Source organism: Passer montanus, unplaced genomic scaffold, assembly GCF_014805655.1.
Source record: "Passer montanus isolate IOZ18808 unplaced genomic scaffold, ASM1480565v1 scaffold69, whole genome shotgun sequence".
Taxonomy (NCBI): Eukaryota; Metazoa; Chordata; class Aves; order Passeriformes; family Passeridae; genus Passer; species Passer montanus.
The window spans coordinates 3641767-3770966 of NW_024372036.1; the positions used below are offsets into that span (position 1 = coordinate 3641767).

At 40.7% G+C, this 129200-nt stretch overlaps 4 protein-coding genes across 5 annotated transcripts; 3 read left to right on the plus strand and 1 right to left on the minus strand.

The window, feature by feature from the left end:
* The first annotated feature begins 11805 nt into the window (after positions 1-11805).
* Positions 11806-50670, plus strand: TRAPPC10 (trafficking protein particle complex subunit 10). Its single transcript, XM_039729422.1, has 23 exons — positions 11806-11959; positions 21424-21505; positions 22191-22326; positions 23403-23599; positions 24906-25101; positions 26207-26318; positions 27318-27565; positions 29367-29513; positions 30921-31035; positions 31525-31601; positions 34277-34368; positions 35482-35622; positions 36501-36613; positions 37668-38182; positions 40610-40751; positions 41954-42112; positions 42762-42991; positions 43801-43901; positions 44263-44389; positions 45089-45259; positions 46634-46811; positions 47217-47411; positions 48615-50670. Exons 1-23 carry the CDS (start codon positions 11878-11880, stop codon positions 48851-48853), a joined length of 3795 nt encoding a protein of 1264 aa, XP_039585356.1. The 5' UTR covers positions 11806-11877; the 3' UTR covers positions 48854-50670.
* A 2315-nt stretch (positions 50671-52985) lies between these two features.
* On the plus strand, positions 52986-68706 carry PWP2 (PWP2 small subunit processome component). Its single transcript, XM_039729414.1, has 21 exons — positions 52986-53064; positions 53191-53303; positions 53961-54055; positions 54661-54760; positions 55243-55386; positions 55800-55935; positions 56596-56816; positions 57426-57569; positions 58285-58355; positions 59044-59180; positions 60257-60405; positions 61025-61172; positions 62216-62366; positions 62708-62888; positions 63845-63992; positions 64488-64596; positions 64884-64949; positions 65095-65313; positions 66393-66543; positions 67563-67637; positions 67779-68706. The coding sequence occupies exons 1-21, from the start codon at positions 53047-53049 to the stop codon at positions 67936-67938; spliced, it is 2736 nt and encodes a 911-aa protein (XP_039585348.1). The 5' UTR covers positions 52986-53046; the 3' UTR covers positions 67939-68706.
* A 665-nt stretch (positions 68707-69371) lies between these two features.
* GATD3A (glutamine amidotransferase like class 1 domain containing 3A) lies at positions 69372-76772 on the plus strand. Its single transcript, XM_039729413.1, has 7 exons — positions 69372-69695; positions 72278-72330; positions 72954-73067; positions 73390-73509; positions 74667-74759; positions 75076-75232; positions 75799-76772. The coding sequence occupies exons 1-7, from the start codon at positions 69387-69389 to the stop codon at positions 75925-75927; spliced, it is 975 nt and encodes a 324-aa protein (XP_039585347.1). The 5' UTR covers positions 69372-69386; the 3' UTR covers positions 75928-76772.
* A 2629-nt stretch (positions 76773-79401) lies between these two features.
* On the minus strand, positions 79402-116430 carry LOC120511898 (V-set domain-containing T-cell activation inhibitor 1-like). 2 transcript variants are annotated; one of them, XM_039729537.1, is made up of 7 exons: positions 116304-116430; positions 113890-114010; positions 96091-96173; positions 95617-95669; positions 90485-90826; positions 89311-89346; positions 79402-79872 (listed from the first exon to the last, which is right to left on the minus strand). In XM_039729537.1, the coding sequence occupies exons 3-7, from the start codon at positions 96096-96098 to the stop codon at positions 79799-79801; spliced, it is 513 nt and encodes a 170-aa protein (XP_039585471.1). In that variant the 5' UTR covers positions 96099-96173; positions 113890-114010; positions 116304-116430; the 3' UTR covers positions 79402-79798. The 2 variants fall into 2 exon arrangements, with proteins under 2 accessions (XP_039585471.1, XP_039585470.1); XM_039729536.1 differs by lacking the exon at positions 79402-79872 and adding an exon at positions 84294-85893.
* Positions 116431-129200: the final 12770 nt, after the last annotated feature.

Here is a 129200-nt window from a genome sequence, read left to right on the forward strand (position 1 = left end):
GAGGAGATAATGTTTAATTCCCCCTCTCCATGTGTGAGAATACTTGGGGAAGTATTTAGACCACCAGCTGATCCACTCAGCTGTTGATCTGAACCAAAGGCCACTCCTGGTCCCCGTTGTGCAGAGCTGAAGTCAGATTGCAGTGCCACAGCTGTGGTGTGTCACACCCCACAGCAAGGGACCTTGGCAGGCCTGAGAGGTGGGGCTGGTGGGAACTTCATAAAATGCAACAAAGTGAAGTACAAGGTCCTGCATCTGCGCTGGGGCAATCCCAGACTCACCTGCAGCTTGGGTGGGGAAGGGATTGAGAGCAACCCTGCAGAGAAAGACCTGGGGGTGGATAGGTGAGGAAAAAGTCAACATGAACTGGCAGTGAGCACCCACAGCCCAGAAACCAACCCTGTCCTGGCCTCCATTGAAAGGAGTATGGGCAGCAGGTCCAAGGAGGAGATTCTCCACCCCTACTCTGCTCTGGTGAGACCCCACCTGCAGTGCTGTGTCCAGGTCTGGTGTCCCCAATGTAAGAAGGATGTGGAATCGTTGGAACAAGTCCAGAGAAGGGACACAACATTGACGAGAGGACTGGAGCACCTCGCCTTTGAGACAGGCTGGGAAAGCTGTGGCTGTTCAGCCAGAAGAAAAGAAGGTTGTGTGGAGACCTCAGAGCACCTTCCAGAGTCTGAAAGGGCTACAGAGAAGCTGCAGAAGGACTCTTTGTCAGGAACTGCAGTGACAGGACAAGAAGTGACAGGTACAAATGGAAGGAGGAGAAATTTAGGTTAGACAGGAAGAAATTCTTAACTGTGTGAGGGTGGGGAGGCCCTGGCACACATTGTCCAGGAAGGTTGTGGATGCCCCATCCCTGGCAGTGTTCCAAGCAAGTTTGGAAAAGGCCTTGAACAACCTGGTCTAGTGGGGGGGTTCATCATCAGAACTAGATGATCTTTAATGTCCATTCCAGCCTCTTAAAATTCTATGATTCCATTACTGATCCCCCACACACATCACCCTCACTGATCTGAGCCTTCTCCTCTGCTAGGGGTTACAAAAATAACATATATGATATCAACACATTATATGAGATATGTGCACATATAGAGGTCCCCTATACTGCCAACATCATCACGTCCTGCTGTGATTAAGGCTTGTTCCAAAGGGACAGCACTGCTGTGATGAGGCTGCTGGGGCTGGAGCTGGAGTTGTGACACCTGAGCTGACAGGGCTGGAACAGGCATTTCTGCTCTCCACTTGGAAGACAAAGCACATTGATTCCCAACGAAAGCAGAGTGCCAAAAGCAGGTGCCCCTGTGCCACCTCTGTGCAGACATGGCATGTGACTGATGGGATGCAGAGAGCTCGCTCTGAGGACAGATTCTTTTACTCTGCTGTGACTTGTGGTGTGAAAATGAACTTTGTTTTCCAGCTTGCTGATGTTGGGCAGCATTTGCAAAAGCCAAATTCAGCACTGGCCCAGTTGTAACATCTCTTTTTTTTTTTCCCCACTTCTCCAATGAAGTTACAAGTAGTTAAGTGCTAATGGTTGCTCCATTTAAAAGGAAGATCAGTAGAAGAAAGAAACTAATCAGTTTAGGAACACTTACAAATCTCTTCCCACTCTTGCTGCAATGAAATATGAATTCCACAAGTATTTTCAGGAAAATGCTAATTCTTGTTTGCTTCCTATCAGGTCAGAGCTCCTTGTCAAAGGTAGGAGAACTGTGCCCTTTGTGCAGCAAAGTTGCTTTGTAGGTGACAAAAGTAGGGTCCACTCTGCCTCAGAGCTGAGCTGATCCCCTGAGGCTCCCTGGGAGAAAATCCTCTCTGAGGTTACTCCTCTCCTCACACTGCTGCAAGTGTCACGTTTGACCAAACAAGGCTGACTTCTTTTAGGCACAGCTGGGCTTTCTCCCAGCTGTGAAAGGCTTTACTTTGAGCAACTGCACAAAACTGAGGTATAGGGAAAATACAATTGATGCTGAATAGGCAGGCAAAACTCTTTCCTGTTTTGCTGCTTTCTTCTCATGTTCCACCTAGCACATAATCATGTAATTCTTATTATTTACAAAGTTTTATAGCAAAATTCAGATTTTTAAATTTTTTTTTCTGTTATTTAAAAATTTGTTTTCAGTACAAAGCATTTATTGGGATTATAATGGCATAATCTGCCAGAACAATGCACTGCTTCCTCTCTGTCAGCAGGTAGGTTCAGAGGAAGACTCTCTAACTGAACACAATAATAGAGTTTTTCTGGCAAATCCCATATTTCTTTTCTGATTAATTTAAGGATGGAGAAGACCTCAAACTGTTAAGAAATGCTTTTATGAAAAGGCTTTCAAATATTCTTCAGCTGTGAGGTGTGGACAAGGAACAACCCTGTGCTGCAGACTGGAACTCTGTATTTTTGGGGAGGTAAACTTGCTCACACCAGGGTTAGTCCCCTGCTGGATGGGAACAAAGAAACCACATCCCCCCAGCACCCCGGCCCAGAACTCCAGTAAGATCAGAAAGGCAGGCAAGGGAAACCTGCAAATTTGTTATTTCCTGAGAGTGTGCACTCTTTTGCTGGCAGCCATGCAGGAAGGCAGCTGGCCTATCTAAATTAAGTACTGCTCATAATGGAACATAAATTATTGCTGTTAACTCCAAAGCGATAACGTGGTTAGGGAGAACAAATTGCACAGAAGCAATATGGGGGGGTTTTGCTTACTCTCAAAGGGATCTCAGTGGAGTAACCTCTGGAGCTAATGTTAGGTCTGGGAATTTTTACAGGCACTAATAGGATTAGGCACATGACTTCCTTTTCAGTCTGATGGGAGTCAGCATTTAATTCCCTTGGGCTTCTCAGAGATTTCAGCACAGGTTCAGAAGTGTCATCCAAACAATCAGTACACCCAATTTTCCCTTCTGTCTCCCCCAGACAAGGAGATTTGCTATTCCACCCATCAGAAGGGTAAAGGGCCTTGTACTTGTTGTGCAACCTGTGACAAAACAGTACTCACTCCCACTCCAGATACAGAACAAAACATGGTAACTATATAGCATCTTTGTAAAAATGAAATATCATAATTTTCTTGTTCCACTTGCAAGAGAAAACCTCATTTCTCAACAGCTCACTGAGGAGGGTTCAAGCTTAATTTTACTCAGCTTCAGTTTGGTGCTCAGGGCGAGGCTCTCAGTGCCTTTGTGTCTTCAGGCACAGCTGAAAGGGACTAACAGGGTGTTAAAAATAGTGAAGGTTTGTTTGCAGTGCTGCTACAGGACCTGGATCTGAGCAGCATCATCTGTTTAAAATATTTGCTGCTGTATTACTGGGGGGTTAGAGCAAGAATTGATGAGAGATTTCATTGTCCTTTCTCTCCCATCAATTATATATTTTGTTTTACAGCTGTCTCAGTAGCTTTATTCCTAACAGTGCCAGGGTCTAATAGGATCAAAGCCTGGAATAGAAGTCTGCAGTGGAAATATCCTCTGTGGCCTGGATGTCTTTGTGATCTCAAAACTTACACTATGCTGAGTCTCTGGTTGTTTATCTCTCCTCTTTCTCCATGAAATCACATATATCCTGTCAATTTAACCCTCTGAGAGGGTCCTGCTGTCATGGCAGGACACAAAAATAAAAACAAGCATTCTGAAGGGGAGGATTCTCTCAGAATATTTACTCCTGTGCTTATTATGAATGGCTTTCTGGGCCTCTCCTTCAGACTTCATTATTCTTGTAGTACTTCAATTTTGCCACCCAGGGAGGACCTGCCTAAGATAAGCTTGCAAGGGAATCTAATTTCTAATTAATAATGCATTTTAATTTAACAACTAATAATTTTACATTCTAATTTGGAATTGAGCTTTCCCTTGATGAATGTAGAGAAGAGTATTTAAATAATGGTGTAATTCACTCTAAGATTCTCTCCTTCCTTATTCCCATCAGTTTTACATTATCCCTTGGACATGTGTGAGCTCTTCCTCAGGGGTGTGATGGGCAGAGATTAAACAATCATCTTTAGACAATCCTTAGAATAGATCCTTATTGTCTAGAAAATTGAATTAGAAATTTTAAATTTCATTCTTACCAACTTCAGTACTCTTCAGAAGCTACTCCTAAGAAAGATGATAAATGAAGTAACAACCCAGAACTACTATGATATGTTTGTACAAAAGCATAATTAGTAAAGGTGTATTTTAATAATGTTTCCTGTAATATGTTTTTTAAAGTGACCACACATCTATGTTTCTAATCATGTAGTAAGTAAAAATTAATAAAAATGAATATATTCTGGAGGAAAGGGTTGTCAGACCCCAGCTGAGAGAGTCCAGGTGCAGCCTGCAGAGCACAGCTGATAAAAGAACAGTGAATTACCTTGTGAGCTGGGAGCTCTGTGGCTGTGCACAGCTTAAATACACCCTGCTCTCTGCAGGCCCTCATGGCAGGCCAGGACAGGCTTCCTGTGTCTGCTGATGAAATCACCTTGCTGGTAGTGGTACCAAAGCACCTGCACTTGAGTTGTTCATGGGAACATGCCATGGTGGTGTCCCTTTACCTCGTCCTTTTCCAAGGAACAGCCAGTGTTCAAATGTTTATCTTCCTTTCAGGATAGGGTAACTTTCCAAAGAACCTTTTTCTTCTAAGGTCTCCAGTCTCAAGAGGGAGTTCAGAATTATGTTGGTATGACTGTCCTGGAACTCTGCCTTGGACTCTCTGCCACTCATACCCATGGCATAAATGAGAATGAAACTCCTGACACAAACCTCTCTCATGAGTGAGAATTGATTTCCATTTTCACAGTTTGAGCTGATGTTCTCATGACAGCTCTACAGCTCCATGCTCAGCGGGGCTGGATAGCAGGGAAAAGGTGGGTGCTCAGGAAGCAGAGGCAGGTGACACAGAGAAATAGCATCCATTTCTCTAAAAACCAGGGAGAGTGCTGGAGGCTCTCAGTTTGAATCTTGCTGTTCAAGACCTGCTAATTAGCCCTGTGCCTCCCTGCTGGCAGATGTTTCTGTTTTGCAGCTCGGGTCTATCCTGAAAATAGTCCAGAGCTGCAGGAACTCCTGGGGCTTGAGGGCCTTCTTTGCCTGCTGGCACCTGACCTTGTTTCTGCCCATACTGGTTGGGAAGTTGTTTGGATTTCAGGGAGCTGTGAAAGGCTCCAAGATCACAGCACTATTTCTAGTTAGTTATTAACATGTTCGAGTGGCTTGGGAAATGGATCTAAATGACATGTTGGGGGAGAAGAAAAGGAGGCAAGGGCAGTGGTAGCTCAGCTGCAGATTGAATTCCTTTGGTCTTCAGAACTAGCTCGGAGTAAGGGCTGTCACATCTGCTTTTCCCTCTTCTTTCTTTTATGTGATTCATGTGGTATAGGGGGAGCAAGAGCAGCTGCTGACACCATTAAACACGTAACATTAACATCTTGGTAATGATGTTTATACTTTCCTACTTAAAAATTCACACCTTGAACTTGTTCCTCTTTACTGAGGTGGGTTGGCGTGCTTGTAACACACTCAGCACTTGATCTGAGTCCAAATGCCTTTCTCATGTCTGCAAGGTAGAGCTGCTCTGGTAACTCAAATGCGCTGCCTTTTTGTGGCATCCTCCCTGGATGAGTAGGATTGTAGGGAACTATTCAAAGCAAACTGTTTGGAGGAGGAGGAAAGTCTGTCTCAAGGGGTGCTGGAAGAAAGGAACTGCCAGGAAAGGAGGTTTCTTGGAGTCCCAGAAGGCACAGAGTGATGTTGAAAATGTTGTGAAGCTTACGCTGGACAAATAGCCAGGTACTGATTCTCCCTTGCAGGCCAGCATCTCCTCCTCCTTGCTCCAGCTGCTCTGCCCTGGCTTGCTGGCCAGTATTTCTGTAGGCTCATTTCTTAAATATTTTCAGCATTTCTATGATTGCTCTCTTTTTCTCTCCCCTTCTAAAGGCTCTTCACTTTTCCTGGACCTTCCTGAAGGTCTTTGATTGCACATTTCAATTTTGAAATGGTTTTTCCCTCTGGTTTGTCTGTGGTCATTTACAGGTTTCACAACAGGGACACACAGCAGCACTTCCACAGTTACTGTCACCTTCTCTGCATTCCCATGTTTTCCTAACTCTGGTGATTGGCAACAGTTCACAAAACACATCAGATTCTGCTGCAGAAATCTATGGATGGAATGAAAATACTCTTGAGTAGAGCTTCTGTGGAAATAGGTTCCCCACACTGGTTTTGTTGCTATAAAATACATTTCTGTCAATGATTCATTCCCAACAATATGAAATAAAAAGCCAACATTTTGATCATTATGTACCACTAATGATTTGTGGTTGACATACTAATTCAAAAAGGTGGCTTTTAAAGTACTCCTTTTAAAAAAAGGAATTTACGATCTTATAAAATTATTTTCCCAAATGTGAAAATCTTGTAAATTTTTTTTCTGTTTCTGCAGGTGGCTATGATTTCACAAAATTAGTTAATTGAAAACAGAATTTCCTCAGTTAAAAACATTCTGTGCTTTTTGGTGACAGTTTTCTGACTGCTGCCACAAGTCAAAGTGAAAGCATAAAACTATGCATTTCCTTCTCTCCTGACTCCTTGAATAATTCTTCCTTTGGGGTAAAGTTTCCCTCGCTAATTCTGTAAAACTTAGTTACAGTTATTATGTTGATTTATTTTTAATCCCAAACACTGTATAGAGTGATGGTCCTCTCAGTGGAAGCCCATGGACTTCAATATCCATTTCTCCCTAAATATTAATTACCAAAAGTTTTAAAGGAAAATGTAAGGAATCCCTACAAACAACAATTTATCCTTTAACCTCACGGGAAAAATTTGTTTGAAGTTTCCCCAGAGGTGAAAGTTGATGCTCAACCTGAAAAGAGAGACTTTCTCTAGAAATTCCTTCCGTTTTTCATTCCAAACCTTACTACTGTTGAACATTCAAATATTTATCTTCCCTATCAAGTTTCTCATCTGTAATCATTTTCAGATCAGACAGAACTTTGGTAAAAAAGCAGATGTGTAAACTCTCTCCTACCATTCCACCCACGACTGTCCATCTACAGGCTCAGTTTTAAGTAGTGGTGACAATATGTCAAAGTCTGGGTATTATTTCATTAATATCCCTGGCAGAATCCTACACTACGTCATTGCAGGGAAACCAACATGATCTGTTAGATGAGATTGTTGTAAAAACAAGCAGACCTGGACACTCTTCTCCTCCAGCAAGTAGGTTGGGATAGACAAGAGATTGTGAGGGGACTTTGCTGGGCCAGCTGACCCCAGCTGGCCAAAGGGCTTTTCCTTACATACAATACAGTGCCATAAGGTCAAGGTCACCAGTAAAAACTGGGACAGAGAAAGGGAAACTTCTGGCTCCCAAGGTGGCTCCTGCTTGGAGAATGGCTGCTCTGCGTGTGGGAGGTGGTGAGTGATTTACTTTGCTTCATTTCTGTCTCTTTCCTTCACCTAATAAAATGTTTTTATCTCAAACCATGTGCTTTTCCATTCCTGTTTTTCTTCTTTTCTTCCCCAGTCCTGCTTGGGATGGGAGAGTGAATGTTTGTGTGGCTGCTGGCCATGCTCAACCCAGCAGAAATGTTATAGAGTGTGGTCAGACATGGAGAATATAAAGATAAAATTGTTCATGGCAAATCTTTACTTGGATTTTATAATAAGAGAGGATACAAGAAATTCATGACTGCTATTACTAGCAAATCCTGGGATCCTAGGATCTACCATGATATCCCTGGGCCCTGGTTATCTTACAGACAGTCAGGTAACACTGGAGAAGAGCAATCAAATTGTCCTGTGGACACTGCTGGTTTTGTCTTCATCCTGACTGAAACCTGGCATAAGAATTTTACTTTCCTCCTGTCAAACCCTTGCCTGCGGGTGATCGTTTCCTTTCATCAACACCATTCTTTCTGTTTATCTTTTCTCTCCCTGCCTCCCCAAAATAGGATGGTTGTCATGATTTTCAAACTCAGCAGGAACATTTTCAAATGCGGATTTTCCCCTGTAAAGGACATTGCATCAAAACATAAGGCAATTAGGGATACACTTAAAGTGCTTTCCTTTCATCTTCCTGCTGCTTAAATATTTGAAAGAAATTCACCAAGAGTTGTCCCAGTAGAGACCTGAAGACTGACATCATATTTTAGGATTTAATGTTGTAACAAAGAGCCAGGATTTAATTAACCTTCTTGCTCTTTGGGAGACCTGAGACACGGGATCCAGTTCCTCAGAAAACCACTGCAGCTTCTCTTGCAGTTACTGAGCTCATTAATCTCTGTGATATGGTTCTTAAGGGTACAGCTATGTTTCATTTTGATCAAGTGCCAAGTATTTTACAATGAAATTCCTTGTTCTGCCTTGCAGAGGACATTATTTAAACAAACCAGTAACAGAAGAGGAGCAAGGGAAAAAAGAAAGAAATGGAAATTCAGGAGCAGAAAAAATGTGGGATATGCTGATTTCCTCTGTTTGCTTAACACCTGTGCCAGTGGGTTTGTGCATATAAAATATCACAGAACAGGACAGTGAGAAATTTAACCCCTGGTTTACATTAACCACCACACAACATAAACAAACAGCACCTTTGAAACCAGTTTCTTCCCACCTTTCAAGTCAGACTTCATTCCTCCTCTAGGAGGGAGAGTTCCCAAAAGCCACAGAAACTGCCCATGAAGCCAGCCTAACCCAAACCCAGCCAGGTACTGGTGGGACTGCCTGGTGGCAGTGGCTATGGGGTGTATAAATCTCTAAATCATCAATAAGAAGAAACATCACAGAAGAACTGTGCAAAATTTTGACACAAGAAAATTCTGTATGGTAACTTATAAATGGTATTGCAGAGAGAAGCTGTGAACTGAGGGAGAAGTGATGAGGTTGCACCATCAGAGTGCACAGAAAAAGTGAAAGTTGGAATAAGAGACACCAGCTCCTGCTAATGAAGCAATTAATGAAGTGCAGTTAAATCAAGTGAGAGTGATGTGCAGAGTCTGGCTGTGGAAATGTAACGAGTTTATGTGCCTTGTTTTGGGAGAGAGTCTACTTTTCTGAGGCTGTTTTTCCTGCTAGAGGCCTGTTCCTGCAAACACCAACCCCAGAGTGTTCACCGACCTGAAATCCACAGAAAAATGAGATGCACAGACTTGGAAAGCAGGAAACTCCTCCTGGTTTAGCAATATACATGCAGTCTTTCCATCCAGTCATACAAATGCCTCTTAGATTAATCTGCTCCTTTATACTGTGCCTCAAAGTCAAGATCCATCCCAGAGGTGACCTACTTGGGCACTAAGCCTGTGGCTGGAATAGAAATGATAATGCTGATACATGGAAGCACTTGTACAGGCTCTGCCTGGCCATGAACTACCTCAAATTCAGCTCCTCCTCTCCTACTGACTCTTCATTCAAAGTGCAGCCATCATTCTGCCCTGCTAATGTGGCAACAGAAAAGTTTTAGGCACCTGATACCCAGCAATCTGAAATGGTGAAGAGAATTTGCTTGGCTAAAGAGACTGATTGGTAGGCAAGAATTAAATTTTATCTTGCCATGCATGTGAGGTTGAAAGATGGGAGTGAACTGTAGCATCACAGTGGCCTGGTGTCTGTAATGATTATGTTTTGTGGACACAAAACTAATATTCACTTAAGACATGTAATGATTTCTAGTAGAGGCAGAGAGAATTTTAGCTGGTGTAAAGGTAAAAGGAAAAGCAAAATTCTAGTTACCCTTCAAGTGGTCCCTTTTCCTCTTTTCCCCAGAAGGAAAATTCCATCCATTCATTCCAAAATGCAAGGTAGAACCAGAAAACTGTCTAAGTCCCAATTTCCAAATGCTTAATTTTTTAATTTTTTTTTTTCTCTGTGTAGTCTGCTATAAAAGATCTACCTCTCCCATCAGAGACCAGTATATTTCATTCCCTGTCAAACTGACTTTCAAGTATTTTTGGCAATTACACACCTGAGAAATAATGAAAAGTTGTTTTCCTGAGTCTTCTTGCCTGTATTAATGAGCCTGTCTTGTTTTTTGGGAGGGGAAAGATGGTTTAGGAATAAACCACAAATAGAGATGTATTTGCTTCACTTGCTATCAAAACCAGCAAGCAGGGCTAGGACAGGGCTTTTCTTTTTGCTGTTTGGTTTGTTTTTGATAGAAACAGCTATACTGCAACATAAAAACTAGAGAGGAAATTTAATTATCAAATACTATAGAGAATAAAATGTAAATCCCAATGAACTATTGGCTTTAGCTCTAACCTCTGAGAAAAGGGGATCAATACATTTGACTTGGGTTTACCTATTTCCCTACCTGTGCTGTTCAGGACAATAGTAAAGATTAAAAAAAAATGGTAGAGATAAAACTGGGAGCATTCAGCAGTATTAAGGGATTAAATATGTTACAAGGATGCTGTCATTATTTTTGAATCAACATTATAAGTCCAGAAAATAGGGTTAAGGTTTTACTGAAAGAAAATTCTAAAGAAATTGACTTCTATAAATATTTGAACACCCAAACCACCTGAGCACAATGTCACTGTGAAATAAAGAATTATGATTAATTCAGAGATTACTTACAGTCCTACCTGAGGTTACATTTGGCTTTACACATGTGTGCAGTGTTTTCCATTTTTTACCCCTTATGGTAGGCTACTTTCAATATGTTCTTCTAGATCTTATTCGCTTTTATTTGAGAAAGTGCAAATCTTTTAAGTTTAGGATTCTTTATTCTGAAGAAACTGTAGATGACCCAAGCGAACGGCAGATTAATTTAAAAGAAAGGAATAGCATCTCAGTCTAAAGTAAAACAAGGGCCAATTTTATGGCTCTAATATCACTAATTAGACCCAACAGAAGTGTAATGGGGTGTTATTATCTCTATGCATTAAAAACCCTACATTATAAGCCATTAAACTTCAAGGGCCATATTCACTTATATATTTGAAGTCAGTGGAAAACATGATCCCTGATGCACTTACTCCAACTGAACCAGCCAGGAACAGCCATGGGAAGAATGACACATCAGGCAGCTGCCCATGAAGTTCAACAAAGCCTCACAGAAGTCCTGCAACAAATTTTAATAAGATTCATTTTAATAAAGAGCATGTCTTTTATGAGGAGAGCCTGTGGGAGCAGGGCCTGTTTAGTCCAGAGAAGGTTGAGAAGGGATCTCATCCATACATATAAATATCTCCCAGGTGTGTGCCAAGAGGATGGTGCCAGACCCTTCAGTGCTGTCCAGCGGCAGGACAAGGAGCAATGGGCATAAACTAAAACACGAGAAGTTTCACCCCTGCACAAGGAGGAACTTATTTCCATTGAGCCTGGCAGAGCTCTGGACCAGCTGCCCAGGGAGGGTGTGGAGTCTCCCTGTCTGGAGACATTCCAGACCCATCTGGACACGTTCCTGTGTCACCTGCTCCGGGTGACCTTGCCTGGGCAGGACGATGGGCTGAGTGCTCTCCGGAGGTCACCGGGTGCTCTCCGGAGGTCACTCCAACCCCGACCATCCCGCGATTCCCGCCGGCTGTCCCCGGCCAGGGCGGCCCGGGGGCTCTGTCCCTCAGGCCCCTCGGGCGCTCCCTCAGGGGCAGCCCCGCGCCGGCTCCCCGCGGCTGCCGGGCCCGCACGCCGGCACCCCCCGCCCCGTCCCCGGGCCGCGCTTCCCCTTCCCTCCCCGCCGCATTCCCCCTTTTCCGGGTTCCCCGGCGGCGGCGCTCCCCGGAAGCGGTAATGCCTGCCCGGTGATCCAGGAAGCGGATGAGCCTCTCCCGCCCGCCTTCCCCTCCGGAGCGGCGCTGCGGGGACGCGGGGAAGGGGGTGCGGCCCGTCCCAGCCCCCGGCGGTGTTTCCATGGCGCCGGGCGGGCGGGGGAGCCGGGGCTGACGACCCCGCCCGCTCATGGACCCCGCCGAGGAGGAGGAGGAGGGCAGGGAGAAGCCCCCCGTGATCTACACCATGGAGAACAAGCCCATCGTGACCTGTGAGTGTCCCCGCTGTCGGGGCTGGGGCTCCGGCCGGTGCCCCCTGCGGGCCCGGGGGAAGGCAGGAGCCGCTGGCTGGTTCTGGGGGGCTCCGGGTGGGGACAGGGCACCTGCAGGAGGGATCGGATGGCGGGGTTTGCCTCTTCGCTGCTTCCCCCCCTTTCTGAGGGCACTGGGCAAACTTGGGGTTGTTTCTGTACTAAACACCAAGCCGAATGTCGTGCTCAGAGGTGTTTAGGGGAAGAGGGTAAAACGTGAGAATAAACCGTGAACCCCAAACTTCCTGCCAGCGAGCTTTGTGCGGCTTTGCTGGTGCTAAGAGAAGTTGTGAGGAGGCATCCTCTGCGGCGATCCCACTGATGCCTTCCCACTGACATTATACTTTAATCTTTAAGCGCTTTGCTTCCATCCCTGAGAGGGTTTAGTTAAACAAAACAGGATGTCCTGCTTCCAGCTGTAAATGAGTTCTTTCGGGTGTCAGAGACAGGCAGGTGGTCCTGATGTAAATCGTGATCTCTCCTCATCCCTCCTGCTCTTGCAGATGCAGAGGGGTGCTCTCAAAGATCTCTTAAAAACAAGCACGTGGACTAGGCTGGGCCTTAGGAAGCATTTCTGTAACGGGAGAGGGATCAAGCACTGGAAGAGGCTCCTATTTAAGTCTGTCAATGTCTGAAAGATATTTGGACACTGCCCTTAACGTGCTGTATAACTTTTGGTCAGCCCTGAAGTGGTCGTGTAGTTGGACCAGATGATCCTGGTAGGTTCCTTCCAACAGGAATAGTCATTTTTTATTCTAACTACATCCATAATGTTGTTAATAAGAAGGTAAAGTGAATGAGATCAGCACAGAGAATTCTGCTGCTTCTTTTTTAACAAAAGGTAGCCAGTAGCTGGTCTTAGTCAGAAGTATCTTTACTAATGGTGTAACAAAATACATATTTGCACTTTATCACTAGGACACTGGGAATGCTTTATGTGCCTGTGAAATAGAAACTTGTTTCACAGTTCTGTGTTGTTGTATTATGGAGTAAGCATTTATTGGTGATTAAGGTCTTAGACCTTAGAAAAAGTATCCAGCTGTAACCTTGTAGCTGTATAGTTGTGGAACTCTGTGTGTATATAGTTTGTCCAGACTATTTTATGAATGTGCTTTTTTTTCTGTCTTAATCTTTTTTCCTTTTTTTGAATGCAGCTTATAAGCTGAAGTGAGCAGGATCTGTACTGAATCTTCTCTACTCGCCTATTTCAAGAATTTTGAAATCCATTTCACCTCAGATTTAAAGTCAGAGAAAATGTACATATCAGAAACCTTTGGAGGATATAGTTTGCTGGTGTTAATGCTACTGTTCAGTCTGGGGAGGCTTGCTTTTTAGATTTTCTGTCCTTATGTGTATTCAGCATTGGAGAATCTCCATGTGCGTGGCAGGGAGACTTGGTGGTGCAGGTCAGTCTTCACTGTTCCTGTATGATTTAAGTAACATTTTAGTCAGCTGAAGTACACAAAGTTTTACCTCAGGGTAAAACCTCGGGTTTTTTGTTAGTGGGTGCTGAAAAGAGCTCTGGCCTCTTTGTACAAGGGAATTTACAAACCTCCAAACATGAAATTTGACCAGATTTCAATCAAGCCCAGTTGTCTGATATTGAAAACAATATTAATTTTGTGTGGTGAGTGAGCATGCATTACGGTTGTAAAATATTTTGTTCTTATCCCCATCCAGTATGGTAGACTTACAAATGAGACAGGAGGTGAGCATTAAGTGTCACTTGTATGCCTCACTCCTGGACTGAGAAAATCATTCTATTGCCCTGGACAAGCACAACAGTAACATCTTTACTGGTGTGGGCTGGAGTGGCTTGGTCTGAGACAGCCTAATTCAGGAGTTAAAGTTAATTCAGCAGAAGTGCTCAGAGATTACTTCTCTGACTTGCTACATTTTAAACCAAAACACTTGATTTCAATGGGGAATGCATTTTACTGTAAAGTGCTCAGAGATTACTTCTCTGGTGAATGTGGTAAGGGTGACTTGCTACATTTTAAACCAAAACATTTGATTTCAATGGGGAATGCATTTTACTGTAACTGCTTTAGTTTCTCTTCTTCTCTGTTTAGAGAAGTGGAGTACTTAGAGACTCTAGTATTTCAAATAAGTGCATTCACCAGTAATGACTTAGTTGAAGGGAAGCTCCTCTAAGCATTATATTGCCAGAGATTTATGGAGAGGTGAGGCTTGGCCTTGCAGAGAAAGGATTGACTAGGTGTTGGTTTGTTGTAAAACCCATAAAAAGCCATAGTAGTAGAAACTGCACAACAAGCACAGTTTATCTTTTGTCTGTGGTTCCAGTTTCAGGCAGTTGGAGTTGTCTGGGATCAGTGTCCCACCCAGGAGGGGCACGTGGGATAAAACAGCCCTGAGAGAGGATGGCTAGGTTCTGATTATGTGAAGTAACAGTGAAGGTTCAATGAGGGTGCTTTTCAGAACAGAACTATTTCCTTTTGCTACAAGATTCAGATTAATCTCTGTCAGGTAAACTTTTGCATCATGAAGTAACTCCTGTTAACTCTTGGGGTTTGCTCTTAATAAGAGACAAGTGAAGAGGGAGTTTGGTTCATAGTGAAACTTCTTTTCAACACTGCATACCAGAGTTGTTTTGTAAACAAATGTTTTTACCTACTTGAAATAAATTTGAGAATGCTCTGAAAGGAATGCTTCTTTGGTAAAGAGGGCTATGCTTTCAAATCTATGAGTTAGTCTGTATTGTAACAGTAATTATTTGCTGTATTGGCACAACCCTGAATTCAGCACCCTGTGTACAGGCTCTGGCCTGTGGGAAAAAATGGCAGGTTCCACGTGTCTTGGACGTCTGATGCCAGGTGCAAATGCAGTTTTTGTCAGCACTTCTTTCATGTTAGTGCTGTAACTTGATTATTTTGCCCTTAAAAGCTGTGTGTAAGTGAATTAGCCTTGTTTTTATTGTGTTTGCATCACTGGAAACACCTGTAGTTTTAACAGAGAGTTTTTAGATTCACAGAATTCAGCTAGGCATGACAAACTTCAGGAGACTCTTTCTCTAGGCATACAGGCAATCATATTTTCCAAGGGTGGGAAAAGTAGTATATTCACAGAAAGTTGCTGTTCCTTTGTGCATTTTCCCTTTTCTCAGTATGGCAGCACCCCTGCGTGTTAAATCACTCTTGTCAGGTAGGACTGAGTGCCATGATGACTCAATTCCAAATTAATTTGAGCCATATTTTTTACACTGACAGTCTTACTAGATTGCAGAGCCACTAGGGAGTTTCGCTGTCCAGCTGTGGTTGTGCTCTCCCATGTTACTTTGTGAACTCTCAACTCATTTGTAGCAATTTGTCTGCATTGCTACCAGACCTGGTAAGCTTAAAAAGTGTTTTGAGTCATCTTACAGCTTTCTCGCTGCTGTAGAAGGATTATTTTTAGCATCATTAATTTTTTTTTGGTTTTTTTTTTTTTTGCAGAGGCAAGTTGAGTGTTTGCATCAAACATCTTGAACTTGAGTAGTTTCTGTAAAATGTTGACTTTACAAAATCTCTAAACCAGTGCAGCTTGCTTTCCTAGGAATCCTAAACAATGTTGTTTCATTCTCAGGAATCCTGTTTGAAACTTTGAGAAAGTCTTTGGAGCTTCAATATAATGTTGTCCCACATATATATCAGATAATGAACTCATCCTTATGTAGCTGATTTGCACTTAAATTATTAGCTCTATCCATATGAAGAGGAGGCTGAAGACTAAAAGCAATTCTGCAAAATGAAGTAATTAATAGGTTTTTCAGAGCTTTCCTAACAAGCTGTTCTTTTGTAATTATCTTCATGCAGTTGTGGAATATTCCATTATCAGCTGGTAGTATCTGTCTATATTATCTTTTGTCTGTTTATAGTGTGTGTTTGCATGTTTGCTCTCACTGTCAATAATCTGTTTTAGCACAATGGACTTTTTATATAATCTTTGGAGAGAATGGTGTGCATCGTTTTTATCTGGTCCATGTTCAGAATGTGCTGTGATACAGCAGCAGAAAAACCATCAGCAAATGCTTTGTAGGCCCAAGAAAAGCCTACAAAATGTTTGCAATTATCTACAGTAGGAACAGAAAGATTAATAAAAGTAAGAGGTGGGGAGGGAAAGGGAAGAATTTTGCATCTTTTTGTGGTGAAAATAAATACTTACAGTTGAAAATATTGCTCTGGGACTAGAGGAGCTTGATTTGAAAGTTCTTCTGTTACTAGTAGATAGATGTAATAAAAAATACGCCAGGGAGAAGCAGGATGTAGCCCAAGTGATTAGAATGTTTTGCTGCTAGTGAGACCACTTAACAACTATATCCTATAAATTCATCTTCCCTGTTCTCAACCAGAACTCCTGCCTGCATTGTAAGTCATCACTGTTGTGTAGCTGATACATAATTCTCTGCTTAAATATTTGGTTACATTTGTCATGAGAAGAAGTGGCATATACTTGTTAGTTGTAACCTGTTTTACAGATTCAGAAGTGCAGAAGTGGAGTTTTGCTAAAAGGATTTTCTTCTAGTGAATCAGCTGTGGTTTTTATATAGCAATTTAGCTGTGTTGTGTTTTGATTTTTAGACCTCTTTTGAATATGAATTTGAGTTAGGAGAGAGGAGGACCTTTAAAAGCTGTAAATATAAAAAACCTCACCAAAACTTCAGGTAGATCCACTTCTTACAGGCTTGTGATTTAAGAAAAAAATTCATAGTAGAACTTTTTACAAGTGGAAAAGTAAGTGGGGTCAGAAAGGTTAGCTGTGAGTGATACTTGGAGGTAAAACCCAAACACAACTACACCAAAGTGTAGTCTTGGCTCTGTGTTCTTTTAAAGGTATTCAAAGCCTTTTATCTCAGTTGACTGGGCTTGTCATTGGTATCAAAGGAAAATATTTGTCTTCTTTAGTCATCTGACCTCAAGAGTTTTTGTTTTAAACTGCTTGTGTAGTTAGTGGGTTAGGATAATTTCCTCTAGAGGAAAAAAAAATCACTGTGGTATATTTAGATACTTTAGTGACAAGGCCTCTAAGCATCTAAGAAGTTTGGAAACTGTTAGGAAAAATATATTTTTGGGGATTTTGGTGGTTTTAGGCAGGCAGGAACCTAAAAAATGTCCGTATTTTATGGTTCTCTAGTATTAGACAGCTGCTACAAAGAGTGCATGTTCCCCTTGGAAGTCCTGGTTAGGTGGTCATTCTGGTTTTCACTGTTCCTGTACAAATTTAGAGTAGAACAAGTATCCTAGATAGGGAAAGAGGGAAGGGAAGAAGGCTGCACTGATTTGATCTACCAAAATATCAGGAAGAAAGGCAAGGAGGAAAGAATCACAGAATTGTTTGGATTGGAGAAGACTTTAAAGATCGTCCTATTCCAAACCCCTGCCATGAGCAGGGACACCTTCCACTCTCCCAGGTTGCTCCAAGCCCCATCCAGCCTGACCTTGACCTCTTCCCAGGGATCCAGGGGCAGCCACAACTTCTCTGGGCACCCTGTGCCAGGACCTGCCCACCTTCACATGGAAGAATTTCATCCTGATGTCTAAATCTACCCTCTTCCAGCTTAAAGCCATTGTCCCTTGTTCTGTCACTCCAGGCCCTTGTACAAAATCCTTCTCCAGCTCTCTTGGAGGCCCTGTAGGCACTGGAAGGAGCTCTAAGGTCTCTCCTCCAGGCTGAACAAGCCCCTCTCTCAGCCTCTCTCCATGGCAGAGGTGCCCCAGAACTCTGAGCATCTTCGTGTCCCTCTTCTGGTCCCACTCCAGCTGGTTAATGTTGGGGACCCCGGGGCTGGAGGGAGCTCTGCAGGTGGGGTCTCACCTGAGTGGGGCAGAGAGGCAGAATTACCCCTCCCCTGCTGCCCACGGTGCTTTGGATGCAGCCCAGGACAATTTTGGCTTCTTGGGCTGGCCATGGTGAGCTCCTCCTCAACCAACACCCCAGTTCCTTCTCCTCAGGGCTGCTCTCTATCCATTCTCCACCCACTCAGCACGTGAAGTGTTTAGATAAAGTGCCAAAGGCTCTGCCCTTTGAACTTTGTCATGTAGAAAGGAAGGAAACAGGCGCTTTGTTCTTCTCTTTCTCCTGGGGTGTTTGTTTTTAACGTATATGACTTGAACATTGTTGCTTTAATTGGTGTATGTTGCCCCTTCATGTGCAGAAGCACCCTGTACTTGGTGTGGTGTCACTGAAAGAGTCACCGTGTTCTTTCTGTATTTGTGGGGTGTCTGTTGACATCCAGGTGGGGAGTAGATGAATTCAGACCTACACTGTTTAAAAGCTGAGGTAGGTGTTCCAAGAGGTTATCAGACTCTAATGTTGCTCCCCAGTTATCATCTGTATGGGGTATTTTGGTCTTATTTGCCTATAGGTTCTGAAAGATGAAAACCCTTCTCTAGAAGGCTTCTTGATTTTAATTATGACAGGATTCCAGAATTACTTTCCCTTCCCATATATGCACGTCCTTCCTTGTCCCTTTCAGTTGTGTCTGATAAACATTTATACTCTGGCCCCATTACTGACACCAGAGTGGTACTGACAGCCATATAATGGTTTGGCTTGGGTGTTAGTGTTGAGACCAACCCACTGAAATGAATTTGCTGTGATGTGGTTGAGTAATCATCTTTTTTTTTTTTTTTTCTTTTCCCAAAACACCTCAAACAAAAAACCTCCTCACCAACTTGCAAAAAATGACAAGAAGTCCTACCACAAAATATTTGAAGCAATCCTCAGACTTTTGTGCAGACTTTTTGGGTTTGCTCTGAGTTTGAATTCTAGGGTTACTTGGGGTTTTGGAATGTTTAATTCTAAATTCATAGAATTCAGACAGCTACAAGCAAAAATTCCTGTAGTGGTGTTGTTTCTATTTTCTCCTTTATTTCTTCTTTATTTTCCATCTTATTTTTCACCTTTTTTAAAAAATATTTTGTAAAGTAGATCATAGATACACCAACTACTGAGGCATCAGAGGCATATATATAGAGAAGAGAGTGAGACTTCTGCCATGCTGGAGGTCTCTTGAGCCATAGGAATCTTGCTCAACCCCACTCCAGAAATAGTGATCTTTTGGGACTTTCTGTTCTGTTCTTTGTGCAGGTTGTGCTCTTGCCTCTGTGCTGTGCTGGCTCCATTCCCTCCCTGCAGCCCAGTAGCACCCAGTTCACAATTTATTGTGAATCTTGCCAGTCTGACAGCCCTTACAATTCCCTGCTGTACTTACTGGTATTAGTGCTGGGCCCGTGTCAGTGCTGTGCTGGTGTTGCCTGCTGGTAACTTCATTTTAGTGTTCTTGGCTTGATCAGCTCAAACATGCTGATTGCAGTAGATACAGGGTCCAGATGAGCAGAACATGAAATGTTGTAGCCCTTTGGGTGTTGGGAATACGTGGTAGCAGCTTTGTTCAAAGACAGCCAATGTATTTCACATTGAAGGTCTGTTCTCACTTTTCTTCTAATCCTAGAGGGCTGTGTTGCCTTGATCATAAAACACATTCTGCTGTGTTTGATATGCCCTCAAAACCAATGCAGGAGGAAAAGCTGACTGGTTTTAAAATGAATATACCTGTTTTAAGCTGATAATGTGATGTGTCTGTCTGAATAGCAGGGTGCTTACACATTATTCTTTAGTTCCTCTGTATTCAGTAGTAGTCCTTTTTACTTAAGTTGTTGAATTCTGGAATATTTTTGTGGCATACATTTGAATTTTTAGGTGCAGTGTATAAAAATTTCTTTGCTATACTCCAGAGATAAAATATGTGGCTTGTTCTTTCCAGCAGATTTGGAGCTCACAGACTCTCATTTTGATGTGGTCATGGTGCTGCAGCTAAGTCACTAAGCCATGTTTCACTCTCTGTGGGCAGTAATGAGTTGCAAATCAATAGACTGTTCTCAGCTTGGCTCACAGAGGTGTAGCTTGGTATAAAACAGCATTAACACTATGACCAACACTTGTTTCAGTATTCATTCAGGGCATTTGTTTGTGGTCTTAAATAGCATGTGGTATGGTACACTTAATTCAGATGGCATGAAGGTGAAGAATAAAGCATAAGGTACTTTTCTGGAGAAATAGGGATAAAGTACTAACTGTTTTTGTTTTGGTTTTTAGCTGTTTTATGAAATTGCATTGTTGAATAATATCTAATGTGGCCAGGCATCACAAGAGCCGTTTTTGCTTGTTCTTGCACTTAATCAGACTTTTAAACTTTAATTTTTCAATGTACTTTATTGTGTGGTGATAGAATTGTGCTAGTGCTGGTAATCAAAGTACTACATGTGAAAATAATAATATATGTGAGAAAATTGGGGAAAGAGAGTGGACTAGAAAAGGATTTCTAAGATGAACTAAAGAATGCTAAAGGAAGGTGGAGGCAATGCCTGGCTTTGTGCCTGGATGTGAGATTGGGGGGTGGGAGAGAGAAGAAAGGATGTCAGGTGCTTCTTGAGCTGCAGCTTCCAGTTCTACAGGAAGGTGAGAAGATCTTCCTGTTCTGGTGTGCAGGATGATAGTGAAAAGGAAAATCACCAGGAAATAGCAGAATTGCCTATAAGGCTGTTAAAATCTTAATTAATGTCTTGTCCTTGTCATATCCTCCCTAAACCTAAGAGAATTTAAGAAATATTTTAAAAGGTTACTGGTAATATATTTTTTTCCTGTGGTAAACCCTGTATTTTGTTCTGACTTGTATATAAGTAGCTGCTGCAGTGGTGTTGTATTTAATGTAGTTGTTTGGGACCTGCACTGTGTTAACAGACCTCATGTTTCTGAAGGACAGCGTGGTAGTCAGGGAGGTGTTTTGTATTAACAACAGCCTAGATAATGAGGAGAGAGGAATCACATCCAGTAAAACACAGAACAGGTGCTAAACCAGATTTTCTCAGTGTAGGCCCAGCTACAGAATGATGGGAACCACTCTCTACTCAGTCTTCTGTTTTGGGAAGTCTGAATTCTGGAATATTTTTAAATATACCTTTTTTTTTTTTAACCAATGACTTCAGCTAAGACCAGATTTTCTCAGTGTAGGCCCAGCTACAGAATGATGGGAACCACTCTCTACCCAGTCTTCTGTTTTGGGAAGTCTAAATTCTGGAATATATTTAAAAATACTTTTTTTTTTTTTTTTAACCAATGACTTCAGCTAAGAAGCTGTTTGTTTTGGTTTTGGACTTGGTCCAGCTTTATGATACTCTCTTTGGTATATGGATTATGTAGCTCTGTGGAAAATCACAATAGGAAGTTTGTAACAGTGTCTGCTTAAAAGTGTTATATTAGGTCTTGAGAGTGATTAAAAAAAAAATCTAGTTCAGTGCTGGACTCCAGTTTCCACATAACAGACAAAATGAAATGTTCTTAATAACAGCAGACCACTAGTAGAATAGCATATTAATATACATTCTATAATTTGCACATGCTAATATATTAATGCCTTTCATTTTCAGGTGCTGGAGATCAGAATTTATTTACTTCCTTGTATCCTACACTTTCTCAGCAGCTTCCTAGAGAACCCATGGAATGGAGGAGGTAAACTTATATTTTATTCTGTGATTCTGTTTCAATGTCTGGTTTTGACTGGGTAAATGTGTATTTGTTGTGTTCTGAGGAGCTCTTTCCATAAATTGAGTTGAACAGAGGAACTGACTCGGAGAAATTGGAAAAATTAGATAATCAAAGTGAATGTTGTGCACTTCAGGGTGATCTTTTCAACCCTTCAACTTTCCCTAAAGAAAAAATGATAGTAATGCTGTGTTTCTCTTCCTGATTTTGTGGTTTGTGGGTTTGTCTTGGTGTGCTTTGATGTACTTTGGCTGCTGTGTTCTGAAAGTGGAATGCCTTCTTCTCAGTGAGCATATAGGTAAAACTCACATGGAATTATATATACTCCCTGCAGAAATACATCTAATGTATTTGAATGTTTTGTGATTGGAAAAAAATTTTGGGGAATTCTCTTATTTGGTATTTTCTACTTGTTCTCAAGATACAGAAAATCTTTTACTGAAAGCATGCTGAAGAGCTTCTAGCTGCTGTCCTTCAGAAAGGAGCTTTTATCTCATTTCCAGCAATACCAAAATTTTTAGTTGACTTTATACCAACTGCAGTGAGTGTAGTTTGTGGGTTTCCAGTGCCAGAGTATTTCAGTTTATTTCTCTTTCCACAACACATGTTCATTTTTCTATTCTGTTCACTAATTTCACTTTTTAAACTGTAGGTCTTACGGCCGTGCTCCGAAGATGATTCACCTGGAATCCAACTTTGTTCAGTTTAAAGAGGAGCTACTACCCAAAGAGGGGAATAAAGCCCTTTTGACTTTTCCCTTCCTTCATATTTATTGGACAGAATGTTGCGTAAGTACTCGGAAAAACTCAAATTTAAAAATTAAATTGTTCACATAATCATGAAAAGCAAGTGAAAATAACAAACAGCACAAGCAGAAAGTCAAAATAATTAAGTCTGGGTTGCATAAGTATGCATACCTGATATATTGCTGGAAACAAAACTTAGCTTGAGCACTTCTTGCCATAAGCAGTATCTGTAATGTTACTTGACACTAAGAGGACAGGCATTTGAATAACCTGTTCCAGTGCTTTGTCACAAAAACCCCAGGATCTTACAGTGCTACTGCAGTGGCACAGTGCACTTTCTTTGTAACACAGAAATGTGGCCAGGGTAGTTCAGTATGATCTGTTGGTGCACTGAAATCTAAAGATGCAATTTTTTTTTTCTTTATTCCATCTTCTGTATATGTCAGTACTGGTGGATGTCAGCAATTTAACTGGGCAAGATTTGGAATGTCTTAATCCTGTTTATCTCCAGTTCACTGCCTTTTGGTTTGCCTCTGTTCTGAATTAATTATCCACTTGAAGGACACAGGTGACATCTGATCTGCGACCAGTCAAAAAGAACCCAGAACAGCCTTAAGAATTATCTGAATTTATCTGTGTAACACCAACCCAGAAGCAAAATAATTCCAAACAATGCTTCTGCTTTTTTAAAAAATTATGAAAGCTTTTAAACAGGTTGAGATTTGAGCAGTGCAGAAGGTGGAAATATCACACTTCTGTTACTATGTGAGAACAAAACAGCTCAGCTTTGTAATTTCAAACATGTTTTTATTGTAAAGCTCCAGTAGGTGCAAATTAAAGAGCTTAAATGATGTTTGAAAAATCTTAATTTCAGTCATCTCAAGAATGATAATGTACCAAATACAATATTTGTATTAACTAAAACTGGAAATTAATTAAATTAAAAGACTAGAATTTTACTATGCTATACCTCATTTGATTTTTTTCAGTAAGTGAACTTACTGTCACTAATTCCATTTGATATGTCTTTCTGTTTGCCTTCTTTTGGAACAAAAGTTGCCTTTTGAAATTGTTCAGAATGTCTGTTTGATTTGATGATTCACCACTTCTCATCCCAGGACACGGAAGTGTACAAAACCACAGTCAAGGATGACATCACCAAGTGGCAGAACGTTCTCAAAGCTCACAGCTCAGTGGACTGGCTGATTGTGGTGGTTGAGAGTGATGCCAAGAAAAAGAACAAAACCAATATCCTTCCCCGAACCTCTATAGTAGATAAAATAAGGAATGACTTCTGCAACAAGCAAAGTGACAGGTGAGCATTCTTGGGCTTGCAAACGTTTTCATCTTTTGACCAGAGTGCTGATTTATAAACTCAGCTCCATATGCAAGACATTTCTTGCTCATTTAAAGACTGCCCTTGTTGTCCAGCATTCAGACTGGTGGCTCTGTGAGATCTGTGCTTTGAAGGAGGCTGGCACAAAGAATAAAGGGAGAAATTTAATGTTCAGTTTTCCTGGGTTTGTGGCAGCTTTGAAATGTGTGTCAAATAGATTTCAAGTATCTCCTCCTGGCTTAGAGAGGTTTAAGAGGAACAGTGTGATGTTAATCAGCTTTTAGACCTTCAGGGTTTTTTGTTTGCTTAGGTGCTTGCAAAAGTCTTACCAGAGTTGCAGGTAGTGGGAGTGAGGTGAGTAGGGAATATGAAGCCCATAGGGGTTATTTTTTGCCATTGTACTTTCTGTTGTTCACTTAATCACCTTTCCACTCTGAGATAATTGACAAAAGGCCAGTTTATTCAGATGTTTTTATTCTAAGGAAATAGTAATGAATGTGTGAAACTGTTCTTGCTTTCATTTAGGCAAACAAATTAGGATTTTCTGATCAGAAATAGTGTTTTACTTGCATGAGAAATTTTCCTGTCTTTAGAGATATCACTATTTTTTTGGATGTTAATAAATTGTGATAGAAAAACTGAGGAAGGAAGATGCTCTGAAAAAAGTCAATTTATTGTAAATTAATGGGGTCTGTTTATTTTCTGAGAAAAGCAAAGGAAGTTTTAACACATAGGATGTGTAAAACAGATTGAGGCATTTCAATAATCTATTATGGATGATTATTTCAAGTGAGCTAGGAAAGGCTGACTATATGTGATCAAATAGATCTGATTTCTATTTTGTATAATCTTTACCAGGAGTAGCTATATTTGCTGTTCTGCTGATTTGTATTGCTAGGCAGACTTTTCTTTTCTAGGTTAGCTACAGCATTACTTATATTTAAGTAGTTAGAATAATGTATCCATTATTTGCTGAAAAGAAAAAAAGCTTTAGAGTACTCAATCTGGGTAAAAGACTTAACTCTTCTCATAAACTATATCACATGACAAAGTTTTTTAAAAGCTACCAAGCCCCAACCTAAACAAAAAACCAAAACCCCAACATAGCTGCCTCCAAACAAACATGACCCTCATCTTGTTTTTTTTTTCCCTCTGATTAATGTGGAATGAAAAACTAAATATTGTTCATTCTAAATTTGTCAGGAATGCACAGTATTGAGCTGGGCATTTATATGTGAATTATGTGTTTTCCTCCTCAAATAGGGTTTTATCAATCTCTTTACAGATGTGTGGTACTCTCTGACCCTTTGAAAGACTCTTCCCGTTCTCAGGAATCTTGGAATGCCTTCCTGACCAAACTCAGGACATTGCTTCTCATGTCCTTTACCAAAAACTTAGGCAAGTTTGAAGATGACATGAGAACTCTGAGAGAGAAAAGGACTGAGCCAGGATGGAGCTTCTGCGAGTATTTCATGGTCCAGGTAAAAGTCTGTTGATATTGAGGAAAATACTTGAGTCCTAGTTTTAAAAATGGTGCCTTTTTGTTGTGGTTGGACTTCTGGTACTTTTAATGTTCTGATCATTCTTTGAGGGCTGAGGCAGGAATTATGGAGACTGGTTTAAAAGCAGTATTTTTGGATCCTGTTTGCAGCAGGTTTGAGTTACCTTTTAACACAGTTAATGCAGTAATACAGTTTCCTGCTGTTAAAAAAGCAGAATCTCTTCAGGCCTGTCAAAATTTTATGAACCTCAACTGAAGCAAATGAATTGCATCTAGAAACTGTTTTAGTAGTTGATCTTGAATTTGGGGTAAATGTCCCATTACTGTGCATAACACTCAAACTCACAATTGGTATTTCATGTGAATGCTGCTGTTTTCTTTGTTCAGATTGTTATCAGTATTTATGGAGGTGATGTTTAGAAAAGTGTCTATTTTGAAGTAATCCATATAGAGAGTGCCATGAATTTTATTTTTTATGTAGTTACAAATACAGTTTTGTTTTAGCTGGTTTAGAGAAAAGCAAGAACCTCTTGTTTGATAACATTAAAGGTCTTGATTCCTTCTGGTCACTGTACAATGTTGATCTCCACTGCATCCTCGTGTCTCCTTTGACTGCATGTGCTGTCTTTTACATAGGATATATCTTATTTTGAAGTCTTTTCTACTTAGCAGTTTGGCTTTGTGTACAAAAAACCCTTTTATGATGCACTGCAATTGATGCTTTCATGGTGTAAACTGAGGGGAAATTATCAGTACTAATATGGGAGATGAGTCTTCAGCATTTATTTATTTATAATAAATAAATGAATTTCAAACTTTTAATAGATCTATGAGCAATATCTTGTAGTGAATCAGGATCTGGATACACATCAGAATTTACTGGCAGAGCTGCATGATTTGATCTTCTTTTATGGACCTTCCTGTGTTGGGAAGAAATCAGCTCCAATGGCAGGTTTTTCTTATATGTGTGAAATGAAAATTAGAAAAAGTAGTTCCTGGAGCTCTGTGGATGGATGAGGACAGGCTGTAATACAGACATGAATAATGTCAGTAACATGTTTCCTGTATTGCTTGTGTGCCAAAAGGAAGAGCTGGCCTTTGTCTTTGAGATGCTGCAGCAGTTTGAGGATGCCCTGGTGCAGTATGATGAGCTGGATGCCTTGTTCTCTCAGTACGTTGTCAACTTTGGGGCTGGTGGTAAGTGTCTGAAATGTGAAATAAATGTGTGTGTGAATTCCTTCACTGTGCTGAGCAGCCCTGTGCTTTGGGCAGTCCCAGGGAGGCTGCACCAGGCAGTTTGTGCTCTTGTTTTATGCTGTGTGCAAACACAAGTGTCCATCAGTTACAGTCTTACCAAAATTCTGTGTCTTCTCTGTGAGGCTTAGAAGCAATTTTTAATGAAAACCTGTGTTTTGCTCTAATGGGACGATTGTTACAACCAGAGCCCTAAACTATGAAATGACACAAGTATTGATCTGGCTGAGATACAGCTGCTGTTTTTACAGCTCACTGCTAGGTTTTTCAGTAAAGAGCTTCCTGGAAAAGTGCATTCTGTGTTGCCTCAAATTACACAAGATGTTTGGTAACCACTGCAAAACTTAATAGAAATAGGTGCTTAATCTGCACTACAGAAGATTTAACTTCATTTTTGAGAAAAATTACTGTACAAGAAGTATCAAATAGCTTTAAACTATTTTAATGAGCTAAAGCACATGCTGTTATATAACAGCTTTAATCAGATATGTTTTATGAATCTGGTGAAAATACAGTGCAGGATTAATTGCAGTGAAATAGATTTGTGCTGACTGAACCCAATGCAATACCTGGAAGTGGGGGCACATCCATCCATGCTGGATGAGTGAGAAATACTTAAGCAAATACAGCTTGTTTGTTTTGAATTTCAGGTAGGCTTAATTGCTAATAAATAAATTAGAAACTGGTTGCCACTATAGTGATAACAAACATACAATGAATACAAAATGCCTATGGGAAATGAATGTGAAATTAAGTTATCTTACCTCGCTGTGGAAGTTCTGGTGGTTTTTTGGTTTGCTTTTTGAAGCTAAGACATTAAGTCATTTATCCACAGGATAAACATGGGAAGGACTAAGGCAGCTCACAGCCTCTGGAGGGAGGATGAAGAGGCTTTCCTAGAAAGCAGAGGTTGATTCTTGGATATTAACTTTGTTTACTTAGATGGTGCAAACTGGCTGACGTTTTTTTGCCAGCCAGTGAGGAGCTGGAATGGTTTAATCCTGCGGAAGCCAATAGACATGGAGAAGAGAGAGCTGATCCAGAACCAGGAGGCGACGCTGCTGGACCTGCGCAGTTACCTGTTCTCCAGGCAGTGCACCTTGTTAATCTTCCTGCAGAGGCCTTGGGAGGTTTCCCAGAGAGCACTGGAGCTTCTTCACAACTGTGTGCAGGAGCTCAAGCTGTTGGAAGTGAGTCAGTGTCATCTGTTCCATTATGTGAATTATTTCATCCAGTGAGATCTCTCAAGTTTAGTTGTCGGTGACCAGCATTCAGTAAGGGCTGGCTGGGAGTTATCAAAATGATGGTGTAAGAACAATTGTGCTGCAGCTGATTGTGTCATCATGAGGATGTCTTTGGCAAGAAATTCTGAGATATCACATCTGGGAACCAAATCTGTTTAGTTAAAGTGTTTTAGTCTTCACCTGGAAAGTTACTCTCTAAACTAGCAGTCACTTACCTGCTTCTTTTATGGATTTATTACCAATCTGTTGAACTGTAACTCCCATAATTTAAATCTATAGCAGTGTTGTATTGACACAAATAAGGCAGAGTGGTTATTATGCTGTTATGCAGACTAATTCTCTGTAACAAAAAGAAGAGATTATTTCTGAATATTTGTGGTTTCCCCATGTCCTCATCCCATGGGTGCTGTGTTAGTTTTATCTGTGCCATTATAACAGCAGCTGCTAACTTTTGCCTGTCTGACATCGTGGTAGTAAGTTCCATCTGTTCATCTGCATTTAAAAACTGCAAATCTGCTTCAGATGCTTTGCTGGCACCTTCATGTGTTCTTAAACTAATGTGTAATTCCCACAGATAGTATTCTTTTTGTGTGCATTTTGTGGGGTTTTTTTATTTGTTTGGTTTTTTTTGGTTTTTTTTTAAGTTCCAAAGTGTAGCCTTCTAGATCTCTGAAGGCACTTCCTGTGGTTCCCCTTCTGCTGCATCCCAGGTCTGTCCTCTGCCTCCAATGTTTGGATTTTTCCTCTGCACTCTCTCTTATTTCTGCTGTTCCAGTCTTGCTGTGGTGATCCAAACTGAATGCATTGTTCTGACTGTGAGACAGTGACACTTAATTGTGCACAGCTTGTACTTATCCCTGTTGTGATCCTTCTTAATGCTGGCAAACCTCTCAACGTGGCTTGACACCACTGAACACACAGCAGAAATCTAAACTACTCTCTTCTTAGGATCTCTGTATTCCTGAAAATTCTTTCAGAATTTGGATCTTTATTATTTCTTCAAGTTCATTGTGCTCATACTTTGGACTTTCCAATCCCATTAGTCTCTTAGTTTATTATGGGTGTTAGGACTTTTATAGTCTTTCTAAAAGGAACATTTTCTTCATGGGTTATGAACAGGATTTTGAAACACCATTATTGTGTCTATATTCCATGTCTTTAGTTATGCTCATCTTTATCTTAATTCTTGAAAATATTTTAGTATCAGACTCTGTTGTCTTTCTCTTTCTCTTTTTGTGTTCCTTTGTTTGTTTTCATTTCCATTTTTAAAATTAATTATCCATGACAGAGGCGTTATCCTTCAATAAATAAGCTTATTTTTGTGAAGAAATCTTAGAGACTAATTTGTTTTTTCCAGGATTTTAACACTGCTTTATACTTTTCATTTCCATCTCAGTTAGAACTGATGTCTCCTTAGGAAAGTAGTAGTCTATTTACAGAAATTTTTCCTAACTCTGTTTTCCTTAAGCTGGGTTTTCAGACTTCTGGAATTTTTCCAAGACCTATTAGTCTTCCTTTCCTTCTCTTGCATCTTGATGAATGTATCAAATCTAGTTAATATGTTTCATGAACTAATATATATAAATTACTCAGGAGGCAGCAAGAGTAAGGCTGTGCTTTGTGTATTCTGAGAGTAAACTCTTCCAAGAGGTTTTGCTGTGTTGTATCAAGAAAAGTACTTTTGTTGAAGTATTTTCTCATCTGATGATAGTTTATTTCCCAGTTAATTTTATCTCTTCATCTCCAGGTCTCGGTTCCTCCTGGAGCTTTGGATTGCTGGGTGTTTTTGAGTTGCTTGGAAGTCTTACAGAGAATAGAAGGCTGCTGTGATAGGGCTCAAATAGATGCAAATGTTTCCCACACAGTTGGCCTGTGGAGCTATGCCACGGAGAAGGTGAGTGAATGTTGTGTTGGTATTACAATGTTGAAATTGAATATTTGTTTCCCTGGAAAAGATTTTCTCCTTTTTATTGTGGAATTTAATACTGGGTCCTGTACATTGTCTTGAGTGTAGTCTAGATGAGACATCATGTTTCAAGTTCCACTTACTCTGTTCCTATGATGGAGGTGATGTTTGAGGTTGCTACTGCTTTCCACTGCTAAAAAAATATTTTAGAAAGAAGGTAAACTCCAGAAACTATTGAAATAGTCTACTGTGGTATCTCTGGATGTTTTTGAAGACCAGCATCTTTTGAGGACTCACCCTTTTGTTTGCATAGCCTATAGATTATTTGCTCTTTATTTTAATTATAGTTTGCTCATGTTTCAGTAGACTTAATAATCCTGTAATTGAGCCCTTGAGGTCCTTGTTTTATTACAAAAGCAGGGAAATGAAATTTCACCTTGAAGAGTTATTGCTAAAAAAAAAAGGGGGGGTGGAGATAAGAATAAAGGAAGCAAAGAATTGTTTAAAATGGCAATTGGTTCATCAGATTCTTCCCATTCTCCTTACCTGTTTCTAGGGAAAATAAGCTCCAACATGAGCTGGAAATGTTCTTCCCTTCCATCATTTTTCTAACAAAAGGGTAAAGGGAAGAACTTTAGGATAATTAGTAGCAGTAAGGTGAAACTGACTGAAGAAGTTTAGCAACTAGTGACAAAATTAAATGGAGCTTAAAATAAATTTAAAAAAAAAGGTTCTTATCCATCCCCATTTTTATGTGACAAGCTGAGACCTTTATTCCTTTGCAGGCTTACCTCTGTAGTTGATTGAGTTTTCTAAGCAAATTAACCAAATGGCCAATAGATAAGGCTTCTTTAAGACAATATTCTGGGTGTTGAGCCACCAGCTGCTGTCTGGAAGGAGTTTTTTGGTAATTAATTCTGTTAACACTGTTAGCTGTGCTAATCTCTTTTTCAGGAAGGTTTTCATCTGAATACAAAACTTCAGGTGAATTTGCAAGCTGCCTAATCATTGTACTGCAGACTTGCCTGCTTTTCTTGATTATGCAGGTTTCAAAAATACAGACACAGCTATTAGAAATAATCTTTGGTCATAACTGCTGAACATCTCAAGCTTTGTTTGTGTTTGTGTTGAAAACCAGAAGGATTTATTCAGATTAACTGTTGTGCATGTAGGGATCTCCATGTGTGAGCACATGTTTCAATATTTGAGTCAGTAACTTATATGCAGTTTAATTCCTTAATAAGTTACTGTATATTTTGAGAATAACAGTTAATTTTGAGATCCTATAAGCAGCATAATATGAAAGCAATGAAAATGGAACGATGTAATAGAACAAGAGGAGTTTTATATTGATTTTACAGCCTGTTGAAAGCAAGCATCTGGCTTCTCTTACAGTTAAAATCTCTGGGTTACCTGTGTGGACTTGTGTCAGAGAAGGGACCCAATTCAGAAGACCTTAACAGGACTGTGGATCTGCTGGCAGGGCTGGGAGCAGAGCGCCCTGAAACAGGTACTGCCAGGAGTGGTGGAATTCCTTCAACAGCTGACACTGTCTGAAATGCATAGCATAGAAGTACATCAATAATACAAATTTTCAAGTATCCCTACATACACCCAGATATTGATAGAACTTTTTCTCTTGCAAGTTCTTTTAATGTCTATTTAGTATTTCAAACTACCAGTGCATCTCCTTACTGTTGCAAGTATGTTTTTCCATAGATGTTCCACTTATCAACATTTAGGTGATTTATCTTGAACAGCACTAATTTGAATTAAGTTCTTAATGCTTTCAGACAAATATTTAAAATAAAATTATTGGAAAAACACATGAAGCACCCTTGATTGTGTGCAGATAGATAACCTGCACCTGGAGCTGCAAAGTGATACTAGTTTTTCATTTTCTCTCCACTTCCTACTGGAGAAAAAGCAGGGAAGGGCTGTGGGGGGATGCTGTTCTCAGAATGTAAGTTAACAGCTCTTGTCCTGCTTTTTCCCAAAGCCAATGCATCACAGAGCCCTTACAAGAAACTCAAAGAGGCCTTATCATCTGTGGAAGCTTTTGAAAAACACTACTTAGTAAGTATGAGCCTTGGTTATTTATATTAGTTTTGTGTGTGTTTGCACTGTAGATTAAATAGGGCCAAGGTTCAAACCTGAGAAGATACATTGAGAACATAAATTTGTATTTCCATGTTCTGGTAGCAAAGGTAATTTCTTGCACACTGAACACAACAAGGCTGATTTGTTTAACAGCTGGAACCCTGTAGGGGCCCCAAGTTTCAAATGTTTGCATTAACTTTAATATTTACAGTTATGAGCTGGAGGTTATTATCTGTGGGTATGTATACTTAGATATTAAAAAAGCCAATGTCATGGCTGTCATGTTCTGCTATCCCAAACTCAGAATTAACTGGCTCTCACCCAGAAGAATATTGATGTGTGAATTCAGCTTCCTTTTAAATGGTTTGGCCTTGCATTTTGCAATGAGTATTACATGATTAAAGTTATACTGTTGATTTTTAAAAAAATAATATATAAACTGTGTGACTTCTGTGGGTAATAGGGTTGTACCTGGCATAGACTGATGCATAATGAGGATTCTAATGTTGTGCATCTTTATTTCCTGACAGCTCCCCTACTGAGGAGCCATTGTAATGATTTCAGGTTTTTTAATTTTGCTGGTTTTGTTTTTCAAATAGAAGATTGTTAAATAAAACAAAAAACTCTTGACTGTCACAAGAATGTGTTTTCTTTTTGAGGGCTTGGTTTTACAATTTTTGTTGGGTTTTTTTTGTTTGTTTGTTTGCTTGTTTGTTTTTTCCCAACCAATTTTGCTTGTTTTTTTTTTTCCTTAAATAATTTTCCTTTAAAATTTCTCCTATTTGCATATGGCCAATAAGGTTTTCTGTAGAAAACTTGAAGGAAAATTTAATACTTTTTTTGAAACATGGAAACTATGTGATACTCAATTTTACAAAGTTTTATCAAAAGAAAAAATCTCAAAACATTTTGTCTGAAGATACTGGGTTTCACTTTTATTCTTCATTTGTGTATAGGACTAGTTGTGTAGCTGGATCAGAATTAAAATCTTGAGAGTTGCCAGCTTCTCTTACCTGTTCAGTTCCAACTTGCACCTGAAGATCTCTGCTAAGCTCAGCAGTAACTTCCTAAATTTAAGAAACTATGTGGGGTCTGTAGTGTTTGCCAGAGGAATTGCCATTTATATTGATGTGAGAATTCAGCTTCCTTTTAAATGGTTTGGCCTTGCATTTTGCAATGAGTATTACATGATTAAAGTTATACTGTTGATTTTTAAAAAAATAATATATAAACTGTGCGACTTCTGTGGGTAATAGGGTTGTACCTGGCATAGACTGATGCATAATGAGGATTCTAATGTTGTGCATCTTTATTTCCTGACAGCTCCCCTACTGAGGAGCCATTGTAATGATTTCAGGTTTTTTAATTTTGCTGGTTTTGTTTTTCAAATAGAAGATTGTTAAATAAAACAAAAAACTTTTGACTGTCACAAGAATGTGTTTTCTTTTTGAGGGCTTGGTTTTACAATTTTTGTTGGGTTTTTTTGTTTGTTTGTTTGCTTGCTTGTTTTTTCCCAACCAATTTTGCTTGGTTTTTTTTTTTCCTTAAATAATTTTCCTTTAAAATTTCTCCTATTTGCATATGGCCAATAAGGTTTTCTGTAGAAAACTTGAAGGAAAATTTAATACTTTTTTTGAAACATGGAAACTATGTGATACTCAATTTTACAAAGTTTTATCAAAAGAAAAAATCTCAAAACATTTTGTCTGAAGATACTGGGTTTCACTTTTATTCTTCATTTGTGTATAGGACTAGTTGTGTAGCTGGATCAGAATTAAAATCTTGAGAGTTGCCAGCTTCTCTTACCTGTTCAGTTCCAACTTGCACCTGAAGATCTCTGCTAAGCTCAGCAGTAACTTCCTAAATTTAAGAAACTATGTGGGGTCTGTAGTGTTTGCCAGAGGAATTGCCATTTCTCTTTGTATTTATGACTGGACTTTTATGCAGTGGAAATTCAGATATCAGATGCACACTAAAAGATGGTTTTCTGTGTAGTTGTCATGTAAATATATACATTTTATGTATGTCCTTATTTAATCTTGTCCTGTATTCAGTGGACAAGAACACAGAGTTAGTTAAAACTTAATGGACCTCAGATAAGATAATTTATTTGCATTTAAAAAAATCTTCTCAGTTTGAAGCAATTTCCCTTTATCCTGTCAAGATGTGATTTTTTTTTTATATTTTTACATATCTGGCCAAAGTTTATTATGGACTTTTGAAAGAAGTTGGGTGGTTGAACACAGTGCGTGTCTTGTAACTGCTAATTTTGTGAGAAAGGTTTGCTGCTGTTGTTAAAGCTTAGGGCAAAGGGAGGAAGGTGACACTTGGACATTGTGGCTGCATTGGAGATTAAGCTTAAAGATGAGGGATAAACTTCAGTTTGGGAATGCAAGCAAAATTCCTTTAAGGCACTCTCGTGAATGTGAAAATAATTATTCTAAGTTAGCATTCACAGATCTGGGATATGACCAGCTTCAGGGGGAGTGAAGGTGACCTGTTACAAACTGCTGTGTATTTTGTGCTCAGTGACTCATTCTGGGCATTTTGTTGCAGTAACTTTGTCTCTGGCTATGAGTTTGTGTGAAATAATCATACAGCTGCCATAAAAAATACATAAAGCTTATAATGGTTTATTTTCTTTTATACAGGATCTGTCCCATGCCACCATTGAAATGTACACAAATATTGGAAGAATTCGCTCAGCTAAGCTTGTGGGAAAGGACTTGGCAGAGTTTTATATGTAAATGACTCTTTAAAATGTCCTAAATGCATTGCCTTTGGAAAGGTTGAATATTATCCCTAAGGAAGATGTGCTATTATTAAACAGGCATTTTAAAAAGTATTTTTTTAAATGCAAACAAACCCTCTTTCAGGGAAAAAAACCAAATCAGCAATCTCTTTTATCAACCTTAATTCTCACCTCATGATTTTGTACTCTTACCTTTAACTGCCTGTGTTCTTCAGCTTGATCCTTTCTTCTGGGGAGAAAAGGCTGGGAAAGATAACTGTAAACTTTGAAACAAGTCAGAGGCCTCCTTAGCAAGCAAGATATAGTAAATGCAGTTGTTACCATAACTACATATATGAACTGCATCTATCTAAAAAAAGGAAACATGTCTTTGGAGAGTAATCCATTTCATATTTGAGGTTATAATTGCAAAGTGGTTGTTTCCCCTCCTGTAAAACAGTGATTTGATTCCTGGTTTCCACTTTCTTTTTTGTTTTGTTTTTATCCCTGCTGTTCAAATCTACTGAGAAAACTTCCTGCATTTTTCAGTGTCATTTTGTTTTTCTTATTTAGTAGAATTTGGGAGTCATAAGTGGTTTCTTTTGGAAAATATGTTGGGGCTTGCTTCCCACTGATATTCACTTAAGTCTGATCTCTACATTGCAACAGATTCTCCCAAATTAATTTAAATTTTCACTAGAGGGAGTAATCTTAGGGTTAAAGACTGCCATGGAACTGCTGTGTGGTGACAAAATTTTCATTGAAGTATTCTTCTGCTTTAAATTTTTTTAGTAAGAAAAATTTTGTTAACTGTCAGAAGCATTGGGTGGCTTTTGTTTCATTTGTGGGAGCTTCCTTCACTTCATTTGCTCTGACTTGGGATAGATCTGCATATGGAATAATGACATTAATTGCATTTCTACTTGCTGAAGTGAATTGCAACAAGGAAGGCCCATATCTTGATCTGTTACAAGAAAATTCAAGATCAATAATGGTTCACTGCAGTTTGTCCTGCACTTACTTGCAGTGTTCCTCCCCCATCAGCACTTCGAGAAAAGATGCAGGGAGTTTTCCTGGCTGCAAAGGTTCTTACATTGCTCTGTGCTCATTTTTTCGTTTTCCAAGGAGGAAGAAAGGTCCCCAGAAGGCAGAGGTGTATCTTCAAGGAGCACTGAAAACCTACCTTGCTGAGGGCTGGGCACTGCTGGTCACACACACAAGGAAGCAGCTGGCTGAGTGTCAGAAGCAGCTTGGGCAGATAGAAAAGTATCCTCTAACAGGCAGAGCCAGGACAATCAAAACAGGAAAAATAATGCTTGGGATTATTTTTCTGACATATCTCTAACTTTTATTTAACAGACATTCTGAGTCTGAACTGAGACAGCTGAGTTATTTGATAACATAAAGTGTATTTTGGGGGTTGTTCTGTTGTGTTGATTATTTGTTGGTTTGTGTGCTTTTAGATCAAGACACATTGTACATGTCAGCCTCCTTTGCAAATTTATTATTAAATAAAATAATGAAAGCTTTTCTAGATTTGAGCTGCAGTATTTACAAAATATTCTGACATTACTTTTAAACACTCTTAAATTTTTCTGCTTCAATGCAAATGCTCATAAGGAATCTGAGCCAGTAATATTGCATTCTTAGCTAAATATTCAAGTGATCATTTATATCTCCAGCACTTAAAATTATAAAGAATCTTGTGATTTAGTTATGGTAAGTGATCCTGTAACAGCTGGCAGATTCTCAGCCAGGTAAATTGGAATAAAATAGAATACTCAAGATTATTTAGTGCTAAATGTTGGCCACTGTGATGCAAGACACTGTATCTTTAACTTGCACACTGCATGGATTATTGTCAAATAATGATTTTTCTATGCTCATGAATCTTTTTAGATGAGGCAAGATTGCACTGGTTAATAATGGATCATATTTTTAGTAGGTCTGCTTCAGAAGTATTGAGATTCTGCAATACTCTCAGATGATGGTAAATCTTCCATTTTTTCTTTTCTAGTGGAAAAGTGCAGAGATGGTAACAGCAGGTCTTGCCTCTAAAGCTCAGAAAAGCAGTACTTGTCTTGTTTTCAGTCAAATTTGTAATTGTTGTGGGTTTCTATCTCCTGTTTCCTTAACTTCATTAGTTATCTCCAAACAAGCAGCCTTTTAGCTGGTGATAATCACCTAACAGAAGAGGAACGCAAGAGATTCTGCCAAGAAATACTAGATTTTACCAATCAGCAAGCAGAGAACCAAGGTGAGTCTGGGTCTTAAAACTTCAGCTTCTCCAGACTGCTTGTTCCCTAAAGGTAGATGGGGAGGCTTTTTCTGATTGGCTTAATTATTTTGTGTGTAATTTCTGAACTTGTATTTTCCAAAACATTTATAAATCTGCTCTAATGAAGAATAGTTAAAGATGAAAGGGTAATTAATATTTTCATCCTGACTACTACAAAGTCTTTGTTTTCCTTCAGTTATGTTTCTCTGCTTTAACAGCCCATAATTTATTGTGTGTTGAGTTTTTTCAATTCCTAACCTATCCTTGTCTCTCAATGCTGGCATGCAAGTGGCAGCTCTGTGATCCATTTTTTGGATGGTACATCAAAAGTGGATGTTATAAGCATCCACTTGCAGCTTATTTTTTTGTCTATTCTGTTTCCTCTCTTTATTCTTCATGCTGCTTCAGTAATATCTTCTTATCAGATATTAATCAAATCCAATTAACATGGAATACTTCTTGTAGATCTGAAGACTGCTTATTTTTATGCAGAATTTTTTTTCTTAATGATTTGTTGTACCATAAGTAATATGCTACTTTAGACTTGATTCTCAATTAATTTTAGGTACTTCTTTAGGGTTTTTGGGATGTAGAAAAGAGAATGAAAACCCCTTGCATAGCAGAGCTGCTGGCTCAAGGCACCAGTCTGATTATTAGTTTCTTAAACTTATGCAAGCTCTGGGAAGTTGGTCACTTAATGCTACTGTGTTCTGTAGTAGTGAAATGTTCAGCTTCTGCTTGGACAATCTCTCTTAATTCAGTTGTTTTTAATAGCCTGGTACTGGAAATTGTAGTCTAAGTAAACAATTGTAGTCTAAGTAAAACAATTGTAGTCTAAGTAAAACAAATCTCAGCATCTTTTAACTCTCATGCAAGATAAAAAAATTGGAAAGCAGTGATTTGTTGTGAAATAATTAACTGTTGAAAAGTCATTGATCCATTTAATTCTAGGGATTGAATTTTTAAGAGAAAAATTTTGCTCATTTCCAGCTGCTCTGAAGAATAATAAAATCCCTGTTTTTTATCTTTCCAGGTCAAAAGGTTATACTGCCTATGCACTCCTTTGCCCAGCTGAAAACTCTGCATTTTGACCCTCCAAATGCTGTTGTCCACGTGGGTGGAAAGTTGTCCATCGAGTTGACTTTGCTGAGCCAAATGCCCATCCCTGTGCAGGTGGACCAGGTTGCCATCCACGTTCACTTCAGCATCGAGAAGAACAGCTACAGGAAAACAGCCGAGTGGCTCACCAAGCACAAAACTTCCAACGGCGTCATCAGCTTCCCAAGTGAAATTACAGGCTTGCCTTTGTCCAGAAACAGCCTGCCAGCCCTGGAGCTGGCTGAAATGTACGAGAGGAGCCCCTCGGACAACTCGTTGAACACAGCAGGGATCATCTGCAAGAACGCGCACATGCTGCTGCGGCGGCAGGAGAGCAGCAGCTCCCTGGACGTGCCCTCGGGGCTCACTTTGGAGGATGGGGCTCACGTCTTGAAGTGCAGCAACTTGACTCTGGAACCAGGGGACAATAAAATAACGTTCAGTATTCAGGTATGTTTTTGTAGCTTGTGGCAGAGAAACTAGAAATGCTGGCTGAGGAAGAGTGTTGTGCTGGTGAGCGGTGCCTGTTGTTACATATACAGGTATTGCTTCCTGTTACACTTGGATCATCCATTCCCCTTGCTGCTTTTTGTTGTTCTCCACCATCACTTCTCTTGAAAGCATGCTGTTCTGTTTATGCTAAAGCATACAGATGACTCTTCTCCTTGAAATCATTTGAGTCAGTCTTCCTAAACCTATTTTAAACATCTTGACTATTGCTGCCAAAAACTGAACTGATAAATTCATATACAGCATGATGTACTGCTCATGAAGTCTGCCTGTGCTGTTGAGGTTACTCAGAATAACATCTAAAAGCGTTGATGTGAATTCTTTTTCCAGCCATTCAGTAAGTGATCATGTGGTTAAATTTGGTTGACAGCCTTTTCTTCTCTGCAGAGGGTGGTAGAATAATTTTTCACTTGGGGGATGTAGTAAACCTGACTGCAAGAAGTTGAAATCAGCTACAAGTACTTGAATTTAGACGATGTTAGAATTAAAACTGTCCCCATTAGTCATCATCTAAGTTAACTAACTTATTACTTACTAGTTATCATCTGTGGAATGGCAATGCAGTCATTTGAACTACCCACTGACCTAATTTCTGAGCTGTCTTATCCTTTCAAAGGATTGGGACGGGTTAATGGGGTTTGGACCAGAGGCCTTGGTGACTGGAAATGTCATATTCTGTAAAATGAATTCACATGTATGTAAAAGTGGATTTCAGATGGAAGACTATTACTAGAAGAGAGCTGTTAGGGACTGCACTGAGCTGGCATTTGGGGTTAGTGGGATCAGGATGCAATTGGATACACCAGGAGAAGAGATGGAATGAAAAGCTAGATAGAGCTCTGCTTTGAATTTGTCTGGTTCTGCTGTGAATCTGGTGGCCACTGGAGGATGGACAGCCTTATTTTCATAACTTTACTATTTTCCCAACTTCCTTTCAAGAAAATAACTTTGCATGGGAAGACTGCTCAGTGTGAATCCCACAATATAGTTGTTTAAGGCATGATGTACCTTTCCTTTAAGGGAAAATCTGAGCATATTATATTTTTAACAGTGTATTATTAGATAAAACAATGAAATCTTCTCTAGATTTGAGCTGCAGTATTTACAAAATATTTACTAAAAATCCATTATCATTGTAGTAATACACTGTGTCACTTCTACTGGATTACACAGCTGGCCAGAGGATAGAAACTGCTGACAACTTGTTTTCTGGATTTTCTTAAAGTAATGCTTAATTGCACCACTTCTGCAGGAAGAGGAATGACTGTGCTTCTATGACCCCAGAGGGAGTTTGATCATTTCTGTAGACCTTACACTGGTGATTAACATTATTTATGCTGACAGCAATCTTCCAATTTTTTCCAAGTCTTAAAAGAGATAAAAAAGTGTTGTCTAAATTCTTTAGACCAATATTGCCATCCCATGCTAAGATTTAAAGTATGTGTATATTATGTATTACTTTACTCGTGCTTTTCTGGTTTTTTTAGGGCTAAAAGGTAGTGACTTTAATGTCAGAATGCATAATACTGAATTTCAGTCTGGATTTGCCATGTAAATAACTGCATGAGTTTGACTGTTGAGTTGGTACAGCTTTACTCCATAACTTGTAGACTTATTTAATTCTACCCAGCATTGGTATTTATGTATTACACTTGGAAAGTGGCACATGAAAAAAAGAAAACACTTCCCATTCCATAGCAGTTCCTAAGAGCAAATGGAATCAAGAATAAATATACTAGAAGGTGTTACAGACTTGCTTTTGTTTTTAATCTTATCGAGAAACATCCAGAATCCCATTACTCAGGGTATGGGAAGAGTAGGAAATTAAATATGTATGTGTTACTTTCTTGTAAACATTGACTCAGGATGTGTGGTGGGGAATGTGTGAAATCAATAGCTGGAGCTGAAAACTGTGCCTTATATAAATGCTGTAGGATTTTATAATTGTTTTCATGAATTAGCCAAATAAGCACAGGTGTTGTTTAGGTACTTAATAATGTTTTTTCATGTATGTTGCACTTTGGGGGGGACCAACCAACAAACAAGATAAAACATACCCCAAAGTAACAAATTGACAGCATAGCTACTACATTAGTTATCCTCATTATTAGTACTGTTAATTATGATGTTTTCTCTTGAATCAGACAGCACTATAGAGCTTCTATCTTAGTGGGGCAAAAAGTGCTGCTTTGTGTAAATCTTGGCATTTACTCAGAAAACTGAGTTTTCTGAAAGCTGCAGTTTTAATTTACAAACCCAATGTACCTGATAAAAACGAGACGGAAACATGCTGTTCTTTAGTAGAGGGCTTGTTCTAGAAGTGTTTTCTTAAAATTAAGAAAAAAATTCACATCTTTTTCTTCCAAGGCCAAAGAACCTGGGACATACACGCTCAGGCAGCTGTGCACTTCAGTGGGAAAGGTGCAGTTTGTCCTTCTTCACATCTACCCCATCGTGCAGTACGATGTGTACTCCCAGGAGCCCCAGCTCAAAGTGGAGCCCATGACTGGTAGGTGCAGTGGCTGTGCTGAAGCTGCTTTGATGATTCCTCTTGTGCTCCTGTGGGACTAGAGAAAGTGTTTCATGGCTTCAGTTTGCCTTACTCTGCCCTGTGAGTCTAAAACACAACCTTGCTTTTCAAATTATCCATCATCATGTCCTGCCAGTGATGGCCTGTTTTGGACAACTGATTCCAGTGCTTGGCTCTGGACACATAATGTCCCTTTTGAACCTTGATTTGAACGTGCATTGTCACTGAAATATCAGGCGTGATTTGAGCTGCCACACTGACTAGAAGTGAATATTTACATTTGTGATTGACTGAGCTCCTTACTGGTTGTGATCACAGGATCAGTTAGGCTGGAAAAGACCTCTGGGTCTTTTTGAGTCCAACCTATGGCCAAACACCACCTTGTCACCCATGACCATCCAGTCTTCCCTTTAAACACCTCCAGAGACAGTGACCCCCTCCCTGAGCAGCCCATTCCAGTATGTATTCTCCCTTTCTGTAACTAAACTCCTCCAAACTTAATGCTAGAGTCCCTTTGATATTTACAAGAAATAAGAAGTGGGATTCTCTACTAGAGAGGATATAAACTTATTAAAAATGAATACTGACTGCATCCACTGGTTTCAGGGACAGCTGAACACTAGTTGTTGTAATGTTTACTAGACTTTATAAATGGAAGATAATAGTGATTTGTTTTCAGGCTACTGAGTGTGGCAGCTGAGGAGTTAATGTGAATTTTGTGCTGGTTTTCCAGGTTGCAGTGTGTGGCAAAGGAAGGACAGGCATATTTGGTATATATCAAATTCAGAGCCCTTATGAAGCTGATAGCTGTGATTCTGTGTGCACACTGGCATTCTTGTGCTATCATGTAAATACAGCTTGTGGGTGTGACTGGAATCACAGTGTGAAAACACAGAGCTGTCTGCAACCTGGAGAACTTCAAAAGTTTAGTAAATTCTTTGGGTTTATTGTATTTCACTGAAATCTGTGCTAGAGAGACAGCTCATCTAAGCCATCCAGGATGCAGTGGGTATGAGCTCTCAAGTTGAAACAAGTGGTTTCCCCACAAGTTCTATCTCAGCTGGGTTTAATAATGTCTCATAACATCAAGTTACCCTAGTGTGTGACCAGCTGTCTGCTAACAGCTAGTGCATTGTAACCACATGCTGGAATCTGTTAACAATTCCTGCTCTGTGCTCCAGAAAGCCTTTTGGCTGGCATCCCCCAGAAGGTGAAGTTCACAGTGACCACAGGTCACTACACCATGAAGAGCGGGGACACTCTGCAGCTGAGCAACGCCGATGCCATGCCCATCCTGTACCACCCTGAGAGCAAGGCTGTCATCTACTCCAACACCAGGGGTAAGCCAGCAACTGGAAAGGAATCCTCTTTAAAAGGCTGGCAAGTTCAGTCATCCTGAAGCTTAATACTTGCAGCATTAAGAACACTGACACCGTTTGTCAATAGTCATTATTAAGAACAATTTTAGGCATTTACAACTGAGTGAGTATTTCAGTCTCAAATTTTCACCCTTAAATAGTAGTATGAACTTTGACAAACACAGCTGGACAATTTTACTTTCATTGATGAAATCCACAAGGCATGTGAACCTACTGCCTGTGTGTCCAAGGTTGCTTGAAGTGAAATGATGAGACTTAACAAGGTGCTTTCACTTTGTAGAAACTTGAATAAGAGTCTTATGATGGGCTAAAATAGCCCTTTATCTGGTTTGAAGTTTGTTGTTAAATTGCCCACTCAGTTCTTTCCTGAACATTAGGAGCCTTTTATTGCATGGAATGTGGTGGTTAACTTCCTGCCATTAAAGGATAGAGTATTACTCCTGGGAAGTTAAATATTTGCCAGGTGCAGATTATAGCTGCTTTGGAGAGGTTACTGTGGAGTTTTTTGACATGGTTTCTCATTGCTGTTTTTGTAAACATTGCTGGTAAGTGGTTATAGCACTACATATTTTTCTGTTATTTTCTTTTTTCCCATTCTACACGTCTGTAGAAATGATCTCAGAGTCATCATTAAGGATTCAGTCCTCTGAGAAGATCACAAGCATCAGCTTGCCAGTGGCTCCTGCTTACCATGTGATTGAATTTGAACTAGAAGTCATGTATTTGCCATCAGCCACAGAATCTGCAGGGGAGAAGGAAAATACTACAAATAAAGAAAATCACAGAAAAAACAAAGAGAAGCAGAAACAGGACAACTGCATGGCTACTGTAGACCAAAAGGTAAAATGTAGCTTAACTTTTTTGCTATGAAATGTATTTTATTGCAGGGGTAAACACTTCACAAAATAGAAGTGGTGGTGAGGGGGAACTTGCTTGTTTGGAACTTATTTTCTTTCAAAAGATACATATACAAAAATAATACAGAATGTTAAAGTGTAAAGAAATTGTAAATTTATTGTACATTTTAAGCAGAAATAGACACTGTTGCTAATAAATTGTCAACTGTTCCCTTGGCTAGTAATCTGAATTTAGTGTTTTAACACAGTTTATAAAGCATGGAAGGTACCTGTGTCTTTTAATTCCAGCTTCTGATTCATGGGAAAGATGAAGTCAAGTGTGCTGCTTCAAATTAAAACAAGTATACATTAAATGCATTTATAAAAATATTTTGAGCTTGTATTTAATATATTAAATTATTATAAAGACATTAAAATAATAGATCTTACAGCAATTTATGTGATACTGACCTTTACCAGGGTAAAGGTGTCAGAGATGCCGTTAGTGTCCTTTTTTTTCTTCTATTCCTCTTCCTTTTTTTAATAGTCTTTAGAACTGGATATTCAGTTCCTAGAGGAGAAGCTGCTTTGAGATTTCATATCCCACTCACAGGCAAACAAAAACCTGTTATTTTTTCAGATTAGATTTTACAGACTGATTTTTTTAAAAAAAAAATGTTTATTTCTTCCCCTCCTGATGCATTAGATATAGACACTTGATGAAAAAAGTTTCACTTAGAAAGGAGAAGAGAAGCAAAATCATTGTGCCACAGACTATTGCAAATAAGAGCTGTGTTCCATTTTTTCCTTTAGGTGACCATTGACTGTCCTTGGTCGATTTACTCCACTATTATTGCATTAACATTCTGCATACCCTTTAATGCCAAGCATTCCTTGTTGTCAGCTGGCAAACGGTAATGTACTCATTATTTATTTATTGTTTCCTTCTTCTTACAAAGTATGGAGCTGTATGAGGTTCCATAACGCATATTTATAGCAGGTTGTTTGTTTTTTTTTAATATATAAGTTGGGCTTTTACTGTCTTCCCCCTGGAAGCTTGTGCATTTCCTCTCATGTTCTTTCATGACAATAAAACAAATTTGTGGTTTTGGAAATAAGACCACAGAATGAACCCAGTTATCCTGTTTGTGTGTAGTTCTTTGGTTTTGTTTAATTAATGTGAAAGAGGATGTTTTACAGCCTTATTTTATGGACATGGACTCTTCCAATGTAACTCTTCAGTTTTTATTGAAAAAACCCTGTTGTATTTTTCAGGAAATATGTGCAAGTCTGCGTACAGAATTTGTCAGAACTCTGTTTCCAGCTTTCAGACTACAGCCTAAAAAATTCTGCTGAGTGTACAGATTTGCAGCTGGTACCTCTCAACCCTGCATCTCAACAGGTAAAATTCACTTGCTGATTTATTCCATTTATTCATCTTATGGTTGCAGTTTATCATTGGGTTTTAGGAAAAAAAAATCAGGTAGAGACAGTTTTCCAATTAAATACAGCTGTAAACCAGTTCAGTTGCAGAACAGTTTCTTACCACAGAATTATAGACTGGTTTGGCTTGGAAGGGGGTTTGAAGATGAGCAAGTTTTAATCCCCTGCCCTGGGCAGGGACACCTTCCACTAGACCAGGATGCTCAGAGCCCCATCCAACCTGGCCTTGAACACTTCCAGGGATGGGGTATCCACAAGTTCCCTGGGCAATCTTGACGTTTCTTTCAGCCTTGTCTGAACATATTAAATTGTTAATTCTTGGTGCCTAGAAAAAGTATGTAAGAACATATTCATAATTTTATTAAATTTGACTTTTGATTAAAATATTTTAAAATATGAAATTGAACTTTACTGAATGTGAAGTGTTTCTTTTTGAAACATTTGAATGTGATAGTGAAATTGATCCTTCCTTTTAAAAAAATTTGCATTTTGAAAAAGATTCACTGTTAGTCATTTTGTTCTATATTTCCCTAATGATTTATTTAGCTTATTTCTATAAACTGTACCAATGTCAGAAGAGACAAAAATATTCATGTGTGCATTTCCTCTTCTTTCTCAGAGGAAGGAAGCAGCTAACACTCTAAACATTCTCTTTCAGGTCGTGTACAGTAAGCAATCAATATTCTTTGTATGGGAATTGAAGTGGACAAAAGAGCTTCCTCTCTCCTTGCAGTGCCTGTTTTCAGTCAGCTTTTGTCCAGCTACCTCTGAAGAACAGTCTCTTATCTTGAAGCCGTTCACTTACGAATTCCAAGTGGAAAATTTTTTTGTAAGTACTCCCCTAAATTATAGGGTAGCATATCTTAACTGAGTATGGTTTCCTAAGAAGTCAAAAGGGAAAATCAAGCAATATTAGAAAAATTCTGTTTATATCATGAGGTTGATATCTACTTAGAATCATTGGAAAATCAGTTTGTGAGTGACAGAGCTGCACCTGATCTGATGTAGTGGAATCATATCCTTGCCACAGAAATGTGGTGAGGGGTGTAACACTTGTGCTTGATTGTGTTCCATTTTTTACTGTTTTCACCTTCCTGGGTTGGTGCCATGGAGATTGTCTGCAGCTTACTGAGCTGCTTTTTCCCTGCTGGCTTAAGATTGTGCTCTCCAAAGCAAATTGCAATTTCCAAAATATCTTTGCTGTTGAAAGCATTTGAGTAGTTTTTTGCAGTGCTTGAGATGATTCCTCTAATGAAATATTTAGGGTTTTCTAGGCCATTCTCTGAAATATTCTTCTTCCCCTTTATGGACAAACTTTTTATTCCTTTGATCAGCTAGGAAGCTTACAGGCTAGGTAGAATTCCTTTAATAGGAAGTTTTATCAACATTATTTATTCTCATCTCTAAACTCAGTGTTCCCCTTTGTGATGCTTGGGTAAAAAGCAGCATCATGAGAAGACTCTTGTTTTTTAAATCCTTTTGTCTGTTTTCAGTGTTTTTTTACCTGTTTGTTACAAACTGGCATTCAGCAACATTTCATGTGTTTGCCTACTGCCATGTAACAAGCATTTTTGGCACCTCTATCAGCTTCTTTCTGGAGTTTTTAAAGACAACTACCTGTGTGAAACAGTGGGGATTTTCTGGTAGAAATTTAATTTTGCAGGAATTAAAAATCAGTTCTTTGATGTGGGCACTGTTACTCCAGGGACTATGACAGGAGGAGGGATGAAGCAGTTCTGTATTACTCAGAGCCTGAGTGATGTGTCTGTAAAGGGAGGAGCTAAGAAACTGATAAAAATTGTTTAAGTAGCAAGATTGGTGTCCATTTAGGAGCATTGAAAGGCTGTGTTAAAGTACAGAAGTGAAGGAAAAAATTATATTTTCACTGCTGGTATAAAAAATAGATTGAATCAAATTGGATTTGTTCTAGTGGAAGGTGTCTTTGTCCATGGCAGGTGGGTTGGAACCAGATGATCTTTGAGATCCCTACTATTGCACAGCATTCCAGGATTCCATGTTCTATGATTTTATTAAACTGAGCAAGAAAATTAACATTGCTTATAAGTGATTCTTGCATTAAGAAGATTTAACAGGATGTGTCTGTTATGTGTAAAGCTGATACTGTACCCATTGTCCAGTTCAATTTAAACACAAATAAAACACCCCTTTTTTCTTGACAACAGCACTGTTTTCTTCCTGACAGACATTGTACCATGTGAAAACTGAAATCTTCCCACCCCTGGATGCAGAGTACTGTAAAACAGGCTCACTCTGCTCCTTAGAGGTGTCCATCACCCGGCTTGTTGAGCTCTCTGAGGTTGACAGAGATGAAGCATTAACAGAATCAGATGGATATTGCACAACAAAACTTATGTATGAAGGTAAGACTATTTTTCTTAAGCATTTTAATAAATTTCCCCCTAATTTTTTCTTGACAATGACATTTGCCAGACTTGCTATGGCATAAATTCCTTTATTGTGGATACAGCTGCTTAGTAAAGCAGTTTTCATTGTGCTAGACTGGGAATATTTTATTTTCTCCTCATTAATCTGCCTTCCAGAGGAATAGAAATGTTTTAATGGATACATGCTTGAGGCCCAACTGTGGTCCCTTCTGTGTAGGGCTGTTTTCTTACCTTGCCCAGCTCTTCACACATAAAAGCTGGTGGGCTTTTAGATGTTGCTAAAATGCAGATTTTCAAAGTGCTGTAAAACTATCCTGAGGGTTCTCCATTTATCACAGAAGAAATTCATAGTGTTTTCTTGTTTTGTTTTTATTCTTGCAGTTGTTGACAACAGCAGTAACTGGGCAGTCTGTGGAAAAAGCTCTGGAGTGATTTCCATGCCTGTAGCACCTCGAGCAACTCACAAAGTGCACATGGAAGTGATGCCACTGTTTGCTGGGCATCTGCCTTTCCCTGATGTCAGATTGTTTAAATACCTCCCTCACCATTCTGCTCACTCCATGCAGCTTGATGCTGGTAAGGCCATTTTGACCACGTGGCTACTTACAGAAATTACTGTGCTTTTCCTGTGTTCTTGTGTAAAGAGAAAAGCAGAGCAAGAAATGCACTGACAATATATGGACCAGGTACTCACAGGTGTCTCTGCTACCTTCACTCACAGTCCTAAACTGGAACTTGCTCTAAAGGGAACTTTGAATTCGGGTTACCACTTAAATTTCTGAGGAGGGGTAATAAATGCATTGTTCTCTTATGTTTCCTTTAAAGATTAGTATGCAACATCAGTTATCACTGGATTTATAATCAAGTGAAAACTGTTTGATAACCCTCTAATCTGGGAACTTTGAATTCGGGTTACCACTTTAATTTCTGAGGAGGGGTAATAAATTAATAAATGCATTGTTCTCTTATGTTTCCTTTAAAGATTAGTATGCAACATCAGTTATCACTGGATTTATAATCAAGTGAAAACTGTTTGATAACCCTCTAATCCCACAGTTCCATTTTCTCTAAATTGTGTCTTCATTAGCTTTGAGATTTTTTTTTTTCCCAGTTTTCAAAGGATTGAATGTGAAATAAAAGAACTGCTGAAAATGTGGTCCATTCAGTTGCAGTTCCATTTTCTCTAAATTGTGTGTGTCTTCATTAGCTTTGAGATTTTTTTCCCAGTTTTCAAAGGATTGAATGTGAAATAAAAGAACTGCTGAAAATGTGGGCCATTCAGTTAGATGCAGAGTTTAAATTACCACAGCCATGTAGAGTATTTATCTGTATTGAGTAATCCCAGAGCTGCAGTGAAAATTTATTCATAGAAGCTATGAGTGGAGATCCAAGTGTGCATCCTTCTAGCTTGTGACAGATGTAAAGTCATTCCATTCAGTTAGATGTAGAGTTTAAATTATCACAGCTATGTATTTATCTGTATTGAGTAATCCCAGAGTTGCAGTGAAAATTCAGTCATAGAAGCTATGAGTGGAGATCCAAGTGTGCATCCTTCTAGCTTGTGACAGATGTAGAGTCATGCTTCTGAAATTTTCCTTCTAACCCAAAATAATTCTCTGTTACATCCAGTGCTGGCCAAAAGTGTGCACAGACTGTTACCTCAGCAGAGATGATCAATAACTGTGAACATGTGTTAAGGTGACTTTCGGAGCTCTGAATTGACCTTTTAGAATTAATTGGTAGAATAAAACTCTATTTTTTTCTTTTGTTTTCAAACAGATAGCTGGATTGAAAACGATAACCTGTCTGTGGACAAGAATGTGGACGAGCAGGCTGACAGCAGCAGCATCAGGAGCAGGGGGAGCCTGCATTCCACAGCCAGTGGGGAGCACAAGGGTCTGCCCATGCCCCGGCTGCAGCCCTTCTCCCCGGGCCAGGTGTTCAACAGCAGCACAGGGATGCAAATCCTGGTCATTCCCAGCAAGGACGACCACGTTCTGGAGGTCAACGTGACGTGACAGCTCGGGGTGGAGACCAGGAACCCCTTAGGAACTGGATTTGAAAGCACTTTATGGGATTATGACCTGCTCAGTCTTCGTTGCAACATTAACTCCAAGGAGACCTGTGGCACCCGGCGTGTACTGGCCATGGAAGCACCAGACAATTGTATCAATTAAATGTACAGTGAGGCTTGTGTCAGCTAGTTTATATTGCCACTTTAGTATGTTTTGTGTCAGCTATTGGGTTTTCTTCCTGCAGTCACATCCCTGCATCACAACAACCAACACAGGGCAACAAAAAGCAAAAAATCCAAATCTTTGGACCACTTCTTTATTTTTGTCGGGCAGCTGAGAGATTTGTTTCATGCTTCCTACATATTTTAGAATGTAGAGTTGGATGATGTAATTATCCAAATCTTGAATTTTTATGTAATAATTTACAGGCTTTTTCACACATGTGCCAGAAACATAACAGAGCATACAACAACACATTCACTGGTGTAACAGTTGCTTTTCTGGTTTGCTTTTATTTTGTTTGATCATTGTTAATTCCTGCCATTGCAATTTTATATTAAACTTCCATCATTTGCATACTTAGATGCATGGAAGAGCTACTGCTATAAACAATCTTAACTGAACAAAATTCCTTATTTTTCTGAGGCTTTCTCCTTCACAGAGTAGACACTGTGATGTCACATATTATATGATTTTTTTTGTTTGGGGGTGGGCTTTGGGTTATCCTCTTGCATATTTCTTACCAAAGAAAGATATTGATAGAATTTAATAATAAATTATTTGGCTTATTGAGTTCCCAGATTAATTTCTTTTATTACCATTTCCAAGTGGCTTGGTTTGCTGCCCCAATTTTTAAGTTGGGGCAAAAATTTCAGTATGATGTGATACTTGAACAGTCAACCTTTCATCATAAAGGCTTAGTGTAATTATTACTGATTAGAGGCCAGACTTGTGCATTCATGATGAAAGAAGGAGGTTGGTTTGATACAGGAAAGCTTGCAGATGTAGAATAATCGTGAAGCAAAGTTAAAACATGTAACTTAAAGAATTTCATTATTTATATCTGAAATGTAAATACAAAAAATGTAAAAAAAAAAAGTGTAATTTTTGTGAATGTTGCAAATTCACCTGTGACTGGAAAAATTACAACTTCTTCTGATGTCCTGCTTCTGATATTGAAACTTGTGCATTTAATGTGAGAATGACCTTTTCTACTTGCAGATCTATAATGGTGCGTTGTCAACAGACTCCACAGAGGAAACAGTCCCATGTCAAACACTTGTCAGCAAAACTCAAGTGAGGAGCTGCTCATCAGGCAAACTCTTTGTTATTATGTTCTTCTGCTAAATTAGAAAGGGGAAATAAAAAATAAACCCTTTTTCCAAAAAGAACCACAAATAAGTTGAAAAATGAATAGGCACCCTGCACTGGTCTAAACATTTTACTTTAATTTTAATTTTAATTTTATTTAAAAATTCTAATTAGATGTATAAAGTAGACCTGCTAGCTGAAAATGTTCTTATTATGCATCTTCTTTCTGTGAAGGAATGCCCTTTCTCTGTGGAAATCATCCCATTTTATTCTGGATAAAACCCAAAGCATCATTTAGTGCGAATGACTGCTGGGATTCTTTGACTGGAAAAGGTAATAAGTTAGTGACTTTGACACTGCAGGTATTATTAATTCCATTTTCATGGTTTGCTATTAAATCATTTTTCACATTGTTCTGTAATATACTGTTAGATTAAACACATTGTACTAAGATTGTTTAATGAAATTGTAAGCGTTACAGTTCTAAATATACATGTTTTAAAAAGAAATCAACTTCTCTGCTGCTGTGAGTTCTGTTTGGTCTGGAGGAGGGACTGCCTCATCTGTTTTAACCAAAGCTGCTTTTGTCTGCAAAAATCAGATTTATTACCTGGTGTGCAATTACACACTCGAGGGAGACATTGATTATTTATTTATTATTTCAGAGTTGCAGCCTCTGGAGGCTCCACAGTATTCCTGGAGTCTCCACAGTATTCCCCTAATCCAACACACCCCTCCAGACTTTTCCTGCTGTTATTTACACACACAAATTCAGTGTTGGCAACCTCCCAGGTACAGCCTCTATAATGAATGGTTAATAAGTTCCACACAAACTGTGTAATCCCATCTGACTTCTGTGCATCCTCCAGGGAAGGAGGGACTGCCTCATCTGTTTTAACCCAAGCTGCTTTTGTCTGCAAAAATCAGATTTATTACCTGGTGTGCAATTACACACTCGAGGGAGACATTGATTATTTATTTATTATTTCAGAGTTGCAGCCTCTGGAGGCTCCACAGTATTCCCCTAATCCAACACACCCCTCCAGACTTTTCCTGCTGTTATTTACACACAGAAATTCAGTGTTTGCAACCTCCCAGGTACAGCTCCTCTATTATGAATGGTTAATAATTTCCACACAAATTGAGTAATCCCATCTGATTTCTGTGCATCCTCCAGGGAAGGAGGGACTTTTTGCCCTGTAGGTCTGATTTTTAGTATTATAATAAGTTGTTTATATTAATTATTATATTAATTATGTACTATTGTTATTATATAATCAGTTATAGGATACCTGGAGCTGAGTCTTTTGCCAAGTTAGCAACATACACATAAGACATACATTCATGTCTTGATTTACTGCATCCTTAAAGCTCATTAATTCCAGGATATCCATAACTAAAGTCCACTGCTCTCTGTACCACTCATTAATTTTCCTTCCTTGCTGATTAGGCTTGGAAGTATACAAAGATCAACCATCAAAGAACATCCTGACTTAATTTTGACATATTCCACATTTTGCAACACTAGTGCCTGTGAGTGATTATCCAAGGACCCAGCTGAAGGAGCACAGACAGTCAGGATTTAATGGATGGCTAAGTCTCAAACACCAATAACCATTCAAATGGGAAATACGAAGGTAGGGCAGCATCTTTCTGGTGTCAGTGTTGCTGTTCAGGTCCATGGTGGCCACACAATCCCCAGTGTGGGTGCAGAAGTGGGGTTGTGGAGCAGGTAAGACCAAGCCAGGTATTTTTTCAAGAAAGGGGGATTGAGACCACCAAGGACCCCAAAGCAGCCCATGACACCTTCTGGAGCTCTCTCAGCAGGTGCTGCATGCCCCAGTCTTGATCAGAAATGAAGAATTCCCTTCCTGGGAAGGGATCTGGGTGTTCAATGCTAATCTGACTGTACATAACCTGAGGAACTTTTTTTTTTTTGTTTTATGGGCCCCCATCCCCAAAGGATTCAGACTGACCATTTCTCTGATGAAGGGACATTGAAATGCCAACACTCAAGTCCCACACTAAATCTATCAGTAGTGTCATGTTTCCACTATCTACTCTTACCTTCCCTTTATTTTCCTTATGAAGTTTCTTCGTGATATTTTTACACTTTTATTGAAAAGAATGAAACTGGCCACCAACATCCTTTCCACTGCAATAAAACTGCTTTAAAATAAACCTCTCAAATCTATACACTGGGCATTCAGTGTTGTTCCACTCTAATTACAGAATCACAGAATAATCAGGGTTGGAGTGACCCCTGGAGATCACCCAGACCAACTCCTGCCAAGGCAGGGTGACACAGGACACATCCAGGTGGGTTTGGAATGTCTCCAGAGAGGGAACTCTGTGTCCTCCCTGGGCAGCTGTTCCAGAGTTCTGCCACCATCAACATAAAGAAATTCTTCCTCATGTTAAGTTGAAACTCCTTGTGTTTTATTTTACAGCCACTGCTCCTCACTCTGATGCTGGCCACCACTGAAGAGAGTCTGGCACCATCCTCCCACACCCACCGAGGATACATGTACATGGACCGATGAGGTCTCTGAGCCCTCTCTTCTCCAGACTAAACAGGCTCAGCTCTCTCAGTCACCCCAAGGCATTTACTAAAAAGTATGAATACCGTCATATATTTACTAGAAAGAACCAGAGCTCCCCTGGCTCGTGGCGGGGGCTGAGGAGGGCGCGGAGCGGCTGAGGGTGGCGGCGGGGCCGTGCCTGAGGAAGGGAACAGGGAGCGGCGCCACGGCCCGGGAGCGGCAGCACGGACCAACCCCCTCTGCCGTCCCCTCCTTGTCTCCTCCCTGTCTCCTCCCTTCCTTCCCTTCCCCTCGTTCCCGCCCCTCGGTGCCGCAGTTCCGCGCTCCCCACGTGTGGCCGCCATGCGCTTCGCGTACCGGGTGAGCACGGGCCGGGGGGCAGCCCCCGGTCCCCAGCATCATCTCCCCATCGTCTTCCCCCGGCCCCGCCTCCCCCGATGCCCATCTCCCCAGCCCCTCTAACCCTTCCCTTTCCCCCCCTCGCAGTTCTCCGGCCTGCTGGGCACCGTGTACCGCCGCGGCAACCTCAGCTTCACCCGCGATGGCAACTCGCTGCTCAGCCCCGTCGGCAACAGGATCTCCCTCTTCGACCTCAAGAAGTGAGAGCGGCGAGGGTTGGGAAGGGCCTGGCGCTGCCAGCGCGGGGCTTTCGGGGGGAATGAAGCTCTGAGGAAGCTTTGGAGCCCCTCCCGTGGGGCTCTGTGGGATGCTCGGCCTGCCAAAACATCCTGGGAAGTGGATGCTTTGGCATTAAAAGGTGGAAGCCTGCCTGGTGGAATACCTGTCACGCTGTTGTGTGGGTACACCCGTGTGGGGAACAGCAGAGGAATTATGTAAAGGTGTATTTCAGAGGGGAAAAAAAAAGGAAAGGGAAGAAATCTGTGTTTGATTTAGTTGTATAGTTTCTTTGTGTGTTTCTGTCTTGTATATAACAAGAATTAGAGCATCGTCAGCCTTTCCTGTGTGCCAGAGTTGTGACCAATGCTCCCTGTGCCAGTCAGGACCTGGAATTATAATTCTGTTATGTGGAATTACAGACCATCCTGGACTGGAAGGATCATCGAGTCCAGCTCCTGGCCCTGCACAGAACAGCCCACCTAGCTGGCCTTCATGGGGTTGTGACAGCTAAAAAAATTTGCCAGGGTTTTACATTAAATTTTGTCTGTGGTCTTAACAAAGGTATCAAACCGTGTTTCACTGACACTGATGTCAGTGCATTCCTGTCCCCATTTTACAGTTCTGTGTTTTTGTTGCAGTAACAAGTGTGAGACGTTGCCCTTGGCTACACGGCTCAATATTGTGTGCGTGGGGCTCTCTCCAGATGGAAGCCTTGCCATTCTGATTGATGAAGGTACTTGCACAAAAAGACATCTGTTTTGTAAAAGATTTCGGTAAAAATGCAACCTTGAGGGGAGGAAATCTGTATTGTTAGGTGTTCAACCTTAACACAAAATTGGAAGTGGTCTGCTTTAAAAATTACATTAGATTTTTTGGGAAAGGTATCTTTATGTACAGAACTTAAAAATAACTTGTTTACTTGTCTCATAATTTGGACTGTATTTTTTTAAAAATAATATTAAGCATACTGTCTTGAAAAGCTTTCCCTCCTCCACTTTAAGAAAAGAAGGTTTGCTAGGGTTATGATTTCTTCGGGTACTCGATTATTTTCATGATCCTTTTTTTCTGCCCTTACAGAGGGAGCTGCCTTGCTTGTGAGTTTGATTGGGAAATGTGTGATACATCAGTTTTATTTTCACAAGCCAGTTCACAGTGTCAGCTTTTCACCTAGAATTTGGATAGTGTCTCACAAATTGGACTGTATTTTTTTAAAATAATATTAAGCACACTGTCTTGAAAAGCTTTCCCTCCTCCACTTTAAGAAAAGAAGATTTGCTAGGATTATTATTTCTTTGGGAACTCAGTTATTTTCATGATCCTTTCTTTCTGCCCTTACAGAGGGAGCTGCCTTGCTTGTGAGTTTGATTGGGAAATGTGTGATACATCAGTTTTATTTTCACAAGCCAGTTCACAGTGTCAGCTTTTCACCTGATGGCAAGTAAGTAAAGAGTGCATGCTTGGGAACAAAACAGCAGGAATTGCCCCCTAAACTAGTTGTGATTCTGAAGACATCTTAACCAATCTGGGAATGTTTCCTATTCATGAGGGGAGATTTTGAGCTGATCAGGGTCACTTTGTAAAAGTGAGAGGGGAAGAAAAGAAGGAAAGCAAAGCCTTGGAAATAGAATATCCTGGTTTGAGTGTTTGAACTTTTCCTTTTGTTTTGGGGCTTTGACAATAAGAATTTCATTATAATTCAGTGATTTTTACTGAAGGTTTTATCTTTTATAATGCTTAAGTTGGGGGATAATATCAATCTGCAAATACTTTGGTTTTTGTTCAAAAGCAATCAATTTTTATTGTTTCAGTAGTGCAGGAAACTATTATTGTATTGTTTCATTGCATTGCAGTCTGTACAGAACAATTGTTTGCTTTGTCAGCTTTGTGTGCAATTATGTCTTTTTCCCCACCTTATGCCAGGAAATTTGTGGTTACAAAAGACAATCTTGCTTACCTGTACCATGCTCCTGGGAAGAAAAGAGAATTTAATGCATTTGTTCTGGACAAAACCTACTATGGCCCATATGATGAAACAACTTGTATTGACTGGACTGATGATTCCAAGTGAGTTGTTAAACTGAAGCACTGTTTACCTGCACATGTTGATATTTAAATGCACATTGCAGTCCCATTTGCTTTCATCTGAAGTATTGTACTGGCTTCAGAAATTCTGTCCTTAATTAAAAAATACAATTAGGCAAAGCAGAAAGTATAAAAAATGGGAATCAACAATGAATTCTTGCTTGAAAATGCATAGTAATTCATAAAAGGAATGTCTTAGGAATGTGAGCAGGGTTGACCTTTTGAATGTGTTTTAACCCCTTCTACCTCTGCTACAGTCACTAGCCACAGTTTACAACACTTGTTTGTAAAATTAAAGTGCTGACTGGTGGATTTGAGCTCAGAACATTCTCCACTCGGGGAAGAGTTTTGCAGTCCAGTGTTCTCATTTTTTTTTTCTATTTTTTCTTTTGCAGATGCTTTGCAGTGGGGAGCAAGGACATGTCTACGTGGGTGTTTGGAGCAGAACGATGGGCAAACTTGATCTACTACTCTCTTGGAGGCCATAAGGATGTCATAGTAGCCTGCTTTTTTGAAGAGAACAGCCTAGATGTATGTATAATCACACAACACACTTGAATTGTAATACTAAAATAGTGGAAACAGAACCTTGACAATATCTCAGAATTTAGAAAATTCAGAAATGTCTCTTGATTGCTCTGCCATAATTACGTGTTTGAATTTGCTTGCCCAAAACATAGCTTTAAATGTGAAAAAATTGTTTAGCTTAGTAGTGTCTCTTGATTGCTTTGACATAATTACGTGTTTGAATTTGCTTACCCAAAACATTATAGCTTTAAATGTGAAAAAATTGTTTAGCTTAGTAAAGCTGTAATGCTGTGTAATGCTGACTGGTTATCAAGTTGCTTTTGGTCCTTGCAGAATTTTTCTGAGGGCAGGCAAATAATTCACCAATTCTCAGGACAAATAAAACTCCCAGTTCAAAGCACCTTGGATTCTGTCCTGAGAGTAGAATAGAATGCACACTTGCTAACCCTTCTGCAAGTCCATACTCATATTTCTGCAGAGCACAGAGCGTGGATATTGGACAATAATAATTTGTGTGTTTATATTCTAGCTGTAAAACTCCTTGGATTCTATCCTGAGAATAGAATGCACACTTGCTAACCCTTCTGCAAGTCCATACTCATATTTCTGCAGAGCACAGAGCGTGGATATTGGACAATAATAATTTGTGTGTTTATATTCTAGCTGTACACCATTAGCCAGGATGCAGCTCTGTGTGTCTGGCAGTGTGACACTGAGCTGGATGGTTTGAAGCCCATGCCCCCTAAAGATGCAGCAAAGGAAAAGAAGGCAGCAGAAGATGATGAAGAGCTGCTTGAAGAGCCAAAGGGTGAAGAAATTCATGGGAAAGCTGATCCAAGTGAACAAGAGACTAGAAATAAAGTTAAATATTCACGTGTTGCAAAGTAAGTGGTTTTCAGTTATCAAAAATTAAAGTTGTAATGGGGATTTATCGTACTGGAGTTTTTGTTTTTTTTTCATCTGTTACAACTTACCCAAAGCATTATAAAACTGTCCAGGATTTAGAAATTTACTGCAGATCCCATTTTAAATAGTTCTGGTAGAGTTCCTGTCTGTCTTACCTTGATTATATGATGGGCACTACCTTTCACCTTCAGAATAACAAGTGTAATTTTAACAATATAAGAAATACTGGATCATGGTGTGCTGTTATTTGTAACTCAGAAATTTTAAATGGGATCTTTACTACAGTACCTTCTCTAGGTCTTGAGTCTTTGGTTTCTTGCCAGAAGGGGTTGGTTGACTTCAGGAAATTACATAAAAGTGGCCATCAGCCTCTTTGATGAGCTGCTTGGAGATGCAGCTCTGACAACATCCTATTCTTCAACCTTTTTTCTTGTTTCTTGGGTGCCAGGTATTTTTTCAATAAAGAGGGAGATGACATAAAGGTGGCCATCAGCCTCTTTGGTGAGCTGCTTGGAGATGCAACAACATCTTATTGACAACATCTTGTTCTTCAACATTCACCTTTTTTCTTGTTTCTTGGGTGCCAGGTATTTTTTCAATAAAGAGGGAGATTTTAACAACCTGACAGCTGCAGCCTATCACAAGAAGACACACCTTTTAGTCACTGGTTTTGCCTCTGGAGTCTTTCACCTTCATGAGCTTCCAGATTTCAATCTGATCCATTCCTTGAGGTGAGGCATGGGGATGTCACTATATTTGGTTTGGTTTTTGTGGGGGAAGGGAATGGGTTTTTTTGTGGGAGTTTCATGTTTGTTGAGAACAAACATTGAGAACACATCATGTTAAGCAGTGAAAGGTGAATAAAAACAGCACAAAAATCTTAAAACATGACTGTCTATTTAATACTGTAATTTCTGGAAAGGCAGAACCATAAATTTATGTAATAAACATAATATAACTCCAATCCTTTTTCTGGAAAAATGAGGTCTAAACTATTCAGGAGTTCCTGATTGTTGGCTAGACTTCTTTAACTCTGTCCATTTTAATATTTTCAGTTTCTTTGTAGAAAAATATTAGCTGGAAAGTTCTGCATATGTAAAATTATCTGTAAATTGTGTCTAAGTTGAGAAATCAAATCAGATTCTTTTCCATAACTGTCAACAATTTCCATGTAGAAAAAAACCCCTATTTTATTTTCTTAAACTTGGGGAGTTTTACTCTCTTGGCAAGTACATCTTGGGGATGCAGATACTTTGCCTTCATCCTGAATAAGGGATGTTTGATGCTTTGGAATGGAACAAAGCAATGAACTTTGTGGTTTTTGATGTTACAGTGGTACAGAAGTTCAGTAAAACAATCAAACAAGTTGCTTGAACAGCGTTAATAAATATTAGACTTGAAGTTGTATCACACAAGTTTCTTTATTGGTTAATTCTCTTACTTCAGTATTTCAGACCAAAGGATAGCTTCTATTTCTATCAACTGCACTGGTGACTGGATTGCCTTTGGATGTTCAGGTTTGTCAGGTTTTTTTGATCTGTATTCATGGTAAAAATAAGAAATGTGGTGGGCATGAGGCCCAAATTCTTCTTGCTAGTTTTGACTCCACATGTTAAATAATTGATGGTCTCATATCTGTGGTGTCTAGATATAGTAAAGAAAATATCACTAATTAATCTCTCACAGAATTCTGATGATTGAGGAAAGTATTTTGCTGATACAGGAAAAATACATATTTTATATAGGAAAGCTCTTAACAGGGTTAGGGAGACTCCAGATCCCTTGTAGTTAATTTCTGCTTTCATTTTGGGGTGTTCTCTCTGCCACATGTTACCCATGGCATTTTACAAACTTGCCTGGATTTTCCAGCAATCCCACCCTGTCCATAATGGTTTGCATGAAACCCAAAATTTTACTCTTACATGCAGCCCTGCTTTTCTTTCCAGCTCATTTATTTGTTGATAGCATTGCTGTTGTAGTATTGAAAACGTTAAGCTTGTGGGGGAAGTTTTTTGGGGAAATTGCCTTGAAGTTATAAAAGGAAAAAGCTCATATTAGGGCCAACAGATGCAGAATTCAACCTGTCTGCATTAACCTTTGGGGTTTTTTTGGGTTTTTTTGGCATTGCTTGCCACTGTGTGTTTTGTGGCTTGCCTTTGCAGGGTGATGTGTTGATGGCTGTGGTTAATCCTGCTGTGCTTACAGGTCTGGGTCAGCTCCTGGTGTGGGAGTGGCAGAGCGAGTCCTACGTGCTGAAGCAGCAGGGCCATTTCAACAGCATGGTTTCCTTGGCATATTCTCCAGATGGACAGTACATAGTAACTGGAGGGGAGGATGGCAAAGTAAGTGAGGCAATATTGCTGGAATGTGAACTTTTAATCATGTACTAAGCAGCTTGACTCTCCATTTTATGCAGAAAGTTCTAACTGGTAAATATTTTTCTTACTATAAAGTCATACATTTTTATCCTCTCTTTCCTTAAATGTTTTGATTTTTCTCTCTAGAGTATATATATTTTGCTTTGCTACTACCTTTGGCTGCAAATTGCATCACTTAATGCTTTCTAGCAGGTGATTTTTTAATTATTACAGGTCCAGTCACCATAAATGCAAAAGTAATTAATTCATTAATGTTAATTTATTTATGGTCCCATGATATCTTGGGACGAATGAATGTCAGCCATCTAACTTCTTGCCCCTTTAATAATTGTTTTTTCATATTGAATTAATTTCAAATTATTTACGCAAGTGCAATTTTTTTGTTTAAATGTGCTATTCCAGAAGCTTGTTATTTAAAAGATAAGTTAACTTCTCATGGATGACTTGCATTGAAATGATAGGCTGTGTGTACAGGTATTTTTATTTTAAAAGGTGTCAAGGTGTCTTGTCACAATGTCTTGGCACATAAATGGGACAGCAGTAGTAGTTGATTTCCTATCAAAACTTTTAAATGTCAGAAAAAGATCTGCCACTTCATGGTTTCTGCCATTCCGGATGAAAATGGGCCAAAACCAAGAGGTCTCAAACTGCAGAAGGCTAAATGCATAACATTTTTGTTCAGGAAAAAAAAACCTCAAAAAATGGAATATCATCTCAATTGTAACTCCTGTAATGGCTTTAGAGTTGATTTTGAATTTGACCTTTCTTATTTGACACTATGACTTTGGAAGCTCAAGATGCTCACCAAGTGTTACATTCCTTTATTAACTTTGTTTCAACTTTGTGTGTGTCTATCTCCATTTAGAATTTTACATTTGAAATGTGTCTTAAGAGGTTTAATAAGCTCTGGCTTCTTGACTGCTGTTACTTGAAGTCTTTTATGCTGTTGCTGTGTTCTAGAATTAGGTTTTCTTTACCCTTATTTTCTCTCTTTACTGATGGTAGAGATTCTAAGAAGTCTTTTCTTGTCTGTCCTGCAGGTGAAAGTGTGGAACACTTCAAGCAGCTTTTGTTTTGTCACCTTTACAGAACACAACAGTGGTGTCACTGCTGTAACTTTCACTTCCACTGGTTATGTTGTCCTGAGTGCTTCCCTCGATGGAACAGTGCGTGCCTTTGATCTGCACAGGTAACTCTTTGTATAAAAGCTTTCATGTCTCATTTAGTCCTCAGCTTTCACACTCCCCCCAATATCCAGCAAATTGCTGATTGCTTGTTTGAAGTCTCACAAAGGTGAGCAGCATTGCCTTACTGCTTTTTGGTTCAGCCTTTAATTTTGATTTAGCCTTAGATAGTTATTATGAATGCTCTTACTCCATCCAGTTTCTGTGAAGAAAATTCTGAAAGAACTTTCCTCAAAGAAGCTGGAAATCCAGGAAAATCATTGTCTGGCCTTACTCAAATGAGGAGAAGGCACTTGCCTAACAACACTTTCCATAGTATAATACAGCTGTGCACAGAACTGGGTGTGTAAACAAGCCCATGTTTCTAAAAAATTGACACGTGGTATTTATTAGAAGAAAGCTCCTCAGAGTATGTCTCTTATTTCTGCAGAGTTTTTCATATTTCTTTTGGATTTTGCAATCATGCTGAGGCATCACATGTAATTTTAAACAAATAATATTTTTTCTGTACATAGCTTAGAAGTCTCTACAAAGCAGATGAACTCCTTTTGTAAATAAACGTGTTAAACACACATTTAAATCTACGTAAAATGTTCTCATAATTTCTTTTTGCCTCTTTAACAGGTACCGGAATTTCCGTACCTTTACATCTCCACGACCAAGTCAGTTCTCCTGTTTAGCTGTGGACTCCAGTGGTGAGATTGTGGCAGCTGGTTCCCAGGATTCCTTTGAAATATTCATCTGGTCAATGCAGAGTGGGAGGCTGCTGGATGTAAGGACCCAGAGTGTTGGGAGGGCTTGAATTTAAGGCTGTGTGGAGTGTGGTGATACTGAGCAACTTTGGGATTAGTCAGGAGGGTTTCAATACAACAGGAGTGTTTTATTATATTTATATTCAAAAACTGGAGCTACATTATGTTGCTCTCAGCATTTTTTTAAAATTATTTATTGCATGGAGCTCACCCTGAATTTGTGTGGGAAATAGTTTTTAAAATTTTTGAGTAATGAGCTCTTTCTTGTGATGAAGTAACACCAGTGTTGCTGAGCTAACACGTGGGCGTGAAACTCTTTCCCTCCTTGTCCAGAGATGTTATTTTCCACATATTTTCTGCAGATAATGAAGAATTTGTAGTTGTTGTATTAAAACTGATACAGATTTCATGAAGGGTTTTGGTGGAGCAGAGCAGGAGCATGATTTTTCATTTATTTTTTCAATTTTTAAACATTCCTGTACATCTTGTACAAGTAGAAGAGCTCAGTGATTCACATATTTATTTTGGCCCAGCCATGGCATACAGATCACTTCAGTAACTCAGGATATACTTGATTGGATCTCTAGAGATTTGAGTTAAGTTTCTTTCCTTGATTTTTTTTTTTTGAGGAGTAGGAACTCCACGAAATGAAAATCTCTGTTACTCTTTTTCTCAGTATTTTTATTTTTGTTTTTTTATTCTGAAGTGTTACCAGCTGTAGGAGATACTGAATTCTCAGAGTAGTGGCTTGGTTTTTCACAATTGGTCTGATTGCTTTGAAAGGAGGGAGGAAAATGGCACACTACATCCCTAAACATGTGCATAGGAGTGGTTGTAGATGCCTATGTAGTGAATTTTTTACAGGGAATTTTTTTAAAACTTGTGAAAATGAAAAGTTGAGATTCAGTGGTGTATATCATGCCCTGTGTCCAAAAATTATCTCAGATGTGTGTGGAAAAGTCAGGCGTGGTTTATTGGCTGTATCTGGAGTTTACTGAATACAGACTACACAGATTTCAGTTTCTTTCACCTAATTCCAGGTTATTTTTTCTTCTCTTTCTAGGTCTTAGCAGGTCATGAGGGTCCCGTGAGCAGCTTGTCCTTTAATCCAATGAGGTGTGTTCTAGCCAGTGCCTCTTGGGATAAGACTGTAAAATTATGGGATATGTTGGACAGCTGGAGAACTAAGGAGACATTTATAATTAACTCAGATGGTAATTTTTGTTTCATTTCTCATCTTTTATCAAATATAAAAGTACTATGTAAAATATGTTAATAACAACAGAACATGTCAAATACAGAGAGACTCAGTCATGGAAATGGAAGTCAGAAGTTCAGATACTTCACTCTTGTGCTTGTTAACAGTGCAATAAATACTTTAATTGTAGCTCAGCTTTATAATTACCTAAACATTTGTATGTTGTCCACAGGAAAAAGTACAGCCATGCTTTTTGCTCTTAAACTTTTTCTAATAGCTAAGATCCTAGAAAAATTAAGGGTTTTTTCTTAGAAAAGCATCTGCCTACATTTTTAACTGTTACTAAATTTTTTGCAGTTCTTGTTGTTGCCTTCCGTCCCGATGGCAAGGAGCTGGCAGTTGCTGCTTTGAATGGCCAGATAACTTTTTGGGATCATGAAAATGCAGTGCAGACTGGCTCCATTGAGGGCAGGCACGATCTCCAGATGGGGAGGAAGGAGCTGGATAAAATAACTGCCAAGCAGGCAGCCAAGGGCAAGTACGTCCAGGGGCTGCAGTGACAGGAGGGTGCCACGCTGGGTTTCTTTGGAGTTGTTTTTCCATTTGTTTTCTACATGAAGAGTGCAGAGTGCATCTGTTGTTCAGATATTCCTGATTCTGATGCTGGATTTTAAAAGCCTGCCTGACATCTAGATGCCTCCTTTTTGTAGTTGGCTGTGTTCTCTCACTGGTCAGCATCATTCTGAGCACGTGTTCTTTCTCCTCTCTTAGGAACCTGGGTTTCTAACAGATGAGAAATATTAATAATATCTCTCTTAATATTAAGTTTCTCAGGCCAAGGTGTTAATTTGCTGTGGGTTAGGTTTTTAGTAGATATATTTCTACAGAAATACTAGTATACAATCATTAGTATGTAGAAACTATTACATTTTTTAAAGAAGGTAATTAAAGTATGGGGTTTATTACCTATTGCTACGCATGTGAAGTAACATTTAAAGGCAATTTAAATTTATGTGCAGTCAAAAAGTATCCTAGAGAAATGTTTTATTCTCCTCTTTTCCCCCTTTTTTTATATTGCTTCCACTCAAAATAATAATTAAAAAAAAACCAACAACAACAAAAAAAACCAACCCAAACAAACAAAGGAAAGAAAAAAAAACAACAACAAAAAAAATCCCCCAAAAAACCCAATAACTTTTTGGAAAAAAGCAGTATTTTTTTGCTGGTGACCTCTAAACCATGTCTTTCAAACATGCCTGAGCTGTGACTCAGATTCAGACGTATGGAAGTATTTCATAAAGCTGTTAAGTTCTAAATTGTCTGTGATTCATAGTAAAGCACCAGTAGTAAATGTGTGTGTGAAGTACATACCTTGTGAATGAAATCTCCATTTTTACCGTGGAGTGGTTATTTTCTGAGTCTTCACATTGTACTTGTGTCTTCTAGCTCAGATGTGGCAGTGAAATTAAACTGCTTTCTCTTTTTCTTTACCAGATCTTTTACAACTCTGTGCTATTCAGCAGATGGTCAGTCTATTCTGGCAGGTGGATTGTCAAAATTTGTCTGTATATATAATGTCAAGGAACAGATTCTTATGAAAAAATTCGAAATTTCGTGCAACCATTCTTTAGATGCAATGGAGGTATGTGAACACAGGAGTCTTTTTTTAATTTCCTCACCCTACAAGACTTTGGTTTTGATATAACATCTCATTAAGAGTGATTCATGAATGTTTCTTAAAGAATGGGTTTATTTTTGTGCAGGAGAGGGGGAAGGAAATATTCCTCTAGGAACAGAATGAATTTCTGAAACTCTTCCCAGCTTTGTAGTGTGCTTGTATTGAATGGGCAGAACTTTCAAGGGTACTGAGTTAATTTGCACTAGACTTAAAATGGAAGTAAAAATTTAAATTGCCCACATTTTGTACTAAGCTAACTTCCCAGGTGTCAGTTTGTGTTAGCAAAGAAATTAAGGATTTTTTTTGTGGACAGAGAACAACATTATTGACCTTTATAAACTCTGTTCCTGAATATTGCCAAATGCCAAATTAAATTCCATGTGAAAGCACAGTCTAAACTGAGCTCTGCTGTTTGAGAAGAGATTCAGTGCAGTGAATGCAACTTGCATGTTTTTCCAGGAGTACTTAGATCGGAGAAAAATGACTGAATTTGGCAGCATGGCTCTGATTGATGAAGGTGGTGGAGCTGATGAAGGTGTTGCCATCCCTCTTCCTGGAGTAAAAAGAGGTATGGCTTTGGCTTTTTTCTCTTTGTTTCTACTTCTGTGTGCACTGGAACTTTTGAAAGGTTTTACTTGTTTTGCTCAGTTTTAACATCAGGGTTACAAAATTTGGTCCCACCACTTAAGCTGTAGCATCTCTTGGACATGGACTGTGCCTTCCCTACCCAGTCTTTAATTCTGCCAGGTTTTACCATGCTGCACATTATTTAATGATAACATCATAGTCAGAGTTGATAACTAGACTGTGAACTTGTGGTGAATCTGTTAAATCATTTCCAAATTTCTCTTTTAGGTGACATGAGCTATCGACACTTTAAACCAGAAATAAGGGTGACTTGTGTGCGATTCTGTCCTACAGGTTAGTATCAACAGTTAATTTAGGATTTTTTTTAATTCCATATAAAACATGTGAAAGAATAGAGTACTGGAGGATTATCATTACCCTTCTGTTTCCATTCTAGAACACCCCTCTTTGTTGTTAAATATTGTTACTTCTCTTCTAGGACGAAGCTGGGCAGCCACCACCACAGAGGGTCTCCTGCTCTACTCACTGGACTCTGGGCTAATTTTTGATCCTTTTGAGCTGGATATTGATGTCACACCCAGCAATATCCACAAAACACTGAGTCAGAAGGAATACACTATGGCTATTGTCATGGCCTTCAAGCTGAATGAAAAGAAATTAATTCAGGAGGTGATAGAGGCTGTCCCTAGCAGTGAAGGTGAGTGGATCTGCCATGAAACTGGGCTGAGCTAGCTGTTAACAGACACGTGCGAGCCAAGACAAGTTGGGGTGTAAAGGCAGACTTTTTAGTGTTAATTTAAGCTTTAATTTTACCCATCTTTACTTCATGCTCATTTAGTGACTTCTCAGCATGGAATTTGATCAGGCCTAGAGGTGCAGGCAGAGGTTTTGGATGTCATTTCTCAGAAGCAGCTGATGTTGGAGGGGCACATCATGTTTAACCTGAGTTAATCACACACTGTGCCTGTGTGATGGAGACCATTAACCAGTAGCAAGGATGTAATCAGCAGTTTGAGGAAAGTGATGAATCTTGTTTGTTGAGTACTTGTGGCACCACAGAGGAATACTGTGCCTAGTTCTGGGATTGACAGCACAAGAAAATACATTGATACTCCAGAATATCTGGTGGAGAGCTTAGAAAATGATTGGCAGGCTGGAGTACAACTGAGGAGAGGCTGTTAACAGAATGATTGTGTGCCTTTTTTTAAGCAAAAGCTGGTTTTGAGAGTGTATTATATATAATGAAGTCATTTAGTTATATGTGAGATTATTTTGGATGCTTCTAAATTGTTTTTTTGTGCTGTTGCTAACAGTATTCAGATGCTTCCTGTGTGGGCAGGTGACTTTGCTGTCTTTTCAAGTATCACTGCCTCTGATTGTCATGCATAACTAGTTGCACTGAATACAGAAATTTAGGTGAGGTCAGGGGCAACAACAATAAAGTCTGTTACTTTAGAAAAGAGGAGAAAAGGATGGAAGTAAAAATTCTGAAGGAGAGCTGCTGGGGAGAGTAGTCTGCTAGGAGGAATAGTTTGGAGAGGGAGGATTTCTTGCTTTTAAATGCAGTAGTGTTTGGAAGGTTCAAAGGAGGAACATTTGTCCCCTGAGAGACTGTGGTACAGTACCCTGAAATACAGCACTAAATACCCACCACTTGCCAAAATGTTGCTTTCTTCTCCTTCCCCCTGTGCTTTCCTGTGGTCTCTTTCATGTTATTCCAAATAGTAACTCAACTCCATTGAATGTTTATGGGCTTTTTTTTTCCTTTTTGCACAGTTGATGTTGTCTGCTCATCACTGCCAGACCTGTATGTGGAGAAGTTACTGGAGTTCCTGGCCTCTGCATTTGAGACCTCTTGTCACTTGGAGTTCTATCTTATTTGGGCTCATAAGTTGCTTATGCTGCATGGACAGAAGCTGAAAACAAGGTGAGATCCCACGAAAGTCAAAATGCTGTCAAGGATGTTAAAATTAAAGACCTGTTAGTTTAAGGCTTTTACTTAACGTTTACTGACATTCTAGATAATGCATGCGCTACAGTTAGAACACTTCAGTTTTACAACTTCTGTATGATAAAAGTTACAGTTTGGAGTTGTTTCTAAAGGTCTAAAAAGATTTTAAAAAGTGTGTCTGACAGAATTGAAGTATGTTACTGGATTTGTGAAGATACATTGCAGAAATATTTTTCAAATACAACAGGTAAAGCTTGAGTTGCTTAGACAATAACTGCATAACAATTTCAAGAGTGATAATAAGATTTTGGCAGTTGTGTTTTTAAACAGTTAATGCATCTTAAATGTAACTGAAAGGATATGTGCAGCTATTGATTACATTTTTACAGACCTAGCTTGTCACTATAGCTAGTAGTGCTCTGCCTCCCTACAGAGTACTTCAGAACTACATGGGGCTGGTCAGTTCAGCCCACCCCTAATATGGAATTTTTAGACTTCTAGGAACAGACAAATTTACAAATTTAAAATGGGCTGAGAGGTAATTTGAGGAGTCCTGCAATTTAAAAAATAGTGCATTGTGTAACTCTTCCCTTGCTTCCACATGGGCATTAATGTTTTAGTTACTGAAACGACTGGAACAAAATGTCTGCTTTTGTTCCTGCTAAAGTAGAAGAGGACAATTTAAAACAAACTCTCCCTTGTTCAGAAAGTCTTGTAGTGAAAGGAACTGTCATTGCTGCAGCAAGCAGAATTAGCTCTTCAAGATGCACTTGGACATTAGAAAAACTATTTCTCACAATATATTATTTGTATTGTGTGTAATCAATTACACTCAATACAAGTCAAAAGCAGAGAGCTTATGTTTCTTTAAGATTATCTTAAAAAGTTGGCATTGAAGTTGTATGCTTGTTAGAATCTTGAGAGCATAGGAAAGTTCTAGATTTCCATATGTAAACATGAACTGCACTGCAAATTGCATGTTTTCTCCACCCAAGGTCAGTGAAGCTGCTCCCTGTGATTCAGTTCCTTCAGAAGAGCATCCAGCGTCACTTCGAAGATGTTTCAAAACTGTATGTATTGTTACATTTGAAATCAAAAACCTGGAGTGGTTTGGGGGATGGCAGTGTGCTGTTAAAACTTTTGAGACAGCCTTCTTTTAGAGTTGTTTTTATTTTAGGAGGAAAACAACGTTTTCCTATTTATTTTTACAGCTGTGAGTGGAACATTTACAACATCAAATACGCCTTGGCCATTTCACAGCAGCGGGGCATGAAACGTCCAGCAGAGGAAACACCAGGGGATGAAGAGGAATTGGATTCTGACAGTGATTATCTTGTGCAAGAAGCTCATAAGGATAATTTGAGTTCTTAGTTACTCCTTGTGAGAGGGAGAAAACCTCAGTCAGTATTTTATGCAGTGGTATTCACTGAGAATGAGTGGCCCTCATAGTGGCATCAGTTCCTAGCAGTGTGATGGAGTTCCATGGGGGGTAGTGATGGAAATGTAGGATATGCCATGGATGGCACTTGGCCTGTTTCCTGTACCATTTGGCTGTAAACTAGACAGCACTGATTCTTTGATCAACTGATTTATTTTTTTAAATAATTGCCAATCTCAATTAAGAAAACATGTTCTTGGTGAAGTTAGAAGTACAACAGGGGAGGAGTTTATTCTTCATTAAAAATACCTTGCACAGTAACTATTGTGAATTTTGTAGTGCAGGCTTATCCTACGCTGGACTCTGAATTTTAAAAAGGATAGAAAAAAATTCTTAATTGGAAATGTACTGGTCTCAACTTGTTTTAAATATTGTTTTATTTGGATTTAATATGTACATATTTCTGTAACACTGTTTTCTTAGTTCTGTAACCTCCAAACCTGATGAGATTTCAATAATGAGGAGAAATGAGGACCCATAGCAGCAGCTATTGGAAAAAATTTATGGGGCTTTACAGCTTGTGTGGAGGTTTGCTTGACAGCCTTGAGATACTGTAGTGAAAATTTGTTTGGACATTACCAACTCAACAATGTAACTTAAACTGTAAGAGAATGTGTTACAAATGTCATGGCTTGTTTTATTTTTTTGAGTTTTTGAATTGTTTTTCTTTTTTTGATGAAAGCCCTTTTGTGTCTTTTTTTTTTTAAATGTTTATTAACACATTAAAACCTGAAACTTTTGATTCTCACTGTTTTTGTGAGTTGATGGGAGAACTGGCTAATAAGAGTGGGGACTTGAATACAAAGAATTGGGTCTGTCCTTGTAATGCTTCCAAGCTGCTGAAAGGGCTTTGTTAATGAAGATACTGCAAATATGACCAATGATGCAGAATTTATTTTCTCAGCATATTCTGCTCTTCGGGATTTGTCTTCTGGTCACTTTTCACTGTTGGAGTAGAGGAGAGGTATAAATATTAAAGATAACTGCAATGAGGTGTGCCCTCATCTCCTCCAGGCTGAACAGACCCAGTGCTCTCCACACGGCTTCTCCTCAAGGCCTTCACCATCTTCATTGCCTGCCTCTGGACACTCTGTGATAGTTTTAACACCTTTCCTTTCAGCCTTTCATTCTCCAGTCTGTCCGTATTTCCAGGATTGTCCCATCGCAGGAGCAGAATCCAGCACTTTCCCAATGTTCAAACATGGTGATTGCCCATCTGTCTGATTCATCAAGGTCTCTGCACGCCCTCCGTGCCCTCCAAGGACCCAACAACTCCTCCCATCTTTGTACCGTCCGCCAACTTGCTTATTTTCCCCCCGTAACTTCCGCACCGTTATCTTTTTACCCTCAGTCCTGTTCCCACCGCTGCCATTCCCGATAAATGCGGGTCGGGAACAAGGCCCTGAGGTGGCCCCTCCCCGCCTCCAGGGGGCGTCGCCGCCGGCGCCGCCAAGGGCGCAGCGGCCTCGGGGCGCGGCCATCCCGCTTCCCGTGGGTCCCGGCTCCTCTGTTCCGCTTCCCGGCTCCTCCGCTCCCCTTCCCGGCTCCTCCGCCGCCGCCGCCCCCGCCCTCAGCCATGCTGGCCTCCCGAGGCCCGGCCCTGTGCACCGCGCTGCGGCGAGCAGCGCCCGGCGGCCTCGCTTCCTTGCACTCCTCCGCTCGGCGCTGCCGCGCCGCCCGCGTCGCTGTGGTGAGTAATGGAGGAGCGCGGGGACCGGGGCAGCGCTGAGGAGGAGCGTTTGGTTTTTTGTTTGTTTGTTTGTTTTTCCGCTGTCTGGCTCTCCACAGCCACCCTCGGCCCTGCAGCTGAGGTCGCTCCCACAGTGGGGCCGGCGCAGGGGAGGGCTCGCAGGGGCGGCGGCCTGGGAAAGCCTCGCCTGGTGGCTGCGACAGCTGGAAGCGCTGGAGAGAACGCTGAATTTGAGGAGAAAAGGCTGCTTGCAGTTCAGAAACTTGGAGGAAGCTAGACCAGGAGTGGGAAACATGTAAAAACTGGCGTCTGTATAGTTGTTGGCCTGGAGTTGATTTAGGAGGAAGCACAGAATGGTCAGGCTGGAAGGGAGCACGGTGGGTCACAGCTCCGACCTCCTGCTCAAGCAGGGCCAGCCCAGAGCACTGGCACAGGATTGTATCTAGACCTGGAGTATCTTCAGTGAAGGACACTCCATACCCTCCTTGTCAGTCTGTCCCAGTGCCCCATCACTGCACAGGAAAGAAATTCTTCTCATGTTCAGGTGGAACTTTCTTTGCGTTAGTTTATGCCCATTCTTCTTGTCCCATTGCTGCGCACCTCCAAGCAGAGCCTGGTCCATCCTCTGACACCCCCCATTTAGATATTTGTACACATTAATGAAGGCTCAGCCATCTCTTCTTGAAGCTGAGCAGCTCCCTCAGCCTTTCCTTGCAAGAGAGATTGCTCAGTGCCTCGCTCATCCTCACTGCCCTCCACTGAACCCACTCCAGGAGCTCCATGTCTCCTTTGTACTGTGGAACCCAGGAGGATTTGACTTGAAATAGTTTGTGGTGTTACTGGGTGAGGTTCTGGCAGTGAATATATTTAGCCTGGGTTACGCTTTTTGGCAGGAAGGGGGTAAAACATGTTACAAGCACAGAAGAAAGCAAGGAGGTAGCTACAGATTGCTGAAGAAAAATAAAGGCTGTAGATGGTGTCCCAAAGGGATACACAGCTTTGGAACTCAGTGGGCAGTCTTTGAAGCTTGAGCTTTGCATGGTCTAGACAGCATTAAACATAAAAGAATAAGAAGGCATTACCTGCATAAAGAAATCTGTTTGGGGCAGAACTGGTTTGGGAATGGGCAGAATGTTGGTACAAATGGCTAAAAAATAACCCAACAGGAATGCTGTCATTTTAGCAAGTCACAGCATTTTAAATAGAGCTGGGAAAATAATTGTGATTTTTTACATTAGCAATGAAAATTTTTGACTGTGGTAAAAAACAGATTTGTTATCAAGCAGGTACTGAGATAACAGAATAGTTCATATACAGAAGAGTTTACAATAATCATGTTACAGTATCTTGGTTTCACTGAGTTTAAAAAAAAAATTAGAAGTGTTGCTCACAGAACATAATCTTAGCACAGTTGCTTGTCTGTTTCTTCACTCTAAATGAAAGATAAAACAAAAAGTTATGAAGTAAAAGACAGCTCTTAAACATCAGAAGAAGATTAACATGGACAGAAAAACATTAATGTTTCTTGCTCATTGGTGAAGTGATGGTGATATTTGGTGAAGTGCTGCCCATGATAGCAGACACCTGAGTACTGTGACCTGAAAGTCCCTTCAAGTCTAACATTACTTAATAAGACTTTTACAGTTGTGAGTTTCCTTTCAGTTGTGAGTTTCTGTTCATGTGTCTGTGTTTAAGAGCTCAAGCTTGAAAAAAAACTGAGGGAAAACCAGGAAGGAAGGGATTAAAGTAAAACAAAAAATTAATAAAAAGAGAAAAGGAAATTGACTTCCTAATTTGTTTTTTTCCTGTCAGAAGAAAGAACCAAACAAAAATCCCTGAAAGAGTTTATCTATATACTTTCAGGAACTATATAAACCTTTAGATTTTTTTGTTTTGTTTCATTCTTACAATGGCTTTTAGAAAAAAAAAGCTTTTTTATCCTTCTGCTTCGTTAGATTCTCCACCCACACGAGGGTAGCTGACTGCTTTGTGCTTTTTGTTCTCTGGTGTGTATAAACAAATTAAAAGTATTATTTCCACATAGTTAAAGAGAAGTATGGCTAACATGGCATAATTCTATTACTGCATTAAAAGTGATTTAGCTGTTGATGCAGATGCTCAGGTAAAATACAGCAACAAGTAAAATAGTTTATTTTAAGTGCCACCTCAGAGTGCATTTCTGTCCCTCTTTGGGTGGATGTGCCCCTGGATGAGGAAGTGTTTCACATGGATGTGGACACTACATAAGAAAGATGAATGACACTCAGAACAACCCACTGTGTGCACCATAAAAACATTCCTAAGGGTAACTTGTCAGTTTATTAACTGTGGCATAAGTGTATCAGCCAGGAAATAAATAGTGGTTATTCCTGAGCCCTGTGGTGGGTTGCTATAAATAGGAAATGCCAGTTCTGCAGTGTGTCAAGTGGTGACACCAGTGCTAATAGCATGGTGTTCACTGGCAGAGTAAGAGCTTGCTTTTAAATTGTTGTTTGTTAACTTTTTTTATAAATCTTACCTTGTGAAAGATCCTGTGGGGAGTTTTGTGTCACCTGCAGTACTCTGTTATCTTCTCACTGCAGGTCCTGTCTGGCTGTGGTGTCTATGATGGCACAGAAATCCACGAGGCATCAGCGTAAGTTGCTTTTTGGGACTGTGGGCTCCACAAAAGTCTCCATTACATTGCAGCAGGTTGTTTAATTTTGTTTTGCTGTTTCTGGCTGTCAGAATTACCCTGAGAGATGAATGATGAAGCTCTCTCACAGTTTTCTCACAGCCTGATTGTGAGCTCAGGCTGCATTCTTGTAGAACTCAGATGTGGCACTGTGCATGTGATGCCAGAACAATGAATCTGAGAGAGACCCTTCAGAAACAGGAATTCAGAGTTCCAGATTCAATCTCAGGAGAGTCGAATACAGACTTAATTTCAGAACCACTTGAGTTTCTGTTCCTGGGGCTAAATCCAACAGCAGAATTGTTAATGCTTAAGTGGAATGAACTCTTTACTGTGAATTAATAAGAGATGTGTCATCTAGACCTAGATTAAATGTTAATACTATGTTAATTGTGAGGTTCTTCCATAACACCTGGGGACTTGGAGAAAGGAAGCTTTTGTTTGTTCCTGGTTGCCTGCTTTGGTAGGATGTGTGTTTTTCCTCATCTTTCAGAGTCAGTTGGTGGGATATTTGTAGCAGGTTTAGGGGTCAGATAAAGCCTCTCCCTTAAAGTTTTTTGTCTGTTTTATCTTCATGTTTGTAGTGTCCTGGTTCACCTGAGCCGTGGGGGAGCAGAGGTTCAGATGTATGCTCCAGATGTCCCTCAGATGCATGTCATTGACCACAGTAAAGGACAACCAGCTGAAGCTGAGTCAAGGTAAGTCTGTGATGTGTTAGGCTTTCTTCAGATGCAGCAGCCTGTAATGGCTCTTGTAGCACTTGGCTGAATGCCTGCAGTAGCTTTATGCCAGCTGTGGTGGTTTTCTTGGAGAGAAGATATTACATGAGTGTTCTGGACTTGATTATGTACAGTCTGTCAGTGCCTGTGTTTCCCAGCAGTAGCATTTCAGAACCATCAATAGCCTCAGTTACTAAATACCAGTGTTCTTGAGTCCTCCCCTTCCTCTCCCTCTGCAAAACATTCTGTTCTGTGTGGAAATGCTTGACTGATCACATTGTTTTATTTCTGGTTCTTCAAGGAACGTTTTAGTGGAATCTGCCAGAATTGCTCGTGGTAAAATCTCAAGCCTGGCTAAGCTCACTACAGCAGACCACGATGCTGTGATATTCCCCGGTGGATTCGGAGCTGCCAAAAACTTGTGAGTGCCAACTAAGCATCAGATTCCTCAACTAAATGTTCATAATTAACTATGCATAATCAGCCTGGCAAAGAGAAGGCTTTGGGGTGGTCTAATTGCAGCCTTTCAGTACCTGAAGGAAACGTGCAGAAAAGATGGAAAGAGACTTTTTACAAGGGTCTGGTGTGATGGTACAAGGGGCAATGGCTTCAAACTAAAATAGAGTAGTTTTAGATGAGACACTAAGAGCAGCTGCTTGCTGTAGGGATGGTGAGGCAATGGAACAGGTTGTCCAGAGAAGCTGTGTATGCCCTTTGCCTGGCAATGTTTAAAGCCAGGTTGGAAGTAGCTTGGAGCAACCTGGCCTAGAGGGGGTTGTCCCTGCTTATGGTGAGGGGTTGGAATGAGATGATCTGGAAGGTCTCTTCCAGCACAAATCACTCTGTCATTCTATGAACTAAGAATCACACAATGGAATCCATAAATGGTCTTATTTACTACATATGTCACTCCTAATTAATAAGGATAACTCCTTTCAAAGTCTTGTCTTGTTTTAAATTCTCTGAACAATGTTGATGGGAACTCAAGAGTTTAGATAATGCATAAGAAGTCCTTTTTCTTTCCCCTAGTGGTGTTTCTTTTTGGGTCTGAGGGAGGTGAAGGTAAAACTTCACCTTTGGTTTCAGGTGCTAGTGTTATTATTCTGTTTCTTCTCCTCTGCCTACCAAAAATACCCTGTTGCTTTATCATTATAAAACAACAGCTGACTCAGAGAAAAAAGGAAACAAAAAGTGTTAGCCATGTGGAATACTGATTATCTTGCTGTTGAGATGCTTTTTTGTTGGCTTGGAGAAACATGAATGTTACTTCCCTTTTCTTACATATTTTTCTTCTTTGAAAAGATTGCTGTTCAACTTCTCAGTAATCCTAGAAAGCTGATTTGATGATTCTCATTTTAAGATGTTTTTCTTAAGTAAGGAACTTTCTGGCAGACCAAAGCCTTAGAAAAGAGACATTTTGGTTGAAGCATTGATGGTCATGTACCGAGTGTTTTTAACAAATTTTTTAATAGCTGTTAAGTTTGGTATGACCCTTTGGAGCCAGTTTCACAGCAGATAGGGAAATACCTCTGTTTGTAGGTTGAAACTGAGCTTTGTGTAAGTTTCTTGTTGTGACAGATCTACCTTTGCTGTTGATGGGAAGGATTGCAAGGTGAACAGAGAAGTTGAGCGAGTCCTGAAAGACTTCCACAAAGCAGGCAAACCTATTGGGTACGTATGTGAGTTGGATGGCATTTGTTTGAAAGTGTGAGCATGGAGACAACCTGTGTCTTGTTGAAGTGTGCAGCTGTTGTTGTTGGAACTGGAAAAAGGATCTTCTGTTTTGTATCATTTGCAGCTTATTTTTTATATTTGTTTTTCGAGATTTGTGTGTGTTAGTGTTTGTCAAAGGAGAAGCTGGGGAAATGCTGGGAGGAAGTTGTCTTGTGCTGTATCTCAGGCTGTGTGCATTTGAGTCTTGTCAGTTGTGAGCAAGTTCTGGAATAGTGGTGTTGTAGAATTGCTCTCACAGTTCCTTCTGTTGCAGCCTGTGCTGCATTTCCCCAGTGCTGGCAGCCAAGGTGCTCTCTGGTGCTGAGGTAACTGTGGGCCACGAAGAAGAGGAAGGGGGCAAGTGGCCTTATGCTGGGACTGCAGGAGCCATCAAAGAGCTGGGAGCAAAACACTGTGTGAAAGAAGTAACCATATCCTTTCCTGGTAATTTCCATGTTGGGAGACAGTTCAGAAATGTGTCATTAAAGGAATGAACACGTGTAAAATCAGTGTTTTCTACCTAGAGTTTCATGGGAACATGTAGCAGATAGCAGTGGTGCAGTGCAGGATTAGAAACTCTTCTGTACACAGCTGTGTAACTACACACTGTGAGTTAGAAGTTGTCCTCAGTCAGCTCCCTTGGGCATCCAGTAATAAACCAAGTGCTTCATGAATTTGTTCATAAAACTGGTCAGTTCTCTTTGAGATTTGTATTCTTTTCCTGAAGTCTTATGCTGCAGACTGTACTCAGAGACATGCTACTACCATCAGTGAATTTTGTAGGTTTTCTTGTGTTTCTGGGTGTTTCCACAGGTTTCTCATGCAATATTTGTATTTCTGGCAAAAATACCTTGTCATAGCTGTCTTTACAGCTGGATGATATAACATATCTTGGAGGAAGTTTTTATAGGGTAGTGGAGCTGTGAGGTTTTCTCAGTGCTGCTTCATTTTGCAGGCAGTATCTGCAAGTGCTGTGTTTTCCTTAACTCCTTTTTACGAAGCTCATGTGGATACAAAAAATAAGGTGGTGACCACCCCAGCATTTATGTGTGAAACAGCATTACACCATATCTTTGATGGCATTGGGGCAATGGTAAAGAATGTGCTAAAATTAACTGGCAAATAAAATCAGAAATGTTTAAATTTAGGGTGTAGTATCAAACACATCATGGACCAATGGAGACCTTTGCACCTGCTTGTCCTGCTCACACTCTAGTGAATGCTGATACAAAGCTGATTGATTCCCAGCTGCAGGATTTTCCATGCCTTTTTGAGAGAGGAGCATTGCAGAGGTCAAGGAGCCTGGCCTGACACGGAGGATTTTCTTGAGCTTTTCCATCTGGAGAGAGCTGACTGGATGTGTTCTGAAACAAAGTCTTCCCAACACACCAATATCAAACCAGTTTTAAGGGGCAAAAGAGACTCAAGGCCCTTTCAGAAGCTGAGGGCAGATGTGTTGTAGGGATTTGGCACATGGCATCATATTTAGTGGATGAAGAATGGGAGTAGAGAGGAATGAATGCATGATTCAAGGTGCCTAAGCTCAGGCCTGTGTCTGGGATCTAACCAGGGTCATCTCTTGAGGGCAAAGACATCTTCCACATCTTAATTTAACTTGGTGTTAATGAAAAGATTTTGTTTCATTTTCAAAGAATCCTACTTTCACAAAGTCATTCTGAACACCAATCAGCAGCAGGACACAACTGCCACAACAGCAGCACTTCAAAAAACTCATCCATTGGCCCATTATAGTTTTAAAAGTTCTGGAAATGAAGAAGAAAATAATATCCGCTGACGTGACGCACAAGTCCTAAGGACAGCACCCTCTTAAAGCTGTTGTATGACAAGTAGTGAAAAAACAATCTCAAATTATCCTAACTTCCCCTGCTTTAGGACAATAAAGCTTTCTCTAAAGAAGTATTATTGAATGTCTGGAATAATGATGTATAAATAAATTAATTTCTGCCTTTATCTTTGTCCTTTCACTTTTGTTTGGGAGCTGCCTTTGATAACTTACACTGGTTGGTACATTTTAGCAGTTTTTCTGCTTTACAGTTCACCAATTTTGTACATTTTTTCCATATGGAATCCAGCAGAATCTTCTCCACCTCTTCCAAGTTTTTTGTCACCTTTTTACTGAGCAGGATGCAACATTTGTCAAATTCAAACAAACAAAAAAGCAAAATTACATCCCTTACCTTGGATTAAAGTTTCTCTTCCATGAGAGACTTGCTGAATTGGACCCATATTTTCATGGGAGAATTGCATGCTTCATAAATTAATGTACCAGCCTTAGACTGAGTTGGTGTATGGCAAATGCCATTTGTGGCTGAACACTTGCCAGGGAGTGTGGGGTGACATTTTTTTGGGGGGTGAGTGAAGAGAAGCCTTGAGTGTGAGTGTTCAGGAAATAAGCATTTTTGCTTCTGGAGCCTCCTAATGATTAATTTTTTGTCACTAAAACAAAAAAAAAATGACATCTGGACTTAGAAGATTTGGATTTGTACTTCAGTGCTGGCACTGTTTTCTTGGGGGATTTCAGAGATTGCCTGAGCAGATCACCAGCTCCAGGGAGGTTACAAAGGAATCATGCACAGACACAAAGTCATTGTGGAAGTAGGCATGGTTCATAAAGTGGATTTTGGTCATTCTCTGAAACTTTTTTTTGCTTATGCACAAATTCTTCATGCAATTTTCAGTATCAAGTTGTTAAGAAACAGAATTAAAACACTGCCCATATGTAATTCAGTGCAAAAACACCCCTTCATGAGCTTTGCTTGTACAAAGTGGGTATTTTTAGGATCAATTTTATACAGAGAAGCTTAGCAGAGAATAGGAGGTCATTGTTGATATAAAATTCAATAACATTTTAAAGTACATGTGTTTTCTACATCTGCAGGAGATTTAAAAGGAATTTGGTAACAGTATCATGCAACAGAAATGGTACTGAAATCTCCAGGGTGGAAGAGCAGCTGTTGTGCCTGTGTTAACAGCACCTTCCTCTGCTGCAAGATCTGAGCTCTGGTTAAACCTTCCCATGAACTCCCTCACCACAGCAGGGCTGAGGGCTGGAATTTAAGGTTTCTCATATCTACAGCTCCTGGTAAGTGAAGCTGTGGTGGCACAAAGCTTCCTTAGATGCTGAATTTTCACATTCAGGTGCCCCGAGAAAAAAGATGATCTTTCAAAGAAATTGCTGTTACTATCAGTCAGTAGCTGTGGGAAGTTGGTGGTTGGATCATCCAGATGGTGCCCCTCTACAGTTCTCAACTCTTTTTACCCTTTTAAAATTTCTCTGAATTTAGAGACAATGGGTTTTTTAAGGGAGAAAGAATCATGTACCAGAATTGCCTTTCATTTTTAAAATTATCTCTAATTTCCCAATAGTGTGCTGACCAGAAACCTGATATATTTTTCAAGGATTTGGTGGTCTGGGTTTTTTTGGTTGTGTTTGTTTGTTAAGTGTTTTTTGTTTTGATTTTCATTTTTGTTATCAGAAGAAAGTTGTTTAACTTTGATGGAAGATGTAGGATTGTCATCTTGGCCTTCAGCCTGTGTAAATTTGGAGGGAAATTCCACGTGCATTTAGAGATTATTATTATAGATTTGTCTGCAAAGCTGGGATTTTCCTTTCCTTCATTAGGGCAGATTAGAGCTGGTGAGGAGTTTGCTGCTTTCAGCCAAGTGGACAGGAGTTTATGATTAATATCTTTTGCTAATTGCTAGCAGAAATAAGAAATGAAAGAGGCTTCTTGACGCCTCCACCAGGAGTCATGCAATACCTGGTTTATGGATTCCTAATATTTCTTATCTTTGGGAAGCATTTAAGAACTTTGTGCTGCTGAAAGGGAGTTGCAATAATTGTGTTCCTGCTCGGGTTGATTTTGTAGTGTTTTCAGGATTAACTTGCAGGGCTGGGAGGAGTTGCTGCCTCTCAGCTGTGATTCTGCCTGTCCCCTTTGCCTCATTGAAGGTTACACACAAACCCCGTTTGTGAAAGGTTTCTCTGCTGGTTGTTGCAGCGTTCACAAATTTGACAGCAGTGCTTTTCTCTTCTAATAGCAGAAATGAGAGTCGGGGTTTGAGAAGCCCGTTTTGTTTTCTACCCTTTGGTTTGTGGCTGCAAGCGACGCTTTTTTTGGGGAATAAAAAGCCAGCAGAGGGCACTTTGTGAACAACATTCTATGCAGGATTCCACTTACCCAGGGACGATATTCCAGCTGTGTAACAACTGGAACGTGGGACAGTTCTGTAGGGCAGGTTTTTTGGACATTTTGGATCCATACGGGGAATAAAACAAATATTTCTTCCTCCTAGCTTCACAATAATAGATAGGACGTCCAATTCCATTGCAATGAATGCATTTGTCCTGCTGTGTTGTTAGGATTCATTTCATTTCTTCAGCACACTTATTTATCCCTCTGAAAATATAGTAGCAAATACACACCAATTAAGATCTAGCCCCTTCCTGTGATACAAATAGCTCAGAAAAAAAGTGTGGTTCAGCACAGTTATTTATCCCCCTGAAAATACAGTAGCAAATACACACCAATTAAGATGTAGCCCCTTCCTGTGATACAAATAGCTCAGAAAAAAAGTGTGGTATGAAGTCATAGAGGTACATGGTGAAGTTTGGGGGGTTTTTTTTGTTGTTGTTTTCTTTTGTTTTCTTGTTTAGGTTTTATTTAAACACTAGTGGTGTTATGGCCAACATGACTGAAAATGAAGTTTTGTCAGGAAGGACTTTTATCAGGCTTAGAGATATCCATGGAAAGAAACACACTGTTTCTTGGAGTATTTGTGTCTTTGCAAGCTAGCAGTACTTTATATGTGTGAATATGCACTTACTTATAATTTTTTTTCAGAGTGGGAACTTAGATAAAGTCCACCTGCAAATAATTAAGAGTTGCCTTCTTGAGTCTTTTGTTTGACCTGAGTTTCTTCTTCCTGTGGCTTCAAATGCACAAGGGGAGGCTTCCTTATTGAATGGGTGAGCCTCAGCCCTCAGGGGAATCAAGGAGCTGATATTGGGTTATTTTCTCCAGGGTGATTCCAGTGGTGGCCAACATCTCTGCAGAAAGAGAGAGAGAGGGGAAGAGAAGGGGCTAAACTGGGACTATCCCAAAAGCTGAAACAGAAGTTGCAGTGGGGATTGCAGCACTGATAGCCACGCGATTTCCTGCTGCATATTTAAAAATAATCACCTTCCTTGCTTGTTTTCAGTATTTTTCAGTACTCTGTTCAACTTCTGGGTGCCAGGCAATGGAAGGACTGGCCTCAGGCTCAGCTGAACTAATGGTGAAAATTCCAGTCTGGTGGAAGGTGTCCCTGCCCATAGATGGGGTTGGAATTGTGTTACTGTCATATTTTCTAAAAAATTTCTTTGCCCAGGATTCTTCTCCTGGGAAGCTGAGAAGCCTCAGAGAAAAATGAAAACAATAATTATCTTATTTGTTTCTCCTGTGTTTTGCTGCTTTAAAATGTAGTTGGAAATTGTTTATCCAACATGTGAATTGTTTTGACTTAATGACCAATCACTGTCAGGCTGTCTGGACTCTGGAAGGAGTCATGAGTTTTCATTATCATTTTTTGTAGCCTTCTGTCTATATCCTTTCTGTATTCTTTGGTATAGTTTAGTATAGCATTCTTTAATATTATATAACATCAAAAAATAATAAATTAACCTTCTAAAAACATAGAGTCAGATTCCTTCCTTTCCTCACCTTCTCTGGACACCCTGAAAATACCACAGAATTGGAAGATCTTTAAGGCCCCTTCCAACCCAAAACATTTTAAGATCTTATGATTCTACATCAAATGTGTCCCCATTAATTTCTTGCTGATGATCTCTATGGGCCATTTCTCCCATGTCACATGAAACTAAAGGGAGCTGACAGAGGAAAGCATTAACCAGTTAATCTGGCCTTGCTGTAAACTTAGAGAAACATGATCAAGCTAACTCCTGGTTGTCTCTTACCAGTGTCACTGCCAAATATTGAAAAAAAATTAATTGGCTTTTACAGCCATTCTGTGGCAATAATAATGTTCAAAGACCTCTTAAAATTTTCTTTATTGTAACATATTACCAGCCATATGCTCCTGCCATGTGGAATATGTAGGTGTGGGCCACCAAGGTACTGCAAGTGAGAGAAGTGGAGATTACTCCTTAAATGTGTGAATTGTTTTTGTGCTCCTTAGTTTTCAAAGCGATCCCTCTCGTTCCCAGTGAAACTCTGGAAGACACAAGAACTGTGTGCTCCTCACATTCTGCACAGTGAGGGAACTTCCAAGGCAGACACCTCCCGTGTCATCACCCAGCCAAGGAAGGACAAGTCAAGGTCAGCTGGTCACTCAAACCTTCACTTGCAGGAAATTGGAATGGTGGTTGTGGATAAGCACTGGGAATGGCATGAAGTGCAGCTCTGGGAAAATATAATAAACAGGGACATTTAAACATCCCAAGTGCTGCTGCAAATCTGAGTCATAAAAAAGGAGAGTTGTAAACAACATTTAGAGGTCACCCAGGCTCTTCTGTAGTCACACAGCTCACACTCCTCAGTGGAGGTGCTCACACAGCACAGAGCAGCACACAGCAATAATTAAATTTAAAAACAGGTGGATGATACAACAAAGAAATGTTATTTTCCCAAAAATAGCACAGTATGTGGACTCAAGCATAAAAAGTTTATGCCATGTGAAGCATATTAAAAAAATGAAAGCATCTGAGTCTTATTCATATCATGGCTTTACAAATCAGTTTTAATGGGCTGGACTTACAGGTGATAATCTATTAACATCAATTTTTTCAGTAACTTTTCAAAGCAGCCATTTAAAATTGAGTTCTACAATTTTTTTGGGGTAAACTTGGTAGAAATTAAATAGTATATAATCTAGCTTATATGTTTATACTGGGCTTATTACTAAAACATTTTAGTTCCAAATGCAATGCACTGGATTCATTTGTGTTTTTGTGCAGTTATTACAAGGGTTTTTTTTCAAAATACACTCTGAGAATTAATACATTGGTCCATTTACATGATTGGACTCCTAATACATTTTCAGTTTATGACCAAGAAATTATGATGCTGATTGAATAAATGCCCACTACTGTGTAAAACAGTAGCTAGGAAATTTCTCCTGCTGTTGGCACAAAACAAACCCAAAACAAAGTGAGGAATCTTGGCTCAGGCTTTTGATGTGTCAACAATGTCAGCTGAAAAAAATTGTACAGCTTCAGCTTTCTCCCACTAAACCAGGGATGACTCTTTTCCAGCACTGTGCAGGGATGGTGTTGGGAAACTCCCTGAACTTATAAAAATGCTTTGAGCTGCCTGCATCAAAAGGGCTTTGTATGGCTGGTCACTGGGTAAATGAGATTTCTGCATTAGTGTCTTCTGTGCTCTAAAGCAATTGGAAGTTTGCCTCTCTTCTGTGCTGTAAAGGAATTCCTGGTTTGCGAATAAACCAGGACTGTGCTTTGGGGCTGAAATTGCAAGGTTGCTTTAGCCATGCAGGTGTTACTGAAATGGATTTCCTTGTGTTTTAGTTTTCTTCTACTTTGTTGGAGGGTGCTGTGGAAAAAAGGCAGCAGAAGTCCTCTCTTTATTCCAGCAATAAAGGTGCACTGAGCTGGGAGCACAAGAAGGACCCTGTGCTACCACTCTGGATTCCTTAAATGCAATTTTAAGACTGCTTGCATATTTGCTTTTGCAATTTACATAACCTCTTTACATAACAGTTTACATTACAAAACCTATTTACAGTACATCTTCAGTGACCTATCAGAACCTGATCCTCTGGGTCCCTGCAGCTCAGTTCTTGCTGCTGCCCTTGCACCACTCGTGCCCTGGCTCGGTCTCTCTTTCTCATCTCTGGCCAAGAAGCCAACTGCAGCAATTTTTGGCAGGAAAAAAGCTTGCTATCAGTAAGTGTAATAATTTGGAAAATGCCATGAACCTCCTTCTCCTCTTCCCCCTCATCTTCATTTGTTTGCTCCAGATCCTCATTCTGAAAATTCTTGCTTTTAAGGAAAGAGGAACTGCTTGACCTGTGTTCTTATGCCATATCCTGAGTGTATCATGTGTAGTGATACACTTCTGATAGTCCTTTCTTCTCAAAGGGTGAGATAGAAAAAGAACTTAGAAAAAAAAAGAAGAGAAAAAGTAATTAAAAACTAGGTGTGGGAATATTTTTGTTCTGGTTGGGGTTTTTTTGTTTGTTTGTTTTTTGCCGTTTCAACTTTCTTTTGTGACTCTTGTCAAAATGTCTTTCTGGAGTCAAGAAGTATGGAAACATATTTTTAATTGCATGTAAAAGTGGAGAAAAATGCTGTACTTAGTATAGGCTAAATCAATATTCACACAGTGCCTGTTGATCTAGAAGGGATGAAGGGCAGAGCTGTGTGACTGATGTGGGGAGGGGAAAGAGGAACTGGGGGAAAGGGAGAGGTTTTAGACGTCTTATGTACAGTGTAAGTGGAATGTGCCTGGCATGAGATATAAACCCAAAATCTGTCTATAGTTTAGAAGAGAATGCCTTAAGGAAAAGGCTAAAGGGAAAGGAGAAGGGGAAGGATGGAAGGATATCGTTAAAGGAAGAAGACACCCAAGTTCCACCTACACCTCCAAAAAAATCCATCTACATTGGCTAAAAGATGTGACCTTGTCTTTTTTGGCCGTCACTGCTATGATTAATTAATTTTATAATTCCAGTCTGGATTGCTGCTACATACAGCACTATGTGGGAATGCAATTAGCACAGCTACAGCAAATTATTCCAGGATGTGCTGTTTCGACATCCCTTTGCCTTGTGACACCCTATGCAAAGAGGAAAGTTTGCTCCCAAAATGTACTGGCTCCTGCTTTGTTTTCAAAACCAGTTTTGAATTTTTGAGTTTTTGAAATTTTGAGTTGTTGTGACACAAAACATGGAGTTTAGTTTATAAATTAGATATGGTTTGAAGTCCTTGCTCCTGACAGACTGTTTTTTTCCTGGCAGCCCTCTGGGCAGGGGCACTGCTGGCAAGGGAATTTGTCTCTAGTCTCTCTCTGCCTGCAGATCCATCAGAGCCATGTCTGGACATGTGCCATCCTGTGTCCTCACACAGACCTGGCACCAAAATGTTAAGATTGTTTAACTGAACTGCCATCCCTGGGTGGATCTAAAAGATGTGTAGATGTGGCTCTGAGGGACGTGATTTAATGGTGGACTTGGCAGTGCTGAGTTAATTGTTGGGCTCAATGATCTTTTCCAGCCTTAGCTATTCTGGGATTCTACAGTTCCTGAGAAATGCTGAGCTGCTTAAGAGGCTATCAGATTTTTAGAGGTCGTGGAGTCTTTGAGATGTGGCAAGCAGTCCAGACTTTTAGGGACAACAAAACCACATAGATGTTACCTTTTAAACCTTCTTATTGCAGAGGAAATTCTCTAACTGTAGAGAACAACTGAAATACAAATAACGAACTCTTACAGAACAAGTAATTGCTCTCATCAGGGTTTTAGTTTTTATTTCAGGTTTATTTCAGGTGTCTTGAAAAATCAAATTCTGAGACAAACATCTGGAGGATGGGACACAAAAAGTCACAGTATGTACAATTCTTACAATCAAATCTCTCTGTCCAGTTGGACCCCAGCTGTTCCACTGAGCTGCTGTGTACTCAGGGTAGCCAAATATCAGCTGAGCTTCACTGCAGCACCAGCACAGGCCGTGTGTGGGATTTTGTTTCTCTTCCCCACCATGAGGAAAGGGCCTTTAGTTAATAAATTCAAAGGTAACTGTCTCCTCTACATCCATTTTCAGCTCTGATTTATTCTGTCCCTTCCTTGCAAAAACAATCTTGTCTCTCCATTAGAAAAAAAAAAAAGGTGCAACTGTTCCAAATCCAAGTGACTGATTGCATCCTCGTGAGTCACTGCCCCTGCCCGAGGGCTCAGCCTGTTCAGTCACTGCTGGTCTCCAGCTCTGTTCTCTGGATGCTTCTTGGTTGTGAAACAGGGCTGTTGCAGTTCTGGCCTGAAAAAACCTTCTGCGCTTCCTCGACATTGTTTGTATGCAGGATCCTTTGGACCCAAGTTTTGCACAGGAGACCTCTGCTATCTGAATTGTACATTTCTAGAAATAAACCCATTTTGTTTGCATAGGTATCAGTTACAATTATTCTGATGAGTTTTTAAATATATTTTTTCCTCTCCAAAGGTACTGTTTTTAAAGAAGTAACATTGTCACAGTAACGAGTTCTTATTGCACAGTTCCAGCTTATGAATCCAGCTTTGCCACATTTCATGACAGAAAAACATAATACTGAATTCAGCCTTCTGAATTTTTTAGCTATGGATTTTATAGTAATACATCACTTCCTTCCTCTAAGTGGATATGTTATGAACTTCTACCCTCTTTCTCAGTCAGCTTCATCCTTATGCTGAAGAAATACTACATTTTTTGTGGAAAAAAAGGGTTCTTACTCATAGCCTATGACGCTTAGAAGTGAAAACAGAAGCTGAAGTTCCACAGAATCAAGTTTCACTTGGTTTCCATCCTTCCATTTCACAAAATGGGAGTGTCTTCCTACTTCCAGTTTTTGTCTGACACAGAGAGTAGTTACCCCCACTCCTCCCTTCAGTTGTCTTGAAGGACAGCAGATGAAAGGCACAAGATCTCACTAGGACCAGCTATAATCTGATCCTGGAGTTTTGTGAGCCTTTTTCTCCTGTCATTAAAGCAAACCCACACAATCTAAATAAATTGTATATCCTGGCAGCACTAAAACTGGACTCCAAGAAACAAATGCAGAAGCAGACTTGCCACCTCAGAGTTTTGCTGCCCTTGGTTTTGTGGAACACCAGAATGTGGGAGGTGAACGCCTAATGCTTGGTCTGTTCTCAGCTCTTGGTGCTCTGGAGCAGGTGTCACACTGACCCCACAGACCTGTCCTGCCCAGAAGGGTCCTCTGGTGAGGAGAATTTCCCAAAGACAAGGTTGGCTTCCCCTGTTATAAGTGCCAAAGCCCCAGGGGGACCAGGAGGAGCAAAGAGAGGGGAAGCACAGCCAGACGTGGCACATCCACGGGGCTTCCGGAGGGAATCTGATTCTGCTCTGAAAAATTGAAAAAGAGGAAGTCAGCATGTCAATGATGGCATGACAAAAAAGTGTATTAGAAGTTTGCAGGACAGATTTTACATTAATGCATTGAGGGAGGATTGTTTTTAAGACAATGGATTTTGGCTCATTGTCATAATTCTCCTTTTTTGTGTCTGTACAGAGTCCAGACAAGAAGGTCTCAAGGTGCTGGGACAAATAAATTTCTCTTTTTCACAGAAGAGGATTTTACATTAATGCATTGAGGGAGGTTGTTTTTAAAACTGTGTATTTTGGCTCATTGTCGTAATTCTCCTTTTTTGTGTCTCTACAGAGTCCAGACAAAAAGGTCTCAAGGTGCTGGGACAAATAAATTTCTCTTTTTCACAGAAGAGGTGCAAAAACTCAGCAACAATGATTGCAACTTTTCTGGATGACTGACAATCTTTGTTTAAAATTCTGAGAGAAAAGCAACGACCAGCCAGCTGTTTATTGGGAGCTGTCCCTGCCCATGGCAATGAGGTGGGAACTGGGTGATCTTTGAGATGCCTCCCAGCCCAAGCCATTCGATGATTTTAGGATGAAAATACATTTTCATTCTTCCTACTCAGGGCCTGAGGGAGATGTTTTGATTAAGAGTCCATAAATAATGGTAATAAATATTAAAAAATCTAGGTCACACACTTTAGGTGGTGGCAGCACTGTGGGCCACTCTTGGTACAAAACCCACAACGTGGACAAAGGGCACAAATTACCCTTGGCACATGTGGTACCTTCAACTTGTGCTGGATGTAGTACACAAGTAAAAAGAGATTTTCAACCCTTGACTTAAAAAGAAGAGAAATTTTTCCTATAAGTGTTCCAAGTCCTTCTGTGTGAAGAACAGGCTGTATATTGGTTTTTATACACCTGAGGGCTGTTCCTATTGCTGTAGGATCAGCTGTCAGTATCTCACTGGAACTAATTTATCTCTAGCCAGGGTGCTTCCCCCCTGTTCCTGGAAGGAGTTTGTGATATTCATGTGTAGAGAGCAAGTAAACATCAGGTAGTCCTCAGTAATGCTTTGAAATAAATGTAGGGTTGTAACAACAAACCTCCTGGCCTTTTGTGTCTTCTTCCTGGCACAGACACTTTCATTTTTTCCCAGGGAAAGTGTTAAACTAGTAGTTGGGAAAAATAATCCATGCAGCAAACAAACAGATTTGTAGCCATAGTGAAACAGATGAAAATTGTTTCTGTTTGACGTAAAAATAGTATTTGTTGATCTGGCCGACTGTGAAATGTGAGAACTGTTTCTGTATATAATGCCTTTGTTCTCAGCAGGTCATTTTTAAATTTTCCTAAGTCCCTTCTGAAATAACAACTAATATAAAACATATTCCCTTTCTCTCTTGCTTAAGAAAAGAAAAAAAAGTGGGGGAACTGTGGCTGATGATTTTCTTTAAAAGAAGTTGACAACAGGAAATATATTTTCCCTTTTTGCAAAAAATTACACTTAAAAAATTAGGGTTTTGTTCTTTCCTCATGCCCAAGTCCCTCAAAATCTGGCAGTACAAGAACCATCAGACGTCAAAGCTGTGTCTCAGTTTGTACTCCTAAAGTGAAACACTCCCCTTTTGTTTCAATAATTTATTTGTTTTCTTTCTCAATGAAAATGCCTTTTAATTATAAGAAATAGTTTATATTTGGGGTAGTTGTCAGGAAGGTTTTGGCTGAATCAAACACATATACAACTATCTCATTTAAATACAGCCCATTTATATTTGGTTTTGAAAATCTTCCACTGCTTCTGCATTAAGAAGTTTGACCCTCAATAATCTTCCTCAATGAAAATGCCTTTTAATTATAAGAAATAGTTTATATTCAAGGGTAGTTGTCAGGAAGGTTTTGGCTGAATCAAACACATATACAACTATCTCATTTAAATACAGCCCATTTATATTTGGTTTTGAAAATCTTCCACTGCTTCTGCATTAAGAAGTTTGACCCTCAATAATTTCTGATTTCTTGTGAAAGGTAACAGCTGGAGATATTCTAATTCTGATTCTATTTGCTTTTGTAAAGTAATGTGAAAGCACATTATACCATATTGAATTTAACTTCATGTTTTTTAAATGCCTTCAGGCCAGACAGACTACCTAGTTTAGGTCTAAAAATGAATATTTCCTGTATTTTTTCAAGTTCTTTTTTGCTCATCAAGCACAATAACTGTTTTTGGTGGTTTTTTCCTTCTTCTGTGTGGTCGTGAGATAAAACACTGGAACATTTCTCTTTCTTAGTTTCTTTTTGAGTTTATAGCAGCTTAATCTGTCTGTAATGTCATAGTGTGGCTGAACTTATCACATTAAATGTAATATAATAATTACTATGTAAAGGATCATATCTTCCAGCCTGACTGAGTAAAATGAAAAGTGCTGCTGTTGATTTTATATGACAAAGTGTTATAGGTTTAATGCCAGTTTAGGATTTTGTGGCACTAATAAGAATCATTTGGCTTGCAAGGAAGATTTTTAGGAAAGAACTTACTGACAATGGTATCTAGAAGCTGGACATCCCTTCTGCATTGAGTTCACTCCAGAAGTGTTTACAAATGACCTTAGTGTAATTACTTCTCTGTAATGAATAAAGCTAGATAATAACATCTGCACTATATTGCAATATTGCCTTTGGAGGAAATCTACCTTAATTTCCCAGAAGAGCTTATGTGGAGTCATTAATCATGTTTTTCTTTTTAATATTTATTACCAAAAGGACCCCCCAGATCTCTTGACCTGGTACCTGGTACTGTAACTTTAGAACTGCCTGAGAGGAAGGTGTAGTTAAGTGGGGTTTTGTCTCTTCTGCTATAACTCAAATGAGAGGATGAGAGGAAGTGGCCTTAAATTATGTTGGGGGACATTCAAGTCAGATATTAGAAAAAATAAAAAATCACTGAGAGAGTGGTTAGAGGCATTGAATAAGTTGCCCAGGGAGGTGGTGGAATCCCTGTCTCTGGAAATGCTCAAGAGGTGCCGGGATGTGGCACCTGGGGACACGGTTCAGGGTTGATGATGGTGGGATGGATGACCTTGCAGGTGTCTCACAGCCTTGATGATGCTGTGGTTTATTCACACCAAGGTAATTTACAAAGGCCTTAACTCCCAGAATGGAGTGGCTTCTGTTTTCCTTGCTTTTTAGTGGTTTTTATGGTGCCCATACTGAACTTGGAATTCTTGGCCCTTCAGCCTTCTTCTCCCTGCAGCCCAGGTCTGTCTCAGTGCTGGAGATGTTTTTCCCTCTCTGGGACAACTGCATTTTGCCAGGCTTAGTAAGAGAGAGCAAGCACCCCAAGTTTATTGGACTTTCTCTATTCAGAACATTTTGCCAAACTTGCCAATACAAAATAAACCACAGGATAATCACTCAGACACTGCAAGTTAAGGAGTGTTGCCTTACCAGAAGGGGAAGGTGGCTCCTCAATCCTAGGTGGAGCTGGGAAAAAACCCCACAATAATCAAGGTTAATTGTTTGAACCTAGAACTTTTTCTATTTTTCTTATAATTGATCTAAGAGTTAAGGTTATTTTTTCCTACCTTTGTCAAACAAACTGAAAGTTTAAGTATGATCACAGAATAATATCAAAGACACCTTACTGTTCCCAAAATTTAGATGATTGAAACATTTTGATTCTGCATTTTCAAAACATCATTTTTTTTCAATTTGAAAACTGCAAAACATTTAGCTTTGAAATTTTTTGAACAAATGTTATTTCACTTTACATTTTGAAAACATTTTTCTCTTGAGAATTATGTGCATTAAAAGAAAGATATTAAAAGGTTTATATTATTTGAAAACAATTTTTTTCTGTTTTAAGCAGAAGTAAATCTATGTGGCTGATCATAATGAAAGTTTCCAGCTGATTTATTCAAGCAAGACACCTTAAAAAAAGTATGATCTGTTTTGATGTGTACCCCTTATTTTTTTTTATTTTCTTTTTCAGTTGGTCAGCTGGTCAAACTCAATGCCTCATCCTTCTGGTTGCTATGCTTCTGGGTAGCTCAAACATGTTTGGCATTATTCAAACATGTGTTATGGTGTCACTCATTTTCCTAAGGAGGAAAAATAAAAATTCTTGTTGCATCTGTTCAGCCATGCCACCAGACCCACATCTTCCAGCTGCAAGGGAAAAGGAAAGCAGCAGCTGGCTGTCATTCCTCTGAAAGGGTCTGTGACCTGGACTTTGCATCCAATTGCCAGGATTAAACTTCTGCTTCACAGACCCACGTGCAAACAGTGAAATTAACTCTGCTGCTCCTCAGGGGCAAACTGGATCAAGGCAGTACAAACACATAAATAACCAGATGCTTAAATCTGGGGACATTATTCCTTAATGTTTCCTCAAAGGAAGGATGAAGAGGCAGGTGCCTTGCCTTTAGGAGTCCTGAAGTGCTTAACAAAAAGGATTTAACTTTTCTTTCTCATGTATTCTTCCAACAAAAGCAAGGAACAGAATGAAACTGAGTGAAAAATTGCTTTAAAAATTGAAGTAATCCCTGTCAATGGCTGCATATGGCTTATCAACAAGAAATGGTGCCCTCAACTCAGTCCTCTGTACTAAAAAAAATCTTACCGAATACATTGAGTTTAATTGTAGATTTCTTTGTTTGGTGGCTCTCAGTGTGTCTGTAGATGCAGGAATATTCAGCATCATCCCATAACTGGACGTTGGAGATCTTTAAGGAAAAGTTGCCGTGCTTCATCTGGTCCAGAAAAAGGCTGGTTCTGTTGTGGAACTTTTCATCCTGGCCCTGCAGTGAATCCTGCCCGTTCTGAAAGAAGTGCACCAGCTGCGTGGTGCCAATCTGCCAGTAGAGCATGGACTTGGACAGGGCCAGCTCTCCAGGAGGGCTGGTGGTGCAAGGCAGAACCACAGTTTCTCCAACAAATGCATGGCATGTGGCATCCAGCTGACCTGGAATAAAACCCAGACAGCTCCATCAGCAAGCAGCAGAGATAGAGGCACCAGGGTTCCTATAATTTGGCTTCACCACAAAATTATTGCCACTCTCCCTCCCAAATTCTGCTGTTTCCAGCCAGGAGGGCCATGTGTGCTCAGAGCCCAGCCAGCTGTGCAGCAGGACAGATGTTGATATGTGCAAGTTGCCTCCACTTTGTGGCTTTTGCTTGAGCTTGTTTCCCCTTAGCTGGTGATCTTTCTTCCAGCTTTTGGTGATCTCAGTCTTTGGGGTTAGGTGTCTGATTTGACTTTAATTAATAGGTCAGTTCACAAGAGGAAAAGGGGATGCAGGGAAGTGGGGGTGGGCAGATATGATGAAACAAGTTCTGGCTCTGTAGGAAGTCTGGCTGAAAGAAAGGAGAAGTGTGAAAACAGTGCTAGACCAGGAGAAAAATGCTGGATGAATTTGGTCTCCCACAACTCCCATTATTTGACTACCAGATCACAATTCCCAGCTTTTAAGCAGTGTGCTGGGGGCTCCCATCCCCCTTCCCCTGCAAAATCTTGCAGAGGGTCTGACAGAAAAGAGCTTTTTTCTGGAGGTCTGGCTTGGTGCACTCTTGCTGATCCCTGTCTGGTGGTCTCTCATACTCTTTGGTGTTAATTTCCAGCAGCCAGAAAGAAGAGTCTGTCATTCCCACTTTAGAGAAATGGTTTTTCTAAGACCTTGAGGAGACTTGGTTGGTGTCCCTGACATCAGGCAGAGGTGTTACCAACCTTCTCAACCAATTCTGGCACATGCAAGAGCCAGGATGAAGGAATCCTGCAGGTGGGCAAACAGGGGCACAGGCAGGGCAGGCAGCCAGCTGCACCCCAACCACACACACTGTTCATTTCATAACTTTGGTGCCAATTATCTCTATAAATCCTTCCAAGTTAGCTGAAAACATACTAAAACTTGCAAAAATGGGTGAGTATGCCACTAACAGGTAGCACAATTCCTATCAGATTGTAGTGCCACATCTTCTAGGGAGACTGGGTAATAAAGAAGGTTTTTATGTATTTATAAAGGATGAACAACTAGGTATTTCCAGCACAGAATGTGGGCTTAAATTAGCACTCTGGCCAAACCTGTTGCATGAAACATTATTATAAATTAAATGCAGATTACTGAATTTGGATGAAAAAGTTATTCCCAGCACAGAGCAGAACAAAAGCAGTGTGAGTCTGTGATTGCACCAAAAAGAAAAGCTAAATTCATTGTGAAACAACTCAATCTGCTTCCATGGCCAAAGTTTGTGAAGCATAAGGAGCAAGTAATTGGACTCAGTATTGAAATAAATATTCTTGGTTGCAGTTGGGTCACTCCTGTGTTCCTGGCTTGCATCAGCTCTCCACATATGTCAGGCTAAAGACCAAAGAGAGTCCCAGTTTCCCCTTGAAGTCAGTGACATCAGCCATAGCTCAGCTTGTCACATGCTCAGGCCTCTGTTTCCATATCAATCAGCCTTCTTTGGTGTCACACTGTTTATCCAGACATGAAAGCAGAAGGAAAAACACCATCCAGACAGCAGAATCTCAGAGCCAAGTAAACATCTTTGGTTATAACTCTGTCACCACACATCTGCTTTTCTCTGTTTTCAGAGTTTTCAGCTGAAAATCCCAGCCCAGTTTGCCCAACAGTGTCAACTTTTAGCTGAAAAAAACACATATCCCAAGACATTTCTCTGGTTAGTGGTGGAAGGAGAAACCCCTTGTTGTGTGGTGAGCTGAGCCACTCAGTCATTATGCTTTGGGCATGACAAACATTTCTTCACAGGGTGATCAGACCTGGGAGCAGGCTGCCCAGGGAGGTGGTGAAATCACCAGCCTGGAGATGTTTAAGGAAAGACTGGACATGGCACTCAGGGCCATGATCTGGCTGACAAGGTGATGTTTGGTCATAGGCTGGACTTGATGATCTCAGAGGTGTTTTCCATCCTAATTGATTCTGTGGTTCTGCAATTTTCAGAATGTATCAGTTGCTGACCAGGTTCTGCTTCTCAAAGGGCACTTGAATGATAACAAAGCTCAGCCTCCCCTGTATTGTGCCCTTCCTGCCCCAGCATCTCACCTGCAATCCCAGGCCCTGCCATTAGTGACACACCCAGGCAGGGCCATCAGCTGTCCCCAGCACACCTCAAGGGGCCACTGCTGGATGAAGGAGGGGAGGGAGCAGCCTGAGCCCCTTCCCTGAGCTGTTTGAGGAAATGTTGGAACTCTGGATGCTGAGAATTTAAAACTTTCTGTGCTGAAAGGCACAGAACCTCAACAGAACACTACATTTGACCTGAGGCCGTGAAGAAAGCTGCCAAAACTGAATGATTGAGCAGGGATTATGAGTATGCAGTTTGATTAGAAGTGTGTGATATCACAGGGTGGGAAACTCAGAGTTTAAAGGTATAGAATACAGTAATATATAAACAGGAAGATGGAGGTTTTAGGGCCATGGCTGGTCCTTCTTCACCTTCTTCTCACTGGGTGGTTTTGTGTAATTGGATAAAAAAGTCCCCATTGTGGGCATGGGTGGTTGGTTATTGGGTTAAAAGTAAAAATAATTTAGGTGTCATTTCTTTACTGAACAGTTTTTCCCCTTGAAAGTCCTTGTAGAGAGAGAGATACAGGGCCATTTTATAGCTTGTTAGTAGAATGCTGTAGAACTCATGACTTGTAAGATTGTAATATAGATAAGAAATAATAAACATTTGAGCCAGAACACGAAATACCATCTCCAGTGCTTTCATCCTGATCCTGACAGGGAAGGGCTGTGCTCAGCAGTGTCCCCAGGGCAAGGCCACATGTGAAAGCAGATTGTGGTTCTGGCTGACCCTGACCATGGTCAGGAAACCACAGAGGGAGAGGAGCATGCCTGAGGCTGCTGCAGAGGGTTGGCAGGCAGGGGAAGAAAGGAGCCTCCAGAGGAGGAGGGAGAGAGACTTTCCTGGTGGGAAAAGTCCTGTCTGCAGGGTGCTGTGAGGAGAGAGAGTGCTTGCAATGCTTGGTGTTGCACTTGGATGAAGAAAAGTTGATAAACAGAGCTCATAGCTCTATTCAGAAAAATGGACAATAAGGATTTTCCTAATGAGCAAAGGAGGGAGGAAGGGTGTGGGTCCTACCTGCTGGCTGTGGACACCTGTACATTTGATACTGGTTTTGGAAGTGCACCTATTTCCTCTTGATTCTTTTTCTGAAGGTGGAGGACACCAGTATTTAGCACATCTGAGCTGAGCCATACCCATTCCCTCTCCTCCAGGACATGGTGTACAAACCTTGTAACACTTGTGAGGACTCTGAACACCCACAGGGTCCATCCCACCCTGCCCTCGCTGCTTCCAGCTGGGAAAATCAGGGCAGAAGGAGGCAAAAAAGGAGGTAAAAAAGGAGGCACTGCTGAAGCTGGCTGGGATAAGAGCAGGTGACTGAAATCTGCTGTAAGGAGTTATTTAATCAGCCCACAGCTGCAGAAAGTCTTTTGTAGATGGGGAGAACAGACTTCTGGGGCCAAATCAAGTATGAGGTCTTACAGAAGCCTGTCTTGAGAAGAGTGAAATCCTGTGAAAGCTGGTGGTGCTGGTAAAGCTTCCCTCTGAGGCTGTTGCTGCAGCAGGAGATGTGGAAGCAGGGAATTCCTGGCCAGAAAACTGAAGTAGTTGTGGTGGCAGCTGCTGCTGAGGTATGTAAATCAGAATTAATTGTGCTCATCTTGCCTACCAAGTAACCTTTGCACATGGAAGGGGCAGTTTTCCATCTTGGAGATGAATGTTGCCACACAGCTTTCACTTGCAGTTGTGAGGCTTGAATGGAAAGTGGGATGAGCATATTTTGTGAATCCTTTTTAAAAAAATTGTATGTTTTAAATATTGCTGAAATGTTTAAGCCTATTAAGATGAAGTTGAATGTGACAATTTAGCCAATTTGTAAGATTCCTGTAATGAGAAAACACTCCTGCTTCAGCAATTGAATTGAAGTGGGATGAGCATATTTTGTGGATCCTTTTTAAAAAAAATTATATGTTTTAAATATTGCTGAAATGTTTAAGCCTATTAAGATGAAGTTGAATGTGACAATTTAGCCAATTTGTAAGATTCCTGTAATGAGAAAACACTCCTGCTTCAGCAATTGAATTGTGGTGTAGGGAAGCTCATGAAAATTGGGCTTTTTTTGTTCCTCCCTTTTGTTCCACCCTGTTTTCCAGGTGAAGTGTAGCATCCTTAACCACCACAGTGTCTGGCAAATGTGAGGCACTTCTGGGCAAACAGAGGAGTCCTGACCACACACAGAGATCTTAATACTGCTGACTTTAAATGTCAATAAGGAAACTACCTCTTGTATGAAGTTCTCCCAACAACTTGTACTAGTTTATCGTTTTCATAGGGAAGATGGTATCTAATTCATGTAATGTCAGAAAGTCAACTCTGCTAGAACTAAGCAGATGCAAGATGGTTTGGGGTTGTAAAGGATGAGACTCCAAATCATCTTTAATATTATTAAAATAATGGGGTGCTTTTAAGGATGTGGCAGGATAAACTTTATAGGTAAAGGTTTATGGGTCTGAAACACCTTAAATTTGAAAACCACTTCTTTTGGATACAGAAGTTTATCTGAGGGTTACGACCTGTACTCACAAAACTTGGATTATGATGAAATATATGCAAAGCAATGCATTAATTTGTTCTGTTTTGCTCCAAGATTCTGCTTGCAGCTTGTGTGTTTGCACATAAATGCCTTTGCAGATTATTCCTAGGTGTGCGCTATGGAATATTTACCTCTGGGCAGAGAAGCAAGCAGTGAGCAGGCAACCATCCAGAGAGCAGTCTCCCTAATTGAGAAGGAGAGAGAAGAGAGAAAGGTCAGATGCTTTATTAGGTTGCTAGAGCAGAGATCAAAGACCTTCTCCCTGCTGTAATTTATGCCATCCTTCCCAGCTCCCTCACCTGTGAAGGTAATTTGGATATGAAGCTGGATGGGTTACAAACCCTGGCTTGTTTTGCCATCTAGACTTGGTGTGGGTTTTATCTGCTACCTGTAGAGCTGAGGTTTCTCAGTGCTCATGATGGGACAAGGCTTCATTTGCCAACACCAGACCTGTACTTTCCTCTTGCCTTCACATATAGGCAATGTTAATTGCATCTATGTCGTCATAGTTTGATTTTGAGATTATTTTCTGTAGGTAATTAAATGAAATTCCTTCTGCTCCCAAACTTCAGCTCCTTCACAGCCCAAGGAAAAGCATAGCTTACCATTTCATTTTTGTGCCTCCCAGCCCTTGGGAATCTGTCCCTGTCAGGAGCTTCACCAGACACTTCAGCTGCTACTTGTATCTCTGCAAAAGAGTGAAAGGCGCTTAATTTTTGTTAGAAGTATCCCTTATAAGAGAGAATAGGTTATTTACTGGTGCTTCATTTGCTGTTTTCTTTCACTTTGTGTATGTGAAACACAAGGTGTTATATAGTTGCTGGGTATATATGATTTACAGTCTGTGTTTGTATGTGTGTTTGCTTTTGCATACACTCTTGCAATACAAAGAATGTGTTTTCCTGTGTAGGACAGATGTGAGTCACAAGCCCTGCATGGACTAGCCCTCAGCTCTCAGCCTGGTGAAGGGATTTTTGTTCTACAGCCAGCTGAGAGCAAAGAAAGTTGAGAAACCTGATGGGTGTTGTATTCATCAGGAGGTGTAGGCACCATCCTGCAAACTGCTAAATACCACCAAAGCTGTACATCTTCCAACAAATAATGAGCCTGTAAGGAAAATGAAAAGAGTTTCTTTGAGGAGGCTTTTAAATCAGGTACTTTCTCAGGAAAACAATCCAAAATGGAGCAGAAGTGGAGATGGGAATGAATGTGGAGTTTGGGATTCCTTTTGCCATGCTCATAAGATCTCATAGATTAAGGAGTACAAATAGCTGAGTGATTGTTCCTCTCTGTGTGCTCCAGAGATGATTCTGATGGTGGAAGCAGTGGTTTAGCCAAGGTTCTCTTCCCACTGAGGAAGCTCTGTGTGGGCAAGGTGCTGCTGCTGTTCTCTGGGCACAGTGTGGCTTCCTGGGGTGAGCAAGACCTGGATTTGTGTTCTTCACTCTCTCCTCATGGCCAAGCCCTGATTATGAATTGTTCACCAGCCCCTTCCTGATACCCAGTGCAAACCATCTGCCATGGTTGGCTTCTTTGACATTAACAGTGTGTCCTGCCTGTCTCTGCTGGACTCCTGTGGTTGCCTCCCTCCCCACTGAGGAGGTTAATGTTTTGGGCAAGGGTAGACATTTATGGAAGTTTATTCTATATTTGTTTCTTTCCTGCCTCCCTGTTTTCAGTGAAACTGATGGCCACTCCTACCACAGAATCATTTAGGTTGGAAAACACCTCTGAGGTAGTCTAACCTTTGTCTGCTCACCACTTTGTCAGCCAGACCAGAGTGCCACCAGTTGTTTCTTGAACACCTGAAGGGTTGCTGACTCCACCAGCTCCCTGTGCAGCTCACTCCGATGCTTAACCACCCTTTCTGTGAAAAATTCTTCCTGATATCCAGCCTGAACCTCCCCAGGTACAGTTTGGGGCTGTGTCCTCTCATCGTGGTTGCCCGTGACAGGAGTTTATCTGTCCTCTCAGCTTTGTGCAGATGTTCCATTCCATGTAAAGCTGCCAGAATACCAGGAGCAAACTTGTTCTTCTGGACCAGGGTTCCCCAGCAGCCTCTCCTGTCAGGCAGCAGTGAGGTCTCTTCCCATGATGAAGGTGTCTGCCGAGCAGCTGGGCTCTGTGGTATTTGTGGCTGTGTCCACTCTCTCTGTACATACAGGTGCTCCTTATGATGATCTCCTTATTCAGAAACAGCTGAAAATTTTGGCATGTGTGGCCAGCTAACAGGCCTTTTTAAAGGTGGAATGGCAGCAGACAGGAATGACCCACAAGGCAGAGCCCCTGGAAGTTGTATCGCTCTTCTGGAGGGACAGTCACTTTCTGACACTTTTGATTGTGACTCCAGGAAAACCAGGGTGGCTGTTCCAGCATAGCTGGTTTGTTTGTGTCAATTTGGCTTCCTCCCACGGACTCCCTGTGGAGTTTCTGGTTCTCAGAAATGCCTCTTCGGAAGTTTTGGACTGGGGAGTGACCCAGATCAGAGTTAAGATACTGAATTGTGTCTGAACTGTGCATGTTGAGCTCTCTTGCCATCCACGTGCTGGTGTTACTTCCCTACGGAGTTAAGCTTGTGCATAGAGAGCCATGCAGGTCTTTTTTAAGGAAGGAGAATAGAACCACAGGAATGATTTAGATGGTCTAGCTGGAGCACTTGACCCTTAATTTCGCTTAATTCAGTACTGTTTAGTTGAAATAGCATTTTTTTCTGGTTTGAGCTGACTTAACTTGATGCTCCTAGTACCCCAAAGGAGAGATCTGTTCCTGTCCAGTTGAGCTGGTGTAAGATGTTTCATGCACCATGTGGATAACTACTTAAAACAGTTTCTATCTGATATTTCATTTTTCTTATTCTCCATTTCCGGTTTAAAGTAAATGGAAGCCTGAAAACTAACAGTTTTTTCTTTCTAATTTTTTTTTTTTCAAATTTAAAATTTGACCCATTTATTAATCATTTAAATCAGCTGTAGGAATTATTTAGGACTTTCTTTTTCCAGAAGTTAAAATAATTAACTGAGTAAGGCTTTGCAATGAATAATCACTTCATGAAGAATTCAAATGCTAATTAGTAACTCTTTAACACGCTAACCTACCTGAAACAACTAAGGCATTGTGTGCAATTAAAATATATGATTAAATTGTAAAATGTATGATTAACTTGTAAAGCATATGATTAAATTGTAAAATTATGACCTTCTTGACAATCTTTGTCACCCAACTTTTGCATCATATGTGCAAGGCCATGTATTGAGCATGCTAGCTCAGCCTGCATTAAAATTGAATTAATCAAGTAGTGAAGTAACCCAATGTTCCCAGTAGAATAGCAGGGCTTTGTGTCCCAAAGCAAATGGGTTCCAATTGTCCCTTTCCAGTGCAGGAGGGATGGGGTGAGAAAGGGGCTAAATGCTGCTGTCAGAGTTATAATGCTCTTGGGAGCACTAAAACTCTCCCTGTGTGGTGACCACAGAGTGTGACACTGATATCAAAGTGGTTGTGGGCAGGACAAAGTGAAGGAACTGATTTGCTTTTTCAGCTCTTCCACCTCACCTGGCACCATCAGCACTGGGCCCTGAATGAATCATTGTACAAGGTGGAGCAGACACCAGCTGCAGAAGGCAGCAGCAGCTCTGAAAGGATTACCCAAAATCACCTAGCACATGAATGAAGGCTGCTGCCAAGGTGGAAACTTCTCATTGTGCCCCTGGCAAGGCTTGGTAGCTTAGTCATTGGTAATTTTTTCAAGTGTGTTTTCTATTCCCCTCCCTTCCTTGCATACCTTTGCATAAATCTGTTCTCAAAAGCAAAAGTGACTGCTGTTACTGGTGCTTGTAGGAGGGTGGGGGAGGCACTTTCTCCATGACTTTGTGAAATCCTGAGTGTACCCTGAGCTGAAAAATGCCACCTTGCTATTCCTTACCCACATCAAGGCAATTTTCTGTCATTTCTTTAAATGCTCTCCTCTCATGTAACCACTGTAACACTCCCATTACCTTTAGGTAAAAGCCATTAGTTAATAGAAAGCTAATGAGTGAGTTTGCAAGTGGAAATTACAGTCTGGTTTCTTAGAGAAAGTTTTATGATGCAACAGCTTGTATCGAAACTGTGTGATTACTTCTGGTCTTATCTGAAAGCAACCTATAAACAACATGAGGCATCATTTACAGCTCTGTCCTATAATTAGCTCAAGGAGAGAGATTTAAGACATCTTGGTGAGGCATACATGCTGATGCATAGTCAAAAATGACAGTGGCTTCCTCTTCAAGGATTCTGGGTTTTGAAATTGCCCTAATTTGAAAGCAATCTTCTGGAGGTTTGTGAGTGTTTCTGTAGCCACCCTTGTGGCTCAAGGCAGTGGGAAGGAGTGTCCTCTGCTTCCTTGGGGGACTGCCTGGGGCTTCAGGCTGTAAAATGTGCTGTGGTGACAGCTGAGACTTGGATTGGCTTCCCTATCTTCAGGTGCCCTGCTGTGGGTGGCTGGCCTGGTTTTCATGTTTGTTTGTTTTAGCAAACTTTATACAGTTGTACTTCTCTGAATTTCCCTTATCTACTGTGCACTGGGGCTCTGTGCTGCAGTCACACCAGCCCAGCTGTGGAGGTGGTGGGTGGGGTGCTGCCTTTGGGCTTTCCTGTGTTTCCCCATGCTGCTGGAATTTCCCATTGCCTGTTTAAGGCTTGTTGTGGGCCACAGACAGGCTCTGGGGACTGAAAGATTATCCAAGGCAATTCTGATCTGAAAAGATTATCCTTCTTGTGAGTAATGAATGAATGAGTGATGGCGCTTGGTTTGCTCCTGGTGGAAAGCTGTTGAATCAAAGAATCTTTAAAGTTGGAAAAGTCCTTTAAGATCATCAAGTTCAGCTGTCAACCCAGCACCACTGCTGTGTTCACCACTAAACCCTGCCCTCAAGTGCCACCTCTGCATATTTTCTGACCACTTCCACAGATAGTGACTCATCATTTCCCCGGGCAGCTTGTTCCAGTGCTTTACAACCCTACTTTTTTTCCTGCTATCTAAACTAAACCTCTCCTGGTGCAGCTTGAGGCCACTTCTGGTCCTGTCCCTTGTTGTCTGGGAGAAGAGGCTGACCCCACCTGGCTACAGCCTCCTTCAAATAATTGTAGAGAGTGATAAGGCTTTCCCTGAGCCTTCTGTTCTTCAGGCTGATCATCCTCAGGTGCTCCTCACCAGTCTTGTGCTCCAGAGCCTTTCCCATCCCTGTTGCCCCTTGTTTGCTCCATGGTACCACATACAGGTCCTGCAGCAGGAACTTAGAGCCTCCCTGGCTTCTAAATAAACAGCTTTAGTAAAGAGGAATTTATCTCTGCGTATGGAAATAAAATGTGCAGGGAAAGCAGGAGTTTCATTTTATAATGGGTCAGTTTCCAGAACTCAAACATAAATAAACATCTTCCCAAGGGTTTGAGGGAAAATAGCAAAACTCTCAAGGTGTCTGGCCAAAACCAGACTGTGTGTGACCCTGCACACTTAGAAGGCTGGAAGCCTTGGGAAACTAGACTGTGTTCTTGCTTTCAGAACAGCCATTCTAAGTAGCCCTCAGACTAAACTAAAGTAGGCTGTGGCTTTGTAAAATGGGAAGGGTTTAGTGGCTCAGGGGACTGAAGCTAAAAGTGGCACGTTTCATTTCAAGTTTCAGGAGGAAGGAAGCACGCTCTTGGTATGCAAGGGAACAGAATTCAACCCTGAGCAAATGATGCTACAGTCTTGTGGGCGTTTGGTGGTTGCATGTCAAGTCTTGTCTGATTGAATTCTCAGACAGTCAAGATCCATGGCATCCATATTTCTAGCTGTTATTTCTGAGAAATGCGTCTGCCATCTGCTCCATTGCCTTGTGTGAAGGCAAATCCAAGGATAAGAAGGATTTTTGTGCTAGTTCCTGAGGGATGTCATGTCACTGCTGCCTGTGGGGACAGCATTAGGCAGTTTGGCATGACAGCTGTGTAATTTTCAGTAGTGGACCCTCGTCCCATTCTCTTAAGACATGCTTTATTCTCTGTGTGAGAAAACTTTTGGGCATTTAGCTTTTCAAGAGAATGCTGCTGCATGGCAGGGCAGTGCCTTCCCTTTGCTTTCTTCCTGCTGCAAAGACTCTTGGCACAGGGAGGGATTTCTTCCCTCTAAATCCCTAGCGAGTATTCCCAGCCCCAGCTATCCCTGTCCTGTGTGTCCTAAACCCTCCTGGGACTGAGCCTTGCAGATCTGACACTCTGTGACTCTGCATGAAGCACAAGGTTTATCCCCCCTTGACCCTCGTGCTCATGGGTGAGATTTATTCCTTGTGACTGGTGGGGTAGTCCCAGGAAGGTTTAGGACAGAGCCCTGCAGATCTGACACTCTGTGACATCTCAGGAAGCACAGCCTAAGCAGCATGAGGTGTATCCCCCCCATGACCCTCGTGCTCATGGGTGAGATTTATTCCTTGTGACTGGTGGGGTGTGGTGGTATCGTGCCCTTTGATGAAGCTTCTGGAATGAGACCTAAAAGCCATGGTTCCTTTTTGTAAAGTCCTTCTGACAGCTCCCACAAAAGTTCTTCTTTTTCTCAATTCCTTTTTGCCTTTCTGAGAGTTTCCACTGCTCTTTATCTTCCAACAAAATTGTTTTTCCTCTTTTGGTGAATAAATTATTCTTCTCAAGAATAAAGATGTCTTCTTTCAAGAGATTACAGTTGTGTGAAAAAGGCATAGGTGTGTGAGGCTTTACCTTTCAGAAAACTATAGCCTTAAAGAAGTAGCTCCCAAGTGACAATGCAGAAAGAGAAAAGGACTCATTCAGCTGAATCTATGTTACATATTTTTTATTATTTTGGAGGCAGTTCCTGCCTGAACATCTGCTTCTATTACTCTCTGTATAATGGTTTATTTTAGTGTTGCTTAACCTACAGAGCTATTATAGGCTAGAATGTTAACATGGACATAAGGATTTGATTTTTTTTCTTCACTGGGATTTTTTCCTCTGGCATCTGCTCAAACCAACCCTTAAATCAGTGGTATTGCCTGACTCTGGAGTACTCAACAACCCAGCAGCTAAGCTGATTCCTAGATTAAATTATATAAAGAGTCCCAGAGGCATTATTAATTTAACTGTTATCAGTGAAAATGTTTGGATTAATACAACACTGACCAATACTAATACTTCTAAAGTGGATGATCTGGAGATATAAAAATAAGACCTGGTTTTGAAGAGTGATGATCCAGTCTGGGTTATTAGCATCACTTTGGAGCAGAGAGCTCAGCTTCTGTGCAAGTGTGCCATAATGTCTGATATGATTACTTAGCTTTCTTACTGACTGGATGTGTGTGAGGTTCTTGCTAGTTACAAACTGGGGAGAAACTTATTGGAGTAGGAGAGAAGATGGGTGAAATAAAAATACCTCACCAGCCTTCCTCTGGCCCTCTACACATGAACTATGCATTAATTATGTCAAATGGTAGGAATTCCTGAATACACCTCCTCATAAGACAGATACAGGCAAGAAGGGCCAAAATGGATTGAAATATGTGGAATGTTCTTGCACAGTATGGGTGTGGTTGGGAGGTATTTCTCCTTGTTTTTCTCATGGCCTTTCCCTTCCATCATAGTTACTACTTGCCTTAAAGGGCTTTGTGCCGCCTGGATTAGAGATTCCCTATGTGAAGTAATTAATGTCTCCTTAAAAATGAGGATGGAAGCCTAATCCTGTTGTTACAGAAACCTCCCTACACAGAAATATCTCCACCTAGTTTAAATTTCTGCAAATAGTTTGCAGCTCCAATATTCAGTGGGCTGAGCTCCTCTGCCTGCATGGAAATCACACAATCATTTGAGTTCTTCCTTTGTTACTAAGCTCCCACAGGGGGACAAGGTACATGCACAGCTAGATGTGTACAGGGCTGGTTCAGGCTTCTTGGAAAAACAGAGTAAAGAGAGTATTGCTGCCTGAAATGATGGAAAGGGCAAGGAAAGCTTAGAGAGGATGTAACTTGACAATAATTGAGTTACTGAGCACTTAGTAAGAACCCAAAGCCAGGATGGATGAGGCTCTGAGCAGCCCAGTCTAGTGGAAGATGTTCCGGCGCATGGAAAGGGGTTGGAATGAGATCATCTTAAAGATCCCTTAAAACCCAGACCATCCTGTGAACAGTATTGAGCTGTTAAGATTGTAAAGCTCCAAAATTATCCATTTTAAAAGTGTTTTTTCCTGTCCGCTCTGCAGCTATCTTTCACACTGAGCCAGGATTATAAAACCCCCTTGGTAAATGTTATCAGCCCAAGGAAGGAAAGAGGAAAACTCCCTTCCTTGGAAGTTTTGTATTCAGGTAGTGGATGTAGCCTAATCAAAAGGGAGAGGGAGAAAGGGAAATTCTGGGGGAATTTCTTAGGAAGGAGAAGAGAAACTATTTCAGGCTCAAGAGACTGCTTTGAGCTGACCGAATAGTCAATAAAATGCCTTTATTGCTTTTGTTTGATGTCTTATATAGGAGGAAGTGTAACACACTAATGCCAGAGAATTTCTAGTCTCCAAAATGACTTTCCAGCCCAATACTGTGAGAACAGGGAAAATCCTGACATGCAGATGTTTATTTTTGCTAGCAAGAAGCTCCAGGATTACCAGTTTCATTTCCTTATTGTGATTCCTCCCTTCCCTTAGCTATTTTTGTTTCAATTTTTGCTAGCAAGAAGCTCCAATAATTTCCTTATTGTGATTCCTCCCTTCCCTTAGCTATTTTTGTTTCCATAATGTCTCAAAAAGAGGTTCTTTCTACAAGATGTGGTTGTTAGTGATACATATAACAATCTCACCAAGGCACAGCAGTCAGTTTTGTCTTTTTCCTCTATCAGACCTGTTAGGACAATATATCTCATCCCTGACTTGTAATGCCAAAATAATTGTACTTCTATTTCTCATCAGATGAGAACAGGAAGAAACTTGGACTAAGTTCAAAAGATGTTTTTGTTCTACAGGAGGGAGTTAAGTATTCATCAACAGATTGATGAGCCTGACAGGTAAATGAGGCTAATTAGCAGCCTATGCTGTTGAAGCTGCTGCCCTGGATGTGGAAATGCTGTGAATGGTGGGTCTGAAAATGGAAGTTCAGGGTGCCAGGGTGAGAGGAGACAAAGAAACTGAGATTAATCAAGGCTGCTGTAACTTTTCTTGCCTCTTCCCTGGAGGATAAGGTTCACTTGGGACTGAACTGCTAGAGTCTCTCCCTGAAGGTTTTTACACCTGGAAGATAAACCCTGACAACGGCTCCTCTGAGCAATTGAAACCACCTGAGTCACATCCAGTGTTTTTCTACTCAGCTGCTGAATGCCGTTGTTTGAGCACGTTTGTGAGCAACTGTTCATCATAAAGTTTTTATAGACCTGGAACAAATCCTGGGGCCAATCAATGATAATAATTAGCCCACTGATGTCAGAGCTAAGGAACCAAAAGCAGCTGGTCTCTGCCTGAGCTGGTCTCTCAAGGAGCATTGCTCTCTTAAAGTAAAAGTGAAGGTGTCTGGGTTTTATTTGAGGTTTGTTTTCTCATAATTCTTGTAAGCACACCTATAACTATGAGAACTTTTTGAGGACAGAGGAGCTGTTTATAGAATAATTTTTCCCAAGTGATTCATAGCATGCACCCAGTACCTCTGGTATGCTGAGTTATTTCTGCAGATTCCAATGGCACCTTTTTTTTTATGCAAGGAAAAGATTAAATGTGTAAATAATTAAATAGAAAAGCTGTTCCCTTCTCCAGGAGTCCAACTTGGCTTTTTCCATAGATGGCCATTCTAAAGCACAAAGTACTCATGGAATGCTTTGTACTAGTAAAAAGATGGAGTCCTAGTGATTCAAGGACTCTTGAACCAGTGACAAAAATAAGACTGAGAGTTGCCAAATATGGCAGGCTCAAACCTGACCTGTCTTCCCCATGGAATTTCTTTCCCAACCCCTGCTTTTTGAAAATATTTATGAAGCTGAAGCCTACACAGTCTTTTAGACCTAACTGCTCTGGAGTTGGAGCAGAAAGCTTCCAGTTGTATGGCTGTGTTACAACCATGGTAATATTAATGTCCAATTAACTTACGTTTGTCAGAGATAGATATGAACAGGATCCCAAGTACAGGCTCTTAAAAAAGCCTGTAAGCACTTCATGCTTCTTTTGCTGATCTCTAAATAATTGTTCCAAGTGCAGAACAGTCATACAGAGTTATTTTGCCTGGGTGCTGAAGGACTGTAGACTTATGGCTTCATAGTAGAGGTGGATGTATTTTTTTGTCTGAAGAAAAGGTCTCTAGCAGTCAATTTGTGTAAACAGGAGAAGGAAGAGTGGGGATCATAAGCACTTCCTGCAGGTCCCATGCTCTGGAATGTTTCTCAAAGTTCTTAAAGCTTTCAGATCTTTTTAATGCTTGGTTCAGATTTAGTTCAGCCAAATGATTTTCTGTCTGGAGCACCCATCTCTCAAGCATTGTGTAAGTATCATCAGATCTTGTCTCATTCTTGTCCCACCAGCAAAAGAGCAATTTCTGTTATTAGTGCAATAGCATTAATAGCATTTTTTGCCCCTGACTGTAATCACAGCCACACAGGGAGGTGCTGGCTGCTTTTCAAAGTAAAAGAGTTGGCGTTTGGAAGCAGAGCAAGGGGCTCCTCCTTTCTTCTGAACTTCTCTGAAAGACCACTTGTGTTTGCTTCCTACTTATGCATTTCTGCTCAGAACCATGGCATGAGAATGAGGTGGCATCTTTCCTCCTAGCCTTTTCTGACAACAGTTCCCTATTCTTCCATGGCTGTGTGCATGTAAATTAATTTTCATATTACCTGCTCTCGCCTTTAGGTCTATGTGGGGACCTGCTGAAAATTGTTTCATTATTATCTGAACGTGTGTCTTGGTGGGGAAGGGCTGTGTGTTACTTTTGCTTTTTCTGTGGTGGTTCAGTGCCTTGGTTTTCCTGTTGGAGACTGCAGGACTTCAGCAGGATTTTTTTTTTTTTAATGATCTTTTAAATTAAAGCTGTACTTGGTTGAAGTGTTTCTCTTCTAGAATTGGAAGATGACCAAAGAGCTCTGGTTTTAAAAATCCAAACCCAGCTCCTCCCATTCCTGCTCTCCCCTTTCCCCCAGTGAACAGTGAAAGGTCTCTTCGTCCAGGAGAAAGCAAAGGAACAGTGTAAGATGGAAGCCACAATTCCTCATGCTGTAGCACTTTTTATTGCAATTTCTTTCTGTGTCTTCCCTTTCATATTGCAAATCAGCTCTTGCAAGCCCTTATCTGGGGTAACTAGGAGACAGAATAGAAAATCCAGCTACAGCAGCATTACAGATGGTTTTACAAAGGATGAATTTAGAACTGAGAGACAGCAGCAGCTGACATAGAAATGTTTTGCATTGGATGTTGCATTCCCTGATAGTTGAGGGAAGGCAAACTGCTGTTCCATAACTGCTGTGAGAAAAGTGCACAGAAGTGTATAGAAAGGGCAGATAAATTCTGCTATGTGTTCTCTGATGTCTCCTGATGTTAATCCTTTTGCCCTCTAACACAAATTCCCTGGACTCAAGAGCTAGCTTTACAGAACTTAGTTTTGTCTTCTCTCTTGCCTTGAGAAGAGAATCTCTTTGGAGTTCTTTAATTTTTATTTTTTTTTTGCAAGATTTGTCAAAGGGCTAAAAGGAATGTTGGGGGGAAGAGGAAGGAATTAAGCAAGTGTTTTGCTTGATCCCACAAACCTTACTCTTAAGAAACCAGGCTGTGAACTGTTAATTGCATCTTTGTGCAATGGCTGGTGCTGGTCTTTGAGTTGTGATAGAATGGGAAAAGTTAAGCCAGTCCTTGAACTTAACAACTGGAGATCACAACCCAATCTGTAAATTTATTATAGCTTCCAAGAACTAGGTGGAGGGATAGAAGTCCTAAAAGTTACTGACTTTATTTAAATAAGTCTTTAGTTTGCTTTTATAAGGTGAGATGGTTCAGTGAGAAGGGAGATCTGGTAATGAACTGTCTCATTGCTTCAGAGGATGCTGATTTTGGTTGTAGCCACAATAATCCTCTCATCAGCAAGTATGTCTAATACCAGAGAGTCCTGAAAGTAGGACACAGCTGAAAGTAGGCTGGAGAGTGAATATCTGAAATCAGCCAGATGGTATCAGGCTAATAAATTCTGCCCAGATGTCTTGTGTTGCAATAGCATCTGGTGGTCACTTGGTAGTGGACCCTAGGGTCATCCTGAGGGGCCATAGGGTCATCCTGTGGGCTGTGGTGGAGGTCCCTTTAGATGTGGCCCTGGGCCCAAACAAAGTACCTTGGCAGTGAGTCACTGGATCAGCTGTGTGAGGCTCTTTTATAAAGGAAACTTGCTGGCTCTGCAGGCTGCTGCATCTGCAGCAGGGGAGCAGCACACAGGTTGCTGCTCTCTTGTCTTTTTTTGTAGTCTAGGGTGCACCAAATGAAATCTTTCTCAGTGTCAGAGATGCCAAACAGCATCTCTTTTTAGATGTTTATGCTGTTTGGAGCATATTGGTAAGTAATGACTTGGAAAGAAAGAGCAGCAGTTTGTGCAGAACCACAAGGTTTCATGCTATGAAAGATCAGCCTGACCTCTTTGTGGTTCTACACTTTCAATGTAGGAAATCCCCCTGTGAAAGTTTTAGGTGAACTTTGTTTTGCAGTTATTTTCAACTAGCCCTGAAGTGGAAGTTGAGGGTGTGAAATGCACCTAAGGCTTGACAGTTCAGCAGAGCATTGCACTGCCCCACAGCTGGGTCTCTAGGACTTGCCTTCCCCCAAATGACTGAGCCCTTTCCTTTCCAAACCAGCAACATTTACCTTCACCAGTGTTGTTGAGAGGTCTTCACAGTGCTCTGGCTGAAGCACTGCTTGTGTGACATCTCCTGCTCCCAACACCCATCCTGACTTCCCTTGAACTCGTGCTCTTTTCTTTCCATTGATTAACAACACCCTGTGAGACCTTCTGATGCTATCTCACCCCAGATGTTTTTTTCCCCTAGGATGATCCAGTACCTGCTTCTGCAATGGCAGGAAAATGTTGTAGCTCCACAGTTGTGATCTGGTGTCTCTGGGTAGCTGCAGGAGCAGTTTCAGTGCCACAGACACAAATCTCTGCACAGTAGCAAGTGCCTGTGGCACATCTGCTTTGGCACCCTCTGAGCTCTTGGCTGGAGTTTTGCATCACCCAGATAAGAACTGTTATTTGGAAATCCAGGAAAAAGGGGTTGGAGCACTACATGATTGTGTCTGTGCCAGTGATTTTGGAAACACTATTAAATACATGTATTATATGGCAGCTAATTGCTGGTTGGGGGCACGATGTGCCTTGGAGCATGAAGGGCAGAAGGATGCACTGGTTGTTCCAGCCATGTAAAAAATCAAGGTGGTGTGTGTGTGTGTAAATCTCTAATATCACCTAAGAACTCAGAATCCTTGGGTATCTTCCCCTGGAATACCAGAGAATCAATGTCATTGATGAGGCCATCCAGAAATGAGCAGGTGGTTATGGCTGTGTAGTGTCAGGGCCAGCCTTCTCAAATGTTTCTCTGTTCACATTTCCTAGAGTCATGACAAAAACGTTGAACATCCAAGCTGTGATAACTTTTAAACTGGTTACTCTCAAGCACCTCTGGTATTCTCTGCTTTAGTGATTTCCTAAGGTGCAAATAGGCCTAAATCAGAGACAGGATTTCAGCTTTCTCTCGTATCACACACACTGAGAATATAAACACCAGTGGACAGCCGTGTTTTCTGGGAAAGCAAGATGTGTAAAGTATCAGCTGAAGCAATAGAAATATATTTATTTATTTATATAGAAACTGGGTTTCTATATATGTGAGAGATGGTTGTTTATCTCTGGTTTTTCTAGTTACGAATGCCTGCTGCACTTTCCTTAGGAAGGACTACCTTCCTTTATTCTGTTCTTGCACAAAATGTTTAAAATCATAGGCCAAATACCTTATTATTTATCCATGTGCATATCTGGCTGGGCTCCTTTGGCATCTCGTAGTATGCTGTGGATGTTTTGTTTGCATGGAAGGGATGTCCTTATTTGCATGTCTTAAAGAACTTTTCAGTGTGTTTCCAATACAGTCAAACTCTCATAAAACACAATATTATTCAATACACAGCTGTTGCTGCCAAAGTAAACAATTGATTTTTCCTCTTTGCCATCAGATTCTGGGGAAGTAGGCACTTCTGGGAGAAGTCTAACAAAGCTGGAGGATTTTTGTCATTGCCAGGAGGCAATGGAGGATTTTTGTCATTGGAATGTGCTAGACAGATTTAGCAACTTTTACTCTAGACAGATGTAGCAACTCTGAGTGGGTCTTTGTATGGGTGGGAGAAGTCTTCCCTGAGCCAGCCCCGTTCCTACAGCTAGTCTGTCTGAATTCACATCCTCTCTTGCTATCAGCTCTTCATGAAAACCCATTTTTTTCGATGAGCCCAATGCTTGAATTCTGAGTATTTGTGGTAAGAGATGGCCAGACGTGGGCCTTTAGAAATGACTAAACTTGAGATGAAAACCGCACAGGAACTTTGATTTGGAAAGGCAAGACTCCTTCTCCGAATTGTCTTTGCTTATTGGTAAAAAGAGCTGGTGCAATCAATGGGAACTTGAGTTGATAGACCCTTGATAGGAATGTGACAATTACCTACTTCTTGCCCAAACTGCATCTCGTAAGTTCAGCTGTGGGGAGGAGTGTTGGGTGGGACTCCTGTGCAACCTACTGCATCCCTGACTCTCGAGGGAAAAGGAATGTGATGTCCTCAGATGGGAAAGTACCAAGTGCTAATTCATTAGGTATGGCATTTTGCATTTTACAGGCGGCTGCCAAACATCTGCAGGCCTCATTATAATACAGGCAAACAAAGACTTGTGTTTGGATCTTTAGAGCACTATGGAATGGCACTAAACATTAAACACTACAGCTGCCCTTTGTGCAGACACAAATGTCCATTTGTGAGATGTTGTGGAACAAGTTGTTGGTTTTTTTTCCTCCCCTTGCTGACACATTTGTGGAAAGTTAACTAGTAGTTATTTGGTGTGATTTGTCCTGTGCTTTAACTGACAGCTGTTAAACAAAGTAGTAGTTTCTGGGCTCAACCCAGAAGGGAGAAATGATTTGTAGGAAGCACTCAACGTAAGTGAAGTTTACATGACCTAGTTTTGAAGCACTTCCTCAGAGCACTCACAGAAATCTTCTCTCGGCGTTGACATGCTGATCTCATATTTGTGGTTCAAAGCCCTTACATTCCTGTCCTGCTACCAGATGGGATTTGAAGAGCCTTGTTAAGTTTGTCTCTTTCAATGCTCCAGATTGTGAGGAATTCAAAGTTGACCTCAGTGCTTCTATGACTGTTTATTTAGAGGACTGAACTAGGAGTGCTACATGTTGACCTTTTTATAACCACTCAAGCTGTAAACCATCATTTGAGAGATTGAATTGGCAGCTGAAGGACAGTGAACACCTCAGAGCAGCTCTGAAACGTAACACAGGTTTCAGAAATTGAAGCAATCCTTTTTCTATGCAGTTTTTCAGGGATGGCAAAATGTCTGGGCCTTGCAGACCCTGTTCTGGAGCCACCCAAGACGAAATACCTGCCCTGGCCTAACCAGAGCAAGACATGGGGTGTCTCTGATCCACACCTTGCTGGTAGGAGGTCAGTGGTGGTCTTGCTATGATTTGTTACCTGCCTGATCTCTGTCTCTCACAGCTTCTTCATCCCAAACTCCCTGTGTTTTATGGCCTCCACATGCAAGGCACATTGGAGCTGAAGTTTCCATTTTCCCTTGGAGATAACCCTTGACATGAGGACTATTTTTGAATGGGAACTTGTTTGTGCATCTCTCAGCACAGAACAGTAGGAGAACAGAGGAGCCAAGCTGATAAAACTGTGTTTTAACCAAGGCTATCCTAAGTTAGATCCTTTTCTCCTTTCTGAGGTGTGGGGCACATCTGTGGCTGGGCTGAGGCAGGGACACTTTGCCACACAAGTCAAGCCAGCAAAGCTGCACTGACTGGGATCAGCTCCTGCAGGTCACTCTGCATCTCAAGTGAGATCTTTAGCTTCAGTGAAAGCAGTATTTGGAAAACACCTGTAATAAAATAGTTTTCTTCTGTGACCACCATGAAAATTGTAGCCACAGTGAGGTTCTCAAAAGGTGAAATTAATTGTGTGGAGGGTGATCTTTGAGGATAGAAGTTTCCCATGAGGAAATTCAAAGATCCCCTAGACAGGCCTACCATAAAACCCTGCTAGCTCTTTATTAGATGTTTTGCAGTTTGGTTTGAGGCTCTGAAGCTTTCATCCACGTACTCATGCAGCTCTGTCTATGAGGAGTTTTTCCTCAGCAAGGCACTGCTGCTTTCCTTGGCTTTAATAGATCCCAAGTGTGGGCCCAAGCAATGTTTTTGGAATTAGGCTTCCCCAGGGTACACTTACTGGATGGATGACAACACTCTAGTACAAATCAACACACTCTTTTCTGCTTCATTCCTCTGTGGTGAGTGAAGAAATGGGAGAGGAGGTAGTAAAATGTATTACAGCACAGGGACTTACATGGGTCTTAGGAAAGAAATTACATTAAATTCTGACCCCTGACCCTCTAGCTTGGCATAGCTGTCTTGTAGAGGGGACCTTTCCAGGAAAACCTTTTAGCCCTAAAGCTTTTTATTTCATGCCCCTGCTTCCCTTTCCCAGCAGAGGATTAAAAAAGTACAAGAGATGTGACACAACATGGGGACCCCAGGGAGCCTTCACTCCCGTCCTCATATGTCTTTGCAGAATTTCCTGTTAAGAAAAAATCCTTCCTCATCTGAATCCAACAAATAATGTTGCAAAAAGAATATTGATTGTGTTGTAGAAGATGGTAGAAGCTCTGACAGATTCTACTCTACAGATCCTATCACTGTGGGCCTTTAGATTCATACAGGGTCATGCTTTGCTTTCAAAAATCTCTGAAAACTACAAGTACAGTGCTACCTATAGTGCTGCCAGAAGAACTTGGCTTGCAGCCTGAGTCTTCAAAAGCATGGCTCTGGGTGACTGAGTGAGGAATGAATGGGAGTGAATTAACCATGGAATGGCCCTTGCAGGATCTGTGATAGAGCTGGAAAAGTGGTGACACTGCTGTCTCCATTTCTTCTCACCTTGTGGGTTTCTCAAATGCTTCTGGGCATCTCCTTTTTTCCCTTCATCATTGTTACTGCTGTTTAAAGAAAATGTCATCCTCTGGATAATACATTGCATTCGAGTAAGAACAACCAAGTTTAAGCTGGTCTATCTCAAATAAATAGTATATGGAGTTCTGTATGCTGTTCCCTCTCCTGATGTCAAAATAAATCAGTTCTCTTTAGAGATACAATGGGAAGGATCTGCTTGGCTCTAGCTCTGATCTCTCTCTGTGGTGACAGCAATCATTGGCCTGGCAAGAGTATTGATAAAGAAGCTGAAAGCAATTTTGCTTTTACAAAAAAATTCTGGTTCAAAACTGTAGAACATGGGGTGCTCAGATGTTAAAAGAGAAGCCAGAATTAAAGATTACACTTAAATGCACTTAGTTGAGAAATGTGTTTTGACTGTACAACTAACTATATTCATAAATTGATGGGAGGTAAAAGAAAAAAAAAAAAAACAAACAAGCAAACAGCAGTCTCCTTTGTCTCATATAAAAAAACAAACAAGCAAACAGCAAGGAAATTGTAAGTGGAATAAAATAATATGGAAACTGACATTGTAACATAAGCATGAAGTGGTGTGAGAGGAAAATACATACAAAACTAAGTTGTAGAACTAATTTTTAAAATTACATCCCTATAGATTATAACCCATCATAGTTATCTAGATGAATAATTTGCCTGTTTTCTCTGCTCTTCCCATTCTGTAATGAAGTTGCATTCTCCAACTACACCAAGCAAAAGCTGGATTACACCACTCACCAGTGTTCTTTTTTTATAGAACAGAACTGAATTTGGAGTGAAACTTTGGGTATTGGAGTGATGCAATTAACAACTTCCCTTCATCACATGGAATTCATGCCCATGCAGTGCTGCACTAAGACAGCAGCACTTCTCCAGCTCCTGCCCCACACCTTGCTCTGGGGTTAGGATTTGCCTCGAGGTGTTGAGGTGCTGTTTTAAAAACATGTCAGCAGATGTGACCTGGAATCAATGAATGGAAGTCTCTGAGGCTCAGGTGCTTTGAAAAATATGACAGCAGGTACACTCACAATGTATACACATCCCCAAATGCCCCTGAAAATTGTCAGTGCTCAATGAGACACACTCACTGAGGTATGTTCACCTGTGTGTGTGCATTCAATGGACTGTAGCAGAAAAGTATCTCACTGCTCAGAGGACAGTTTATATGCATTTTCCTCTCCTCCCCTTGTTTTTCTCACCTGTTGAACCACAGCTCAGTCATGGACATGTCCCAGCACCTGGACTGTCCCCTTTGGTGGCTGTTCAGGGATGCTCAGCTTCCATAGGAGGCAGTTGCTTTGTCCTGAGAGGGAGGGAAGGCTGTAACACAGTTCAGAAGAAGGAAATGAGAAAGGTGTGAAAGACAAACCAGCTAAACTCTTTCAAAGGATTCTTAAGTACTTATCATAGAAACACAGAATGATTTGGAAGTGACCCTGAAAGATCATCTTGTTCCACCACCCCCTGCCATGGGCAAGGACATCTTCTGCTACTCCAGATTGCTCGGAGACACATCCAGCCTGGCCTGGATGCTTCCAAGGATGGAACATCCATAACTTCTCTAGGAAACCCATTTTAGTGCCTCACCACTCTCACAGTAAATAATTTTTTCCTTATGTGCAACCTACACCTACCCTTTTTCAGTTTATAAATCGTTGTCCTGTCACTACAGGCCCTGGTAAAAAGTCTCTTTTTTTACCAGCCTTGAAAGGTCCCTCTGAGATCTCCACAGAGCCCTCTCCAGGCTGAACAACCTCAACTCTCTCAGCCTGTGTTCAGAGGGGAGGTGTTCCAGCACTGACTGTTTTTGTGCACTTCTGGAGCTGCCCTAGGTCTCTGTTTTATGTTATCAGAAAACTGTAGATGGAATTTACCATGATAAGGTGAAAATCCAAGAAGCCCCCTAAAGAGTTGACTGCATCTGTGTATTGGCTTTTTTTTTTTCCTTAAAGAATACATATGTTTTTTTCTTTTGTAGAGTGAAATGCTCTTCTCCCACCCATCCCTCACCTCCCACCAACCACTGGGTGGCTTCTCTGGAGATAAAATACACAGAACTCTGGTGACTTCTTTACCTAAAGATCAGTCTGCTGAGTGTAGTATACACCCATGCAATCTTTTTTTAGGGCTTTCCCAACTGGGGAAAGCCTATCAGAGATATTTTTGTAATACTCATCTTGCCAAATATTTTAATAACCTGGTCTGTGTTACAAGAAGAGCACTTGGAGCTGGAAATTTCCTGTCATCTCCTTTTCCTTTCCAGAAATAGATAAATAATTTCTCTGGAATGAAAAATTTGTGCTGATTCCCACCTTTGCACTACTTACACTTGTGTTACAAGATAATCTCCAAAAAATGGCAAGATTTTTGATGTAATGAGAACTGAAATCTATAGCTCTGTCATTTCACTTCTTCCTCAGGATTCACTTTTAGTCAACTAGTGAAACATTTCTATTTAGCTGTCAGAAAGGCAAGATTATCTAGCATGAGCTGGCTCTTGAGGGGGTCTGAGTTCCAGGTTCACATGGAGGAGGTGTGAGAAATTGGACTTTGTGGCATCTGTTGCTCTGTACTTTCCCCAGGTGTCGTTCTCCTTCCCTGGGACCTTCCTCTGTCCCTGCATTAATTTGGTGGGTACAGTTCCCTCTAAAAGCAGCAATGAGCTACCAAGAATAAAATTAGATTTTAAGACAGGAAAGTTGTTTTATATGCCTTGTTATAGGGATTGGCTTGTACATCTATTGCTGTGTAGGTTTTGTGGTTTGTTTTTTAATTAATCTAATATAAATCTGTCAAAACCAAGACACCAGGTTTGTCTGGAGCCTACTTGTGCCACAGATTTTTTTTTCCAAACTCCACCACCACTTGTAATAGAAACTGCAGTGACTCAGTTTGGGAAAACCCTCCTGTGCAGCTGTTTGCCCTCTTTCTAGTCTTGTCACTCTTGCACTTGACTTCTTCACTACCTGCAGCCTGGACCTGGGGACCCCTTGCCTTCCCTTTTAGCTGCTGTTACCTCTGCCAGTTTGTGAACAGTGACAACTGAGAGCCTGAGAAGTTACCTGGAGCTCCCTTTCTGCCTGGATGCTGAATGTCTCCAGCCTTTGCTCTTGCTCAGGTGACATTCTGAGGCAGCAAGTGTGATTTGACTGTTTTCAGCCTAGTGTTAGTCCTCTGAATTTCACTAAACTGAGACTCCCTGTTCAGTCACTTCTGTCAGTGTGCCACTTTAATGGCTAAGGAAAAGCAAAAAGATAAGAGTAGAAATAAAGGCAAATCAGTGCTCAGTGAGAAATTTAGTTGGAAATGCCTTTTTTGGTGGCCTCACTTTCCATTTTGCAGTCTAAGCCCACCCCAGCTGTGAGCCAGCACCGGGGAGAGCATTACACAACTGGGAACCCCCTCAGTCTGGAGTTTTTCCTCTCTGTCACTTATAACAAAGAAAAAAAACCACCCAAATCCCCAAGTCAAATCCACACCGTTTCTTTTTCATTTTCCCCCATGGAAACATAATCTGAAGCAAGTGTAAAAGACCTTAGCCAAACCCCATAGCCCAAATACTGCAATTGTAGCACTTTCTTGTTCAGTATAGAACATTTGATCTCTTGCTTACCTCTGTGGAATCTCCCTGTGTCCCCTCTGCATGTGCTGAGATCCAAACGTGCTGCTGCAAGGAGCTCCTGCAGTGAATGAGGAAGTGCTGGAGCAGGGCAGGATATGAGCAGTGACTCAGAAATCAGGGGCTGTTTCTCCAGCCAAGCTGAAGAATAAATGGAAATATTGTCGGCTCTCACCATAGCATTGCAGCTGACGTAAGGTCTTGCAAGCTATCACTTTACCAATAGAAAAAGTTCAGCATCCACCTTTGATCCTTTCCCAGAATTTAGCTATTTATGATAATGCAGCCTTCAGGTATTGTAGTTCCTTCTAGGAGGACTGCCTACCTTTTGTCTTGCAGTTAAACATTTCTTTGCATCAATTTGCTACTTGAAAATGTTCAGAACAAGGGTTTTGCCAGTGTTTCTGAAACAACTCTTGTCTCTCAGCTTAAGCAGGCACTTGAGACTTTGCTTAGTACTTTCTACTGAGGAAAAAAAAAAATTAAAAACTTTTATCTTACAATTAGTTGTGACTGATGTTAATGTATTTGGTTTCCTGTACAGCTGAGCACAGAGGCTACTCCTTGCACTTTATAAGCATGGCTTTCTCTACAATGCCAAAAAAAGCTGTTTCTTTATTTGCTCTGCAATCAAGCACTGCTTTTTCCTGGCTCTCTGCTTTTGATGTGTGGGCACTGAGCAATATTTAGCCCTTTTGTTTTCAGCCAGCCATGGCAGAAGCCTTTCTTTTTCTCCTTGAGAGCTCTTGCATCTCACAGAGCATAATCTGGCATAGTCTGCTGCTGCATTTCATAAAGAAATTTATGTTTTTCTTTCAATGGGCATTTGCTGACAAGGGCATTTCTTTACTAGGGTGGGGTGGTTTTTTTGCACATAGTTGCTTAATTGCACAATTCAGCAATTGTGGAATAATATATTTGGTGTATTCTGTTCAACACTTATTCAAACTGCTAGTTTCTGGGTAGTCTCTCTTGCATTTAATTGAATCCTTCTGACATCTCCCTTTGTTTTCTTTACAGATGTATACACATACTTCTTAATGCACTATTAGTGTTGAACTTTATGTTATGTAAACATGCCATAAAAGGCATACCCCATTGATTTGGATTATTAGTAAAAAGTATTAAATAATATTTACTTATAAAAATAAACAGTAGTAGTACAAACACTGTTTTCATTCATCTCAGCTCCTCCTCTCCTCCTCTGCTTGGATTAAGTGGAGAGCTTGCTATTTCATCATGCTGGAAGAATTTAAATATTAGCATGTGACACTGATACAAAAAAAATACTTAAACTTTAGAATAACCCCGTTTGTTTTTATTTTTGGGGTTGTTTTTTGTTTTGTTTTATATTAAGCTAGAAGTTAAATAATTGAAAAAAGTCTAGAAAATCGTATTTCGTTATACTAGAAAACAAACAAAGCCACCCACACTCTATTTAACTGTTTTAAAAGTGAGACTTAGTAAATCAATCAGCTTCATGGTAGTATTTCAGCAATATGTAATTTCTCAGGGCTGTTATGGAGTTGCTCACTCTCTCCTGTGGCAGGCCTGTTTGTTTTTATTTTTTGGGGTTGTTTTTTTGTTTTGTTTTATATTAAGCTAGAAGTTAAATAATTGAAAAAAGTCTAGAAAATCGTATTTCGTTATACTAGAAAACAAACAAAGCCACCCACACTCTATTTAACTGTTTTAAAAGTGAGACTTAGTAAATCAATCAGCTTCATGGTAGTATTTCAGCAATATGTAATTTCTCAGGGCTGTTATGGAGTTGCTCACTCTCTCCTGTGGCAGTGATAATCCAGAGTATTTCCTGAAGCACTTCACTTTTGGAAAGCTTTGAATGCCTGATGCAACTCATATTTAGATGGATGGAAGACAAAGCAAGGATGGAAGGATGTAAGACTGAAAATAACATCTAGAAACTTAGAAGTTTATTCCTCAATAAACTTCTGAGTTTCTAGAAGTTATTTTCTCTCTAGCACTAAAACACAGAAGTGGAAGGCTTCCAAGGCTAAAATTCCTGATGAAGTACCAAAACCATCTATGGCTGCACTAATGTCAAGAGAAAGTCATATTTGTGGGTTTTTTTTCCCCCTCATGCTCTTCTGAGAGCTACTCTTCTGGAAGATGCTAATGCTACTCTGAGAGCTGTGCAGTAATGTCAAGAGAAAGTCATATTTGTGGGGTTTTTTTTTCCCCCTCATGCTCTTCTGAGAGCTACTCTTCTGGAAGATGCTAATGCTACTCTGAGAGCTCCTCTCACAACAGCAGGAGTATTGTCCAAGTTAACTCAGTTGCTGGAATCTGACTCTGAGGTGCCCTGTCCTGCTCCAGATAAAAGAAAATCACTCCATAACAAAGTATAAGGATGTGACCTTAATGCTTCATAGGCTAATTCCTTCTTTACATGCTTTGAACAAGCCCAAATTTAAACTATCTGCTGGAGTAGTTCCCCTGTGTGTCCACTGTTTTCAGCAGCCTTTTCCACTTCATCCCTTTAAACTCCTATGTCTTTAAACACAGGTTTTTCTTGTGTTTTGTCTTCCAAGTGCCCTGCCTTGGTGATTAAATACCACCTGGCAAAAACCCTCATGGGGATGGAAAGGTTACTGTGTTCCAGCTTTGTGCTTAGGTACCTCTGTGTCTTCTATTATTTTTTCATGTTATTGCTGTCCTCCTGTCTTGCAGGAGGAGGTGGCAGATGTGGATCACTAATGCATTCTTTCAGAGACTCTCAGCTTACAAAAATACAGGAGCCACAGACACTTGTGGTCATTTAATGGTCGGGATGAAGGCTGTGGGTCTGGTGGGCACAGCCATACAGTTTTTACTCAATTTGATTTTCAGTGATAAACACAAAGGAGTCATACTGATCTGTGGTGACTGCTCACCAGGATAAACCTTTCCAGTGTGTGGTTGAGCTTTGGTTTGGAGTTGGTTTTTTGTTGGGGATGACTTTTTTCCCAGGCTCATCAATGGCTTGTGACAGAAGTGAGGTGCTGTGGTTGCTCAGTGTTCCACTGTGCTACTCTGAGTGTAGTCAAACGTGGAAGAAAATTAAGACCTGGCAGCAGTGCAATACTGGCTTATAATTGTTTATCTTGACAGAAAGAAAAGGCTGAAAGAAATATTTTTCTCTTCCTACCCTTCCTGTTCTTTCTACATTATCCTATTAAACTTAGCATGGGTTGAGCGACCTGAAGGAGACTGCTGTTATGGCTGTAAGCTTTCAAAATCCACTCATAATTTTTCCACAGTCACAGAGTGGTTGAGCTTGGAAGTGACCTCTGGAAGTGATCTACTTCTGCCCTCCTGCTCAAGCCAGGCCACCTGCTTGATCTTCAGACAGAGCCTCCTGTGTGTGCCCATTTCCTCTGGGCACTACTGGGGAGAGCCTGGCTCTGCCCTCTTTGCACCCTCCCTGGAGGTATTTCCATGCACTGATGAAATCCCACCTGAGCCTGCTCTGCCCCATCTCTCTCAGCCTTTCCTCACAGAAGACACACTCCAGTCTCTTCATCATCTTTGTGGCCCTTCACTCTCTCCCCTTTAGACTGATATATTTGTATGTTGTTTGGGTGAGCCCAGAACTCCAGAAGTTGCCCTCATTAGTGCTGAGGAGAGGGAAGGGATCACCTCCCTCAACCTGCAGCCAATATTTTGCCTAGTGCAGCTCAGGATGCCTTTAACCTTCTTTGCCACAAGGATACAATGCTGACTTGTGTCCAACATGGATCCTTTTTCTTTCTCTTCTTGAAGACAGGGGTGATGTTTGTTCTCCTCTGCTCCTCTGGCACTGCTCACAGCAGCCATCATCCATCAAGGATTATCCAGAGTGGCATTGCAATGATATCTGCCAGCTCCCTCAGCACTCATTGGTGCATCCCATCAAAACCTTCAATGGATCAAATTCCAGGTGGATTTTGGCTTTTTAAACCATGTTTCTGCATGCTCAGACAGTGTCTCTGTTCCTTCCATGTTATCCACCCCTGCTCCACCTTTTGCATGCTTTTTTTTTGTGCCTGAGTTTTGTCAGGATCTCCTTGTTCATCCATGCAGGCCTCTTGGTATGTATTTTTGTTTGTTTGTTTGTTTGGGTTTTTTTGGTGGGTTTTTTTTTTTTTTTTTTTTTTTGGGTTGGGGGTTTTTTTTGGTTTTTTTTTTTGTTTTTTTTTTTTTTTTTTTTTTTTTCTTCCTACACATTGCAATGAAGCAAGCACAGAACAAAACTTTGTTGAAACAAGCTACCAAGCCAATGCAAATCCTTGAGCTGGCTCACTTTCTACAGTGCTTAATGTCCATTGCTTAATGTCTTCTTGGTTTTCAGCCCCTGGGGGCTCCTCACTTCAGTGTTTGGAGATGTTCACATAATCAGTACCTTTGTCATGCTGCTTTTAGGGTGTATAAATGTACTTTCTCCCCTCTATTTGCTATATCCTGTATATTTGCTAAAAGGTTTCCAATTAAAGCAAAATACAGCCTGCTTTTCCACAGAACACAACTCCCTTTTTTTTAACCAAACACAGCTGCCCACACATCTGCTAATTCAAACACTGTGAATCAGATGCTTTCCAAAATCTGACTGTTTTCATCATCTATAAGTGAATTGATGGAAGAATGAATAGCTTAAGTATTTTAATTTCTGGAATATAAATTTGAATTCAACTAAGTACTGGTGCAGACCGGTCAAGGGACTTGTGTGTTTTCATTTGGTGCTATTATAGCATGTTGCAACCTTGCAATATTCCTTTTTCTAGTTGTATATTTGTATATACAACTATATATATATGTAATGACTAGGGCAGGAGATCTTTCTCCTTTTTAATGCCTTTATTAAAAAGAATCAGCTCAAGTGGGGAGAACTGATGGGTCGCGCCCACGCTGCCACTGCTCCCAGGAGTGGCTGATGGGGGTCGCGCCCACGCTGCCACTGCTCCCAGGAGTGGCACGGAGGAGGAGGATGATGATGCAGCTGTGTCCCTGGTCTGCAGGCAGAGCTAGGGCTTCTGTCCTCATGGGAAAGTAGGAGATTCCACTTTTTCAGTCTAACATTTCAGGTCCTCTCTCTAGTTAATATCCGGTTAGGGTGAGAAGTACAAAGGATCTTAGCAGATACCGGATTAAGTTCCTCACCTTTAGGCATCACTTAGGTCTCTTAATTCCATGTTGGCTCGTTGTTGTTAGGGTTTTTTTCCTGGAACATTGCAAAATCTGGTGAAATGCATTCTCATCTGCGTAGGAGCTCTGATGTCACTCCCTTTCCCTGCTACCTGCAGGGTCTGGTGTCACTCCCTGGCAATCTGCCAGGCTGATCACCGACCATAAACAGGTAATTGAAGAAGAACTATCAGCAATAGGTGACTGCAACATGAAGGTAACCTTCAATTCAACAGCAACTGGTTAAACTTTTTTTAACTCTGTAACCTTAAAAAAAAATGGACAACTTTTTACTCATAACATATATATGTATATCCTCTCTGCTTGTGTTTGTTATCCAAATGGTTTCTAAGCCTGCAGGCAGAGTTCTCCAAAAAAGTGAGTCTTTTTTTGGCTCTTGTTCATCTCATATTGGTGATCGTAGCTGGTATTATTAATAAATGTGAGTTTTTCTCTTTGCCCTGCCCCCCATTTTGTTATCAGATGAACCAAATAACACAGACAAGCTCTCCTCAGAAGGAAAATGCAAACTCCATTTGTCATTCTGAGCAGAAGACAGCAAGGTTGTTTGGGTAAGGCAGTACAGACCAGCTATATCTTGTCATGCTCATCTTCTCTACTTCCTGTTGATAAACCTTAATCCTTCTCCAGTTCAGGTGGAAATCAAAAGACTGTTCAAATGAGGCTAGTGAGCACCTGAATCTGTGTGCTTTATTTGTCATTTTGGATTTGGCTGCTGAGTGAGGCTTTCCAGCCCTGGTTGTGGCTGGTTTCCCTTGTTTCCATGTTTTTAGCTAATATCTTATGTGGTTAGGACTCTTATCTCAGGGTGTGGGCAGATGAGAGATATGAAAAATTAATGAGTTTTCATGCTGGCTTTTGAACCACTTGAGCAACAGTGGAAGAGCTTTCATGGTGCAGCCATAGTAGCAAAAATTGAAGCAGCATGTTGAATTGCACAGGGAGAGGTGACAGCCAGCAGCGTTGCTGTCCAAGAGATGTGTAAGTCCTGGCATGGGAGATGCTTGGCAAGAAATCTGCATCTGTTAGTGAGGCCTAATGACCTGAACACCCAGTACAATGGGAACAAAAATTCAGCTTGACTGTGAGAAAGGAACAAATGTGAACTGATTTTTGCTACTACTTTTGTCAGTCTGATCCTTTAAGTAATAAAGCTTTTGGGCCAATCAATTAGCTGTTTGTTTCTCCCTGAAGTGAACCCCCCCCATTTTTCAGGGTACCCTGCAGTGGGTGGCTGCCCAAGGGCTCAGGATCTCAGACACTCAAGAGAGAGATTTGTACTTTTCTGTAAAGGTGTTAATGGTTCTATTTGCCACAAGGTTTCTGGATTTTCCTCGGGAATAGCAGCAAGCACTGGGAGGTGTTGGAAGGGTAATTTGCTCCATGTATGGTTGCTTTTCTCCCAGCATAAGCAAGACATAAAATAGACTACTTCAGTTGGGTAGGACCTGCTTTAATCAGGTGGAGTTAAATACCTTTGGAAAGGTATTTAACGTTCCAACAAGCTCATTTGCAACTATGATAGTATTTGGGGGTGTAACTGGGTTCCTCTCTGAGCCTGTGAATTGTGTAAGCCAGGCATTGATACCTGGGGGAGGTTCAGCACAGTCCCTGCAATGCCATCTGCAGCTCTTCAGGGATGCAATTGCTCAGGCCAAGGCTAAATATAGGAAAGGTTCTTCCATTTAGGCATGGCAGGGATACCACGAGATCCAAGAGCAAAAAAAAACCCTCCCACTTGGTTTATGCTGTCAGAGCTATGGTCTGTGCTATCCTGTGTGAGCTTTGTCCAGCCTGATGCATTCATTTCTGAGCACAACTGCAGATCCAGCCACTCTTGCTATGTTTTGTAGAGGGTTTTTTGTCTCTGAAGGGTTATGTGTTAATGTAAATGTTAGCAAGCAATAAAAGTGCCCATTCTGCAGTTATTATCTGCAGTGCTTTACCCCTGGCCTAGCAGAAGTTGGTCTAATAGTGGGGAAATGGTTTAGTTCACCTGCTGAGCTGTGAGTATCCAAAGGCCCTTAAGGTAACACCTTCCCTGTGGCTGTGACCCACAGGGACAGCAAGGTGAGCAGGGACTTTGTGATGGGAGAGGTTTATAGCAGCAACTCTTCAGATCTTGGAACTCACCTGAGCCTAAAAATCAATATTTATTTCTAAATTTTGTGAGAGAAAGCACAATTTTTCCAAGTGTGAAAGTTCAGGCAGGCCATAATAGCTTTCTGTGTAATTAGGTTGCTGGTTCTGCCAACGTGTGGGCAGCAGCACCTCAAGAAGGCAGAAAATAATCTGTGCTGTCTTGGCAGTGAACAGGGACATGAGCTTTGACGTGTTGGGGTGTGGAGGAGATAGGAATACCAATATTCCCTCCCAAAAAACAAACAGTCTGAATGAAAGCAGTGGCATTCCAGATGTGTTTGCATCCAGTCTGTGACAGTCCTGCCACTCAGACAAGGATGTTTTGGGAGCCATGTGCTTTCTTGCTTATCTCCTTGCAAAATTTGCTGCTGAATTGCACTTTATCTCTGTTCAAATACACTTTTGCATGTGGCTGCTTTTTGCTCACCTCTCAACCGTGCTGACTGCTTGCATGGAGCTTCCAGCTGATAGGACATATCAGAGATATGCTATACAAGTGTTTATTGCCAGGCTGGGTGCTCCATCCCATCACCTGGCAGTTGTCGTGGATTGGCCGGAAATGTGTTTCTAGGAAAGTCTAAGTCCGGCCAATCAGTGGCCAAATTCAAAATTGGCATTTGATGTGGCCACTAAGAGTCTGGATACGCCTCTGAGAACACACGGGGGTTAAAAGCAGGAGATTCCCAGAGAACTTCCTCTTTGGGAATCCGGCGTGGCAGGTGAGCTGGTCTCACCTCCTCCTCCCCCTGCCCAGCGCAGAGATTAGGATTATAGCTTGCTTTGTAAAAGCTGCAGTGAGAGATCAGGAGCATTGCTGGGCTGTAAAGCCAGGCCTGTGTAGGAGGGGTTCAGGGTCCATTGCCACCTTCACAGCCAGCTCCTCACCTGGCTTCTGCCTAGGTGCAAAAGTTCAGTGCTTCCCTCCTTGCTGTTTGCTGCAGCATTGCCTGGAGACTAAACCAAACAATTCCTCTCCTGTCCTGCCCTTCAACCACACCCCAAACCTTCTGAAAAATATTCCAACAGGAGCACACCTATTGTGCCTGGGATCCCTCATGGCTGTAGGGTGCTTGAGCCTGAGCGCTGGGAACACTAAAACCAGTTTTAATGCAAAAGTTGATGAAGTATAAAATGGAAGAGGTATTTGACACATGGATTATGTACTAATGCAGATAATGTTTCCCAAGACTCGAAGGTCTACTGATGCAATAAATGCAGCCACAGAATCTGGTGGATTCCTTTGGCCAAGTTTTCTGTTTCTGAGGAACCATTTTTTGACTTTGTTTAGAAATAATTTTCTACCCAGATTATGTTGTGATGCAGTAGGAATTGCTCAAAAATGAAGCTAAGACACATTATATGAAGCTGGTCTGCACTTGCCACATTGCCAAAAATGCTGATGAAAGGCACTGGCTCACTCTGTGCATGCCTGGTGGTTTTGTGGTTAATCATTCCAGCTGGCCAGAGTATATGTTTGTTAATGGGAGCTCTTCTTTAAGGGTTATTTAAAATAAAAATGAATTAAAACCAGTCAATTTCCCCCACAAGGTTTCATCTCTTGAGGACTGGCAAATTGTTACTGCTCTGGAGCAGATTAAAAGATTTTATTTTTATTCCTCCTTTCTTTTTTGCTCCTCCTCTCAGCTGGATCAAACTGTCCCATACATAACAGCGTGGGCAGGCAGCTATCTGCCCCATGGTAGTCATGAGAAATGCAACTTCAAATAATAAACAGATAATGTGAAATTAAACAGAACGGTTGTGTGAAGTTTGGATGTTATTTATTTATGTGTTTAATTTTATATTCTTTTAATTTTTCCTGCTCAAAGGCACTTACCCCTCAGCACTGGGGTGTGCCCAGGACTCCTAATGGGATCCCCACCTGCTAAGAAGAGACCTGGCACCAAGGCTCACCCTGTCAGAGATTTCCCTGTCTCCAAAGCCACTTCCTCAGCTTCTCCAGTCCTTCAGAGCATGCTTTCTGTGCCAGCTGGTGCCAGGAGTGCAGGAGACCTTCCTGGGGTGGTGTCCCTCTGTCCCACCCTGTGCAGAATCAGTCAATAAATCTCCTGGAAAGTGTGAGCACTATCTGGCCAGCCCTGCTGCCTTGTTCAGTAGGTCAGGAGCCAGGACAGGGCTGGATTTTTCTCATGGTTTTGATAAGAGAATTCAATAATATATCTTGAATAAGATAGCAATCCTCTGTGCTGCAGATACAGCCAGATGGAAATATGGGCACACCCAGACTTAGTTCATGAGGGCAGGGAAAACCAAACCAAAGGCTTTCAAAGACCAGGTTTATGATAGGACTTGCAGTCCTTTGCTGACGCAGAGTTTAATCACACTGATCTGAGCTGGTTAATAAAACTTCCAACAAGGTGATAAAGATATTTCATGTTTGCCTACTCTTATAAAATTAGCTACAGTTCAGGCATTTTGCACCTTTATTCCATGACCTATTTTTAGTCACAGTAACTGTGATAACTGCGGTGGTGATGCATTTTAAAAGCTAGGTAGCACAGTAATGGTAGGTCTGATTGATAGAGAGATGAATTGAGAGGTGTAGAGTTGCTTCTAGTCCAGCATGATGTTGTGGGACATTTGTTTTTGCAGGCAAATCTGATCTTGTTTCGAAACTGCAGTCTCAGCTGTGTAAGAGGGATGACATGTGACAGCACTGACCTGGCAGAAGAAATTAAGAAAAAAATATTTTCAGTCACTCCCTGTCCACATTATGGCTGTGTTACTGTTGCTTCTTACTGAGATTCTTTAAAGATTTCCAGTTTGAATGAGAGATATCTTTTCCCTCCTTCTAAACTTTTTTAGTGGTGATTATTTTTTTTTGTGCGGTGTAATCTCATTCAAAATTAGCAAACAGCTTCTGTTGACTTATGATGTCTACTGGGGTGGATGCTGCAAAAAAGTAGACTTTCCAGTCCAGCAAGTGGGAAAAGGTCTCTGCAAGCTGGAGATAGGAGTGTAAGCACCAAGTCAGCTACAGGCAGCCTTGTGTGACTCTGAGCACGACTCTGTGTCCAGTCATCCAAAGCAGAACTTCTTGGAATTACAGAAAAACAAATAAGTAATTTATTAGTACATTTTTGGGACTTATTTTGGGCAAGTTCAAAGGTCAGCCTAAGCATCTTTGATATATGAGTATCTATCCCTACATAGCAGTTTTCTGTGCCAGACTGAAATGGGAGACAGGCTCTTTCCTAACAATGTGCAAACAAAGAGTTTGTGATTAACAGCAATGTCACGAGCAGCTGCCAAGGGCTTGCATTTGACATCAGGGAGCATGGCTCAGATGCACTAATTATGCTAAGTGGTGCTGATAACACAGGAAATGTTGGAAGCATTTTTCCTGTGTTGGAAGGTAATAGTACAAACTGACCTGTTGTCACTTAAGTGCATCCTGAGAGATGAATGGCATAGAAGTCACTGCTCTGTAATTCCCTGGGGTGCCAGATGCAGAGGAGATCACCTCCAAGAACATGTGGGGTGTCTTTTATAAACATAGAATGGCTGAGTTGGGAAGGGACCACAGTTGGTCATCAAGTCCAACCTCTCTGCACCTGGAACACATTACTTAGAATTGTGTCCAGACAGCTTTTGAGCATCTCCAGGGAAGATCTCCACAGTCTCTCTGGGCCTCCTGTTCCAGTGCTCAGCCACCCTCACCAAAAATTTTCTTCATTTTCAGGTGGGACTTTCTGTCCACCAGTTTCTGCCCATTCCTCTTGTCCCATTTGTCAGCACCACAGAGCAGAGCCTGCTCCCTGCTCTGACCCCTCCCTGCAGACAATGACAGACATGGCTGAAGTCCCCTCTCAGTTGTCTCTTCTTGGGGCTGAGCAGGCCCACCTCTCTCAGCGTGTCCTCATCACTGAGGTGCTCCAGTCCCCCCATCACCTTTGTACCCTTGTTCCAGACTTGCTCCAGGAGTTCCACAGTGATCCTCAAGTGAGGACCAGATTACAATGATTCCATCCCATGTCATATCGTGGAGGTGCTGAAGGCCCTAATTCACATATTGAGAGGAAAAGTCCCAAAAGCCTCACAGCTATGGGGGTGTTTTCCCCCTGTGGAGTTAGGCTGTACTCACTTATTCTTTAGAGCAGTTTCTCTTCCTCTGGAAAACAGAGAGGTTGGAGAAATTACACTTGGGGTAATATTACCTTTTGTGTGTGTTTGCTACAAATATAAGAAAGATTCACTCTGCAAGATGTAAAAGCAACAAATAAGTTTTCTTTGATGTAGCCAAACAGCTACTGAGAGCAGATGTTGGAGTCAGGGTAGCTGGAAAAACGGGAATGCTTTTTTGAGCAAAAGAGATTCTTCAGCTTTCACAGGTAAAACAATTTAAATAGTGAATCTGACAACAGGACAGATGGATCCAGATCACTAAGTAGCAACACATGTTTTCTCTTGGGGCTTTCCACTTGTGGTTTACCAGCCATGCCACAACAAAACTCTTTCCCTTTTCTGTGAAAGTGAGTCCATTTATTAGTCTTCCTCCAAAGCTGCATCAACTGTTGCTTTCTTGTGTTTAAGTGAGCTGCTGTCTTCAATGAAGGCAGAGGGATGCTGGTGCTCCTGTGCAAGACTGGTCTGGGGGGAGTGCAATGAGCTGGTTTCAGTTCTGGAAGCAGGAGTGTGTGCTGTACCTTTGCTCTGCTTGGGGTTGTGGAGTTGGGTGAGAAAGGGATGAATCAGCCCAGGCTTAGTGCTGCCTTCAGGCTGCTGCCTGGCTTTTGTGGAGTTTGTTGTGCTGTTGGAGGGATTTTGTTGTGTGAGCCAAAAGAAAGCAAAGGTGGTCAGCTCTGTGTTGTGTTTGTCTCCCCTTATCTGAGGCTTTTGAAAAGGAGCACTGAGGGATGTGGCTAAAATAAAACTCACTTTGGGGGGAGGCAATGGCTTGGATTGACTTGTCTCTGTGTGTTGGTAGATTTAGTCAAACATCTAGAAGAATGAATAGATTTTATTTAAAATATAAACATGGCAAGTGAAGACAAAAAACTGTTGTTACAAAATTCCCAAATCCTTTGAATGTCATCTAGGATTTGCTGACCTCCAGGAATAGCTGCAACCCTAATCTAAATGAAAGCACAGATTTTGCAAGAAAAGGCTTTTGTATTTAGGTGTATCCCTGAAGTAGCCCAGAAGTAAGAAAACCACTCTAAATTTGTTTCAATACCATATTGCAGAGTCACTGCTAGGTCATTTATATCTTTGAACCGTTACAGTTGCAGAATATAAAAGTGGAAAGCGCAGCAACTCAGCTGGGAGCTTCCCTGGGGGTATTGCTTTGACAAAAAATAACTGCTGCACTATTGCCAAATGGTCCTGCTTCCACATGATGTGAGCACAACAGAATTTTCACTCGGCTGGAAATTGAAAGCTGATCTTCATATGAAAAATCAGTGTCTGAGCTCACAGTTGCTACTGGACACAGAACTCTTACACACAGAGCAAGAACAAACAAGGCTCTGATTTATTCACAAAAATCATAAAATTTTAGTCTAGCAACTGGTGTAGGAGAGGTCAAGTGTTTCCAGAGCTCAATTT

Coding starts and splice junctions, on each gene's coding strand:
- TRAPPC10 (XM_039729422.1), top strand. CDS start 11,878: ATGGACCCCGCCGAGGAGGAGGAGGAGGGCAGGGAGAAGCCCCCCGTG. Junction 23,600..24,905: donor TGCAACAAGCAAAGTGACAG/GTGAGCATTCTT, acceptor ATCTCTTTACAG/ATGTGTGGTACTCTCTGACC. Junction 27,566..29,366: donor AGGAGCTCAAGCTGTTGGAA/GTGAGTCAGTGT, acceptor CTTCATCTCCAG/GTCTCGGTTCCTCCTGGAGC.
- PWP2 (XM_039729414.1), top strand. Junction 55,936..56,595: donor TTGAAGAGAACAGCCTAGAT/GTATGTATAATC, acceptor TTTATATTCTAG/CTGTACACCATTAGCCAGGA. Junction 58,356..59,043: donor GATTGCCTTTGGATGTTCAG/GTTTGTCAGGTT, acceptor CTGTGCTTACAG/GTCTGGGTCAGCTCCTGGTG.
- GATD3A (XM_039729413.1), top strand. CDS start 69,387: ATGCGGGTCGGGAACAAGGCCCTGAGGTGGCCCCTCCCCGCCTCCAGG. Junction 72,331..72,953: donor GAAATCCACGAGGCATCAGC/GTAAGTTGCTTT, acceptor TCATGTTTGTAG/TGTCCTGGTTCACCTGAGCC. Junction 73,510..74,666: donor TTCGGAGCTGCCAAAAACTT/GTGAGTGCCAAC, acceptor TTGTTGTGACAG/ATCTACCTTTGCTGTTGATG.
- LOC120511898 (XM_039729536.1), bottom strand. Junction 90,827..95,616: donor GCTTGCTTCTCTGCCCAGAG/GTAAATATTCCA, acceptor GTTTTATTCCAG/GTCAGCTGGATGCCACATGC. Junction 85,894..89,310: donor GGAGCCACCTTCCCCTTCTG/GTAAGGCAACAC, acceptor TCAATTTTTCAG/AGCAGAATCAGATTCCCTCC.